Source organism: Simochromis diagramma, unplaced genomic scaffold (assembly GCF_900408965.1).
Source record: "Simochromis diagramma unplaced genomic scaffold, fSimDia1.1 OVJJ01000305.1, whole genome shotgun sequence".
Classification (NCBI taxonomy): Eukaryota; Metazoa; Chordata; class Actinopteri; order Cichliformes; family Cichlidae; genus Simochromis; species Simochromis diagramma.
In genome coordinates, this window is record NW_024387169.1 from 1,128,277 (window position 1) to 1,272,455 (window position 144,179).

Genomic DNA, 144,179 nt, shown 5'->3' on the forward strand with positions numbered 1-144,179 from the left:
GTTACAATAAAATACGCTTTTACATTGTTAACTGTTACCTGTTGTTTGACTATCATCTTGTCAAAGTATAATAGTTAACCAGAGAAGTATCAATTTAAACAGGAAAACTTGTGCTATCTCAATATATCTGCAGAAATATAAAGTATTTAAGCTGCTTCAACCTGCATGCGGTTGTTGCACACTCTGCAAGCTGTTTTTTTACATCCTGCCTTTACACTGACTTAATGTCATTCATGTTATTTCTGATCTCACAGTCTGTTATTTATGAATCCCCTGTTCTGCGAGGGGTCTGTGTACATTTTGATCCATAGATTTTTGGACAGTGAAACTTTTTCCCCCTAATTTTACTGGTTTACAGAGGCAAAATTACAAAGAATGTGTCATTGTCCTAAAACATGTGGGCCTAACTGTACGTGCACAGGCAGGGATGAGTGCTCTCCCTACCTTAGGTTTTTCAGATATGGATATGGAAGTGTGAAAAGGTCCCAGAAAATAGGCATACCACAAAATATAAATTACTGCAGATGGAGAAACAGATCTATTTTTACTAAAGAGAGAAAAGCTGGCGTTGAGTCATATGTTCCATCATCCCTCAGTAAAGAGCCTGTTTGAAACAAAACTGGACTGAAAGCTGAGATGACACAGTAGCAACAAAATGTGCAGACCTTACTCACATGTGTTGCACCATCATTCACCTGCACTGACTTAAACTGCCAAGACACAAAATTGTCTTAGGGTCTATCAAAATACTTTCCATCCTATTTTCTCCTCCATCTCTTCATTTCTTTATCTTTTTAGTCCCATTTCTGTTCAGTCTTGCTCGAGACAGACAGACTCGCTCTGCTGCAGGAGTCTGCTGTCGCATCTCCCACAATACTTTCAGAGAAGTGAGTTCTCAGACAACAAGGTCTGTTAACTGTTCTCAGCTGGATGGCAAACCCATTTTAACTACACCATCCATATTTTATTTCTATTTTTTTTTTAAATCTTCTTTGCAAAGATGAAGTCGATGAAAGGCCGTGTAGCCACGAGGAAGAAGAGGAAGAACTCTTTGATCATTTGGAGGAAGGCAGTGATGCTGCACAGCTGGCATCTGCAGATTACCTGCCATTAATTTAAGTCAGTTTAGAGGAGCAGCTGATGAGGAGGCTTCAGGAAAAAATGTTTCAACCAGCACATGGGATCAGCCAAAAAAAGAAATAAATAAAATTAAAAGACATGTTTGTCAGTCGTGCTTCATTTGATATGATGAATGACTAATTTGACAGTGCCTCTGCATATAGTTGACTTTTTTACAATGATACATTAGAGCACAAGAGTAAATCACTTCTACGTTGTGGAGCTTTTTAAATTTGTCTGATCATATTTTACTGATCTGTAAGGAAAATCTGGGATGTTCTTTCACGGCAGGCAGATACTAGATCCAGGTCCTTCACAATACAGGAGAAGCTTTTGATTTGTCTTCTGGAGGACAGATTCAAATTAGAATCATCAACAGATAGAGAAGTCACCCCTAAAGTAAAGCTTCCATCATTTCCTCCTTCTTTCGCCACTCCACTCTTAAAACGGCAGAGTACATTTGTTCATCAAAAATAAAAAGGAGCGCGAGAGATGGAGGGAGAGAGGGTGTGACCATCCGCGGGGTCTCCGTCTGATTCTCTTCATCTCTCTCCACCTGAGTGCCCGTTAATCCTCCCCTCATCCCCCGACTCCCAGCTGGATACACCGGCTCCTTCTGAATGGCAAGCTGCATTAACGCCGAGGAACTTTCCCCTGCTGTCTGTTAGTAGAAGCTGATTGGAGATTACAGGCCTGCTGCAAAAACACAGCCCTCCATCTCATCTCAAATCACTTTCCACCCCATTTTCTCCTCCATCTCTTCATTTCTTTATCTTCTTAATCCCGGCTCTCCTCCTTTTCAATGTCATCAACTTTTTGCCTGTTACTACATGTCTGCCCCCATTAATTGCGCTTTCTTGACAGCCAAATGACAAGAAAGATGAGTAAGAGGGAGCGAGGGGAAAAAGCTTCCCCTCCTGAGTGGAGCCAGAATGATGTCATGGGGGCATTTGTCCTCCTGGTGTGGAGGCTTCCCTTCCTCTGCTAATTACCTTGTACAAACTCGAATCTGATATGGCGGATATGAGGCCCAAATACAATTATTGTGGGCTAACAAAGAGATATTGAGATTCAGGGAATGAGGGAGAGACCGCAAGTGAGATAGAAGGAAAGGCACGAGCACGCACGCACACACACAAGCTTGAATACCCTCCCACACACAAACACAACCACTTGTCCTTCCCCTCCATTCCCTCAGATAGGCTAATGTTATTACAGGGGTAATTATCCTCATTAGTGCCAGCAGCTGTAGAGAGCCCATTGCTTGCTGTTCAAACTCCACCCCGAACATTTCTGTCTTCACATCCCTCTTGATAAATCCTAGATCTTATTTAGAGTTTGCATCCATCCTCTGCGTCCTAGTTGCAAAAAACAGACACGATCAGATATTTAAAAACCCGAGGTGCCTCCGTTTCCTAGCCTGTCCGGCCTCTTGTAGCAATATGTGTTAGTTCAGCTCCACAGGAGGTTTGACAATAATGAAAAACTGTTTGTAGAGCAGTGAGGAAGCTGGTGTGATCACAAATTCAGCAATGTGACATTTGCAGTTTCAGAGTTTAACAGCAGAACAGTAGATGGCACTGTTTAGTCAAATAACCTCCTCAGTGGTTTTCTGTAGATATGCGTCCACTTCCACATCTAGAAGTAGACGTGGTTTTCTCCTCTTATCTGTCTCGTACTTTTTCATGTTTTCCATCTTTCTAAACGATCCTATCCATTAACTCTCGCGGTCCGTTTGATTATTGCAAAGCTTTTTGAAAACTATTGTGCATAGCAGAAAAAAATAGCTTTCTATGCTGCTTGATGTTTATATGAAAATGATCCTCTTCCTTGATGCTCCGTGTGGATCTTTATACAGATTTTATAAGATCAACAGCTGAAACAGGCAGTTTTATGCACAGCATCCCCCTCGCTCTGTGAGATTGGCTTTTGTTTTATTGCCAGAGGCTGGTGTGGACAGTAGGTAACCTGTATACTGCTAAGCCCCACATCAGGTGCTAAATGTCATGCATAGCCTGTTTTTATTGGCTGATATGGCCTGTTGTGCCCTTCTCCTTTTCCTGGAAGCCATTGTTAAAGAGCTAGTTGTTAATGCTGCTGACCAGATGGGCTCCTTCTCCCTGCAGGTCTGACTCAGGGTGTTTACCATGCACTGGGCTGTGGAAAACAGGTGAGACTACTGCTGCATTATCAACCAATCAGAAAGCAGCAGATGTCTAGCCTCTGCCAGTAAACCTTTATTTGGCATTTGGGGCCTCATAGGAGTGGGCTTGATAATAACACTAAATCAAAGTGAAATCTGGTTTATATGTCTTTATACAAGGCTGTTATGTGAAATGGCCACGCAGGGTCTAAGTCCTCCCACGAGCCCGAGGTACTCGATATTTCTGCAGCAAGAAATTCGGGTTAAATAAAGAGTCTCTATATCTAATACATCAGATGCTAAACCAACCAGTTCATTTTCATTTTCTAAAGCTCAGACAAAACTTCCAGAAATGTTCCCTCGGCCGCTGTGTGACAAAATGTTTCCAGCATTAGCTGGGCAAACAGTGAACATTCCTTTCCCTTTCCAGTTCAGGCCATCTTGAATTACTGCAATTTGGTATCGTGGCAACAGCAAAGGTAAGGCCGGGTCAGGGATTGTTGAGGAACAGTCTTTTAATGCTTTGAATCAATCTGCCTTAATGGATGACCTGTGTCTGGCATGCATGTATGGATTAGTTTGGCTGGTGCACCTGTCCCTGTTCTGTCAACAGCAGCTCAGGTTACTGGCTACACATTCACCTGGCTGACACAACTTCCTGTGATTGACAATATGCTGGCCTTATTCACTGCTGGCCTCATAATATTAAGGTCACATGTATTTGAGACAACAATGTTTTTGGATAAAATCTAAATGGACAAAAACAAAAATATATAAATCACGATGGTATGAAGTGCGTCTCGCAGCAAAAAGGTTCTGGGTTTGGCTGGCTACGGCGTTTGTGTTTGGAGTTCCAGCCCTGCGCGACCCTCTAAAAGGGTAAGCGAGAACGGCTAATGGATGTTTGGGTGGATAATAAAAAGTAAACAGCAGATAACCCCCCTCATTATATAAAAATGCAGCCTAACACGTGCAGTGTATTTCCTAGCAAAGCTGGTCTCAGGTTGATTATGGAGTTAAGCTGCCGGAGCAGCCCAGTGAAGCGAGGCTGCGGCTGGGCTTAACATCCATCCTAGAGCAGCTTGTGTCTCACACCAGGCCTGAAGTGGGAGAAAAAAAACACAGCGGGATGAATATTTTCTGTCTGAACTTTGCTCCTGAGTACTGAGATTTAAAAATGAAATTAAAAAAGAAAAAAGTGAAAGCCATTTCCCTCTGATTTCCAGTCAGATATTGTGTATTATGCATATCTGTCTGGGGTCGGTGATATTTAGAGGAGAACTGGGAAATTGGAGCATCTGACAGGATATCAAATATATCCTCTTCACTCTGGCCATATTTTAGTCTCCTAATCAAGGCAGACACAGTATGTGCCCAGAGTTTCTGAGAGCACAATATTGGAAAAATCCTGATTCAGAATCCAAAAATGAAGAAGCTGTTCATTTCTAAGGATCCAATCAGCTCTATCTTACACTCTTGGTGTTCATATGTCTTGGAGGTAAATCCGGGGTGGTAATGTCACTCATTCTTTCAGTGGGATGAACCCACTTTTTTTAAGCAGCTGGCACGACGCCCCTCATAGGGGCTTATATTTTTTGCTGTGGCCTCCCTGCCCTTCTCTATTCACACTGATCGTTGCTGATGATGGATCCCCCTGATGATGAACAATTAGCAGGCAACTGCTACGCTGCCCACAAAGCCGGATGGGTGATAGATGGGTAAAGTGATGGACTCGGGCGGTTGGTTGTCTGCTGGGGAAGAGGGGCTTTGTCCTGGATCTCTGACATCTTCTATCTTGTGATCCACACAACCCCCACCTTGCTTCTACCCACCATAGTTACCCCCACCAGCTGCCTGTGACCCCTCATCATAGCCCTGCCTCTGCTTGCCATGTGCTGGGAGTCAAAGGGTTCCCACCTATCGCTCATCAGAAAGGAACCCCACCATCTCCTGCCCCGTGCACTAAATCACAATCAATCGCTTGGCAGACAGAGATGGATTGGGACATCCGCGACCCTGTACCTTTCAGGGAGGCCCCCGCCCTCCACGGGGCTGCTGTCACGGACTAATAATAGAGGTGATTCTAGTAGGAGTGTGCGGGTCAAGTCTGCTGGCCCTGGAAGGAAGTTATCACAAAGCAATGGAGGGAAATTCTTTTCTCCTTACGAACAAGAGTCACAATGTCAAACATGCTGTTTGATATTGTGACTCTTGTCTGACAGAAGGCAGAGAAAGCTTTAACACTAAAAAATGACTTTATTTAAAATCAATCTAAATGTAATTCAGCGCACAGTTATGAGTGATAAATAGTGGGGGGGAAATATGGGGAAGCATTTTACGCTTTTCAAATACCTAAAAGAAAAGAGCGCATTTAATGGCTGTGTATGATAATGTGCTTTTGGCTGGGCCGAGTCGACGGCACTCTTACAGCATCCTTTGGAATTCTTGTTTCATTAGCACGAGCTTTTCAATAAAAGATACACGGATGCATCCATTTTATGGCATTCCCAGCTTGGACTTGTACACTCTTGCACACCATGTAGTGAACCCAGAACATATTTGTTATTTAAAAGCAACTGGAAACAACTAAAATGTAGCATGTTGTTGACTGTTGATGCTAAAATTCAGTTGTAGTTCAAGTGAAGGTTTTACCGGAGTTTTAGATGTTTTGATTATGGTGAAAATGACTCAAAATAATTTTTGAATCTGATTTAAATGAACTAGGTGAGTCACAAAGCAACATAACAGAAATGTATTTGTGCAGAGAAAACCTACACAAGCCATTAATGCATTAGCAAACTAATAAAAATGTCCAGGAGAAAGATTTATTACAGAAGGACAAAAACCAGGCGATAGACTGTATATGAAAGGTGGACCTAACTTCTGGGTCAGACAAGTGAAGTAAGTGGCTTAATCTACATTTGTTGTAATCTCCTGTAGTTGCAAAAATAAGTCCTTAGTGTAGAAGCCTACACTTTGACGAGCGAACTCAATAAGCACATTCCTGATGACTTTATGGTCCTGTTGGTTCCAGCATGGCGTTGCTTCGGTTAATCGTGGAACCCAGTAGTGTCCAAAAGGACCAAAAAGGATGGATGTGCCACTACTGCCGGTCACTAAGATATGAGTCAGCAGATCATAAAAGAAAAGCTAAAATGATGACGTGAAAATGGTCACCTTTAGAGTTAAAGAACAGAACTCTGTATTCCACATGGTGACTTTTTCAATATTTTCTTAATTTACTGTCAGAACAGGGCTCAGTTTTACAAAGCAGGGTTTCATCTTATCCAGATAACCTTTCTGGAGCAGGTTATGATACTGATACTTCCATTCCTGGAAGGTCGCTCTGATCTCTGTGTCCTGAGAGGAGAGACTAAAGTTTAGATGAGCTGAGCATCAGTAACACATATAGATGCTTAAACACAACTTTAATCTTTGGTGTATTTGTTTGATGTGTTGGTTGGTTGTCTTTACAACAGATTTGTGATATCACCAGTAAGTGAATCCAGATGATGGAAACAATGAGAGGAGGCTACCTGATTAGCAGACACCCAACATGATTAAAGGCTTACATACAGCATCTCTGTGCCACATACATACATACAAACAAACTAGCCTTTTGCACATTTGATTCATTCCTTTTTGTTTATCGTCATAATCAGAAAACTGTCCGTCTGCTTCCCCCTCTCTCCTTTCTCAAAGTAATAGTCTTGACATTCTGCCACAGATCATCACGAGCGTTCGAAGAGTTGCCGTCTACTGCTTTGTGATTTACTTGACAACAGACGGAGTGATTGCATCATTCGCACGCGCATCGACAACAAATATCATTCAGACATGTAAAAGTCCCCACAATGCCATAACACGATGATTGGGAGTGAAAGATCTTATTCTGCATTCAGTGCCAAGGACTCGAGGAGGATCATTCACATGTAGATGTGCCCTTCTGGAAGTGCCTCAGCTATACAATTTCCATTTAGATAAGGTGTATACACAAATAAAGAAAGGACATTGGGTTCTTCATTTGATTAACTAATCATAGTCTTTGTAATTCCACTCGGAGACCTTGAAGGGCAGTTCCGGGCTGTGCACCCTGATTAGCCAATGCATGATTGCTGCTGCTATGGCACAAATCAGTTCAAGTAACTCAGCTCCACAGACTGCACAGTTGCAGTGATTAAACAGACGATTAAGACCTAGAGTTTCTGTCTATTTAATCCCTTTTCCCATTGTCTAAATAGATAGCCACAGTGTAGTCCCTGATCAGCAATAACAGAACACCACAAGAATTGGAGTGGGAGGTGATTAGGGTCTTTAAAGCTCCCTCGAGTGTGGATGCAGGTTGTTTGTGATTAGCTTGGACTTATAGGTACATTCTGTTCTTATTTCCTCTTGCCAGACCAGGGAATTCATTATCTCATTCTTAAGCTGGGAGAAAAAAAATTACATACACAGCCTCGGGACAGATGTGATACCTTTAAGTGAGAATGGAATAATCCATATTTGTAGCACAAGTGAGGAAGGCTCTGATCCTCGGCGTGTTGACAAACCAAACAAAACACTCCTCAACCTCACGACTCAAGCCTCGAAGTGCTTTAACCCTCTTCCCACTTCTCTGCTAGCCCTCTTCGTGCAGTGCAGTGGTGTGGTGTGTCTGTATGATCTGAAGGCTGTATAGAAACTCTACAGTCCCTCTTCATGACTGATCTCTTTTGATAGAGCTCATTATGCAAACTGCTCCCAACTCCCGCCGCATAATTAGTGCTTAATTAATTTGAGTGAAATCTTTCATCTGTCTGTGTCCGGCCAGCTCCTTCCTTCCATTTACAACATGATATTAATTTCAGGGGGGGGGGGATGGTAGCCCAGCTGATGAAAAGGCTGATATAATTAATCAAGTACTGTATCTTTTTCCTTCATTTTTTGGAGGAATAATAAGTGTGACGAGCAGAGTCTGATTAACCCTATTATGCTCCCTAATTAGGGTGATCATTTAATAATCAAGGAAGCAGCACAATTACAAGAGAATGCAAATTATGCAATCTAATGAAGAGTGTACCAATTCTGTGAATTCTTTGTTTGGAAAATTCCCAAATCAAATGTCAAGAAATGTACATGTGTTAAGGGTGGACTTGATAATTGAGCTCAAAATGTCTCCAAGACTTGTGCATTTGTTAGATTTTGATAAATCTCAGCGGAGAACTGTGAGAGCAGGAGACAAAGATATGTCATGATGACATAGCATTTATTCTATTAATGAAAGATAAAGTGGTTTACACATTCATCTAAGGAGCGAAACACATTTGATTTGGTGTAAAAAATCTGCCAATCACACGTGCAGAGTTACCTGCTGTGACGACCCTGGTGAATAAAGGAGCGGCTGAAAGTAGGTACGTTGTTAAAGTGTTAAAGTGTGGCTGTAATACTCAAAGAAATGTCTGTGAGACAGGCTCACTAAACATAGACTACATGCTGCACTGAAGCCAGTGCACATGTGCCCTAAATCTGTATTTTTTCTGACTGCCAGCAGGGGGCGACTCCTGTTCCTTAAAAAAATATGCATTGTATAGAAATCTATGAGAAAATGACCTTCTCGCTCCCTTAATTTATGACCTTATTAAACGCTTTCCTGTTGAATCGATGATCTCAATCTTTAGCTTTTTACAAGTCTGCATTGGGATTTCCTCAGTTTCATAGATCCACCGCTAAAAACAAAAAATCCAAGATGCTCCAGCATAAAGCTTCAAATCTGACTGGAGACATCATGGTGGCTACGTTCATCTTTTTCTGTAGCCTACAATTTAAGTTGCTAGAGTAAGTGTTTGAAAAGAAAATCAATACCACTCTCGCTGATTTAAGTAAATATGAAGCAGCAGAAAAGCTGAAAGCAAGGGAAACAGCTAAACTCGCGATATCATGTTACAGGCTGTGGTTTTACCCTTATAACACTTATAACAAAAGGATACAAACAAAAGGATAAATGTACTTAAAAGGAGAGCGCTGTGCTTTACTAAGACAAGCCAGACATTTCCATTAGAAATGCAAAGATTTGGCCAATCGTTGTGTGGGACATGAGCAAATACATGAATTTCCAAAAAGTATTATGCATAATTTTAAAAACCAATCAAAGCACGCACAGTGGAAAAATGGGTGTTTTATTGGCGCACTGAGAGCAGGATTTACACATTAAGTGTTTTACAGACCTCAGTGCTCTACGAGACAGCTGCTGCTGTAAACTCCAGGGGAGAAGTTCAGCACCACGGAGAGCAGCCAGTCTTCTCTTGAGTGATGACACCAGGTGGACAATCGCATTTAGAGCCATTGTTTAAAACCTAACTTTGTAAATAATTCAGGAAGCAGGCAGTTATGTTTTTAACAGAGATTTTCACACGGCCCTAATGCATCTTTAGATGAATGGATGATAATCAATAGATAACGGATATGGCCCATTAGGTCTGCCAGAGTCCATCTTTCATGCTCGTAGATGATACAGCTGCTGTCTACACTTTCATCAAGATAATGGCAACCTCGTATATGGAGTCTATGAGGAATGGCCTTGGTTTCATTTCTCTTATAGAGTCATTATCAATATAATCTTCAGGGAGCCAGTGAGTTAGAGAGGATGAGCCTTTTTTGTTGTCTACTTGTGTAATGTATTGACTACTAAGCTAAATGCCTGTCAGTGAGATCCTTTATACGCTGGCTGCTCTCGCTGCCGTGTGCGTACCTCCTCCACTTCTTTGTATCTGTGAGGTGCGTGAGTGCGTGTGCGTCTACATGAATGTACCTCAATTTGCTCCTCTTTACCCCCATAGTGCAGCTGTGCCTCAGAGAACTCTTGTAGAGTAATTGAATGAGCTGGGGCAGGGGTGGGGGTGGGGGAACCTGTGGCAGTGAATGTGGTGCCCGCTGGCCTTATTATCTGTAATACGGCAGTCGCTCTGCCTGGGCTTTCTCATCCACTCATGAATACTGAAATGAATGTGATGGACGTCAGAGGTGAACGCAGAGGGGAGAAACGGGCTAGAGCCTGTTTTAATCAGCTCCCAGATAGAACAATCACTTTATCCACCTCCACCGCTCAGAGGTGAATTAGTGTTTAACATTCCAGGGCATGCTTTCTGACAGGGGACTCCACCCCAAACAACCAATGGACTGCAGAGATTATTGAGAGACACTCTGATGTTTTTGATGAGTAAATTAGAGCTAAACATGCCCCTGGGACTCCAGCAACTGATGTCTGATATGCAGAAAGACCTCCTTTTAATAACAGGCTCTTTACAAGGGGGGAAAAAAATCTGGTGTTGTCCCTTTGAAGCCTTTGTTCACATGTCTGATCATACGATGTTTGATATAAACACTAAAAGCATTCGTGGCGTTCTCGTTTATTCGCCTTGGATTTCATCATAATCCCCCTCCAAAGATGCACTGCAGCTATATTCCAAAAAGACTGTTTTGCCAGCTAGATCCACAGAACCTTTTTAAAATTGTCATTAAAGCCAGAAAACATCTGTCTGTGCTGTCATAAAGTCATCAGCATCACCGTCAAACGTACAGATGGCATCAGGGACATTCCCAGTCAGGTCCACCAGGTCCATTAGTCTTAAGCTCAGAGCTATACCACTTTATGGGCTTTTCACAGTAACCTGGTCTCATGGGCATCCATCCAAAGTACACTTTAAAGTCTAGACAGTGACCTCCGTGCTGCACTCATTGCTAAACAGCCAATTTCCCCATTGATCCTCTGGCTCTACTGTCTGACTTCTTTTCCACAAACCTTTTACTATTGTTGCTCTTTACAGGAGCAGTTTGACTCCTGTCTCGCAGGGACTTGTTGAATTCCCCCACATCGCCTACAGATGGTTTTCCAGGTCACACGGGACGCAAATTGTGAAAACAGCCACAATGATCTCTGGTCAGAGAGCAGGAAACTAAGGTGTTAGCTCGCATTAGAGATGTGACCTTCAAACAAAGTACTTCAAGCACTAAAATCCTTCAGTTTACAGTCAGTATCTGGAAACTGGAATACAAAGGTGTTTTAGAACTGCAGTTATTTTTAAAAATACATTTATTTTCCCACAGTGAGGGAAAATGCACGGACTAACTTAGAGCTGGAGACGACAAAATCAATAACAAATTTCATCCGTTGGCGTGTTTCAAACACTCGAGGTCATCTTACACAACGCTAAACAACAAGAACACTATTAAAAGATAAAAATAACTGAGAAAGTAAAACATAACAGGATGATTACAGCTGATATGCAAATGAAAACAGGCAGGTTTTAAGCTGAGATTTGAACTGTGACAAAGAGTCGAGCTGGCGAAGGTGTAGAGGTGATGAGTTGCACCACAGCTGAAAGCTCGGGCACCAGTGGTGTTAGGTTTGAAGTGAGGAGCAGTCAGAACAGCAGCTGAAACTGGGAAGGGGCGTAAGGGTGAAGGTCTGAAAAATATGAGAATGCCAAGTAGCTGAGAGCTTTGAAGGTATTGAATAAGTCGAGGAATATGGAGCCGGTGAAGCCAGATGACTGGACAAGAGTGAAGTAAAACACTGTTTCCCTTGATAAAAATTGTGTCTGTGTGTTTTGAACAAGGATATTAAAAAAAAAACCCAAAAAAAAAAAAAAAACCCAATGGCTTCATTAGGCTCTTTTGTTCTGCTGCATCTCTGTTCTATTGCTGGTCTCTGCCTGCTCTCAGCGTTGGGGACAAAGGCTGTAGCCGAGGCTGTGCTGTGTCCACAGCCAGTCTGATTAAATCTGGATCCCTCGCTGGCTCTCTCCATGGTGCTGAAAAAGCCCTCTATCAGATTACAACCAGCCAGAATAGGAGCTCAGCTAATCCATTACAATAATTGATTGACAGTGCATTGAATGTGGCCCTGTAGTGAGCACCAATTACAGTCACGTCCTATTGCACTTTCAAATTGGCTTTGATTGGCACAGCACATGGAGGCAATCATTCATCAGGGATGTACAGGAGGTGTCTGTACAGCTACAGCAAGAATAAGTGTAATCCAATCTGTGTGACATGACCAAACGGCTCCAAAGCTCCGTCTGTAATCACGAGTAATGCTGAACACAAACTATGTGGTGATGCCTTTTAAAAGATCATTAGGTTCTGGTGACTGGAGGTAAACTCTGCCTTTGTCACCGAGTTTAACCCTTCATCCTGTAGGTGGTGCAATGAAGTAAGAGCTGAGCTCTGAAGCCAGAATCTCAGAAATGGACCAGTATTCAAATCAGGCTTCTGGTGATGCAGTTAAGCCATAAACTAACAGGCCTACAAAAGGTTTAGCAGTCATTGTAAGAGCTTATTTGCAAAAGGATGGACAAAAAACAAAACAAAGCGTGCCTTTAGCAAAGAAATGTGATTTAACCTCAATGAAAAAAACATCTAAAATGTACTTATTGATATATTTTACACGTTTACCGATATTATATTTCAACATAAACATCATAACCTGTAAGAAAGAGGCAAACTCGAGCACTAGTGGACTCCTATAGCATGCCATAAGGTTAAAAGGATGGAGTTGGGCCTGCGTTAAAGCAGCTGCAGCTGTATGCTAATTAGACGCCTATGCTTCCCGTCCGCGCAGGGCAGCACGCGCCACTGAGCAAACACGCGCATGCGTCGGTACGGCCAAGGCCAACACACCGGCCCACGCGCCCCACAGAAATTATCTCGGGGGAAAGAGGAACTCGTTAAAATGCCATCAAAGCTTGTAGTCCCAACAAACCACGACTAATAGACGCGCAGACGGAAAGAACAACAGTTACAGAGCCGCGGAGGAGAGCGTGATGCAGCAGGGACAGAAATCAGGTTTTAGAGAGGTTTCTCATTTAGAGAAAATCTATAATTACCTCTGGGCCAGTCGATGAAACTCGTGAAAATAAAACAACATACAAAAAACCCAACAAAAAAACAAAACAAAACAAAATTTAAAAAAAAAAAACAGCTACGATTAGATGAACGACGCGTTTAAACGTGATTCTCAGAGAAACTTCAAAATCGTGGTCAAACTTTGTCACTTACTGAAATAATCTAAAGGTTTCCCGCAGTTTTAAGTCTGCCTCATGCGCATTTCAGACTTTGTTACATTATTATTCAGCTAATCTATCATTTAACCACTTTCCAACAAACATAACGGTGTGTTTTCAGGCAGGTGAGGAGGCACCGGGGCACAGAGGCCTATTGAAAGCAAGGCACAGGCCTGCGGCTCGGCTCCGATTGTGCAATTATTTGACTTGGTCATACTGCAGCTTTATGCAAATGAGGGGAACAATGTCCGATGATGGAGATTAATTCCTCCCTGGTCTGCTGACTGAAAGGGAAAAAGAATGCACACTCTGCCAAGTGGCGCACTGCCGCATACATTTAGCCATTATGGCGAAAAAAAAAGAAGACTTGCACACAAAATATGAGAGACTCACAGAGCGCTGACGGGGAAGAGAAATAGACAACAGTGCGGTCTGTCTTTGTTAGATGGAGACGTGCTGCGAAATGAGTCAGTTTAACGCAAACTGAGTTTTGCTTTGAGACATTTGAAAGTAAATCAAACCGTCCAGTTTGTTCAAAACGTGGATTCGACACAATCCAAACTTAGATTAGCTTCTTCCAGCAGAATTGTACTCAACTTCTAACATCCCGAAAACACTTTTGGGCTATCCAGCAGCTACATCAGCCACATTTTAGCTCTGAATATCTGGGCAGCATTTCTCCCCAACACGAAATTCGGCTTCGGCCTTCTTTGTCTGGAGCACTGATTCCGCCCAGCACGCGTCTAGCTGTGGGCCAGATTGGCCGTGAGTCCCGTTTCACAGTTAAGAGGTCAATTTGCCTTTCAAACGGAAAAAAGAGAGACAGGATATCCAAGCACGGGCAGACGTAGCCATTGTGCACAAAGACCAGAGGGCCTTCTTATTACTTATGTATGCAGCGAGATGACTGATTTATATGTCGAGTTAAACTACCGAGACAGACACGTGCCCTAAAATAAAGAAACACTCCCTCTGTAGTGTTTATTCAAGACCAAAATAAAGGTCTTTAAAAAGTGTCTTTAGTTCACTGATGTGCCCGCGGAACGCGCGTAAAGGTCACGCGTAAACGAGTCAAGTGCGTGGATAGAAAAAATGTTTAGTCTTAAAACAAACTGGATGACTGTGCACTGCAAACACAGTTTTACAGCCGTGTGTGAGGCGAGCCGCCTCTCTGACCAACACCACAGCGGACACGTGAAGAAACACACCTTTGGGTTTCTGTTTAACCAAGCTTGTCTCACCCAGTTTTAATTCGAAATTGTGATAATTGTGGCGGTGACGGACATTTCCTTTTGGCAACTCCGGGACCCCCGGAGGAGAACCACAAAGCAGTGGCACGTGTGCATTTGTGTAGGGGCCCATCAGACCGTAAAAAGAGGAGGGTCCCGGCGTGTGCCTCTGTCGGGGAGGGGCAGAGCGCACACATTAATGTAATAAACCGCCAGTACATCTGCTAAGCTATCTGCACATCCTCCAACGAAATCCAGCAAACCCAGGATCTGAGCCCTCCCACAATAAAACCCACTGGGATCTTGGTTTCATCCGATTGGTCGGGGATGCTGCAACAGGGGGGGCGAGAACAATAGCATCATTCCGGCATAAAAAGAGTGGAGCTATGCCTTGGAGACGAAAACATTTCAGCAACAGAGGGATCGATATACTGGGGAAATCAAGTCCCATAAGCCTCTAGTGTTGCCATATTTTTCAAACCTGGATACTCCAGATTTTACCCACCTCCCCGAAGTGCCTTTTCGCCGTTCCTCGCCAAGATGCCCAAAGGATTCCTGGTAAAAAGAAACAAGAAATCTGCACATGTTTCCTACAGGACTCGGTCAGACGATGATGACCTCCAGGAGCCACCCACCCCAGCTGCCTTGCCGAGTCACACGGACCCATCCCCGCCGATTTCAGTGGCGTCCAGTCCGGACCGCGCCTCCGCATCGCCGGATTTCACCGCAGCTGACGCGTCGGTGCCAAGAATGGAGAAGCCGGCACAGTTCGGCAACCCAGAAGCCGTGTGCCAAGCCCTCTACAGCCCCACCCGGCCCATCAGCAAGGAGCACGACAGGGGATATTTCGAGCGAAGTTTCAATCTGGGCTCGCCTATTTCTGCCGAGTCATTCCCAACACCCGCCTCCCTCTCCGGTCTGGATCACCTCCTGTACGCCCCGGTCGACCTGAAAATCGGCACCAGCAACAGCAGCCGCAGCGGCACCAGCACCACCAGCAGCAGCAGCAGCAGCCTCCCGGGACCAAGCAACCGGGTCGGCACCAAAAGACCCGCAACTGATGGAACGGAGCGCAAATCTAAAGCCGCATCCAAAAAACCCAAAGCCATTAGAAAACTCAACTTTGAAGATGAGGTGACGACTTCTCCGGTGCTTGGTCTCAAAATCAAAGAGGGTCCGGTGGAGATGAAGCCGCGGGCTCAGTCCTCCGCAGGAAACAAACCTCTGGGGGAGTTCGTGTGCCAGCTGTGCAAGGAGGCGTACGCGGATCCGTTCTCCCTGGCTCAGCACAAGTGCTCCCGCATAGTCAGGGTCGAGTACCGGTGTCCTGAGTGCGATAAGATGTTCAGCTGCCCGGCAAACCTCGCCTCTCACCGCCGCTGGCACAAACCTCGGACCACCGGCGCGCCCGCCATGCCACCCTCGCAGGGCATCAAACCTGAAATGGCCAAAATGCCACCACTAGGTGTCAAGTCAGTCTCCGACGAAGCCAAAGACATGAGTGACAGAGACACCCCGAGTCCAGGTCTGTCCGAATCGGGTTCTGAAGATGGCTGCTATGACTGCCAGTTCTGCGGGAAGAGGTTTAAGCGGCAGGCGTGCCTAAGGAAACACATCATGGGACACCAGGCCCTGCAAAAGAAAGTGCTGGAGGAGCGCGGGTTTCAAACCAGCGACCGCTCGGCAGAGCAGGCTCCGGAGTCAAACACCTCCTCATCAGCGTCATCATCCTCATCGGAAGCTTCAAACCAAAGCCCCCTCAATCTGAGCCCGGTGGACTGCCTGCTGTGCCCGGTGTGCCGGGAGAGCTTCACCAGCAGGGCCGGCCAGGAGAGACACCTGCGCCTCATGCACTCCTCCCAGATTTACCCGTGCAAATACTGCCCCGCCACCCTCTACAGCTCGCCGGGGCTCACCAGGCACATAAACAAGTGCCACCCCTCGGAGAACAGGCAGGTGATCCTGCTCCAAATGCCGGTGCGCCCCGCCTGCTAAAGACAACACAGAACTCGTGCCTTTGATGGGGGAAAATTAAAAATAATAATTAAGAAGCTGATAGAAAAGTGGCTTTGGGGGTTAAAAAAGAAAAGAAACGAAAACACAAAGGGTTTGTGCTCACTGCCATAACTTTAGGCCAATGAAAGGCAGGGCGGTTTAATGTTTAAGTGGTATCTTTTCCATGCCAATCAGTGATTGTTGAATGCTTCTCTCTATATTTGAATTACATATAGGCCTATTTTGAGATTTTCTTTCTCAAATTAGTTTATCAAGATTAAAAAAAAAAAAAAAAAACGAATACAAAGCGTTAGTTTGACTGTTAAAGGGTATTTTTCTAGGACAGCACATGTTCAACGATAGCTTCTAGACCTAAGAAATGTCTTAAATTTCTCAGAAATCCTTTTCCCCATCAAAGCCTGTTGACTTCACCGGCCGTGATTGCTCTCACTGTAGCTTTACGCTAGTTTGTGAATGACAGAACTTACTTTGTGTTGATGGAGAAAAAAAGAAAAAAAAGAAAAAAGGAGTGACTGAGGAATTCCCTGTTTAGTAGAACCACAAATGCCTTTAGTATACAAATAAGCCTAGTCCGAAATAGCCTACGTACACATCCAAATCCCGCTGTATAACTGCCTTAAAAAAGTCAACATAGATTGTTTTAATTTGAATGCTGGCACATATTTTATTATTATTATTGAAAATTGTTGCAATATTTGTCATGTTTATTTATTTATTTATTCTAATTATTTTATGTAACTTATTGTTGTGTTTGTCGTGATTTTTTCCTGTGAATCGTTCTGGCAGTTTACATGTCGTATAGCCAAATCTTTTGTGTTTTTTTTTTGTTTTGTTTCCTTTTGTCAAATTTATGAGTTGTGATAAATGTCGTGGGTCGGGTTTTAATCTTCAATCTCCACAGCTCTTGTAAAAAAATAAAAAATTTAAAAATTTAAAAAAAAAAAAAGAGGAAAAAAACGTAAAGCTCTTACCTTAGATGCAATCTTTTTTAAGGACAAGTTATTTTTCTTAAATGTTGGCTTTTATAGCGCTTTGATTGTATGTGTATATCGTTGTTGTCTATCGAAATAAAATATTTTCCAAAGGACACGTGGTCTCAAGACGCTTTTCACACAGACAGGAAGCCGCACACGACACCATGAACTTTATGTCCAAACAAAACTCCTCGTGCTACAATAATTATTACTAAATCACAATGAGCTCGTGGCTCATTCTGGTTTTGCTCCTTTTGGAAAAGCCGAGAAGAAATGCCAAAATGCCCAAGTGCAATCGTTTTCTTAATTTCAACCATCAAACTGCGCACAGGAACACACACCAAAATAAATCCCGCTCCGTTCCTCCACACATATTTTAAACTCTATTCGACTAAAATGTTCTACAGGAGGCATCGTGGGCACTTTTTGTCCCATTTTTTTATGCCTGATCAGCTGATTTGAAGTTGATTCTGACAGCAGCCTTCTGAAGTACAGGAGCGAGATGACAAATTGTTAAACTTTGACAAAGTGAAATTAAACCAAGTCACCTTTCAAAACCTGTAAAGGTTCCTCTTCAACACCTCTCCCACACATGGTGACACTCCAAAACGATACCAATCTATTTAGTCGTCTTTAACAGGGAGAAAGTCCAAGTCCCTTGGCTAAACCCCCCTGTGCCCTCGACATCAGACTTATTCTGCGTAAATCATCGCTGCGGTGGCTCCATAGACGCCGTTTCGCTGCCTCAGTGAAGCACTTAAGGCCTAATCATAAATTCACCCTCTTAATACCACGTCAGGACATGACAGCAGGACAAAGAGGTGGTGGATCAGAGCTCACCTCTGCAGCAGTAAAACATCTGTCTGCTTTGGAAAACTCACACAACTCGATTTCTTTTCCTGCTTCGGTTGTTTTCAAATGATTTAGGACACATCAGGGCACAACTGGCTTCAAAGCTGACCTCCAGAATCCATAAAGCATTAAGTTAGTGGTAATTTAGCAAAAGACACATATAGCTGACCTCACAGGCCGATCAGTGATGACAAAAAAAAGGTCAACTGAAAGACTAATGTAGTGTAAAAAATAAAAATAAAAATAAAAAATACACACACACACACACACACACTTAAAAACATCACCTCTTCACTAACTTGAACTCCCCACAGTCTCTTCCTGCTTCTGCAGAGTTCTTGTGCTTATTAAAACTCCTGCAGCGGTGCAAGGCCAAAGAGAAGGCAAACTTTTCAGTGTTACCCCCTCCTCCTCGAGCTCCTCCAGGCAACACTGACAATACATTAAGAAAGAGTGAGATCTGAAGTGTGAAAATTGACTGCAGCTGCCAGCGTAACACATGAAATAACACAATTTGGTAGTATTCACGGGGATATCAGCCTGTTCTGTCGTAACGTATCTCAGAGTCGGTGACAAACAAGCAAACAGTGCCGAGCCGGGTGAAAATGGGGCAACATTAGGTTTCTTTCTCACGGATGCACAATTTAAGGGCTCCAATTACAGTCAAGTACTTTTCTTGCGTCTTTATGTGGCCCAGGAGAGGCAGGGCACCTGTAGATGCTGCAACCAATTGCACCTGTACCTCCTGGTGGGGCTCCATTATGCTCCTCTAAGCAGGGTAGAGCAGCAGGGGAGACAGATGGGAGGAGGGTCAGATTACTCCTGCTGCTGCCAGCATGGCCAGGCCAGGGTCAGAGAGCCCATGGCAACAGCACCATCATAACCACACACACACACACACACCTTACAAATCCAGATAATCAGAAATACAGCAAACGACAGGTAGAATTTCAAATTGATTTAATGAAATGTTTCAGTTTTCACATTTCTAATAAAGATAGCAGGACTTCGGTCATTAAAAACAGTTTGATATGTTGACAAGTAATGATGAAAGTTTCAAGCTTTTTCCCCCCTCTTATACAAAGATTATATTACAGGCATTAATATATTTATATCCTGAGGGCAACGAAGCCCTCAAATTTGACACAATGTACAAGGATTTCTAAAACGAGAAGGAGAAAATAACTAAAACTACGACTATCTCAATTTCTTCACGCGTATAAGACACACAATCTTGGTCCAAACTAACACCTCCAGTGACTAATCCTCCGAAAGGAAGGCGCGAGCCCTCCTTTTAACAGACATATTCTATAAGCTACAATCTTTGGATCAACATCATGGTCAGTTCCTTCAAGTGGCTTTGGGGAAAATTAAAACCATAGATGTGATCCAGGCCTATATATCTATACATTCCTCAAAAATGACAACACATAAAATAAAGAGAGCACAGATCTGTCAGTCCTCCTGCTGCGGGGATTCCTCACATCCTGCTCGGGGAACGGACCAACAGGAGGTGAGATGTGGAGAAACCGACAGAGGAACGCAAGGAAAGTAAGGCATAGTAGTGCAACAGATGGGGGATAGTGTTGCAGCTTAGGTGGAGCCCTCAGAGGGTGAGAGTCTATAGTGTGTTTATGTGAGTGAGTATGTTTGCGAGTGAGTGGGTGAGTGGGAGGGAGGGGAGGCGGGGGACACCTGGCTACCATGACAACTCAAGCTGGCAGGTTGGAGGAGTGCGAGAGGCGGGCTGGCTGTTGCTAGGAGGGCTGTTAAGAGTTCAGCTCTGGCATGCCACCTAAACCCAGCCCCCTCCTCCTCCCCACCGCCACCCCCTCCCGTGGCCTCAGGAGGCCATGACATGGGAAGAGGATCATGGGAAAGAGGACGAATGGATGCCACTGACAAAGAAGGTGGCAGCACACCACCAATAAATAAAGAGCAAAAATCCATCTGTTGCTGTTTTCATGAGACGTGAACTTGAGAGACGCAGAGGGAGGAAGAGACTTTTTTTTTTTTACTCCTGAGGAGGAGACGGGACGCTGAGATTTGATTGTGGGGCGTGGAAATAATGTGGGACATCATCTTAGAAGACAGACATTACACAGGCACTGTGAGAAGCTCCCTCAGAAACACAATCTCTCTCACACACACACACACACACACACACACACACACACACACACACACACACACACACCAGTGCATGGAGTTACCTGAGGCTCTGGCGGCATTTTTCCTTTAAACACCACACAAACACACAACACCACAAAAGATAATTCAAACAGTCCATCCAACAGACTGACATCAACAAATAATATTTAAAGCAATTTACATCCAAGAACAAAGAAGCATTTGATGTTAACTGACAAGAGCGAGTGCAAAGACCGTGGTCGGTGTGTGTTGGGAATGTTGGAATGTCGATGTCTCGGCTTTACAGGACAGGGAAACTGATAGCAGAGGAAAGAGACAGGAGGAACTTATTTAATTACCGGACATGAGCCTATGTTAACGACATCAGAAAACTATTACAAACGCAGTGTTTTCTCATTCCAGCGCAGTTGCATAAATCAAATAATGACACGATCCATTGGAATTCATTTAAAAAGGAAAATTAGAGTAGTAAAAAAAACGAAACCCAAATGTCATTTCAGCTCAAGTTAGAAAGACGTCATCGATTGTCCACTCCGAGTTCAAAACAATTAAACAGCCTCTGGCTGCACATGCTGCAGGGACTCCCGTGTACTAGTGCAGCGAATGCGAAACATTCAGGGGAGGCTTTCCCCATCCATTGGTGCTTTTCCCTGCAGGAACATCACTCCCCAACGTGGATGGGACGGCATCACACTGCCGCTAACTGAAATGGTATCTTTGACACAGAGAGGCTGTGGCGGATGCAAACAGAGGTATAAAAGGCAGACTTATTTATAAATGGATACCAAACTCTTGTGCAGTTTTAGCGTGGTGTCATTTACAGCTGCGTCATCAGTGCTTTGTTACATGAAGTGCTGGGACAGAGGAACTACAGAAACAGGGTAAAACAGTCTCCCATTACCTTACTACAGTAAGAACTTTAAGTGTTTTTCTAGCGCACGCGAGCGGTCTAGAAAATGAGGATAAAATCATTGCAGGTGCCTCCTATGCTGAAACCAACGAACATAAATAGCTTACTTTCACGTACACACCTGTCTCAGTTAACACCACAACAAAGTGAAATGTACTGACAAAGAAATCAATGATTGACACTTAAATTAAAAATTGCCGTATGCTCCAGTTAATGTTTATATGTCACAAAAACGGAAAAAAAATGAAACAAAGTAATTTCTTGCAGTCTCGGCTGAGTTTGTGAGGTTTTTCGAGAAAAGACTGAAGGCGGCACTCGGGTAGGGGGAAGAGGGGGGACGGGTTGAAGAGCTCAGTTGGAGGATTTGCTTATAGCGCTGGCTGATCGGCGGAGTTTCCCGGAAACTCTGTTCTTTGTGGCACGGGGCATGGTGGGAGACACCTGGTCGACTGAATCTGTTGTCGTGGTGGTGATGCTTCCGGCTTCGGTGCTTCCGCTGCCGGTGAAGGACCCTGGGAGAGAGAGATGGAGGAAAAGTTTGTAGACAGAAACACGACAACGAGAGAGAGAGAGAGAGACAAGGAGAGGAGGGTTTGATTGTTTTATATCCCAGCACGCTCCATCATGCACGCGGCTGCTCCCAAAACCAGGATCACCCAATTCCCTGGATTTCCACCAACATTCACACAAATACCAAGTTTAGAATAAAAGAGTGTCGGGATTCGAGTTTGCTGCTGAGCAGAATTCATTCGAATCAAGATGCCGCATCTCAGAAATCACATGCTTTTTTCACATGCTGCAGAGAAGCAAAGCTTGTTGAAAGAGAAGCCGCCTTTATCCCCAACAGTTTCCCTTTTATGATGAGAAAAATGAGGCAACCTTTGTAAAAAAAAAAAAAAAAGTATTCAGTTCACAGTGTGACAGCAGAATGCTTTGAATGAAAATGAAATTACACATTACGCTCTTGTTGTGGACATGTGGAGCCTTCCTATTGTCAAACATTTTCCTTTTCCACAAAAACTTCACTTCAATGATTATGACAAACTGTAATAAGCCGGGAGGTGGGCATGAAATGCTGGCGAGGACAATCAATTATTGTGAACGCCGACTTCCTCGCTGTGCCCCTGACCAAACCCCAACTACGGGCGCGCCCCCCCCCCCCCCCCCCCCCACCCGCTTTGGCCCCATGCCTCGAGTTTAAACAACTTTTCTGCTTTGTTGAGGTGGCATCTGGTTGCCTATTTTCTTTCCTATCCTTTTATTTCCTGCCATTTTTTCGGAGGCATCTCAAGTTGCAGCGGCTAAAAGGAATGGCAGATGGCTGGAGTAACAGACACTCAGCCGCACAGTGGACACCAGCAGCATCCAGAGCCACGGCTCACAGAGAGGAGGCTGGGCCGTGGATGAAACGCTGGGTGTGGGTATTGTGAAGGGCTAGAGGGGAGGTGAGGCGGGGGGGTCTGAACATGCATTCTCAAATCTGCATATGAATATAAAAAAAAAAAAAAAAAAAAAAAAAAAGGATCGGGCTTGGGTAAAAATGAGCAGGACGATTTCTGCATTCCCGTATTGTACTCATTCCTACAGTAAACTCTTGCAAAATGCATCTGCTGGAAAAACATACGACTATTAAAAGGCAATCCAGTCAACACACCATTAAAGACGCGCTGCACTAAACAGTCATCACTACCACTGTGGCACTTAATGACTGCGGTTGCATCAGTTTCTAAATGATCTTCTTCACTGTATGGCCTTTTGTAAGAATTAATTTTCCAAGTAAGCTACTAAGTGGGGAAAAATAACACAGATCCAGAAGAGGCTAATGTGTCATCATTATCGTGATTACAACCCAACACGTCCGCCCTATACTCTGTCAAAACGGCCGTACGCCGAGCTTCATTTCTGACGGAAAGAAGAGAGGAGAAGCAAAGGGAGAAAGAAAACAAAGAGACTCTTTAAATGGCCCCGCTATCCCATTGGTCCCCACTGCAGCAGTTCAAACAAGGCTTTAGATGACAAAGACGTCTTCCAGTGCGGCAGGTGTTAGTCTCAGAGTCTGCCCCAGGCAAACAGGCACACTCCAACAGGAGGAAATGACAGGGGTGGGGGCGGTGGGGGGATTGAGGGAGGAAAAAAAAAAAAAGGAAAGAAAGAAAAAAAGTGTTTGCTGGGGGAAGAGATAAAGGCGCGCCACATGCAGAAGCGAGGGCCAGAAGTGTAGCCGTATTGTTCATGCTGCTACTTAGTCAGGTGCTAATTGTCCCCACCGTGCATCACTCTCAATTACCAGCCTGGCCTAAACAGTAGGACATACCCCAAATAAACAGCCTGGTTTTTCTGTCCCTTTCCCTTTGTTAAAGCGCTCAGTAAATAAAGCTCGGTTAGTACTGAATGAAAAAGGAGAGGTTCGGGGAGGGGGAACAGCCAGGATGAGTGAACGAGGGAAGAGCAGGTAGGTAGGCAGGCTGCCGGAACCAAAACAAGCTTCCGGCCTCATTTGGGGGGCTTACCTTCACCACACACAGTATTTGGATCTTTAAGATATTTTTAATCTAAAAGGAGGGAAAAAAAAAAAAGAAAAAAAAAAAGTAAAGCATCATGAGAGAAAGCACACACAACCTTAATCACACTGCAGGAGGACACAACACAACGCTGCTGAAAAGAAAACTCTCAGGCACAGAGAGAGGGACCTTCAGCCAGCGCGTGCGGTGTCGTGGTTAGCCGTCGCTGAAAGGCTTAAAGGTCAGAAAAGGTTAACTGATTTGTGTGATGAGTTAATCAACAAATGCCATTTTTTTCCCCTCTACCTGACAAACTGGTTACTTAGAGTTTCTAAAAACTGAGACCATTTTGAAAAAACTCCCAAGCACGAATGGTGTTCAGTTCACATGGAAACAAGAGGCTGGAAAACATTTACCACCGATGTTACGAGCTGAGAGGGTTAGCATGAGAGAGGGAAAAGATGCCAGGGCACGTCGGAGGGTCAGGGGGAGCTTTTATGTACTTTTACCCAGAGAGAAAAAAATGGGTTTTCTTGTGTGCAGTTAATCATTTTAAAAAGTAAAGCGAATGATCACAAAATGACAAAAACACTCAAAATGCAGCAAAACGGTGCAAGTTGTAACACACGGAGGGCGGAGTGGTGAGGATGGAGTCTTCGTCCGGGTGTGACAGATAGGCTAGCTCATGCAGGAAGCTGCGATGCTCGACTGAAGTTGTGGGGTGAGACGGGGTTACATTCAGGAGCTGTGAGAATGAAGTTATGAAAGACAGACAAACCACTAAGGTGAAGGGCTTGGGTTGCATGCCTTACAGCAAACTGGCAAAACTGCAGGAGCGCTTCATTTAGCAATTAGTGTGCAGGGCTTAAATTCAAACCCTGCTGCTAAATCAAGCGCAACCCTTAGTTATCTGACGATGGTGGGGTTCAGGGTGACCTAAACGAAGTGATAGATGTTAGCAAGCCGATGCCGGGCGTCATGCCTAGTATGGAGGAAGCAGGCAGAGTCTTACAGTCCAGTTTGGCCCAGGGGTACTCCATGTCCCAAACCATCCCCGGCCAACGCCTGCACGCTGTCATGGAGCATGAGTGACATGTTAGTGGCAGCAATGAGAGGCAGAGCAGGATGGGTGAACAGACAGATGGATAGACAAACTTGTGTATAAACAGACACACACACACACAATCCTGCACAAAGGAAAAGCATAGGAGAGTGAGAGTGGTAGCACATTTGAAAAGAATGAGGAGCAACATCAGCCAGCCATCACAGACACATTCAAGCTCTAAGCCTGGTGAGATGCATTAGACCTGAAGCGTCACACGGATCATACTTTTTGAAATACAGCAAATGCAGTTGACAAATGAAACACATGAAATTGTGAGAGTTGTTGCTAATGACAAAAAGAGTGTGTACTGGTTGCAGCATCTACAATGTCATTAATTCCTGGATTTCACCGACAGTGACCGAAGAAATAATCTAACTTCAGAAAGCCTATTTAAAATGGATTTTATTTTAATCTCAACTTTAATTTTGATAGGCTGGTTTATTCCTAGTGGAAGCCTGTAAATGACTCTTATTCTGAGTGTATTCCACATGCAACATCCAAAACCTCATACAGTGCTACGCAAAAGTCTTCATTTACTTCTCATTGCTTAATGTTTCGCCAGACGTAGCAAATACAATATGAACTAAAAGTCACATAGTGACCTACGAATCACTCCAACACGAAAAGGCACCAAGCCTCAGGGATGAACCAGTGTTGTGTTTACACATAACAAGAAACTTAGTAATAACCAACTTTAAATCATGCCTTTAGGATTTTAAATTGGTTGCCTGTCACAAAACAATCTGGTAAAACAACAGTTTTACCAGTGCAGTAAAAGCATACCCGGAGAGAAAAAACTCACAAAAAACACACCATCAGTCATGGACTGGCCTCCCCAGAGCCGCACCTCAGCATTACTGAGGCAGTGTGGGATCATCATGACAGAGAAGAGAAAAAAAAAAAAATGCAGAAACATCCAAAGAAGAGCTTTGAATGTCCATCAGGAGGCCTGGAGAATGTTTTCTGTGGACTACTTAAAGAAATTACAAGAAAGTGCCCAACAGAATTCAGGCTGTGTTCAATAATAAAAGCAGTCATACCAATTATTAGAATTATTTTAGCTTAGGCATACAAAATCTAAAGACTTCTGCACAGTTCTGTAAGAAAAACCTACTGTATTGTAGTATTTTTATGCAAGTTTGAACAATACCTTTGTGCATATCCTTGTATTATTCTGTTGGCCTGTTTGCACACAGTTTCTGGAGAAATGGGATATCGCTGCTCAGTGGGAGGCTGACAGAATGACCTTGCAGACTTCATTATACTTCTGAGCTTCATGCATTGGCTGTAGCACACGTCCCATGCTGTGAAACATTATTCTCAGTTCTAGCTAACCTTTCTCAGACCGGCTCCAAAGCAATCTGGGAACCCTTTAACTCTGTTCGCTGGGGCAACAGTCATTTGGGGCTCTTCCAAAATAATCTGCAACAAGAATCTTCCTCCACAGTTTATGATTTCCCATAGCTAAATTCTAATACATGGTTAAATCATCATCCTAAGATTGGAAGCAGACTCGACACGGAAACAGAGTTTCGGGTACCGAATGTTTTTCACCTGAAGGTGGTCAAAACAACCCGCGACTGAAATACTCGTCAGCATCAGCTGCTTTGAGCAATTAAAAATAATTCTCTGATTTTCACTCCTGTTTTTCTATATGCTCCTGCACGCTTGCTCAGCACCGAGGATGGAGGAGGTAAATTTTACACCCCAACCCAGCAGTATGGTAATGTGTCTCACCACCTCCCGCCTGCCTGAATATCACACCTGAACATCTGAAGTCCGACACAGACATAAGACAGGCCAATTCCAACAAAAAAAAAGAAAGAAAAAGTAGACAGTTAATTTTCACATGCCCACATATGGCACAAAAATACAGCATACACGGTAAACCTCGTTCAAAACATAAGCTCTGACAGATTCGATAATGACACGACGTCTGCAGTGTGGTGCTGTGGAGTGCTTTTCTTGTCAAAACAGAACGTGTGTCGAGATCCAATAGAGTGTAAAAGTGCAATCCTGTATTGATTTCAGTGCTGGCGCAGATCGATCGGTGCTGGTACAAGTAGGAAGAACAAGATAAGACACGTTTTCCATTCTATTCATCACAGGCTGATAAGAGTGCTGTGCTGACATCCGAGAGCTGCTGTTTGTTGGTCGGATCTCTTAAGTGTTGGTGAATGAGCTCATGAAGACACACACAAAGACACACACCCTGCAACTGCCATTTAAAAGGCTGCTTATATTCATAGGAAAGTAATTGCATGGAAGGATGCGGTTTGAAAAAAAAAAAAAAAAAAAAAAGAGGAGATGTACAAAGTAGCGTGAGTGGGGCAGGAGGAAGTGGAGAAAGTGTTTGAAGAAGAGCCTGGGCCCGTCGTTTGATATTCATCAGTGAGCGTGGGCTTGGAGTGGAGAGAGAGGGGGGGTGGGAGAGGAAAAAGGTTTGGACAGGTGTGTTTTGAAGGAAGAAGAGAGACTGAAACGCAAGGGGGGGGGGGGGGGGGATGATGAGGAAAAAGGGAAGAAGGCATGGGAGGAAAATACCCAAAGGTAATGAAGCAGGAGTGAGATGGAGAGACAGAAAGACGTGGAGTGGAAAGAATGTGGAAGAGGACAGAATTGCAGTGTGGTTCATTTCTCACCTGTCCCACTCATTGGATATCCAGGGGAGGGGGAGAAAACCTGTGAGGCAAAGTCTTCAAAGGTCATGACCTCTCTATGGTTCTGAACAATGGCCTCCAAGTAGAGTGCCCGCTCCTCATAGCTGGTAAGGTCTTGTTAAGGGAAAGCACACAATGATAAACAGGAGAAAAAGCCTTGGATTCTCATAAGAGTTACATAAAAATATCAATTAATTTTTTGCAGATTTCAACAAACAAAAAATAAAGACAAATAACAGCCACATTTTTCTGCATGCGCCGCACACAAACAGTGCTGTGGGAGTGAGTGGCAGCTTTAGTGGGCAGGGCAGCTCCACCATCAGCAAAACCCAGCCAGAAGCAAAGATGGAACAATCAGCCATGCCACACCAACCCCAAAATGAGAATGCAGTCTCCACAATAATCATAAAGAAAGAAAGAAAGAATACATCACTACTGGCGTGATGCTCGAAAACTCTCCTCTCCTGTCCTCTCCCGCCTCTCATCCCGCTCTTCGCTCTAATAGAACCCCTGCTGCAGGCAGCATGTCTAGGACCACCCTCCCTGATGTGCTGCCTGCCACTTCTCCGTGCCATCAGGGGGAAAATTGGAGCCATTTGAAATTCAGAGTGACAAGCAGTGACTGGGGCCTGGGCAGCCAGCATGCAGGATGGATGGCTGGGTTTGAAATGAGAAAGCTCCAATAAATAAATAAATATATAAACAAATAAGCCCGCAAAAAGGCTGCTGGGTAGGGTGGAAAACATTCTGATGGCCATTATCATATCATTATCACAGATATATCATGTTGTGGAATGGCGGCAAGTGCTGGATGAAATATGGTGTAGTGAACTATTGGAGTAAAAAGGTCTATCTGGAGCCATAATGATCCTAAGTGCTGTGAGGTGTGTGTGTGTGTGTGTGTGTGTGTGTGTGTGTGTGTGTGTGTGTGTGTAGTCTGATTATTCTCAGCTTTCTGTTGTAGTCATGTTTCCTTCACAGACGACACCTGACAAATTGCTTGACAAATGCATACGCTCTCGCACTGAAACACACACGCGGAGCTCTCGCTGCTGAACGCCGATGCCCTCCTCCCCCTCGTCTCATTATGATTGCCAGGGTGGAGTGACACCGGGCCGCTGCTGACGCCAAAGCTGTACCAGGCTGAGCTGAGATAGGCTGGACTGGGCTGAGAGGCTCTAGTCTGGGTTAGATAGATAGGACGAGACAGCTAGTGGGCAGGGGGCCTGCTGTGGGCACATGCCGCCACAGCAGGGGCCAACACAGCCATGACCAATGGCTTTGAAGGGAACCGTAGCAAAGCGGGGATGACGGGCACCTGAGCCGGGACACACCAGAGGGTACGATGGCCAAGCTGCTGCGAGTCAGAAACGGACAGAGGGCAGAATAAGAGACAAGATAACAGGAAGTAAGTTCACTGACGAGCCACGACTTAATGTTTTTTTCCCCCCAACATGCAGGAGATCATTAATAAATAAAATATACATGTTGCTCAAACACAAGAGAAGTTTACTTTGCTAAAAAAATGAAGCAGAAGCTTTACATAACCTCATTTGGACACTTGTCAGGACACAACACTAAGACATCCATTAAATTAAAAGCTCACAAAAGTAAAGAAACGGGAAGATTAAAAATATTAAGTGTATGACCTGCCGACTATATGCTGCACCTAATTGCTTATTCTTTGCCAACACCTCCATTTAGGAAATGCAGAGCAGCATGACTTTAAGCGCGTAAAAGCACTTCGCCGTGAGCTTTGCATCTGTCTTCCTGTCATAGCCAGGCATGCAACGTCACTGTTTTCTGTCACTTGTTTGAAACCGTGCTGGACAAAGAGTGGGTATCCCAGGCTCTGCTGCCATGGTAACTTGGGTCACAGCTCTGTGTGGTGGGTCATATCCAGGGTTTAGTGGATGACCGAGAGAAAGGATGTTTGTTAAAAAAAAAAAAAAAAAAAAGAGCAAAATGTGTCCACATTTGAGGTGGTAAGTGGAGGGCAAAATATAGGAAAAAGACTGATTGAATGAGAAGAAACGAGAGAACTTAGAAGGACGCCGAGAAATGAAAAACAAGGAAGGATGGGGAGAGAGAACCTCAGCACAGCGTGGGTCAACAGAGCCATATGGCTGTCCATTATCAGAGATGCAGATGACTGCAGGCCTGTTATTGAGATTCCTAAAGCAAATATTGACTCCAGCTGGAGCAGACGCTCTCTCTGACTCTGACACACGCCTCTCCTCCACTACTTCCTTCCGCTGCCCTCTATCCAAGTTAGACAAATGGATTATACTGGGTGAGAGACAGAGAGAGAGAAAAAAAAACTTCACAGAATAAAATGAAGGTAGATAGTGCAGAATTATCAAGAGACGAGAGAAAATATGACAGAAGGAGGGGGAGAAAAACAGGTGGTGAGGGAGGGAGACTAATAAAAGGTATTCTGGGGATGAGTAAAAGCGAGAGCCATAATCAGCTCACTTAAGTAAATGTGAGATGCTGTCCGCGGGTAAAAACAAAAAATTGTTGCACAGAAATCAGACCTGATGCACAGTGAGGGGTAATCTTGCCTTCACTCTCATTTTTATGCTGTCTCTAATTACTTAGGCATGGGCACAGCTTGTTCCCCTGCATATGCACAGACGCTGTTACCTCTATGCAGTATAGTAATCAGGGGACACATCCAGAACAATGATGCAAACGCCGTGTCCATGTTATGGACACCAAACCCGCAGACACTGACCTACTTTTAGTGGAAAAATAAGCTCCAGCTACAGTTGGTGAGTTCCTGGTAAATATTCATGTTTGTGAGACCGGGAAAGAGGACGGCAGCTTAGAAAACTTCATACTTTCTGAAAATGTTACCCGTTATGAAAGCCTTCCTGATGAACTGTATCACAGAAGGCTAAACCCCATATCCTGTGCCATAAAAAAAAAAAAAAATCTCATAAAGCGAGGGATGAAATATAAAAAGGAAAATGCAGACAGGTCTACATTTCCACAGATGGAACGCAACTCAAGTCACCCGTGACATAACTGTCATTTACAGCTGAACAGGGAGGTCAAGAAAGACGAGCACGGGTGGGAGGAGAGTTTGCAGAACCACTTTGGGAATTTCCAAGGAACCCCTACGTTCCAAGCGGCTGCATTCTTATTAGGGAGAAGAAAGGAAAACCAATGTAATGTTTATGGAGCGTGGCAAACACTGGGATAGTAACGAGAAAAAAACCCTCCCTGGTTGGAGTTAATGTAAAACAACTTTAGTTAGGAGATGATATCTGGAGACATGGATGTGGTCGTTTTGGAGTTATGAGGGTGGGGTGGAAGTGGATGCTATAGAGAGAAAAGCCTATTAACTCCAACACTTTACACATTTGAGAAATGCTCCTTTTTCATCCTGTCCCCTGGCTGCCCTCTGCTTCTCTGTCATTACAGGTGACGAAGACCTGAACTTATAGCTAGCATGCAGCGAATCAGCGCAGGTGTGAAGCCAGAAACCTGCTACTCATACCTGTGTGAACATATGTGCATGCATATATGGAGCAACATACGTGTGTATGCATATGCATCTATGGGTGTGTGCACATATGTATACATATGCATGCATGCTGTCCAGATGGTGGGGGTAGCTCTGGGGAAATGGTAAGGGTCAAGCATCTTTGTGGATCAAAGCCAAGGTCAGGGCAGCTGCAGCGCCCCATGTTCAAGGTGAATGGAGGCCTCAGATGGCTCTTCATTAGCAGGCTGCTCCATCCCCGCTGGACCCCATCGGCCAACCGTCACCAGCCCTCATCATCATCTCTCCTCTTTTCTCTCTCCATCCATAGGGACCGGTCCTGAACACGCCTGTCCACTGGGATCCATTTTATACTGTGCGTAACCCCACCCAGCACATTCAGCCACATACACACGCTCACACACAGAGGTGTTTGTGCATAAGCAGGCACAACGCTCACGGTAGCACCCACCACCCATGCACTTTGTTCCCCAGAAGAGCCTGAGCTCTAAGCTGACCTCTGAACCTGTGCGTCTCTAGAGAGGAGCATCCTGACCATCCCAATCCGAATCTTTGTGTTCCTATGGCAAAAGTGGTCACACCACACCACTGGCCTCCAACACACACTAAGCATCTTTCAAATACACAAAACCTTTGAACACACAAGCACACGGCCTTCAAGGATCATTATGCATCATGGCTTCAGGAAGTAGTCCTTTAGTAAAAAGGTATCACTGAGGCAAAATAAACAAGCAAATGTTCTGGATTCTAAACGCGTCTTTCACCCTGCATCATTAACAGTAATCAGACAGTAAGGGTCAGAAGACCACAGAGAACCTGTTTGACCACTGGAGGCTGCTAATGTTAGGTCTGCAATTCTGAGAGCATTACAGTACAAGACAAAAAGATAACCTCTGCTTTTGCCTGATGAAGACCAAATAACGGTAGACACCTCGGGGTTAGATGACATAAAAGATAGGAGCAGCTTATGGATTTGAAAATGTGAGGCCAATGCTTATGTCTTAAATCTGGATTCCTTTTAAAGGCCAGCAGGGTTGCAAAAAGAAGTCTAGAAGAAGACTTTGAGCACTTGGACTACATACGCTCCCGATCTTATCAAATGACACCGATTCTGAACATGTTGGTCTCGGAATACTGTTAAACAGACAATATTGCCACTGTGTCAGTGAGCTATAACCTCAGTTTCTCCTCCTCGTCTGGTTTCCAAACAAAAAACAAGAATGAAACTGCCAAAGTGCTCAGCTTGAGGTTTCAAACAGCACTACATACACTGAAGTAAGCCATCATGGCTATGTCCATCTTTTATATACAGTCTAAACAATCATTAGCTGTACTAACCATGTATGGGGATTTCAGCAGCATGACCGGTTCAGACCTGGTGTGACTGAATGCTCCTGCTGAAAGCTTATTTTATTTCTATTAAACCATAAACATCTTTGTAAAAAGGAAACAACATCTGTGTTGTAAATACACGAATCAATAACAGGGACATCTTTAATGGTCTCCTTCAGTGTAGTTAGCTCTGGGGGGTACGGTTGATATCCAGTGTAAACACGTTCCGTCAATTTCTGATTTCTCCCATGTGATCCTGCTCTTAATTTGTGTCACGACATTAAATATCCCTCATTTTTCAGGATAGGATTTTGTTACAATGCTTCATTATATTTCATAGAGTTCAGACACAATACTGAACTCTGCAGTACACATTTAGCTTGTGTTTCTTCACCATCCCTTTTTTAACGTGTTGATGACCAGCTTTGCATTCGTAGAGAGCTACACGGGTTCTTGTCTGTGTCCAGATGACAGTTAGTTGTTTTATTCTTTTCTTTTTTGTCTTCTATTTCCTATTTGAACATTTTATTGTTCTGCTCTCTTTTAAACTGAACTGATTGAGACAGGCACACACAGCTAATCTGCTGATAAGGCAGGGTAGGGGGTCGAGGCCCAGATTAGGCAAAGCAGCATTATAAGGGTCTTAAGACACCCCATACTGACATTTCACTGCTTAAGCTCCATTTCTATCCACTTCTAAGTGACAGAAGTTGGATGATATGAGCAGGGCGGGCGACTTCCTCCTCTCCTTTTGTCAAAGGTGCCTTAATCGGGTTTCAAACAGCGCTCCTCCGGAAGCTTGAATTGTCGTCATCTAATAAGGAAGTTTTCGCAACAGAAAGAGAGACAAAAAAGACGAGTGTGCCAAGAAATAGTGGATAAACTTAAATTATTCCAGACATCAGAACTTTGAGATTTAGTCTCTCTGTGCCAATGAAAAACAACAACTCTCCAACCATGACATGACCCTGACATATGACACTTCACTGATTTTATGAATCCAGGGTTTCACCTAAAAAACACAAAAACAAAAAGGGGAAATAATCAAATACCTATTCAAAAATATTTTTGCCATGCGTGCGGACAAACCTACTGCTTAAGTCTCCACAGCAGCAGCCAAGGTTAATCCTGTTTGTAGAAGCACTGGTGGCAAAAAGGGGCTCTTGTAGTGAAGAGGGACAGTTTAGAGATGAGGTGAAGGGTGCCTCTAGGTGCTTGACCCCCCTCCTCTCTTAGCCCCACATCTGCCCATTAACCTGGACCAATCAGCTTGACCTTGGTGAAGAGAGGAGCTGAGGAGTAGCTCACAGTGCCATTGACTCCCAGCAGTCACATAATTGGGCTGTTAAGAGGAAAAGGATGTTGGGGGGGGGGGGGGGGGGGTTCTGGGTGCAAACAGTATAAAAAAAAAGCAGATGTGGCCGTCATGCTTTTCATTCAAAGACACAGTAAACCACCTCCTCGTATCAAATGCACACTCACAGCAACATCACTGGATAGCACGCGGATAGGGTCCAATCCTGTGGATTAATTAGAAGGTTTAGTCCCTGCTTTGGTGGCGAGCTAAGAGGAAATGATGACTGCTATCAAAAGCGGACAATAAGACTCACTTTGATACAAGCTGTTGACACCAAATGCAGTAATGAATACAAGCCGGAGCAACATGAACAGGTTCAAATCATGAAGGAATTACAGTGCCATCTCCAGGAGGCATTGATATAGACAAACTGATTACTGCATATGGACAACCTGTCACTTGATACAGAAGAGGACACAAGAGGCAGAAAGGCAGGGGCACAGGGCAAACTACTGGTTGAACATCACAAATAAGGGCTATGACTATGGAGAAAGAAGAAGGTGACAAGGGGGGAAAAAGGGAGGAGGAAAGATGGTAAAGAGGAAGGCAAGAAAGAGAGATAAAGGCGAGCAGGTGTTGATTGGAGAGAGGCCTGGCGTTGAGTGCCAGCGGTACCTGTTGTCACAGCGAGGGCTGAGGTGTGAAGCTCGTCTCAGCAGAGGCCCTCAGAGGTGTGAGGTGATTATGGGAAAACGGGGAGGAAGACAGAGACATTTAGATGGAAAGACACAGGGAGAAAAGGGGACAGAGAGAGTGAATGTGCCACTAAGGCTGGCTGCAGGAATAATGGCAGCATGGGAAGGAACAACAGATTGAGGTGGATAAAGTGAAAATGTGTATGGTATAGCATATATGTGTGTCCATCTCCCACTTTATATATCAGCTACTCAAACCCTGGTGTCTCATTAAACAGCTGTGGCTGCAGAAAACGTCTGAATGTGTCACAGATGCGTTATTATGCTGTTTGTGGGTCCACTTTCTGGGTGAGTGTGGACTTGCAAAACATAAGAAGCTCAAGAGGAATAGCTGGTTTCAGAGAGTTTTAACAAGTAGCCCAATTAGTGGGTCCAAGAAATTGGAACTCGGAGGCCCCAGAGGAGTCAGGTCAAACAGTAAGCCAAGGTTAATGACACCTCCTGAGGGGCACGTTTCCCACAGCGAGAGCTTTCTAAGCTCCAACCTCCACACCTCTCTACCGTCCATCTGGCATTCGGACAGCAGGGTGGGGAGTTATGGCTGTGACATCACTCCTAACCTGTGACATCATCACTGCCCGTCAGTGATTTCACACGGGTTCGCCAAAGCTGCAGACAAAATCAGATGTCTGCTAGCTGGCATGACTGGGTTATTTACAAGCTGACTGGAGGAAGCAGACACCCATTTTCTCAAGTCTCCGGCAACCCACCGTTCCTCTGGGGGCCACTAAAAATCGATTTCCGCTGCAAAACAAATCATAAGAGCAGCACCTACACTAAGGTCAATGTTGACCCCTAAACTATGTTCGAACTGACTGATTGCCAGGGTTTCACAGAATATAAATGGCAGCGCAACAAGTCATCCTCACACACCAGAGACGCGGGTTAGCTCCAAGATACCTGGTGACATCATAATTTGTTGGCACATGGTTTGTTTAACATGACTGCCATCAAAGCCTGCTAGCCTTGTGTATTCAGATGAGCCGAGTCTGTAACCAATCTCTTTTTCAAAGGACTCTGGCCTGCATTGATGAGTCCTAACACAGCAGCCTTAGATGTGAAGCACAAAGGATCGACATGATTAATCAAACACAGACCCATTATAGCCAGACAGTCACACAGGCCTCCACTGTGTATTAACAGAAAGTCATAATAAGATGAGCTACAAAAGGCTGATAGGGATGAAGATTAACAGATACAGCTCTGTGAGTGGCTGGGTGAGAGTTTTCGTGGAAGGTCTCCTTTGTTAGCAACGATGGCCAGAGTGTCACAAATGTCTGCACCCTCTGGAAATGTTATTAGGTCAGGACAAAGGTGGGCATCCTGTGAGCTATCTGAGGTGAATATCTGTCATATTTTCCCCTCAGTTCCTGAAATTGTTCAAGAGAGAGAGGAAGCAAAAAGCATCTATCTGATCTCAATTTGAACTTTTAATAAAAAGTCAAAGATTAAACAGGGAAGGGCATGCTGAAATCCATATGAGGGCTTTAGCCTCTTCTCTCTTCCAACTTCCATGATGAAATTTGTAGCACGATGATTATCACGCTCACACGGTTTCTGCCCACCTGTACACACACCTCAAAGCACAGCAGTAATCAAAGTACCCTGATGTTCTATAATCTATTTGACACATCTGCAAAACCAACCTGACACTTAAATTGTCAGAGAAATGTGCCAACGCCGGGTCATGCCAAATGACTCTGATTTTCACCCTGCGATCGCACAGCTCAGACAAGCACTGATGAAATATTAAAACAAAATGAACAGAGGCTTCTGCAATTTTAATGATGCTTGCGGTATGTGCGTCAGACGCGTGATGCATTAATGCCAAGCATCCCTTTCTGCCTCCCGGCCGAGGCATCCTACACATAAAGTCTCTTGCTCCTCCATTGCCCCCTCTGTGAAAGGTTCATTGGTCCAATTAGGCTGCCTGGCCTCATGCAAAATGCCTGGCATTTAGGGAGAATGCTAATGATTAGCACTAGGTTACATATGACCACATCTGCGGTAAAAGCACTGGCAGAACAGGTTCATTACTGTGACTAGGGGCATAGTTTAATCAATGCCACCGCTGCTAGAATGAGTTATGAAATCTGAACTGTCGGGCCAATTATTAAAGAAAGAAAATACTAAACGGTCAAGTACATGATGCACATACTTTTTGATGCATGATAACTAAAGTCTGTCAAGTTTGTGCCAGTTAATCTCATGGACATGAAACATTTTTCTATCCCATCACAATCTGAAAAGCAACTTTGTAGTTGTGCACATTTACAGTAAATATCCTGATTCTGTAATGTGCAAGGACATAACCTGGAATGGTGGATAACCTCAGGAGGAGGACAGCGAAGGAAGAATTATAGATGTACGCACTTAAAAAGAAAGTCGCACACAAAACCTTAGGAAAAAAGAAAATAGACTTCTATGATGGCAACAGCTTTTTCCTAATCCTCGCCCCTGGGCTATATTGTGCAGTCAAGCAGGCTATTACATGGCAACAATTAGGGGGGCTGGAGCCCAACACCTGGTCGTCTCCTATTCTGGTCCTTCAGTGGCAGCTGACTGTACAGTCTCACAGCCAGGTGGCTCTCCTTCAATGACATTAGCTAGTCACTCCAGGGTTAATCAGGAGCCTGCCATCATCCAGTGGGCATGCACAGAGCTCCATTCACAGTGGAAGCTTTTATAGGGAAAAGGGACGATGGAGACAATGTTGGTATAAAAACTTGTTCAACTGAAGATCTCTGGCAGAGACCGCACATAATCAAAACGAACTCGGGGGTGGCGTTCGTGCCCCTTGGATTCACGGCGCAAGTTCAGAGCTGCGTCTTGATTGGCTGAAGTGGAGTTTGCAGTACGTCCACTGTGCATCCTGCAGATTATAATGGACCTTTTCATGGGTGGACAAAAACAGATGGAGGAGCGGGAAGTGCTATACATCCACACAGACGGGTGATGATGTGGGGGGAGGGAAACTGGATTTTGTCAGAGTCGGCAGATACAAAAACAAGTGGGTGTAGCTAGAGCAGTGTGGGCTATATCTGCCTGCACAAAGCCCCCTGGCTTGGAGATCTGAGGGTAAATAACACTCATTAGAATATGAAAAGCTATAGATTTGTACCCAAATCAGCTAGAGTCTCATCAATAGTAATTAGAAGATATACATAACTAATGAAGATGTGTACGCTACATTAAACAAAAAGGTACCAAGTGCTGCTGTGTATTTAAACACAGAATTAGGTAAGTGGATGGTTGAACACAAAACAAGAGCAAACAGGAAAATGATGAAAAAAAAGCAATGCTAACCATGCACAGTAGGAATGGTGCTTTAAAGTTATACGGTATTTTTAAAGGAGATCCCACCACCCAAAAGGTGTTCCGCGTGCTTTTACAACCAACAAAACCTTCTTTCTGTTCGACATCAAACTCTATTACAGCCTGTTGCAGTGGAGACGCAAAGGAAGATTTGGCCAATATTTCTTACCGCTTCCCTTTCAGCCACAGCCACCACTTGACAATGAAATACAGACTATCGGTATTAACACATCAAAGGCTGCTCCTCTAAGAAGAAGCAGACAATGCACAGTGATGCACACTTAAATGTTTTGTTTTTGTTATTGCTTTGTTTCCCTTGCCTGTCTGTCAATGCAGAACATTCCATTTAGTGCAAAAATGCAAATGCTGCAAGGCACAAGGACATCCTCTGAAAGAGAATAATGGCCACAGGCCAGCGGAAGAGCACACACTGCCTTTGAACCATTTAAAGAGGCATTAATGTGCAACTTATAAATAATCAAGCAATTCCTTCTTAAAACAGCCAATTAAGTCTGCAACATTAAAAGCAATGCAGCCTTATGGGAAAAAAAAAAAAGAGCAATTCTGGTGTCTGAACAAAAAAAGGGAACTGAAAAATTAATGGCCATTTAGGGACAAAGGCCGCCAATAATGTCACAAGGTATCTTCACAAGAGTCTCCAAAACCCCCGTGCCAGATCAGAGAACGAGAGATTCCAGTGGAGAATGATGAGTGACATTTTGCTGACATTTCCCAGCAGCGTTCGATGCGTGGCTGTCTCAAGACGGTGTCAGAAATATCTATGGCTATGCTGAATGTGACACAGACGTTAAGGGATGCAGGTTCTTTCAGGGGACGGCCTCAGCTCTGGGGCCGGTGATGAGGAGCCTGGACCCAGGGAGATTGAATGGTAATCACTGGAGCACAGATAATAGATGATTGAAGGCTCTTTCTACGCCGCTGTTGGATTTCAATATCAGAGAGGCCCTAGAATTGGGATTCTTATCAGGGGCGGTGTGTCAAACAAAGGAGAGCTGAGCGTGAAAGATGGGGTCCAACTCAGGCACACGACCATGCCGATTAGCACAAGGATAAAAAAGGCCGCACAAACAAAAGAGGGCAGCTTTAGCTGGACAAAAGGCTGTTCACTGCCTTGTAGCAAGAGACATGGAAGGAAGAAGGGACGTAAATGAAAAAAGAGAGACTACTTGGTGGTAAAATGAGGACAGGACAAGAGTTTTGCTGAGATGGTTGGAAGATGAATAGTGACAGAGCCAACTGTTAAAGAGTGTTCCAGATTCCCGGCTTCTGAAGACGAATAATGGACCAGCAGGGATGAAATGCAACGCACCCCGCCGCAACCGATTCATACACACCCAAACAAACACACACGCACACAGACTGACACGGTGGCACGAGGCTTCACATCTCTGCCAAGTCCATCACAAAAAACAAAACAAAAAACAACAAAATTATTCCCATTTATCCCCAGATTCCAAGCACTAAAGCTTGCCAGGAAAGCTCATTAACCCTCCCTTCAAGAACCCTGAAACAAAAGAGGGGGGGAACAAAACATAACTAATCAATGAGAACGCACCCATTGAGAGTGGGTGGGTGGGTTGAGTGGGGGTGGGTTGAGGGGAGGGGGTGGGAGCAAGAACACGCATCCATTTGGATAACCTGAGAGGACTAACAGCTTTTGCTTTAGTGTTGCACTGCCTGGCTGTGGGGTGGAAAAAGAAAGTTCATTAATTAAACAGGGCTAGGGGTAACAGATGGAGTGGCTAGCTGGATGCTAATCACATAAAGCAGACACAGGTTTTTACACCCGAGCTAGCAGCGCCACACATCAATCACAATGAACATGTCTCAGTGCAGCCCGTAATAGGTCCAATCATGCGACCGGGGTCACAGCATCCTGACTACGCATCCTGCGCGTTATTAGTGAGATGGTGATTGCATCAATGTTTCTATGCCTGATATTTTGTGAGAATATTTGCGCTTCTTTTTGGCTCGGGGGACCATTCCCTTACATATAGTAGCCTATTTGAGATGAGGACTTTAGTCCTACATGATCAAGCATATGCAAACTATAATAAGAGTGAGGAGGACCATGTTATCCTCTTTGATGGTTCAATCTGTGGGAATTTGTGCTATTAAGCACATTAGGACAACTGGGAGGCTTTTCTCTAGAAGCACACAGTAGTAGAAAGATATTTTAAAATGAAGACAAAGAAATAGACTTCAAATCATTTTCCAGTTATCTAATAGTCAAATCATTTCAAATACAGAGTTTTCTTGCATTTTTACCATCTGACATTCAGAATGTGGCACTTTTTATACACCACACAAGGAAAAATCCCTTTTACTGGAATTCAAATCTATTGACCAGAAAATAATACTAATTTAGTCCAAAGAGCTGCCAAAAAGTACACAGAATCCTTCACACAACTGTAATGGTCTTTTTGGCATTCCTAACCCATTCCACAACGCCGAGATGGAGAAGAGACAGGGAAGGTGATCCCGCATAAAACCGGCTCTCACTTTGCCGCTAACAAACAGACAGATGTCAGACACGAACGCATAACAGACGGAGGGGGGAGGAGGGCATGAGGGTGGGGGTTCAAGTTTAAAAATACACAGAGCGTGACATTCTTTGGGTTACACTAGGCTACGCAGTTTTCCACCACTGATACCTGAAAACACCACGGCTTTTTATTTGATAAACACTGCGCAAAAAAGTAAATAAATGAAAGCAACTGAAAAGATCCTGATAAGAAATAGACGACTTTTATACATGGTAATTAAATAGCAATCAAAATGTGGAAAAATATCAGTGAGACCAGCAAGACGTCACAAAGGTTGCAGGGAGAGACAAAGATGAACAAATGCAGGACACCAAGCGTGATGATTTTAAAGCCCTGAAGCACAAGAGTGCAAAGCTGGCTGTATATACAAACACAAACTGATATACACCAACAGGCAGTTCTGACACCAGCAGTGTGTGTACGCTCTGACAGGCGGGGCTCTGGGGCCCTGCTGTTGGCTGTCTGGTTCCATGCCTGCTCTACCTGTGTTTAAAAGGGGGCGGCCCCCATGAAGCTCAGACCCCAGAGTGTAGGCTGTGCTAGGCCCCCAGGGCTTTCAGGGTGTGGGTGCCGCACAGTGTACGCCTTTTGTTACAGGCTGGGTGGCAAGAGGAGGAGGAACTAATGTGTGTTTGGGGGGGGGGGCAGGAAAAAAAATGAGTAATGCTATGAGTCATTCTGCATTAGCAGCAGGGAGAGGGAGATGGGGAGGGGGAGTAGATGAGAGGGGGTGAAGAGAGAGAATACTTTTGCATGTTGTATGAAGCTAGACGCCATATGCCATCCGAGCTGGGCTGCCTCCTGAGTCAGGGCTCTCTGTTTGACAGGCCTGTGCTTGCCCCCTCCAAACCCCCCAAAGCTACACCCCTTCTTCCCCAACCAACACCCTCCTCCTCCTCTAGGCCTTCTCGGCTCCAGCAATGGGCTTGGCAATTGCTTTGGTCGTGCATGGACTGCGCTCTGTTCATGTGTGTGTGTTTATTAGGAGGGGGGTACTCAGTGATCTGAACACATCGGACATTGTCGTGAGTCCCGGCAGGAACAGCTGGTCAGCTGGAGAGAGGAGTGGGAGGGAGCAGGGATAAGAAGGGGGAAGAGATGGGAGGCAGTGCGCTACACTGATAATGGGATTAGGTTAAAACATTCAGTTGGGGAGAGCCCCCTCCTCTCTTTGCAGCCCCCTGAAATAATGTGTAAACTCTCAACCACCCTATCAAAGCCAATGCCAGCCTCCGCCCAAACTTAGCCCTGCCAACTCCAAGCAGGGACACTTTAAGTCCAAACTAGCCCCTCACCCAACTCCAGCTACCTACTCATCCAACAGCAGCCAACCGCCTCCGACTAAACGGTTCGCATCCAGTAATAACAATATGCTGACAATCACTTATCATAAATCATGCAACAAGTCAAGCTGTCCAACTCCCGCTGCAAAAGTTACTGCAGATTACAAATTACTTTTAGTTGGTCAGCCCCGCTTCCAGTGAACAGGAAGTTGGCTATACTCACATCAGCTCAGACCATTACATGAAACCAGCTTATAATGACTAGCTTGGCGTCTCACTGTGCCCAGTCAAGCACTGTGCTCCATAGTGATATAGACTGCTGAGTATTATCCATGAGTCTGCCAACAGTTATGGCACAACAGCTGGCAAATTAGACCTATCAACGATGCTAAATAATTCATGGGAGACAACACTAACATGGCAGATCCTATTCATGACACCCTATCATGCATACAGGCGCACTTTCATCTCCGCTAGGTGAAGAATCTTACAGTATACAAAAGAACATGCTGTCGTGAGACAAAGACGCGATGAGACCGGGACAATAACTTGCTCAGAAGGGGTGTGAGAATGTGCCCCGGTCAATGCGGCGACTGTACTAATTATGACGGCGTGTGGGGATGCAGAAACGGCACACAAAAGCAGTGCATGCAGAATATCATATCCATTGTGTTTTCAGCATACAGCCGTTGCAAAGATGTACATCTTGTTTCCAGCAGTGGAGCTGGGGGACTGCAGATATGCTCACATGAGCCTGTGAGGGAACATGACAGAGTTAAGCAGCTTTTTGGGTTCCACTGAAAGGATCAAGCCTTCCTCTCTTCCTGCTGCTGCACACACACACACACACACACACACACACACACACACACACACACACACACACACACGCTACCTAAAAGCCTGGCTCGCATGACTGGCGATGGGCAGAAACAGATTATGGTTATTGATCGCTGCCTGGAGATGGATCTGTGTGTGTGTTTACTTGTGTGTCAGAGCAAAGGATGGGGACTAAGGGCAGTGTGCAAAAGCTATTGATTCTGTCCAGTAGGAAGGCTATGCCTCTGAATCAAGGTCAGTTTTGCATTGTCTCACCTATTAGTAACTTGCCATCACCCCACACACAGACACACAGACACACACACACACTTCACCTTTAACAATACCCCATCACAAAGAGTGATGGACGGCACATCAAACTCAAGTGCTTGTTGAAGAGTGAAATGAATCCCACCTTCTGGATGACGACATTATTCTATACTGATAGTATGAAGGATCTTTCTCATACAGTAAATGGCAGCAGGCAGTGCAGTGGCAGGTTTGGTCCACGTGTCACTAACAAACTAATAGCTGTTTTTGGTTTTAAGCTTCTTACATTTGCAACGGAGGGCCCGATTAACATCCATGTTTCAGAGAAGTCTGTAAAAACAAATGTGGTTACATTTAATTCAAAGTTGTTTTTGATTGAACATTTTGTGGTCTCAAGTATTCAAAATGCAGCCGCGAATGGCCAACAATACACTTAGAACACAAAGCCAGAGCAGCTGCATTTCCTATCAGCCATATAAATAATAAATGATACATTATGAGTTGTCTGTGAGAGTCTTGTGATATGTTGCCTATGAGGCCAAGGTTGTGTCCTGGCAGAAGAAAATGACACAAATCGCAAATGACACCGATGGCTGTACGTGACACGAGAAGGCATATGCAACTGCACAGATTTGACAAAATCATGTGGGCAGAAAAAGGACGAGAGAGCAAAGCCATATGAGAAAAACAGAAAGCTGTCAAGAGGTAGTGTCCTTTTGAAAAACACTCCTGTAGCCCATCTGTGTGTATTTTCAGAAAATGTTGCTGGTGGTCATTTTTCAATATCAAATCCTATTAGCTCGAGAGATTCTGTGAGCGTTGCAGCAGACTGCTGGAGTCCTCTAGATCCCTGTGACGGAGCGAGAGAGGGGGCTGCAGAGCCATACTGGCCTTTTATCTGGACACACAGGGGTTATATAGCTTCTCTTTGAAGAAATATTCAACTAATTACCTTGGAGAGTGGCCTCACAGGCAGAGAGCAGGCTGTGAATTGTAAAGGCATTGTGAAGGGGTAAACTAAGGATGAGGATTTTCATCAAAAAAAAGAGTTTCAGGTCATTGTTCCAACCTGTGAAAGATAAAGGGCTGCAATATCCTGAGAAGATGGAAGAACTGAAACGACCGGAGAGGGAAAAATGCAAAAGGCTGGAGTGGCGTAACAGTAAAAGCAATGTTGAAATCAAAGCATCTGAAAGAGCAACTCCACCTGGCTACCAACGCACTGTTTCTTTTACGATCAGAACTACTGCGGGACGTTGCACCAGTGCGCTCTGACGTTCTTTTAAAATATCAAATCTCAAGTTATCACTTTTCATACAGCACCAAACATTCATTAGCTTAAAGTTTTGCCTCTGTGCTCACGAGCTCTCTGGCTAGGCAGACATGCAGATACTCATTTTGGCCGTGCGCTCCGCCTGGCACTTTCATTCATGGTGGTGGAGTGTGCGAGGCCTGGCAGCCGATCGGTGCCAGAACTCCAGAGGCAGCGCTTATCTCCTCTCATAGATCATGCCTTTGTGCTGAACTGATTCTGTGCTAAGGAATGCCAGGTGAGGCTTTAGTGTCCCAGTACGGCCCTCTTACTGCAGCAGCACCACCCCCCTTTAAAAAAAACACAAAAAACAAAAAACCCTTCGGTTTCCCCAGTCCCTCAGGCTTCCAGAGCCAGGCAGGCCTGTGGACGGCCCCCTCTGGCACTGAGAATCACACTGGGCTAATTCACTTGGCGTCGGGTAACAGACATCTGTCACTCAGGATACCCCCGGGGACTTTCAGACAAGGCCCGATATTGGGGTGGGGGGGCCAAGCTATGTGATGCACTGTGAAATGCATACAGACACACACATACTTGCACACACCCTACACTGTGAGCGGTGCAGCACGATGACAGACCAAAAGCCCTTTGTGAGTAATAGTCACACAGAGTCTGAAAACAAGTTTTGAAATTATGCATACATCCTCAATCCAAATAAAACCTCCTTGGGAGAGGTTTCTATAGCAACTGCCAGAGGGGCAGTGTGGTTCTGGTGAGGCGGTGGCGCACACGCTGTCCGAGTAGGAGCGGGACGTTAAGGGAGATCAGGTTTCCCCCCCCAGGGGCCATCCCAACTCTGCCCCCCCCCCCCCCCCCCATCTCACCCTCCCACCCCCCCCTCGACTCTGTGCTGCTGGTATTCACATGCTAATTCATCTCCACTGGTAATTACACTCTCTTTAAACCAACTGACAACTACAGCTGGAGTCAGGCTCTTAACGGCACACAGTTGGATGGATGGGTGTAGGGATGAGAGCAGTGTGTGAGTGTATGCACTTGTATACATTTGTTGATGGGGCTTTTATTTTGGTTCTTCTCGTCCGCCATAAAACGGTAGTGATAGATGATGACACATTATCTGTTCTCTTACCCAAAACAGCCCCGCAACCTCCCGTGTTGCTCCAGGCTGTGAAACAGCCTCGGCCTAATAGTTGTATGTAAATCAGGTAGCTCATAAAGATCAGTGTCTGCACTCAGCTGTGTACTTTGGCTAACATGGAAAGCACACCACATGTTCCAGTGAATCCACTCCAATGTGGTGGCTTGTCATGTTGGAAATTTAATCTCAGTGATGTTTTATTTACATCTAATTGAAATATTTCAAAATCGTTGCTAATAAACTTAGCAGTCTGAGCTCTCTGAGTAACCACTGCCTCATCTTTTAAAAGTGTCGCACTCATCTGAGGAGCTGTACCTGTGTGAGAGAGGAAATAAAGCAGAAGCCTTGAGGAAAAAAAAGGATACAAGCTCTGGTAGAGAGTCAGCCGGGACTTGACAGCTCTGCTGGCATTGATACAGGTAGCCCGTACTAAACTTGGCAGCAGCATTCCAGTGACGATAGCGCCATTAAACAGAGGGCCAAAGAAGGGAACCTGAGGAAGTCAAGAAAGAAACAAAGAAATTAGACAAGTCGATAATAAAACTCAAATTTTAGTGCGGATCCTGATTTTGCATGTGCAAGTACTTAAGAGACACATTTTTTGTTTAAAAACAAAACAAAAAAACCCTCCTCCTCCATCTGTTTAGGGGAAGGGTTCAAGTTGAAATTGGATTTTGCCTAACTCTGCATGACAACCACACATATCTTATGCGAATCAATGTTAGGTAAATGAAATTAAAATGACAATCAATACTATACAATGCCCTCATATTGAGCTATTTAATACAAAGGGGCAGAATGAATTTCAAGAATAGCGTGTGTGTGTGTGTGTGTACGCGTCTGTTCATGCATATTGGAAGGGGGCCCTTAATCACTGAAGCTCAATAGTCACTGACCTGGAAGTTGACGTGAACGTCAAAGTCTTTCCAAAGGCCCTGCTGTCCTCAACTTGGCACTCGACCAGCCAAATTAAACAACAAAATAATGTATAACACCAGTGATACAGAATAATTAGCTAAATCGTGTGATGGAAACCTGAAGTTATACTATAAATACTCCAGTATCAGACATCTGAGTAGATGGTTTTACATGTTTTTTAATTTAGAGGAACTCTCCGATAAAAATGTTTATTTTTTCACGATTGGGCTCGGCACCGCAGCGGCAGCTCTTCTTCTGACCTTCACCCAATGATAAAGGCTTCCTGTGGCAGAAACTCTTTTTTTAAAATTATGATCTTTAGTTTTTCAGCTTCATTCCAATTCCTCTTTGTGCAGCTCCCCGACAGAAAAACTGAAATAAAAGCTTCCTGCACAAAGGGTTAGTGTTTTCAGAGGTTATCTGGAATAGGCCCTCCATGAACATGAGTGGGCCTGGAGTAGCACTGAGGAAAACATATGGATGGAAGTCGACTAGTGTATGACTCATGAATGATAAAAGCAGTTTTGTGGGTTTTCTTAACAGCAATTGAGAGTTCCAGGAAAACGATTTAAATTTCTTTTTGATAACTAATGTGCTCTCAGCAGTGAATAAAGTTTTGCATCTAGTGAACTGCTGCGTTGAATTTTGACATTTAACAAAGTCAAAACGTGGAGCTTTCAGTGACGAGGATGGCCTCGCTAGTTTTCTGTTTACACGGACAAAACCAGAACTCCATTAGAGCAATGACTATGATGCAAACAGAGACGGCAATAAATTGGCACTATGATCATTCACAATGGAAAACAATGAATGAAACAAATACAGTCTGAATGAATTTCCCCTCCTTCTATGACTGTTATAAAAAACAATGGAAGAATAAGAACATAACGTGTTTCTTCAGGTTAGGCTTAAACTACAACATCATTTTACATGATCCATTTCCCGATTATCTCTCTCAAGATAACTTACTGGAAAGAAAAGAAAAATACTGCTTTATGAATTTTGCACTATGCATTTTTATAATGTGTGGATATATCTGAACATCTGAATCCAGTCATCCTGGACAAAGTAATTTCACGGTCCTCTAGGAGGCCACACATCGAGTGCAGCACTATGGAGTAACCAAGATGAAAGCAAGCCAACAAAGGCCAGTAACCATCTCTGAAAGCACATACCCACAGTGTGGGTAATAATGCATCGCTGGAGGAAAGACCTGAGAGCCTTCAGACAGAAACCACAACAAGGGAAAGAAGGTATGAAATTCAGAGCAAAGTCTGAACATAACAGAAGGACGAGGGTCTGCATTATCTAATGAACACAGACAGGAAATTAATGCAGTGCCATGCTGTATGCTGACTTGTTACAGCAGGTAACAGGTAGAATTAACCTGTTACCACTTTGTTTAGGTGCCCTTAAGACATGACAGTAAACCTGCATGCTTAAAAAGTAAAACCTCCCGTAAATGATCATTACACCTAAAGAGCTAAAACATCTGCAGTGGTCTATAACCTAAATATTCCACTCGGCACAGCCATTTACCTGTGGTTTCTTCATGATCTGGATGAAATACATGTGTTTCTTCATTGGGTAGATGACTATCAGCACATCTCCAAAGTCAGTTGGGATGATGCCGCGCCGGTAGTCCCTGGTGTGCTCGGACCACACTATGTGCACCTCATCGTTTCCCAGGTGACGCAGCTGCCAAACAAACAAAATTAGTCTAATCAACAGCTTAGTGAGCGAATATAATTTTCACTGCTTTGGGGAACTAGACAGGAACACAAATTTGGATGGATTAGGGCTTCTAACTGGGTTTTATCCGCTCTGCACTTAAAACCCACACTGCCTCCAGGAGACCGAGGAGCGGACTGAGGTTAAAAATCTTTTTAGAAGAGGATGACTGACAATATTATTTTCTAGTGCATCTTGGGAGCAACTGTTTCTGGAGCAGGTGATCGCAAACTTTGTTTGAAAACAATGGTCTAAATCGTAGCCTGGCTCTGGTTTAGTCTCCTATTATAGCTTTTTCATTACAAATTCAAATAGCAAACATAAAATGGACAAAATTGAGCATTTTAAAACCAAATAATTCAAATCCAATTAACCTACCCCATCAGAGGTTAAATTGCTTCCCATTTCCACTCTGTTCACAACCACAAATGAAACTGGGCAGGACAAGAAGATTTGCTTAAATGACAGGAAATTGACTGATGCTAGTTTTAAAAAAAAAAAAAAAGAAGAAGAAAAAAGGTAAACAGCTTTCCCCTTTTCAAAGTAAAATAGATGGGAGTAGCAACATTACATTCTCTGATGACAAGTGTAGATCATTTATTAGCTGGTGGTCCAGTGATGTCGAATCAAGCAGTCCTTCCATTTTCCAGAGTATCATAGACACTGAAAAGTGAGTCTCTACTCAGAAGAAAACATGTGCCAATGTACTGTTGGCCTAATGAGCCATTAAGAAACATGCCCTCGCCACCAAAAATGCAATTAGCACATTCTATTATAAGCCCTTAATTATGGTAATACGCTAATCTTAAACAAATCCACGGCATGCTGATTACTGGAGCTCGCCAGTTCAGTCTGTCTGTCCAAGGATCAGCAGGTACCAGCCAGGTCAGTCACTGGGACAATTTCAGAGAAAATGTTGAATATGCATTTGCTGCAGACAATCAGCAGTGGGATGTTAATTTGGGTTAAGATAGTAGCATTTGGATTAGCTGAATGACAAGTTTAATGAGGATGCTTATGCTCTAGTCAATCATCTTCTGCACCAACCCATTTATCCCCTTGTTAATCACATCCAAATGTTTGAGACTTCTTTAATAAAATGTGATTCAAGTCAAAGGCTCTTGTCCAATTAGCGCACCTTGACCTTCCACCCAACCAGTGGGGTTCACATACATGGAAACTGCCACCCAAAGGATCCAGAAGACAAGAGCATCCTAATGAAAACAACCTGCAGCAACCTAGTTAAGACGTAGCGCCCGAGGGTAACTGGGACGGCTAAGGCACCCGTCCATCTCCCTCGCTTTCACACACATCCACATCGTCTACATGGCCTGACCCCAACCCTGCAGGTCATTTCTATAAATGCATTACTGAAGCCAGCTGCTGCTGCTGCTACAGCCTGCAGTGCCTTAAAACCCACAATTGGATTGAGGAATTCATGGTTTTCCCCCTTTTCTTTTAGGTTTAGCTTTCCCCCCCTTCCATCAGCTTCAAACAGGAAATCTACTCAGCGAGAGCTACCCCATCCGTCTCTCCCCTACAGTATGCCTCTATGGTTACAGCAAGTAAAGTGGGTGACTGCTGGACTAAAAGTGTTATTTTTAAATTGACAGAGTAACATCGTACTTAGACACAGACAAAGCCTGTTTCTCATTCCAAATTTTTCATACCACTTTCTCTTCTCTTTACCTTCCCATCGTTTTCTGAAACATCGGCGCAAGCGGCCCAGCCTGCAAATTTCTCTTGGACCTGTAGCTGGTGTGGAGATCTGTGCGAGGTGAGCACGAGCAATTACAGAAGTTCCCGGCGAGACTGAATGAGAGCGGAGTGGCAGCACACTCTGCTTTGGGCACGGCCACCCCTCCAGCGCCACACTCTGGACAAACCGAGACAAAATCTTTCCTCAGACTAATTTCCGTGGCCACTAAACACAGTTCCAGGATGGGTTTGGAATGAGTAGGCGATTATTTGTGAAATGGAGAGGGGGATGTCTGTTGAGGGCTGGAGTGTGGCTGGATATGAGGAGAGCCTGATGAATTTCCCTCCTCAGCAGGGTACTGTATGAGAAGATTGGCAGCACGGGCAGGGGCCTTGCGGCTCATTTCTTTCTGCTAACTGCTACTGCTGCACTACAGCTCAGAATCCCACTGCAGAACCAAATCGATCGCTCCTGTGGCGGCAGCAGGAATTGGATAAAAGGATCCTGCCGGCATCCGGCCGGCGCCTGCCCTAGCAGGGAGAGCTAATGGCTGAATCCAGGCCCTGGTCACAGCACACAGGGAGGGGGGCAGGGGCTAGCAGAATCATAGTCATTACCACAGCAGCACATGCCCTCTCTTCACTCACGCGCCTGCGATTCTCTACTCCTCAGGCCTTCCTGGCCAGGGTCACTAATCAATGCCCACACTCTGGAGTCACACCTCCTGATCACAGCTTAACACAGAGCTGAAGGCTGCAACAACATACTGCTCTGGGCAGGCATGGCTGTGTAGCCATTTCACTGCAGTACATTCTTCTTTTTCTAATGCACTTAGAACTTAAGGTGTGCAAGTAATTCAATACAGACAATCCAGATGTGCGAATAGTCAATACGAGCCTTAAAAAAAAAAAAAAAACAAACAAACAAAAAAAACAGCTGATGGGGATTTTTCTTTTACCTTTTTGGTGAGGCAGTCATCAGAATCAGATGGCATACGCGTTGAGACGTGGAAAATGACTTCCACAGTGGAGGTAGCATAATAAGGAGCCGTTAGACCTGTGCTGCCATTCCTCTGGAGCCCGCCCATAAAGCCACAGTGCGTGGCTAGGTCCACCTGAAACGTACAAGCAAAAGTTACTCTTTTCTGAGTGCGGCTGTACAACTTTGTGCAAATATGAATGCAAAGATTTGATTTAAAGTCGTGGTTTGCACCTCCCATCCCAGTCCAGATACAAAGTCTTCATAGTCCTGGCTTCCTGCGCTGTTAGACAAAATGGAGCACTTGTCTTCTTGGCCTTCTCCAATGTAGAACACAGCAATCTTGTGCGTCTCTCGGCTACAGAACAACAACAAAAAATAAAAAGCAGCCAGCATTAAAAGAACAACAGCTACACTAACCAGTTTAACAGTTGTAACAACTTGAAAAGCCTTTAACTACTTGAGCTACTCTGGATGAAATGCTTGGATTACACCTCGCTAATCAAGGTAAATTGTGTAATTGAATTGCTGAATAAAAATCTCAAGCACAGAAGGGAAAAAAATGTTTATCTCCAAAAACCCGTCTGCTATCTATCCATCAGCTTTAACATCATGTTAAAAAAAAAAAAGAAAAGAAAAAAAAAGAAAAAAGAAAAATGGCAGCAAAGCCCCCCCATCCTACTTTCCCTGTTGCCATGGCAGTACATTGTGCTGGAGTACATTTAGGAGACTTTGCATGATTGCGCACAGGTTGTTATTGTCCAACCAGGTCTACAGTCTGGGAGAAAACGGTCCACTTCTGAGGGCATTATTTTATAACTTCCTGTCATTAGCAATGTGTAGAGCACTAATTGATTGGACTACGAGAGTCCAGTAAGAACGATAAGAACAGGACAGAGAGAGTGATGGAGGGAGACTTCCAGGGTTGTGCTCAGCAGGAGTTGGCACAGATTAGCAAATACATGGAGGAGGAAGGGAGCACTGCAGTCTTGAAAAACTGGAGGGCTCGCAGGACATGTAAAGAGTTAATTTTACTAATTCAGAAACATGTTTATGGGCGATCAGGAAAACACAATACATTACAGACAACACTTCTTATCTCACACAAATCATCACAAGATGATACAAAACTCCCAAGTAAACTTTACCACTGCCTGGAGTCCAAGTTCTTCAGTTCCCGTAAGAGTTTAGAGTTTTTCTTCAGCAAATGGAAGCTTTTCCTGTTGAACAACAACAAGTCTTGATTAGATTAGACATGAGGATTTTAATCTGAAACTAAAACTGCCATCAGCGGCTTAAATCATCAAAAAGAAAATAAGTGTTAAACCAAAGTTGTGTTTTGCAGATCTGATGACCAAGGACCAGAAAAAACAGGCACAGGTGCAAGCCACAATCTCCTCTTGTTTTGTGCACGTTACACCATCACCATTAAGAGGTGTAAGCTTTTAATTTACGGGGCAGAACAGCAAAGATGAGGCTCTGCAAGCTAGACCTTAGTGAAAACAGCTGGGCACTCTTATCCTGTGGAGAGGAGATTAAGACACTGCGGAGTCCAATGTGCCTTTAAATTCATCCTCTCTCTCTTTGAGTAACAAGCCAACAGCTGAGTTACTTTGAAGATGAAGAAAGTGACTTGGTGTCAGACTTAACAAGAGGATGTGTCTTGTTCTTTCTCTCCGATTGCCTGCATTTAATGTGTTGTTTTTAAACTAGTGACCAATAAGTAAAAGACCCCTGTCTGACTTCTCTTAAAACCCCACTTTCCTCTATTTGTTTCTTTCAGTAAAGAGCAGGCTATTTGCAGTCTGTCTGTAATACCTGCGATCCCAAGAGTTCATCCCAAGATCATTAAGCAGCAGCCGGCAGAAGTAAAAAGGAGCTTTTGGTTCCTGGTGGGATGGTTCGCTCTGGCAGTCAGCCCGAAAGCTTACATCAGCCTCCCACCTCCTCACTTGCTCCTCCTCCTGCTGAGTCTGACGATGAATGGCTTCCAGGATGGCGTTCTCTTGCTCTAGGTTCATTCCGTGTGGTGACGCGGCCGGCTGGTTAAGCTTAAGTCGTGGCTGGGGAAGACATTCTGGGCTGCTGTGTCCGAGGTCCTCCAAAAGCTTATCGAGAACATCAAACTCATCCTCCTCGCAAGAGTTTGAGAGGCAATCGGAGCCTGAGCAATGACGCTTGTGCGGTCCTGCTACTGGGGAGGGGGGCGGGTTTCTGCTGTGGTTGACTGTAGAAAGGGAAGGGTCAACTGGTTTAAAGGCTCCCACATCAAAGTCTTCATGTGCGGTGCAGTAGAGGATGGCACCATCCCACGAGTACTTGCCCGAGATGTCCCGGACAATGACGCGTACTTGGGAGGAAGTGTGCAGGGACTCTCCGACGGTGGGAGTCTCGGCAGGGATTTGCAGGTAGGACACCAGCGTGCTGTCGTTGAAGACAAAAAGCTGCAGGTTGGGGCTTTTGAAGACCTCGGAGGACAGCTCGGACGACTCCACGTATGGGTTGTCATGATTTTCGCTCACGAGGCTGTGGAGGAGAGCGGGGCCGCCGCTCAGGGGATGATGGCCCAAATGGTTCACAAGGTGTGTCATGACCATCCGTGCCGTCAGCGGGATCAGCTCCATGTTGCGGCGACGCTTTTCTGGTGGGAGAAAAAGGATGGGAGGATGAAAAAAAAAATAAAAATACAAGCAAGCAAGTGTAACACATGATCAATAGTAAAAATGACCAATGGGTTTAGAATACAGCTGCACTCAGGGCTGTCTTTTATAATATGTTCAATGTAGACTTTAACAATATTTAAAAAAGCTCCACATTTGTGTGTCGACATGTTACACTCTTTATTAGCTCCTTTTACACAAACCCAAATCTGATTCATGATTACTAATAGGGCTACTTTATTCATTTCTCACAATAGCTTAGCTAGCACACCTCTAAGTAGGTAGCATCTAATCATAAGAGACAACTTTGAAAAGCCCATTGAGTCTTCTTACAATGGACAACCATTGAGACTGGCCAAGTGCTAATGAGAACCACCATCTTTGCAGACTTCTGAATAGAATTGTACTTTGCAGATTGCATTTATGTAAATGTACAGGTTTTTACTCCCAAGTGAAAGGCATGCCGTGCTTTATTCTGCAGGGATGTGGGAAAAACAAGAAGATGCACTCTTGCATTGTGACAGTGCTATCAATACCATCATCCCCCATCAAAGTGGAGAAAGCTCTTTAGAAAGCAGGCCAAGCTGCATTAGAGATGCACTGGCCCTTTGATGTGACTTGATCAATATGAGGTGAGGGCATGAATATAACTAGGCCGGCACTCTTTGGTTTGCCCTTTTGATAGTGTTTTGTTATTTCAACCAAGACTCTGTGCAGCTGTGCACCAAAAAAAAAAAAAAAAAAAAAAAAAGAATGGAAAAAAAGCAGAGGTGTGATGAAATTTTCAAGACAAAAGCTTCTGTTTGAATTTCTTACATTGTTTCAGGAGACATTCACATTGTGTATTTGGACTTTGAGGACTCTTTAGAAGTTGAGGACGCGAGAGAGAAAGAGGAATATGTTGCCTAATGGAATCACAAGGTCACAAAAAAGATTTTTTTTTTTTTTTTTTTAAATCTAAACCCCATAATGGGTCTTCTCTTAGGGCTGAGTACTAATGTGAACATTCCATTCCCTGTGATGGTTGATTTCCTTTTTATACTTTTAATAAGATATTGACATTTAATGGAGAGGCTCCAAATGGATGGCCTACTTAGAGTTTGCTTTTACCTGTAACCTGTTTTGGATAATTTTTTGTGGGGGTGGGAGGGTGGGGGCAGACAGGGTAGAGAGTTTGGCTCCATATTCTGGGAGCTATAATATAGGAACTATAAAATATAGAGCTGGCAGCAGTATCCAAAACATTACGACGCAGCAGCTGGCATCAAGTACTAACTGGCTTTTAACCCTCCTATGTAAACCTATGTACATACTAACACATACTATATAACAATTAACACTTAATAACATTTTTATGCAGTGCGATCTTTCTCAAAACAGATTCAGATTTAGGAAATGACATTTTCCTGCCCTTACCCTCAGCCACAGTGAGTAGGTTGCCTAAGTCCATGGTGGGTGTCTGTGACGGGGGTGGCTCGCAACGCTTAACCTGACCCAGCATGAGGTCATAGTCACTGGACAAGTCAGACAGGGTGAGCAGATAGTGGCTCTGCTGGGTGTGCAGGTTGGACCCAGCCACACAGCAGTGCAGCACCTGAGGAACGAGAGCGGAAGAGCAAAAATGTAGTGATTATTTGGCATGCATGGGTTGTTTTGCTACAGTACTTTGTAGAGACACCCCAAACACCCCGCAATACCATAATATTACTACATTTAACTCACAACATTACTGGAATCACCTTTTTCAAACTGCTAATTATGTCCTCAAAGTCAAACTTCAGTCATACCTCTTTAATCAGATAAGATAAGAGACTGCAGTCGGCAACTACATGCCAAGAGTTTTATATTTCTTAGAATTCAGCAATTAACTGCAACAGATCGCTGAAAATCACATTTATTGCCATCTACGTAGACAGAAGTTCTCATTTAACATAAATTGATATTTAACTATTACATTTGTGCTCAGCAACCTTCCTGCTCCAGTGTGATGGCTGCACTTACAGCCACACAGTGGTAATACCCACCATGTTAGTGTAGAGGCTTATAAGTAACATTGCATTCACATTTCTTTCTTTAAATATAGAAATATAGGAATTTATTTACAGAACAATAAATAACTGGTTTTGGTTTAGAATTCATTCACATATCCACATAACACTGCATTCTAAAATAAGTGTGCACATTTTAGTTTACACTGTTATGTATGATTAATTTTTTGTTTTCTGAGTTACCTTAGTTGCAGCTGTCCCTTGATTAAGGAGCCAAGAGGTGGAAAAGGGGCGGAGCGAGCTTTAAAGGAAGACTACAAATTGGTTCATGCCATAACTCGGGACCATGGGGGGGAATTGGAGTTCATTATGTTTGGTTTAGTTAGGTTTTGTGTGTTTTACCCCTTCTCCTGTTTTTGTGGGCTGATCAGCCACTATTTAAGTTTCCCCTTTGTCTCATTAAGTGAGGTCAGTTTGTTTGAGTTATCAGTAGTGCTGTCAACTTTGAGTAAAGTTTTGTTATTTTGACCTCTTTTATGGGCCCAAGATTTTGATTCTTTTTGCATGAGTTAACCAAAAATAAAAAAAATCTTTTTTTTGGACTTTAACCTGTGCCTAAGTTTCTTTCACTGCTCGGTCCGTCACATCCAGTATAACCAGATTGCAGGCAGCTGGCAGTCAGTTGAGTCAAGACTCCTTAAGTTTTGCTCATTGACTCATTCATACTGATGGCAACATGTTAGCAATCTGTCTACATAAACAGTGTAGTGATTTATGGTAGTGATTGGGGTCAGTCTAAATCAGACTGCAACTGTTTGCAACAAGGTTGCCTCCTATCAGGTGACTTGCGAGTGACTGAGCAACACCAACCTCACTCCAGGCAACCATTTAGTCACCACAACTTGCAATTGGTTGCTGAAAAAGGAGGTCGCTGTCCTACTTTCACTCGTGTGACTGAGCCATTAGCGTGCTTTGAATTTGGAGACAACTTGGTCAAGATAAAGCATAATTTATGGTCCTGCTAATGTGTCCATCTACACATTTGAGTTTGAAGAGGGAAATGCAACATGTGCTCCTGTGCAGTCCTCAAAGATCCTGACTGAGCACAGCTGACGAAAGTGTCTTTTTAATGTTGACAAGTGGGCTGGAAAGGAGGAGAATGACAGCAGAGTTCCCGGGAATGGGAGCACAGACAGTGGCTGCAGTAGAGACTCTTGTTTTTAACACTTGGATTTACTTCAGCTCTTTGCATGTTTTAACTTTGCTCTCCTCTGCAGCTGCCTAGTGGACCATCAGCAGTACAAGTAAGAGTGGCCCACAGACCGGCTGTACCCTAAATTTTGTACACCGCCTCCATTTGACATCAGAGCTCTCTGCAGGCAGTCCCCAGACTGGAGCGGACAGCGAACACTTTCCTCTGCTGGACCATAAATCCCGCTGAAGTGTGTCTAGTGTTGGACGTTTTTCAGTTGAACCAATTTAATTAAAAGTTTGCTTAGCTAAGGTTATCTGAGGATGCTGCTGAATAAGACGAGCCACCTTGTTTACAGTATTCCCAGTTTTTAATTCATTTTATTAAATATTGATATTCGATGTATGTTTACCCTCCCCCCCACTCACTCATAGTACTAGAAGGTTGAAGTCTGGTAAGAAAATATGCAGCAGTGTCTGTCGTGACTGTGCACGACGCAGGAGAACGTGAATGGGGAATATATGGTCTATTTACATCATAAGGCAAAAAGGGGGAGAGAGGGAGAAAAGGGAAGAAAAGAGGGTCTTTATAGCCACTAATCCATTTCTTCTGTGATGTGTGAGTGTATCGATCTACATAACAGATGGCAGAGCATCCGTTGGCAGTGCTAGATAAGGCGCACTGGGGCAGTTGATTACAGCCACTGAACAGGTTTACACTGTTTGATTTAATTAAGACTTTATCCTTGTGCTCAGCTCCCACCACAAACACGCATGCTTAGCCACATATACATATCCGAGTACACAGACAAACACACCTGTATAGTGTATAATCTGAGCAAAGGTAAGGGGGTAGAAAATATGCCTAATGTATGTAGAGGAGGGCGCCTCTTATTCATAGTGGAGCAACTTGGGTAAAGCCATGCAAAGGCTAATCCCATTCAGCGCGCACACACTTGGCTGTGAGACGCTGGCCCTGCCATGTGAAACAGTATTGTGTGGGGCAATGTAGACAGTATGTGGATGATTCCATCAAGCAGACCTCTGGGTGCGTAGGGGGAGGGATTTGAGGCTTGATGCTGAAAAGATGTGAACCAAACAGCTGCTACACCAAAGCCCCAAAGAACTTCCTCTGTGGAGATGTAGAAAGGGAGGGGGAGGGAGGGGGGGGGAAACCCACGACTGTGCTTGACAACAAATTGACTGCAATTCGCATAGCAACAGTTCCTGGAAGGTAACACAGTAGTTAGAAGGGCACATGGTGCATGGAGATGTGAGCACACTATGTACACAAATAAATCAAATAATAAAACACGGATGTACCTATCTTTGCCGTCTCTCTTGCACGCACGCACGCACGCACGCACGCGGTGCAGCTGGCTGCTGAGGCAGGCAGAGGGAGCAGATGGAGAAGCCTGAGCAGATCTCCAGTGAACCGACATGGTCTAGTGCAATGTTGCTTTTTACAGCTATGTGCTCGCCGTTAGTCAACCGTACCAACTTTTTTCACTTTTGTCTGCATCCCAGGAAGCATGGAAGCCATTCATTAGCTGTAAACATGGTCTCTGCTTGCATTTGATTGGTCGGCAAAGGACACATTGTTAAGTGCCCAAGTGGAGTCATTTATGACCTCAGTCGTATTTTTAAATGTGTAGCTGTGATGCTTTCAGTCATAAGAAATTTTTCTATAAACTTTTAGCAGTTTTTGCTCTGCTGTTGTGACAAAGACAGTGGAAATATGTCTTTTTTTGTACATTTATATTAATTTTCCACTTCTAATCACTACATTGCAACACTTTCCAGCGAATCTCTGCTAACCGATGTCTGAATAAAAACGATATAATTAAATTGATTAGAATATTTTAGAAAATCTAAACAGAAAATGGAGCCAGGATGGGGGGAAAAAAATTGTGGTCACTAAAATAGCTTGGGCGCTTGAGCGTTAAATATAAATTTGTAATTAAAGGAAAATGAGGCATGAAACAACCTGTCAGGGAACGTGGGTAGTGATGGAATAAAGGGAAGATGTTTTCTATTCTCTGCCTGGTATACAGAATAATTAGCAGCCAATGTGACAGTGGAAACATATAGATTTCAGCGTTGATATCACATTAATATCATCACACCTTGAATGAAAGCCGGAGGGACTGTGCTTTTTGTGCACTGATAGACAACCAATCATGCTTAATTGTCTTTGCTTTCATAGCAGCTGCAGTCTCTCTCATATTAAGACATATTCCATTCAAATCTCCAGGACAAGCATTTATAGCCTGAGCTTATCAAGTGGACAAAGGGTCCCGTTTGAATAATTGGACCATTTCTTATCAGGGGTGACATCCTTACAAAGATCTGCCGTTGACCGCATCTGCCCAGACAGGAGGGAATGAATAATACCTCATTCATTTGGGCCCGAAGCTTGGCCCTCATCCTCAGGGTCAGACCATAAAATAAAGAGTTTGAGGGACAAAAACAGAGGAGCAGATCCAATACGGAATATTTTGCATGCTTGAAACAAACACTCCTGAAGTTTCCTAACAGTTGTCAGGGTTTCGTACATATGCTAAATGCCAGTCACGAGTGTAAGCTGCTGTGGACACTTCTACGCCTTTGTGCTACAATAATGTTAAATGATGCATAGTCAAAAGGTCATGGTAGAGGTGAGTCTAATTAAAGTGGCAAGCCCATGTGGCGGGGTGGGGGTGGAGATGTCAAAGCTTAAGTTGCTGTGTCTGTTTGCAAAAGCTGCGTGTGGTTCAGAAGACTATGAATATGAATCTGTAAAAGGTGGCTCTATTCCAGGCTGCCACTGATGACACCCACCCTGTAGATGTAGTCCAGCAGCGGGGCCTTGTGGGCTGTGTGGTCCTCCAGTGACGGCATGGTGATAGGCTCAAGCAGCAGACTCAAGGGAACAGCCATGCACCAGTCCAACAGGCAAAGCAGAAGCGATACCATCAACTACAGTGTGAGAAATGAGAGAGAAGTTCCTAATTTATTTCAGTCACACACTAACAAATAAAAGATATTATTAACAAAGCAAAAAAAAAAAAAAAGAAAGAGTGGCAGCGGGTAACAGGTGAGAGCATCAAAGACGCAGTGGAGAACGAGGTCGAAGAGAAAACAAATCACTTCAGTAGAAACATTCCTCTGCAAATGCACCATTCCAACATGATAGATCAAGAGCCTTTAGATCTCAGCCATTTCATGTCCCATCCTTTCCAACATGTACCTTTTTGTCCGCTTCCACCGTTGAGTGCTCTGCGCTCGGCAACAAAAAGGCTATTGTGGCCACAAAGATCTGTATTGGGAAAAAACAAGGAGAAAGATAATTGGATGACACACTCCCATTCATCATCTGAGTCAGGGCTGATTGCTAAAACGGAGACGAAACCACAGGATGAGGACTGTGCACATGAGCGAGCGACAATTTGTGTAACGTTTGCATTTAAATGCTAAAAGTTATTTCAAAGGAATTTCTCTTATTGGATGTGAAACACATTTACATGGGTTACATCAATGTGTGTGTGTGTGTGTGTGTGTGTGTGTGTGTGTGTGTGTGTGTGTGTGTGTGTGTGTGTGTGTGTGTGTGTATTCATATCTTAGTGGGGACCAAAATCATGGTTCCCATACGTTTGAAGGCATTTTTACATTACCATTGGGTTATGGTTAGGCATTCATTTCTGATGGTTAGGGTAAGCAGCTAGAGAAAGCATTATGTCAATGGGATGTTCCTACGAGGATAGCAAACCAGACGTTTGTGTCTGTTTTACCTCAATAATTTTCTTTGGGAATGTGGGCTCCAACCTCTGGAGATGCTCCCAGTGAGAGATGAGCAGCTGAAAGACGTCACAGGCTACCTGCGCCACTGCTTTGTTCCCAAACTTTAAAAACAAACAAACAAGAATTGAAAAGTGAAGAGGAACTGCACTGTCAGTTAAAAAAACAACAACATAACACACTAACTGGCCACTAAATTAGATACATCTTTTCAATTGCTAAGCAAAAGCAAAAAGCAGTTTATCTAATATATATATATCTAATCATCCAATCACATGTACATTGGTCCCTCGTTTATCGCGGGAGTTGCGTTCCAAAAATAACCCGCGATAGGTGAAATCCGCGAAGTAGCCAACTTTATTTTTTTAAACAATTGGATGTGCTAAGGCTGTAAACCCCCCCACTACACACTTTGTACACTTTTCCCAGACAGGCATGAACATTTTCACTTTTCTCTCTTGTTTAAATACTCAAAGTTCAAACATTCGTAGAAAAATAAGTCCAGTATTATAGAATGAAACCAAAGACACCCGCAGGTGGCATGATTCTCGTCGGCATTGTTGTGTTTGTGGGTGAGAAAACTTACAAACATACAGTGCAGCACTTCAAAGTCGCATTGCTAGCGATCAAAGATTTGACAAGCTGAACACATTCTGTACTGTACAGGAGACATGGCATGGGGTTGATTGACAATGGTCTACAGCCAATCAGGAGGCAGAACACAATGCGCTGTAAGAAAAAAAAAAAAAAAGCTGCAAAATTGCACCAAAAAAATCCCAGAAACAGTGAGGCCGCGAAAGGTGAACCGCGTTATAGTGAGGGACCACTGTAACTTGATGCATTTAGGACATGTGTGTGGACATGATCAAGAAAACCTGCTGAAGTTCAAACTGAGCATTAGAAAGGAGGAGAAAGGTGATTTAAGTAACTTTGAACGTGGGGTGGTTGTTGGTGTCAGACGGGCTGGTCAGAGTGTTTCAGAAACTGTTGATCTGCTCAGATTTTCCCACAAACCATCTCTAAAGTTTACAGTGAACAGAGAAAATATAGTGAGCAGTAGTTCTCAAAGAAAATGCCTCGTCTTCCTGCCAGAGGTCAGAGTACAACGGCTGAGCTAATGGGAGTAACAGTAACTAACGTAACCACTCATTCAAACCAAGATATGCAGAAGAGCTGAATGCAGCACAACATGTCGAGCCTTGAAGCAGACGGGCTACAGCAGCAGACCACGCCAGGTGTCAGCTGAGAACATGAAACTCAGACTACAATTTGAACAGACTCAGCAAAATTGTACAATAAAAGATTGTAAAAATATTGCCCGGTCTGATGAATATCCGTTTCTTCAGCCACATTTGCATAGCTGGCTAACAATTAGAGTGGGCAACATGAAAGATCCATTATGCCTTGTATCAATAGTTCATGCTGCTGCTGGTAGTGCACAGGTGTTGGGCGATACTTTATTAGCACACTTTGGACCCCTCAGTACCAACTGACTATTGTTGTTAGCCACGCACACCACTTTGATTTGAAATTTGGGACACAGTGTGTTGCACAAACAGTTTCTGAACACGACGATGAGTTCACTCAAATGGCCTCCATAGTCACCAGATCTCAGCACACTTGAGCACCTTTGGGATGTGGTGGAGCAGGAGATTCACATCTGCAGCAGCTGTGCGATGCTATCATGTTGATATGGACCAAAATCTCTGAGGAATGCTCCCTGCACCTTGAATCTGTGCCTTGCAGAATTAAAACAGTTCTCAAGGTTAAAGAGGGCCCAACCTGGTATTAGAAAGAGTTAACTAATACAATTCCAGATGTGTGTATTCACACATGTACAAGTGTATATAAAAACATAATTTTCCAATAGAAGCGTATAGTGGGACCCTGGTACAATGTTGAATATCTGCCATGTTTTCATGTCAAACTGAAGATAATCAGTAAGTTTAGGGATATAAAATTTATATACAATGGAGGAAGACATTTAAGATGTTTTGTTTTAATCAAGGTGGAGCTGTAGGAGCATTAAGGTGGAGCTGTAGGAGCTTTGTGGCACTGACCATTTTAAGAGGTGGATTTGATCAGTTCACAAGAGGCTTATTCAACAAAATCTTACTTAAAGTGCCTCAAGTTTCCAGCAGAGTTAAATAACATGATGTGATCGAGGTATCAGAAGTAAGACAAGTTTCAGTGTCAAAGGGTGTAAAATACACTGAAGACTTGTAAGAGGACAGTACCCACAGTAAGACCTCTGAAACACTTTAAGGAAAAGGGATCAGGTAGGCAGACCTGAAGAAAAAAAAAAGCCTGCTGAATAAAGAATTTAACACTTAAAAAAAAAAAAAAAAAAAAAAGAAAAGCAAAGTTAGTGGTCAGTAAACTGCTTTTCAGGAGGGGAAACAAGGCCAAATGCTTGGGCTGGGCTAAGACATACCAGCATTTCACACTTGATTACAGATGAATCCATCTCTGAAATCTACGGCAGTAACAGAAGGATACGAGAGGGAGAAGAAAAAAAAGAGTGATGGGAATATCAACTCCTCTCGAGTTGGACACCCCTCGATTCTGCAGAGACAAGCTCCACCCGCTGATTTGCATTTCTGCAGACAGGGATTCACACTCCCGTCCAAACACATCTCAGAGCTGTGCAGGAACTACTTGAAGACCAAAGAAGACTGAGAAGTGCAGACTGTCGTAGACTTTCTTCCACCCTCAATGACCTCGACTCAGCTGAACTTGTGTTTGACGAGCGAGAAAGTCAAGCTCTCCTGTCATCACAAGAAGCTTTTTGGAACATGGTCAAATCATTCTGGTATGACATCGGCTATCAGATTTGACAAAAACATGAGGAGTCATGCTTAAAACCTCCCCAAAAACAACCATTTTTTTATGTTTATCTTCATTGGAACTTTTAATCTAACCAATAGTTCATTTTCAATCTAAACACTGTAGGAAAAGAAGGGAAAGAACGTGTTTTATCATGATACCCTTTAAATTTTGCAGATACATAAACCTCAGTGGAGCCTCTCCTTACACTTAAAAAAATGGGCCAGTTTTTTTTAAAGACACTAGAAGTACAGAAGTACTTTGAATGTAATGTGTGATCTTAAGGCAGAACATTAATTACTGTATCTGCAGAATCCCTGATTTTAAGGCTTTTAAATGTCTCTTTCAGAGCTTCCAGAGAGTAACGCAGGAACAAAATCTCTTGCTGCATTTGTGTCACGTAATTTGTAAAACAGCAGCGGGACAATGCTGATTAAAGACAGTGAGAAAAAAAAAGTTTGGGGACACACTGACTGTGCCAAAATTTGGAGTAATTTTCCTTAAATTTAGTTTTGCACTTACTGTGCAGATAATCAGCATAATTTCATTTCACTTCAAACCATGGTTCATTTTCCCCAGACTCATTGAAGGAAAGAATTGAGCTGTTGACAATTTTCTTTCAAATGTGGATTTCTTCAGTGATTTGAAATTCTTTGTGGAGAAATAGAATTTCCTATTTCTTCCAGCTGAATGCCTCTCAACATGTAACAAGGGCAGACAATGTGGGGAGTGCAGAAATGGCCAAACACAAAAAGGGGCCCTGAGAGTTCAGCACCTGCTTTTAGAAAAGAGACTCTCAGTGCCACTCTTCCCCCTAGATCCCCCACCCAGCCTATACCCTCTATTTTGGGGCTGGCTGAGTCTGTGTGTCAAGTTGTACAGGGGAGTGATTACTGCTCCATTAGAGAAGGGGGCGAGGGGATGGGTGGGGGCTTTGCTCGAGCAGGAAGCTGGGAGATGTAGCTGCTTAAATTGGCCCACATCTACTGAGAGTGAGCAGCCTGGAAATTACGCCACCGCCCCAAACCCTTTTCCCATGGAAGAAGAAAAAAAAAAAAAAACTAAACCAAAAAAGCCCACAAACCCACAGCTTCTCTGCATCTCTTCACTTAGGGAGAAAAAAGGCCTGTTCCAGAATATACCCACGAGTCACATTTTATTCTCACACTTTTTGCCCGTGTTGAAAAATTTTCTGCAGTCCTTTTATGTAATCAACTGTCATTTTAGTTTGAGATAAACAATGTAAGGTTTGCACAAAAAAAACAGCTTCCAACACCCATTCATTTCAGGACAGCGGGCTTATCTGTGTTCTCAGCACATGACGCAAGCATTTTAAAAAAAGCGCACCTGTAGTTTCTTGTAAATGAAACTGGAAATGCACAAGTGCAGCGTCCTCGGGTAAGAGGTTCACTCACCTTTAGTGTCACTCCCAAAACATTGATGGCATCTTTAACCTGGGGGTGGATGTTCTTTTGCATTAGCTCCTCACACACCCACAGACCCAGGCTGCACACAGCAATGCACCTGAATGGCAGCAGCAGAGAACAAAATGTGCAGATTTAAGTAGAGCAGGATCTGAATGGGATCAGATGTTTTGAGAAATAAACTACTATATAATTAAAACCATGAACATTTGGACTTTTTTTTTTTTTGCAAACAGGCTTTAGAAGCATTGCATCAAATTTTAATGACGGGTAGCCACTGCTTCACCACCATTAGTCTCTTCAAATTCCTTATGTATACAGAAATGTACAGCTGCAAAGAGAAACTAAATGTTGGAATGAATACATGTCTGCACTGATTTGTAGACAAACAAAGTACAACCAAACTAAACCGCTCCAGTTTATGTCTTTATTGAACACTAATCATTCACAGTGCAGCCTGGAAAAATGAAGTGAACCTCGATGCTAATGAGTTCTCCACAAGCTACTTGAGTGAGTTTTGAGATTGAAAGTGTTGGCTGTAGAGGTGCTTCTCCAAAAGAGGAGGCTGGTAAAGTGTGGTTAGTTAGTCTGCCCCTCTTAAAAATGATTGGCTGGTGTCAACAACGCCTCAATGACAATTTAGTGGAAGAACAAAGCAGGAAAAGTCTGCGGAAGCATTTCAAAACATGTCATGATGACAATAACAACAATATGATAGAGCAGCAGGAGGAGGAGGAGAGGCAGGTGTAATCCAAAGATTACAAGAGCACGACAATCGTGACACAGGTGGACAAGATTGTTAAAAAAAAAAAAAATGTATTCTGTATTCATCGAGGAGTGATCAACATAGAAACAGTATTAGAAAACAGTGACGAGCAGGTTCCCAAACCTTTTCTTGGAACGTGTGTAAAACGCGATCATATCAGACAGTGCAACAAAAGAATTACTAATCATACCTCGCCCCTTCATAGTGCTCCTTCGTTGCCGTCTCCAGCAGGATGTTGACCAAGTAATTCTGAACAGAAACGACAACACCAGTTAACAGTTCTCAGTGACAATCCAAGCCATTCCTTCCTTCATCTTTATAACAATAAGACGCCATTAGCTGTAACACAGCCTTGTAGTCATGTTAAATCAGTGTGATGTTCACACTGCTGTATCTAATAACGTTTAGGATAAGTTTGTCATGATTTACACGGCAGACGACTGATTGATCCTAATTAAAACAACATCTGCTTTTATATGAAGTGTCCGTATTCCCGTCACTGCACATCATGAGCGTTTACCTTGATATCCTCATTGCTCACATTGATGTCATCAGAGCCAGGCACACGGTGCAGTATAGGAATCTGGAGGTAGAGGTTTGGGAAACAAACGAGGGAGCCCAGGATCGTCTGAGCTTCCACCCTCGGAGCCTGGAGGAAATTTTAAAAAAAGAAAACCAAACCCACGGCATCATTAATACCCGAAACAAACACATAAACAACCCGCTTCAAGCAAAAGGCGCAGAACGCATACGATGGAAGAGGATTTGAGGGAGCTTGCAGATTTAATTTCATCTTTATTCATGATTCGGCTGACGGAAAAACATCTCACATGTTAGGCGCTGGACAACAAAATGATTGATTAAATGCATGATGGGTGCAGCTCTGTAGCAGGTTGTGCTGCTGCACCTGATGAGCTGCTGTTAAACTGAGGAGCGAGAACAAATCTATGCTGGGAGGTACGTGTAATGGAAAAAACAGGAAGAAGCAACACATACACACCTGATAAATGACAGTTAACATCAACTGAACCATATTCGGGTTTAAAGCTGTGCAAGTAACAGATAGCGGCCATAATATTGATCTGCCCCAGATCAGCTCTCTCTCTATCTAAAGTCCATATGCTCACTTGTACAGATGGTCTACAACATTAACTGAACATGACCAACAGTCATATTAAGACTTTTCATTTAATACTTGTGTGGATTTAATGAAAAAAAAGGATATTTACGTATTTCATTTCAAACATGAAGTCATCTATCATGATGAATAATCATAGTAAGACAAAATATCTATAATTCTAATTTCAGCCACAGTTGCTCAGTCCTACATGTAAGTGCAGTTTGTTTTGTTTTTTTTAACATTTCTGCTATTTGGTGCCTCAAATAAATTTTTTATTGCTAAAAGCATAAAAATGTCACAAAACAATATCAGCTTTTCAATGTCAAACAGCTGCAAAATATGAGAAGGATGATTTATGATTTTTTGTGAAGAATTTTATCATCTTTGTTGCAGATTTACAGCACTACTGATTTGTGGGAAAAAAGAAAAAAATCTGAAACCTTTTTCTAGTTCTTGACTCATAAATTCCTGTATGACTGAAATATCAAATAAAAGTTGAAAGTGTGTTTGTACCTCTGAGGAGCCAGAGGTGAGGACGCAGGCAGCAGCAGCGATGAAATCTCCAATCAGCATTGTGAAGCCCGGCAGGCCGAGGAAGAAGAATCGAGGAGAGCAGGAGCGGATGATGGTGTTCAAAACATCCTGATGATAAGCATGGACACAGATAAACTGTCATCATGTCTGCAGCAATCTCCGTTATTATATCTCTGCAGACTTTATTTAGGAACAGCCTGAATAATAGAACAAAAACGGATTTTTTTTCCTTCTTTTAATTCTCTAGAATGTTTACAATTACAGCCGGGGATTTTTGCATTTGGGGGGAGCCTCGCGTGTTGTTAGTGTGGGTGGAGTGAAGCAGTATCAGAAATATTTTGTAAATGGGCCACAGTGTGAGAGACGTGGCACCGAGAAAGCTTTTCACTTCAACAGGTAGGCTAAGCATTTTAAGCGTGCTGAGGAGAGTAAAGCACTCAACAGTGCATGTCACTAAAGGACAAAAAAGGGGGAAAAAAAAACAGAGTGGGAAAGACAGACAGAAGAGAGAGACAGCAGATGGATTGTTCACAGTGGATAAGAGGGAGAACAAAAGACCTCAACTTTCAAGAGTCACATGTATGTACACACACAAGCAAACCTGTAATTAAAGCCAGAGACAAGGTATTGTTTGGTTGAGGTGCAGGCGGCTCAGTGGCAGATGGGTGCTCTTTCAACACAGGCATATGCTGTATTGCAGAGGGTTCTGCACAAACTGCTCAAGTATGTACAGTATAATACTGCACTAGTGAAGGGCGTAAAAGGATGCTTGAGAATTTCCAGACTATATTTAGCTGGTAATCTTACAGCAAAGACACTCATTTCTTCACTATTGACGGACACAGGAAATACTCTTGGGAAAAAAATATATATAATTAGTTTAAGAATAAAAGAATGCAGCATCTAAATAAGACGGAAAGATTGCTGTCTCTCTTATCTGAGTCATGCATGCGCATATTTGCGTATGAAGTCAAGGTCCAGGCTCCAAACACCTGCCTTCTTGGCCATAAACTTGTGTAAATCGGACAGTTCAAACATCAACCCGTTTCTAGCTGAACCGAAGGGCACCTTAACAAACACAATTTCTCTCTCTCTCTCTCTCTCTCTCAATCACACACACACACACACACACACACAGTACCACTATCTATGCGCGACATTAATCACCCAGAGCTTTGGTAAACAGGGAATCCAGGTGAACAAAAGAATAGAATAAACACAGAGAAGACTACTAGGAAGTCAAACCAACACCAGCAACACATGTGGAAAATTGGTGGGAAGAGCTTCGGGATTGAGGGCCCATTTTACCCTCGTTTTGTTGGTAATTGACCTCTGAAGCATAATGTGTAGTGCAGTCAGAGGTAATTAGCAGGCAACAAACTGTTTCTTGATTGCCTGAAATGAGCATTTTAGAGGAAGCCACAAATGTAGAATGCAAAGTGCTTTCAATTGTACGTGCAAGTAGAGGGAACCTGATTTGAAGTGTGTATAGAAATCAGAACAGAGAAATGTGGAAAGGGAATAACCGCATGCGGCGCTGTGTTGGCAGTAGGAATAGCCCCTGCATCAACAAAAGGTGCATTAACGTAACTCTGAATAGAGCCACCTCAGGCCTTTTTATGTGGCCTCATTTTCACGAATGCAAACGCTTTCCACCTGCTGGCCCCTGGGGTGACGGGGTTCATTCTGGCATTACATCACTCTGCACAGAATCCCAAAATTTACCAATTTAAATGTACAGTTTAGCATGGGGACATATTTCCTATTGTAATTCATTCACAAGTTGTAAGAAAGGGATAATAACCTACCTGCAGGCTGTTGTAGCCACGACCAGTTTAATCAACAGCCGTGTCGGTGGCCTACGGGTCAACCTTCACATTTTAATCTGACACTATATAAATTATGCAGCAGCCTCCTTTTAGGGAATGACAAGATGAACCGAGTTAAAAGGAGAAGCCGGCTCTGCACAGGTGCTGAAATCTGTGTGTTTGTGCAAATGTGTTAGTGCTTTCGAGCCCTTTCTTTAACCTAAAGAATAAAAGGTGAATAGATGCATTAAAGCTTTGTGTGCACTTATTATGTTTAGCAAAATATGCTGTTGACTATTGCACTCCAGATTGCAGACCTATTAGATAGATTACTGCCATTGTGCGGTGGTCATGCTTTTGTGAGACCAGTGACCAGAGACTGACAGACTATCAGGACAATAGCCCTGACCTTGGCACTCTGTCAGTTGGAAGGAGAATCCCTCCAAGGGAAATGTCATTTTCCTCCAAGCTTAGTTGATTTTATTGGTGAGGATTTACACTGGGATTCCCCCTGCAGTCTATAAAGCATGGCTGTTTAAGGCAGACTGTGTTACTCCATTGACAGGCAGACTATACATTCAGCATTCATTTATAAAGATATGAGAGATGCTGTTGAACAAAAAGACTAAACATCTTCAGATGTCTAATATTAAACGCACAAAGAAAAAAATATTTTAAAAATAAGTCCTATAATTGGAGCCTCCTGAAAAAGCTTATAAATAAAGAAGCTTAAAAATATTTGTATGCTTTGAAAGAAATCAAAATCGCAAATGTTTTAGGTGCATTGGGGGGGTGGGGTGAAGGCAGAGAGGAAGGAGGAGGAGAGTAAGAGCCACTTTCTTATGTTAAGCAGGCGTGCGGCTGTCCTCTATTGTGTGGCGTGAGGACTCTTTTCTCTGGCCAATTTGAGCATGCTTCAGTGGCCAGCCTGGCTCTGGCCCCCCAACGCATTATACAGAGCCACAACAAAAGCTTGAGAATGCTGCCTGCTCTCTCAGAGTGCCCCCCTCATTGCTCTACTCTGCACTACGTTCCCCAGGCTCCCCTCCCACTCCTTCACACACACTCGCATACACAGAGGCAGGCGGGCCAGTCTACTCCGGGCCCCCGGCCGACGTGTCAGTCTAACGGAGCGCGACAGACGTCAGTCCTTAATTAATCACGTATACGCGGCAGGGGCTCAAAACATTATTTAACGACATGGAAAACATTCTAATAAGCTTGTCACACAGCCAAAGCGCAACAGAAACCCAGCCAGGAGGGCATATATAAATCTACAGTCCTTTATATACACACACACAGTAGCATGCAAAACATCTCTTACACACATTTTCCTCTTCACGTTTTTATTTAGAGGAACTTCATTCATAACCACTCAGCTTTGTGCAGAAGCAATGGAGCAATGCCAGACCTGAATACTAGGAAGGGTGTGGCTGAAGGAGGTGGAAGATGCCAAAACACAGTAACGTTCCTCCTCACCTTCTTTTTTTAATAAAACAAGGGTCACAATCATAAACCTATATAAACTGTGTCCTCACTCCTGCCAGGAAACCCTTGAACCTAACTCATCACTCCAAACACATGACTAGTACTGACACGAGTACAAAGATTGCAGCAAATACAACCAGTTGAATACGACAAAAATCACACATTAAAAAAAGTAAATGGCAAACTGACAAAAACAAACAGCCTTAATTGCTTTCCAGTTTTTAAGCAGGGCTGATGCACATTGATTTGACCAATGCGCCATCTACTGGAGGAAAGAGGAACAACCGGCAGCTTTTGTGCAGGAGCCTTACCGGGTCATCGCTCATGAAGCCCTTGTGCATGATGTGGTAAAGGTGCACCAGGAAATCACTGTTGGGGAGCACATCCTGGTGCCTGGTCATCATCTCACAGATCAGCTTGAAGGCCTGCAGTTTGCCAGCCTTGTACTCTGCAGGCAGCATGGTGGCCTAAAGAGGGGAGGAGTGCTATTATGAGGAGCTGGAGACACTTCTATTCTATTAAGCTGCAGCAGAGGCTTGAGAAGCTGATGCATTTTGTCCCCCACCCATTTAAAAAAAAAAAAAAAAAAAAAAAAAAAAAAATCCAACTCCAACCACTAAATTTTCCCTCATACAGACATAACACATATTGAGGCAACATTCTTCCTTTTATTGGTTTGCATAAACAGTTTGATTAGATAATACTAATATGTTCGTTGCCGCCAAGGCTAACCATTCGGCTGCATTGATTACTTTTTGCTGCTCCTGGAAATGTAATGATATTGCCTTCTGAGCATTATAAGATCCTCCCAGATTTTTTTCCCCCCCAAATAGCACCAATTGAGAAATTCACTCTAAATGCTTTAATTGTTACTTTTAATGACATGACAGTGGATCCGGCAATCAGACTATAAATTATTTTTAGGTTTTAGTATTTCATCCATAGCTTGTGTGCACACTAACATATAAAAAGTTTTTTGAACATCTGCTGTGTCTTTGCATTGTTCATACCCTGAAAAGCCAGGATGCAAGCATTCGAAGAGGTGGGATGAAGGCAGGTTGGGGCGGAGAAGACTGGTTGTCCACACTAATCCCAAGATTGTCCCGAATCTGTAAGCAAACATTTCACTTCATTGAATAACACATCATATCTAATGCTTGGTTCAAACTCTCTGCTTTGGGAAGTACAGAATACAATGTCTGATTTAAAATGTCATATTTATTTATAGAAATTTTATCTGTCTTTGACATAAAGAGGATTTAAAAGCATCACTTTGATGTAGGCTTTTTTTTTTATGCTCGTGTACACATAACATATGGAATTACTGGTTTATCATCAGCTGATTATGTCTTTATTGTACCTTGGCCAGCTTGTGCCACAGCTCATAGAGATAGGAGAAGACCTTGGCATGGATTTTGGGGCAGCGGATATTGTTGACATCTCCCAAGATACCCAAAATTCTCCTCCACAGGACGAAGGCTGAATCAGCATGCCAGCCAGTCAGAGTCCCACCAGCAATGATGCTGACATCATCAGCCAGAAACTCGCTGCTATCTGCATGGTCACATAGAAAGAGTAATGGGTGATGTGGGTTACAGAAATTATTATTTGGCAACACTTTGCCAGTACCAAGAAAGACTTCATTTTATTTAGCTGAATGGATTCAGTCAACAAATGCAGATCAACTTTATACAGTTATAATAAAATGAATTGATTTGACTCTCAATGCTAATGCGTCGTTAGAGCAGCTGTTGACCAAATCCTTAAGTTATCTGGTGCATTTTCCCCAAAGGCATTATGCAAGTGAATAAAACACTCAAATACTTTTGGGAAACAGGCAGAAACCACATGCATCATCCAAGTGAATTGTGGCAGGACAGTGCCACCTAGTGGGCAGCAGGAGAGCAATGAGAACCTGAGGGAGTAAAGGCTTGGAAAGACAGATGATAGTGTAGCTGATGTGAGGTGATTCAAATGACTTCTGAAAGTTTTTTCTGTTTCACTGTTTTTAAATTTAGTTGCAGAAAAAAAGACAAAAGATTGTTTCTTCTTGTATACAAGAAGAAACAAAAGAACAATTATTTTGTATTATGTGTGCAGAATAATGACAAAGCAACTACTTTAAGTAAGAGTAGCATCAAACCAAACAAAGAAAAAGAAAATAGAAAAATCTACAAGGGGAATTTAAGACAAAGAAGTGAAATGCAGATGAAGACTGTGGTCTACATGATGAGTAGCAGCTAGGGAGCAGTACCCAAGTGGTGTGGCATGTGTAAGACAGACTGATGCATGGTGTCGTCCAGGGGGCAATCCCGTGGGCACTCTGTGTGCACCAGCAGGGCTGGTGAAGCGGGGGGATTCTGGGGGTAGTGGTAGTGGTTTTGGTGGTTGTGGTGGTAGGACGGGGATGCGGAGTGGGTAGGGAGAGCACACTCAGGACCTAAAAACAACAAGTGGACATGGATCAAACTGGGTTTGAGGAACAGAGCAGAGGGGCAGTGATCACAATGTGGGAAACACAGAAGTTCACGTACAAGGGTGGGAAGGGCAGACAGGGGGACGACAATATCTGCATACACGAGGGGGGAGGGAGTAAATAAATAAAAAGCCTCAAAGCTGAAGGGATGTTGTGGTAATTCCCCCCCCCCTCACAGAAATTGACAGGTGACAAATTAAAGGAAAAACAAACCAGCTAATTCAAGCCCCTCCTCCATTTTTCCTGGTTAATGAAACATCTCTATCCTGATGGGAGTAGTCTCCTCCAACATGACAATGCTCTCACTGAATGAAAATTATGTGAACCACATCCTATCCACAGTCACCACTTCACTTCCTATCTGATTACACATGAGACAGTACCTATGAGTTTTTGCACCTGTGTGTTGCACAGCATCAGAAAACCAAATGAGGGAATATTTCCTGGAAAAAATGTGTTCTATCCCTCCAAGAGGCAAAAAGTAAAATGATGCTGTGGTGGTGGTTCTCCATACTACAACAGCGCATCTTTTTTCCACCCTTAAATTTGTCAAACATCTGTAGATACCTTAAACAAACCAGAGACCACAGGTTACTTTTCCTTTCATAACATTTCCACTTTTCAAACACCACAAACTCCGAGCAGATTTAAAATCTTAAATTGCTTGGGAGAAGTCATCTAGACAATATTAGGTTTTTCACCCTTCCTAAGATTGATCAATCTATCAATCAAGAGCAATGTTACAAAACCCAGTTTAAACTGCACAACTGCTGAAGTCTCCCAAATAATTTAATCACTGTGATGAATGGTCACAAAGGGCTTCCTTTATAATAATGAGGATATTAGCTCTGTTGCTAACTATTATATGTATCAAACCAGCTGCAGGCTGCAGACAGACATAAATCAAGTACTCTGACTGGATTTGTTAGCTCAAACAAACTGTAACAAGCACAGCTAAACAGAGACATTTAATAGAGACACTTGCATCAAGATTTAGGGGCATGCTGTGAGTTTCTACCTGCTAAAGCTTCATTATGGCTGAGCAGCAGACTCCCCTGGCTCTGAGGATCAACTGTTACGTCCATGTGTGCCGACTGCGTGGACTGATTATCGGCTTCCTCATCAAACGCCTGCCAGGTAACTTCAGCCTCATTGAGGTAGCCATTGGACGTCTCGCTACTAACACTCTCACCTAGGTAAGGTGAAAAGATTAAATTCATGAAAGAAAAAAAAAAGCAAAAGAAGCTTCAAATGGAGCCTACTAGCTCTGTAAGGAAAACTGTAATATCCAATGCAACAATTACATATTTATATGCTATAGTCTTAGAGTATGCTGATGAAAATTCACATTTTTAAAAAGCAATTTATGTTTAACATTAAAACTGAACAGTGATTATAACTTCTAACTTTTCTCTCTGAGCTTGGGCCTCGTGTAGTTTGTGTGTCCCTCAGTATTGCACTCTGTCTCAGCTGAGCTGCTGGTCCGTCGGATGAGGATCTACAACAAAGACAAACATTTAAACAGATGAACCAAGCGTTGATCAATCTTATTTTAAGCTAACACGATGGTTGAGAATGAATGTTCTCACCACAGGTGGTTCACTGCTCTCAGTCCTGCCCTCAGACATCCTGCTATCAGAACCACAGGAAGTAGGAGAGTACTCTCTCTGCTGGACTGAAAGGCAACAAACAGTTCTGATTTGGTCTCTACCAAAAACTGGAACATGTTCAGTTAATCCCTGTAGCCCTGATCTTAATTATAAAAAAATAAATAAATGAATATGTTTAAAGCAGGTCATCTGACCAATCAGAGCAATCAGAGCACACAGGCATATGTCAGGAGGGTGACCAAGAACCCGATTATCACTCTGATCGAGCGCCAGAGCGTCCAGTTACGCTGGAGAGAGGAGAACCTTCTAAAAGAACCATTTCGGCAGCACTTCAGGCCTGAATGGTAGAGTAGCCAGATGGAAGATGCTTCTCAGGTAAAAAGCACATGACAGCCCACCTGGAGTTTGCCAAAAGGTCTCTCATCTGATTAGAGCACTTTGCTCTCACACAGGCCTACTTGTTGTTCCTACAGTATTTAAAAGTAGAATGGGAGGCAGAGCCTTCAGTTTTCAGGCCCCTCTTCTGTGGAACCAGCTTCCAGTTTGGATTCAGGAGACAGACACTATCTCTACTTTTAAGATTAGGCTTAAAAGTTTCCCTTTTGACAAAGCACATAATTAGGGCTGGATCAGGAACTGGACCCTGAACCCTCCCTTAGTTATGCTGCAATAGGTGTAGGCTGCTGGGGGATTCCCACGATGCAGTGAGCGTTTCTTCCTCAGTCACTTTTTTCACTCACTATGTGTTTGTACACCTCTCTGCACTTATTTGTTAGTACTAATCTCTGGCTCTCTTCCACAGCATGTCTTTGTCCTGCCATCCTCCCCTCAGCAGACTGTCCTCTGTCCTCCCCACTATCGCCAACACGCTTGCTCATAGAGGACATGTGATTTTTTTTCCCCCTTGTTATTATTGTGGGGTCTTTATCTTAAAATATAAAGCACCTTACAGTAACCATTGTTGCTGGGACACCGTCCCTACAGTAAAGCATGGTGGTGGCAGCATCAAGTTGTTGGGATGCATTTCAGCATAAATGCAGCAATCTACAGAGACATGCTTGATGATAACTTGCTCCTGAGTGCTCTGAACCTCAGACTGGGCTGAAGGTTCATCTTCCAACAGGACAAGAAACGTAAGCACACAGCCAAAGGAGTGGCTTTGAGACTCTCTGAATGCCCCGAGTGCCTCAGCCAGAGTCCAGACTTGAAACTGACTGAACAACTATGGAGAGACCTGAAAATGGCTGTGCACCAAAGCTCCTGATTCAGACCAAGCTTGACAGTTTCTGCAAAGGATGTGAGAAACTGCCCCTCCCCCTACAAAAAAATAGGTGCGCCAACCTTGAAGCATCATACTCAAAAAGACTTGAGGCTGCAATTGCTGCCAAATTATTAAGCAAGAGCTGTGAATACTTTAATTTTTTAAATAAATTTGCCATAATTTCAAGCAACTTTTTCACTTCACTAGTGTGTGCAGAATTTTATTGTGATAAATGAATTGAATCTATTTGGAATAGGGCGTTAACGTGGCAGCTTTATTCCAGCCGTGGGAATGCTGTGAATACTCTGTGGATGTACAACATCTCTGAAATAATTAGCAGACACCTGTTTCTGTGCAATGCAGCTTCTAACCCAAGCTGACTAGCACTGGCTCATAACTCCACCGTCTCATCACTTAAACAATGATAACATCAAAGATCTCTGACATACAAGTTTAAGGTCTGTTTAACTATTCATGCTTAAAAATCAAACATATCAGGCTTAGCTGCTAAAATGAAAAATTCCAGTTGACTGTAATGTAAATAATAAAAAGTGTTCACACTATATAAGTCCACTCTCACATTATCTAGTTGAAAAGAAGAATAATGAATTTTACCTTTCTTTAATTTGCTTACAGAGCTGTTTTTTCTAAATGGTTGTTTTTGTACATGTATGTGCAAATATATGATGTTCAAACTCATTTGCAAACTCGAGCTGCACGATTATATCAGCCGTTTCTGCTCCAAGCTTATAAAGTGTAAAGAAGTCAGTAACGTCCTGTTTATGAAAATCAGACTAAACAGAAAAATTCAATTTGGTGTTTGGCCTGTTTTTCCATATCCTTTTTATCACGAGGTTAAAATTTTAACTGTGAAAAACAAGCTGTTATTTGCTTTTTTTGTATTGCTTTGAAAAACCAAATAAGATTAATACCGTAATATTGCACTGGATAGTGATGTAATAGACAACTGAAGTGACAGATTACTTCTCTTTTATAAAGAAACTGCAGGGTTAATTTGTATCACAGCTGAACACACAAACTGAATAAAAGAGGAGTAATTCCACTGAAAATAGTTGAATAGGCCTATAAAAGGAAATTGTCCAGTGAGCAAGAGTTCTCAGTAAGTGCCAAACTGCTTTAAGTGGATAGGAAGGCAACAATAATTCAAATAACCTCTAATTACAACCAGGGTGTGCAGAAGAGCATCTCTGAATGCCAATAACTGAAACTTTGAAGGAGATGAGCTACAGCGGCAGGAAACTGAGGCTACACCTTGAACAGTCTCAGCAAAATTGGACAGCAGATGATTGGAAAAACATCTGGTACTTGTAGGGTGTACCTAATACAGTATTCAGTGAGTGTATACAGAAGATTAAAAAGTGCTTTGTGCTTGTATATACCTGGTAAGGTCTCAGACAGCTGTTGGGTGATGTCTGAGGTGCTGCTGCTACGCGGCAGAGGACTGTCTCTGCCTCCCAGCTCCTCCTCTCCCCCACACTCTGACAGCTGACACTCCTCCACATCTGACAGTCGGGAAGACAAAGACATGGTCAGGCAGAGGTGCAATACGGATCAAATATCATGGAAACACACTGGAATATGACTTGCAGACACTGTACAGACAAAGATTTCACACATATGAAACATGGTGAGGAAAAACAGGGCATGCAAACATGCAACGGTGATACATACACTTGTTAAGAACAGCACAAGGCACCGGGGCAATCTTGAGAAATGCATTAGTCAGATCATCCAACAACATGGATTAAATAAAAAGTTCAGAGTGCTATACGAGAGACTGTGACTGAATATGAATGGGAAAGGCTGGGCGAAGGTCACGCAACATGCAAACACATGCAGCTCTCACAATACTTTACCTGAGAGTCTGTGAGAGCAAGCAGAGTTACCAGAAGAGATACCAGGCAAGAAAGAGCTCACAGTGTGGAGCAGCATAGGAACACTTTTAGTAGTGGGCAAAGCCTCGTATAGATGAACACAGTTGCTGATGGACTGGCTTCGCTTAGCTTCCATCAGGGAAGGAGAAAGAAGAGGAAAAAGAAGAGAGACAGTGGGAAGAGAAAAAAGGTAAAGGAAAGAAGCAAATATTCAATGATAGTAAAGTACAAAATGCTGCAAAGAAGCTTCTGCTAATAAATTCAATTCTGATCGTGAAAATGGAGCAATTGAAGACCAGCAGCACCAGAGTTTGATCCAAATATAGTCGCATGTGAGTCACAGGTTAAAATAAAACGGCTTTAAGAGAGAAAATATTTTAAAACCAGTCAAAAAAATAAATAAAAATAAAGGGACACTGTCACAAAAGTGAGATTTAAAGATTTTATACAGAAAAAATATAGAAAATCATAACACAAATCAGCACAGCAATACCACAAAATCTACCAAATAGAAATCACGAGGGAAAGAAATCAAAACGCCTGGAAGACAATAAAATAAAAAAACTGGTAATACACATTTCTCAGATAATGAAGAAACACTGATTCTGCACTATGTCAATTTTAGATTTTATTTTACTGTGAAAATCTCTGGTTTTAAATGTGCAACAGAAGTAAAGAAACTATATAGAAAATGAGCACGAATGCTAAAGTTTTCCTCCAAAAAGCAAAAACAAAGATCAGCGAAGTCTTGGTTCTGAATTTAGTGAACTGATTATTATTATTATTATTATTATTTAAAAGCCGCGTGACCCTTTTAAGATCATGAGGAGGCTTTTTAATTTATTCCTAAATAATAATGACATACAGCTGACATTCATTTTAAATTAAAAGATACATTTTCTGACATGTAGTAACATATTTGTAAATGGCAATACTTGACTTCCAGTGTGGAGTATCTGTAGTATTTTCAAACTGATTTTTTGCTCCTTATCAGCTGAAACACATATCAGTCTATAGACTAGTACTCTCCCCTAAATCCATGCAGATTCAAATGATGATGATAAAAATTTGTGTAGTTAAAATTTTCATTGAGACACACACACACACACACACACACACACACACACACACACACACACACTCTCTCTCTCTCTTTCAAGGGCAACCTAAGAAAGAGAGCAACAGAACTTATCCATCACACATATACAGTACAAGGCAGGATGGCTGCTGTGTATCCAGGTGTTACAGGGTGAGAGTCGGAGTACACCCTGGGCAGGTCGCCAGTATTGCAGGGCTACACACACTATGCAGTAAAAAATGAAAAATTAATAAAAATAATTACCCGTGTACACGCTAAGCAGAAAACATTTGATCTCACTCTCTGCATTATTCTATAAGACCTGATAACCATCTCATCTCTGGCAGACTGAGAGCCGGTTCAACTGGGTCCTTGAAGCTGTAGAAGCTTAATGAGTACTGTAATGAATTTTTGAGCCCCTTCCTTCGTTATCAAGACATGATCTCAGAACAATATTAGTTTGCATTTGCATGCTTAAGTGCAACCAAGTTTTGACAGTTGTCAATGCTGAGGCATTGCCATTGTGCCTGGATAGCACTTCAGGTTTAATCTCAAAGCGAGCAGAGAAAGAGGACAGTTCTATTCTCTGCTTTCAGCACACTTTAATTATGCCTTTCAGTGAGAGAGATACATCGTCTCCTCCAGCCCACCACTGCATCCCATTTATGCATATTAATGAGCATTAATTACACTCTTAATGAAACTATCAAAAACTGCCATGCAATTGATGTGTGGGCCTTCTCTTGAGGAGTAGGGAGGAGGGCTGCTCGGCCTTTGAAGATCAATGTGGGAGAAATCCAATTAGGCCAAAGAAAGGGAAGGGAATTTCAAGCAGTAGTGTTTCATGTCCATCTTTGCTTGCACGCAGATACAAATAAACAGACCAGCATAATAGGTGGATAAACATGTGCATGGGACGCATAATAGATCGAGAACACGCGCGCATGCACACGCACACACACGCACACACACGCACACACACCACAACCTTAAAAGTGACCTTACTTGAACCTTTAAATGTGTGCGATTTATATTACGGGCTCTTGCTTTTCGCCTCCATAGGGAAGACACGTCTCCATAATGAGACTGTGTAGACAAACAAATTTAGGCCCCCACAACACGAGTAATACCTACACCACACACACACACACGCCCCTTCTAAGATGTCATCCAGGCACAATTACGTCTGCTCCTCGCTCAATGAGCTCGTCATTTCAGAACATTGGCGGTAATTGGTGAGGCGGAAGGCCAGGGAACAAAAAGGGATCATCTCTGTGTTTTATCCCCCACATTAAGATTCTGTCTAGACAAAATTAAGAGGAGCAAGCCAGACACTGTAGCTTCTTACTACTCCACTGCTCAACTTATAATTAGCCTGCCACTTTCTCATCAGATATGGGGTGTTTGCAGAGTCCAAAGCTGGCCTCTGACATGCTGTCAGGGGGACTGTGCTGTATGCCTACAATCCAGTTGACATGGAAACATGTTGACACTGGGTAGTGACATGTGAGGGAAACAATAGGTGCCATCTGCTGGCCTCTTTGTCTTTGGTGTCAGGGCTTTCAGAGACACCTGGGCCAGTGTACACACGGACCTGTCTGAAGACTTTCACACACAATAATACTGTCTGATAAACCCTGCGGTCTAAAGTTGTGCTTCAAAGGGTTATCAGTATGGTGTTAGAGACTCACACAAAAGCTGAAGATAATACTCTGTGCGTATGGAACAATGCTTTAAAAAAAAACAATAACAACACATTTAAAACACAGCTTTGTTTCCTGCTTCTAACGCATCAGCCTAAATGCATCTAAAAAAAAATGCAATCATAACAAGATAATCCGAGTCATTCTCTTCACCTGTCAGTGCCTTTAATGCTAATGTTTTATATAAAGCCAAGTATTCAATTCATTTTATGTCTGCTTTAAATGTATATGGCTCATACGAGCCACAGCTTACTTACCAGAGGCCTTCTGTCGGACATTGTTCCGGGCCTTCTCCACACCCGGTGCTCCTGAAGTAGTGGCTGAGCGAGTCCTCATGGGCTCCTGTACTGGTGGCCCGCCCTGTTCCCCATGATTCCTCCAGCTCAGGGAGAATGAGCGTGCAACTGCTGCTGCCTTCTGAGAGTCCTGGATCACTCCTGACATACGAGGAACAAAACTTAGTGAGTGGTGAAGTGTTCAAGGGCATTTTGTAATGAACAAAACTAAACATTTAGATTCACCTAGAGCTGAAAAAACAAGAATGAAAATTAAATGGGCCAACCCTTTTTATTTGACTTTAAACAACACAGAGTAGCTGGCAGAATTATCGTTTTAACCTTACATAGGTCACTTTTAAGCATGACACCTTTAAAACAGGTCAAACACGTGTACTGAATCGTACTGGTCAGAGTTAGTCAAGCACACAAAGAAAAACAAAAGACAAAAAATAAACAGTGTCATCCTTCCAATCAAATTAAAGCCACTCTAATCTCCTCATCTTTTCCCATTTTGTCCTCTCACCACGTCCTCTCTGCTTCTTCTCCTTCTGTTCACTGAGTTTGTCCAGAGGCAGGTTGGCCATGTCCAGGCCATAAACGGAGCGTGCCAGCACAGCCGTAAGCGAGTCCATGATGCTGGCCCATTCTGTCACCAGCTCCTCCCAGCAGGTAAGAGAGGACAGCACTGCCAGCAGCTCATCCCAAAGCTCCCGGGAGATAAATACGCACAGGTTGGCTCGTACCCACGCCACAATGATGGTCTGGATGCAGGAGGAGAAAAGACATGATGAATTAGCACCAAGTTACACATACAGTGAGACACAAACACGCTAAATATAGAGCAGGCTTGATAGCACGTGTACAAATAAAGACAAATCGCACTGTATTCAGAGCCAAAGAACAGAGGTGATGACAGATCCATCTCTATCACTGCCTGTTTATCAGAGAGCGTGTAACAAACTAAATGCAACCATACCCTAAAAAGCAAAGATGCTAAACTTTCAGCAAAGCTGTCTTTTCTTTGGTTGTCCTGTGGCCTCTTCATCACAGCCTCTGTGATTCTCAGTAGTACCTGCAACATCTGCTCCCTGCAGAACATGGACAGTAAATAAATTACAATAATGTCAATTGAATTCGATTTAAAAAAAAAAAAAAAAAAAGGGATAAAAATCACAAAAACCTTTTTAAAAAAATAAAAATAAATAAATAAATAAATAAATTTGCACATCTAAACATACTACTAACCACGTCTGTGTATTCATGGAGTGCTCCATGATCATATGCCGATAGATGCTAAGAACACCCTTGCACACCTCAACCTGATTTTCCAGGAGTTTTGGTACATCCTGGCATGGCTCCAACAGAAACACGTTGGATGAACTGGTCAGAAACACCTGCACGAACGTAAATGTGTGCAAACATAAAGTAATTAAGACAACAACAATACTGGAAAAACACTGACTCCAACCATCAGAGGTTATGAACACAGATATACCTGTAGTGTTGGCTGGATGCCGGCTTTGATGTTCCTGTTCTCCTCCTCGGTGATGAAGCCCTGATTGATGGCACTGCTGAACGAGTAGGTCCTACCCCAGCTGGACGACCGCTTGTGACTGTGACTCTCCATCATCTGGTAGAAGACAAGGCCGGCCAGTCAAATTCACAGTAGACGTAAACTAATTTATTAAGACCGGTGCTGTAGTCTTTATAGAAAATACCTTTTTTGTTAATAAAATACATCCACTCTGGTCATAATTATTATTTTTACCTCAGCTGTTCTGTGTTTTGATCTTCTTCAATATCAGAGTAGCTGCTAGAAAGCCTATAGTGCTAAATCACAAATCATTTATTTTTATTTTATTATAAATTCTGATTCATCATCATCATCCTGTAACAACTGTAGCGTATGTAGCTCTGTGTGTTTCTTCTCCAAACTTCTACACGACTGGTTCAATCTTGATTAAACTTGGTCTATAAACTAAGTAGGGTAACATGATTGGTAACATCTATATGATGATTGATTAAAATATTTAACTCAAATAAGTAAAAGCACTATCCCAAGGACTGTTTCTTTTTTCTATGTATTTGTATACACAAACTGCATGACTAAGGCCAGTTAATCAACGTAAGCTGGTTTTATGCACATAAATGCATCGTATCATTTGCATGTTACAGGTTCGTTTTAATGGTCAAAAGGGTTTTAGTGTTTATTTCTCAGTCTGGTGCACCTTTATCATTCTACACCATTAACTGGGGCTCACAATAGGCTGCAGAGACAGGACACTATTTCTGGACGTTTGCATGATCGATACAGGCTGCAGGTAGTTTCTGTGAATAAAAAATAAAGCTGCTAATTGCTTTGAAGTAAAAATATGCACTTTAAATGTTGTTGTAATTAAGTTATTGAGGCATATGATTTATAGGTAGATCAATGTTTACAAATAACAGAAAAGATATGTCTAACAATGAAAGTGAATAACTAATAATATTTTTATTGCATTTCTGATTATTCCACAATTGTTAGTAATTAAATGTTTTTTTCTGTAAGATTCTCAACTCAAATTGTACCAAGTCTGATACAGGCCTGCAAAAACTACCTGTAAGATGGGTTTTTGAAAGCATGGGGAAAAAACACAAGGGCATAACTCTGATTTTTATACAACTTAGTCGTTATATATGTGACAGGTTAATGCAAACTTATTCATCTTTCTGTATTACTTACTTGCACGTGCATGTTATTTGTCTCGGTGCTGATAATCTGTTCGGAGCATTCGTCCACTTCATCTTCCCGAGCAGTTCTGTCGGGCTCTGCCATGAAAGAGGGTTTCTCCTGCAGGAGCCACTTCCTGTACACTTTGATGACCTTCCTGGTTGCAGAAGCCTCACAGGATGGCAACAAGAAAGCCTTTGCAAAACAAATTAACAAGAAAGAAAGAAAGAAAGAAACCATGGCTCATTAGGATTAAAGTTAGTTTTAAATGTGAATCTGTAATTTAATGAAAAGGCCAGCAGAGGGCGACACAGTCCGTGTTACTTGTTAGAGGCATCTTCCAACAGAACAAAATAGAAAATACTGGCAAAGGTTGCAACAGAAGACAGAAATGCTCCACCTGGTGGAAGATCTCGTTGACGAAGTTCACATTGTCCCGGGTGGAGAGCAGAATGGACTGCACCATGTCATAAACATGGCGGTGCTCCTCCTCAACGCTACACAAACTGGAATCGCTGGCTCGTCGATCTGACAGGGTGCTACTGTTGGAGTGGCTCTTCTCAGGCTCCCCCGCTGGTCCGTTTGCGTCCCCATCTGATGTCTTATCCTTCTCCTGGCTGCTACTGCCTGCAGTGACAGTCTGGAAAACACAGCCAGGAACGAGAGTCCTTCAGTATGCAGTAGGGGGTACCTCCTCACACGGACCACTACAGTCTCCTTCAGCACAGATTACTTGGCTGTTAGTTGTATTTTATAGCATTTTTAAAGGGAAATGAAACACTGTAGTATGTATGCAGCATTTGTCTGTGGATAAATCACATAAAAATCCATTTATTTTCTCCATGACTGATTTAACTTGAAAGTGACAGAACTGTTGCAGTCTGAAATAAAACCTCCATGACTCCTGATCGTCGTCATCACGATTTTATTTCAGCTATAATCTTAGTTTGAATGCTGTATTACTTGTGAAGCTGTTTATCAACTATGTGCTTTATATAGAGGTAAAATAACATCTAGGAATGAATAAATGCATGAATACTTGTTCAGAAACATAAACCCCAGATGTCTTTATTCTACTGCTAAAGATGGTGTGCTACAAAAACATCTGAAGGATAAAGAAGATCTTGGAATAACAGAATGGAGAAAGAAGAATCCAACACAGGGTACTGTGTGTTCACCTGGATGAGTTTGGGAATGACCTCGGTGCCGTTCTTTGCGCTCTGCGCTGAAGCAGCACTGCTGATGTACTTCTTCTCCAGGAAGAAAGTGACAAGCCAGGTGATGAAGGCCACACGAGGTGCTAGGTACTGATCCCTTGTGCAGAAGGTGCTCTCATTGTTCCGTGTCACTGGCACATACAAGGGTTTTGGTCTGTGGTGGGGGAGGTCTGATGGAGTAACACAGTGGATGAAGAGTTGAGGGCAGAGGGGCGGTTAAAAATGGAAAACAGTGGGAGAAAAAGACAAAGATAATAAAGATTAAATGAGTGGCTGTGGTGAAGTCAGAGTTTTTCCCACGAAATCAAATTGTTCATTTAAATGATGAAACAGGATATGATTTCATCATTTCCTGTATTTCATGAAACTGCTGCTCACGAGTAAAGCCGTCACTGTTTTTATTAAGGAAACTATTTTCTGCACACTTATCTTATTTTCTGTGTTACGGGAAAATAATAAGTAAAGAAAGAGTAGCTGATGTACACTGTGTGTAACTTGAGAGAATACTCCTTTTGTAAATAAACATACTAATAAACATACAAACCGGATTCCAAAAAAGTTGGGACACTAAACAAATTGTGAATAAAAACTGAATGCAATGATGTGGAGATGGCAAATGTCAATATTTTATTCAGAATAGAACATAAATCACGGAACAAAAGTTTAAACTGAGAAAATTTATCATTTTAAGAGAAAAATATGGTGATTCAAAAGGTCATGGTGTCAACAAATCCCAAAAAAGTTGGGACAAGGCCATTTTCACCACTGTGTGGCATCTCCCCTTCTTCTTACAACACTCAACAGACATCTGGGGACCGAGGAGACCAGTTTCTCAAGTTTAGAAATAGGAATGCTCTCCCATTCTTGTCTAATACAGGCCTCTAACTGTATTATCGTCTTGGGCCTTCTTTGTCGCACCTTCCTCTTTATGATGAGGAATGAGAATGTGATCTGGCATTATCTTGTTGAAAAATCAAGGGTCTTCCCTGGAAGAGATGACGTCTGGATGGGAGCATATGTTGTTCTAGAACCTGAATGTATTTTTCTGCATTGATGGTGCCTTTCCAGACATGCAAGCTGCCCATGCAACCCCATACCATCAGAGATGCAGGCTTCTGAACTGAGCATTGATAACAACTTGGGTTGTCCTTGTCCTCTTTGGTCCAGATGACATGGCGTCCCACATTTCCAAAAAGAACTTTGAATCGTGACTCGTCTGACCACAGAACAGTCTTCCATTTTGCCACACTCCATTTTAAATGATCCCTGGCCCAGTGACAACACCTGAGCTTGTGGATCTTGCTTAGAAATGGCTTCTTCTTTGCACTGTAGAGTTTCAGCTGGCAACGGCGGACGGCACGGTGGATTGTGTTCACTGACAATGGTTTCTGGAAGTATTCCTGAGCCCATTCTGTGATTTCCTTTACAGTAGCATTCCTGTTTGTGGTGCAGTGTCGTTTAAGGGCCCGGAGATCACGGGCATCCAGTAAGGGTTTACGCCCTTGACCCTTACGCACAGAGATTGTCCCAGATTCTCTGAATCTTCGGATGATGTTATGCACAGTTGATGATGATAACTGCAAAGTCTTTGCGCAACATTGTGGGAATTGGTGATCCTCTACCCATCTTGGCTTCTGAGAGACACTGCCACTCTGAGAAGCTCTTTTTATACCCAATAGTGTTGCCAATTAACCTAATTAGTGTTAATTGGTCTTCCAGCTCTTCGTTATGCTCAAATTTACTTTTTCCAGCCTCTTATTGCTACTTGTCCCAACTTTTTTGGGATTTGTTGACACCGTGAAATTTTGAATCAACATCTTTTTCCTTTCAAATGATACATTTTCTCAGATTGAACTTTTGATCTGTCATCTACGTTCTATTCTGAATAAAATATTGACATTTGCCATCTCCACATCATTGCATTCAGTTTTTATTCACAATTTGTTTGGTGTCCCAACTTTTTTGGAATCCGGTTTGTTATATATACATAGTTTGGGTTTGTGGGCTTACCTAATAAAGGCTTGTAGAGGTTTGTGAGCTTGGTGAAGGAGGGAAATAAGTGTGGAAGGTAGTACTTCTTGAACAGGGTGAAGAGAAACCTGAAGCCTGTGTCCTGGTTCTCTTTGTTCTTCCATTCTAAACTGGATGCCTGGCAGACAGACAGCACAATAAGGCAGACAAGGTCAGGCTACAGAGAGAGGAGATGCTTCCAACATCACAGCGACAGTATATTGTTTGCAACACAATAGCATGAAGGTTCCTCTAAGATTAAAAAAAAAAAAAAAAGTACATAGACATAAACTGTTTGATTTGAGGCCAAATATGATGAAAAACTTTAGACTTAACAACTGAATTTACTTTTTATCTTACAGTGGCACAATACATGGAGGAGACCCAATCATGAAAACAAATGAAAGATGAAGCCAGAACAGAGTATGTTCACATTTGTTGAGCACTTCCATGACACGGCTGTCTATTAAAGACAGAAAAAGCATTTGCATATAAAAGGCATTTAATTTAAGTATGCAAGTGCATTTGCGCAAATTTTATAACACAACTTAATCTAGTCACTGAAAATGTTTGTGTCTGAGGAACTAACTGTACAGAACATGAGGAATTAATAGTTTAGCTGCTGACTTCATAAAATGTGCTGGGTTAAAGTTGATATTTTGATGATGAAAGAAATACTCAACTAAAATACTTAATCTAAAAGTATTAGAAGGAACCCCAACAACAAGTGGGGTAAAGCAGCCATCAAGCACATCCAAGAATGTCCTGCAGGCAGGGTTAGTTATGATAACATTACTATTCTTGCTGCTGTCAGACAAAGTGAGTTATTACCTGGATGACCATGTACTTAAGCAGTATTTCTAGGATATAACAGGTCAGGTCATCTGCAGCTTTTTCACCTGCCACAGCTGGAACCAGTGGGGTGATCTCCTCAGGCACCACCTTGGCTGCTCAAATCAACAGAAAGAAAGGACCCGAGTTAATGACAGAAAATAAACCTACCCAGTATTATAACTGGGTACTTTACATAATTTCAGTGGCAATCCTCAGCATGTACAAATGTAATAAAATCTATGGTCATTTAAATGTGAATACATAATGTGTAATGTGCTCGTCTTTTCTCACCATCTGGGGGGTTGGAGAAAGGGTTGTAAATGATTGTGTCGAGGGTGCACGGCCCTCTGGAGGAGGGCACAGCGGGGAATCCTGGCACCAGACAGGCAAAGATGAGGAACTGCTCCTCTGCACAGTGGTCCCTTAGGGCCTGCAGCCACAGCAGGAAGAGACGGATCCCCTCACAGCGAATCTAGACAGGGGGAGAAAAGGTCATTTTTATGCATATTCAAAAGGAGGCTAATTTTAACAATCCATTCAACTAAAAAAATATGTTCAGTCCATCTTTGTGTGCCAAGATTTTAAAAGCTCAAATTGGGCACTTACTTTGAATGAATTTCCAGTGTGCAGAAGCTTTTTGAGAATAGAACCTGGAGGATAGAAAACGTGACAACGGTCAAAAACCGCTATTCAAATTTTCTTCTGCACAGCAAGGAAAGAGAAACCGCACAAAGCTGTCATCTCAACTCAGAAGAATTGACCTTGATGGGTGGTCTTGACAAACTAGTGGGTAGAGTGGCAAGGCTTCATATTTTCCTGATGAAAATTAACACGAGTTGGCAGCGACACACATTTATGAAGCCAATCTGGTTCCACTGTAATCAAATGAGACATCGCTCTGATTGCTAAATATCTCGGGAGGAAGAGCTCTGCATGTCTGTGCGTGTGTGATTTAGGACATGCTCTTGACAGGCAGCAGTCTCTTTTGAGGACGTTGCGGGCTGGAAAACACTTTGACTGGTCCTAATATTGATTTTAAGGTGATGATTAAGATTAAGAATCGGGTTTTGTTAGTGTAAAAGCCAAACCGCTGAACAGGTGTCTTAAAGTCCTGATCAACAGGCCCTTACTTTTGTCTGGTCCTCTCATCAGAATACTGAACACGGAAGCACAGAGCAGTCCTTTCATGGGTTGTGGGCTGTGCACATTTCCTTCAGCATCTTAAAAGGTACGAGTGAAGTACCTGTGACCCTGCATCTCCAAACTAAAAGGCCAAAACCACCAAGTCATTAATGTAATTCTTGAGCTACTCTACTCACCACAAAGAATATGTCACAAGGTGCTGTATTTCCATTAGTAACGGTTCTGGATACAGCACGCTAAAAATTATGTGAAAGAAAAAGTTAACCAGGCTGAAGTACACATATAACAGCACTGGATCTTGACCAGTGACACCTGAACTGATGTGTGGAAAAGAAAATTCTATGCGAGTGCAAGAAAGGCTAAGAGGAAGCTTTAAACCTGCGCGGATTTGTGGTCCAGATGGACAAAAATGGTGAATATGTCTGGGACATCCACCCAAAGATAAGTGTTGATATTTAAAATTACAAGCCTGGGGAGGGGGAAGGCAAATCTGCAACAGTGATCTCAACCTGGACTGTTTAGCTGCCAACGGCTGACGAAAAACAGTTATAATTGGGGTTATCGCTTCTTGCAAGGGTTTTCCTTTTTTGTGCAGGACTGAAATCATGCATAATTCAATTACTTATTTGCATTTCAAATGAAGTGTTAATTTGCATTTCCCATTTACATCCCCTTCTCAGACTAATTATTTCCTCCTCATTATTAAAGGTTAAGGCTTGGTCCTGGTGATATTTTTTTGTCCTTACGTGTAAAGAAATACAAAGCGTACACCTACCTGTCAGGTGTTACAAAGAAAACTGTTAGAATTCAAGCAAGTGCAAAATGTTTGATAAAGTGGAAAAACGTTACGTGCATACCTATACTGTGAAACTGCCATCTGTTGTAGATCTTCTCAGGCAGATTCTGCAGGATTTTCTGATGAAAAACAGGACATGTCATGATTAGCTTTAGAGGAGTGATTAGAGTGGTAGAGAACAGTACCTGCGTCAGCTGTGACAAACAATTCTGGTAGCTAGCTGATGAATGACAAATTGGGAAAAACACCCATTTATTCCAGTTATGTTTTCTGGATTTCTAAAACAAATAATTCTTTGCTGAATTTCCAAGTCAACCCATTTTTGACCAAAACACACATATACATACATATATACACAACAATGCAACAATACTCGTATCGATATTGAACCGCTCGATACAGTGCTTTCAGTTCGGTATGCATATGTATCGAACAATACAAAATGTTTTATTTATTTTATCAAACTTTTCTTCTGACGATGCTGTCTGTGTTGAGCGCTCAGTGGATCTGCGTTCGACTACTCCGCCTAGGCTGCACTGTCGAGTGCAGATCCACTGAGCGCAGTGCAAGCTAGCAAGACAGAAGCTAAGATCGTTGCAACATGGCAACTGCCTCAACGCTACCCGAAATTGAACCTCCCCCACCCTCATTCAGATCTGGCCTTTGGAACTATCTTGGTTTTCATGTGAAGCATGACCCTGATGGTAAGCGCGTCATGGACAAAAGTAAAACAGTATGGTCGTGTCCAAATTCATGGGCTGCATCCTCCTGAGGACCCGGCCTTCGCGGTCTACGTGGGCCGGGTCCTCAGAAGGTCGGGTAGGCCGGAAGTAAATGGCCGTGGAATTGGACGGTCTAGCCTTCTGATTAGTGTCACCGCTGTCTCGGTGGAGTTTAATAAACTCAGCCGTCTGCTCCTTGCTATCTAAAATATAACAGGACACTGGCGTAAATTCTCAACTGTCTCATACTTCTGTTTAATCAGTTTTCTGTTTGACGTTTAGTCAGCTGTGTAAAAATCAAGGAGGAACCCACCCAGGGGATTAATAAAGTTTTATTTTATCTAATCTAATAATTTCAATCTCAGCCAAACCGATTTACTCACGAACAAATAAAACACTGAAAAAAGCCCAACAATAACATTTTTAGGTTGTCTAAGTGACTTATGTATTACGTTTAACCCGAGCAGCGAAAGTCCGCGGTGATCAGAAAATGATGTGCCGGGAGTTGTGCAGTTCTCGGCCGCATCAGTAACCCTCGAGCTCCCGGCTAGCTATCGAGCTGGTGGGTAGCAGACGTCTCCGAAAACGTCGAAGCACTTTTGCAAATATGCGATATCTTGATAAACAGAGCAGATATTTGATGTTTACACAACTACTTTCTCGCCTGAAAATATGTTAAAAGTTTATTTTGTGACCCAGAAAGAATAGTATGAGTAATTTTAAAACTTAGTAGCGGCCGCCATTGTTGGAAACTGGAGTTTGGCTGGGTCGCGCTATGAATTCTGGGATATGGTGGGCCACGAAGGACACACCCGACCCATCCTTCAAATTCGGGGAAAAGGAGCGACGCATTTGTCGGCTGCATTCGGAGGAGTCTACGAATTTGGACAGCCTTCGGCGCGTCGCTGTGACGTAATCGGTCTACAAATGCGGCCTCAGGAGGATGCAGCCCATGAATTTGGACACGACCTAGGTCGGATGTGCCACGCAATGCTCAATCGGTGGGAACTAGTGCGTTAGCGCAGTTAGCTTGTTAACGTGTTGACGCCATCCAGCCCCATGCACGGGGCAATCCGCGGTTACTCGTTAACAGAGGTTTGCCGTGTTGTGGCGTTAACGTCATTTTAACGAGATTAATGTTGACAGCACTAGTGGGAACACAACGAATATGACTGCACATTTACTCCGACATCATCCTAGTGCAGGGGTGGGCAAACTTTTTGATTCGTGGGCCACATTGAGTTGTAACATTTGACAAAGGGGCCGGAACAGGAGCAGATAGATGGCATGCTTTGAAAACATCACCTCATTGGGGGAAAAAATACACATCTTGGGATATGGAGAAAACATGTGCTTTAATTTCCAATGAAAATGAAGAAAAGCATTACAATAAAATCTCTGACTTCGAAATTACTCTTTAAACACTGAAAATCAAATAGATGAACATTTTATTTTAAAGCACTGAAAGTTCTGTTATCCTTCAGGATATCACATCACTCTCCTCCTGACTCTTTTTTTTTTTTTCTTCCCAAAAACGGTAGGAAATGCAGATGTACTTGTCCTGTTCCTTTTATTCAATTTGTTTCATTGGTGCCAAAAGTCAACAACGACCAGTGCAAGAACGAAACAGTTGCATCAAGTCAGTCTGTGAAGCGTTATATTTGATCTGCGCGCACTGTTCATTTTAACAACGTGCGTATCACGGAGACACACACATTTTAATGGGAGCAGTGTTGTTGGTCTCCTTTTTTAGCCAGCGCATCAAAGTCTGGAGTTAGTTTTGTTGTGGCGATTCTCAGGATGGATCTGAGGTGTAGGTTTGTTAACTTGGATCTGTGGCTGGCTTTGTTGATGTTCATGACGCTGAATGTCTGTTCACACACGAAGGTAGAGCCGAACAAAGCCAACATCATCTGCACTTTTCGCCTTAGATTTGGAAACGCGGCATCATTGAGTGAAGCATAGAAGTCATTTAGTTTCAGAGAGCTGAACTTCTCTTTTAAGGCAGGGTCGGACTGAAGGTCGATGAGTTCGAGCTGAAGCTCCTCTGGAGCTGTTTCGGGGTCTTGTGACAGAGGAAAGGCCAGTGACTTGTCAATTTTATCGAAATCCAAAAACCGACAGCAGAATTCTCCGTGCAGTGCATCCAGTGACTCACTGTATTTCTTTACTTTTGCTCCGGCCTCTTTCAGCGTGGCTAGTGTAGGAAAATGAGTGAATGACTTGTTCAAAATCTGCCTGGAGAATAAAGCCAGCTTTGATTTGAAGGCTTTCACGTTTGTGTGCATGTCATGCACAAACTGCTCCTTCCCCTGCAGTTTCACGTTGAGCTCATTCAAGTGTGAAAATACGTCCGTAGCAAACGCAAAGTCACACATCCAGCTCTTGTTGCTCAGCTCAGGAAATTCCTCAGTCTTCCCCTGCCGCTCCAAAAACACGCCAATCTCCTCTTTGAGCTCCCACACTCGTTGAAACACTTTGCCCAAACTCAACCAGCGGACACGGGAGTGATAAAGCAGGTCCTGGTGATCCGCATCAGTTTCCTCCAAGAACGCAATGAACTGACGGTGCTGAAGTCCCTGTGCGCGTATGAAGTTGACAAGTTTCACCACAGGATTCACAACATGATTCAGCTGTAACACCGATTTACAGAGATTCCTGGTGGAGGATGCAGTGGAGAAAAATGACATCCTGGTCAGGGTTTTCATCTTTCACTTTATTCTGGATTCTCCTCAGCAGGCCATCGTTTTTTCCCGTTAAATTCGGAGATCCATCTGTGGTGACGTTAACAAGCTTACTCCAGGGAAGCTTCATCACATCAGAATTGCAGGGGAAATAAAACATTAACAAGGTTAATTTATTAATTTTTTTTCAAGTTTGGCGGGCTGGATCAAAACGTTTGACGGGCCGCATGTGGCCCCCCCGGGCCGTAGTTTGCCCATGCCTGTCCTAGTGCAAAGACAAGTGGAAGCAGACAAAAACAACAAGCACGCATGCTACAAACTTTACCCGAGTCATTTAGACAGCCGTTAGCACATGATTCTCCTTATGGGGACCTGATATGTTTAATATGCTGCTGAGAGTATACCCCAGAAGAAGCGTATCGTATAGCTTTTGTTTTGGAAAGAGCCATTTCTCTGTAACAAACTCTTTTCCAAAGATGAGTGATTTCTCAATCAGAGATTTATTATTTTATCCCTTTGTTTCAGCAACATTAAATTTAAAAACTGTACGTTTGTGTTAATATAGATGTATAATTTTAATAAATGACAAATTAAAAAGGCATGAAAATTTTTTTATCGAAAAAAATATCGAACTGTGACACCAAAGTATCGAACCGAACCGTGAATTTTGTGTATTGTTGCACCCCTAATATATATACACACACACACACATATATATTTATTTAAGCAATGCCCTCTCTCTCCACTTTGCCTAGCCTGTCAGTGAAACCCTGTGACCCGACACAGCACTCATCACCTCACCAACAACAGTTTTACAACTCAATTAGCGAGCTCTAACCTTTGAGCAGACTATCATTATTCCTCAATGCAGCGACCCGTTAACTGGGTCCCTCTGGAAAGATGAAAAAAATGCCCGGAGTCTGCAGATGTGTGCGGCTGTGCACATGCGGCTAGTTAACAGTCAGTTCATTGCGAGCAACTAATGCTCCAATGACTCACTTCTCATCAAATCCTAATGACTGACCCAGAAAGACTTCATGATTGCAATGCAGAGGTCAAGCCTGTCCTTTACTGCTTTACGTATGCAGCTCTGACCCACTCAACCAGACAACCGATGGTGGTCAGCATGATAAAAAGCTCATCTGGTCTTGAGTGCACGAAACAGAGACGAGAGAAGGAAAGTGAGCATGCCAGGAAAGAAATGGCAAATATTAGTCTCCTAAAGCAAAAGATATGAACAGTGGAAAAGAAACTTAGCACTGAAACAGAAATTGGCAGGATAAAAAAAACAAAACAAAACAAAAAATTCACTCAAGTGATATACTAACAGCACTCTGTGTTTTAATAGCCATGGACATAACACTGGTCTGACAAATGGTGTGAGCTTTATCTTTACCCTGTGCTTTGCCGCATTATGCTGAGAGCTGTGGTGGCCCACAAGTCATCTCAGGCTTTGAGTGTCTCCGTTTGTCAACAACTTCCTTTTTCCCTTATCATCTTTAACTTTCCCTTCTTGTCCTCTGAGACTAAATCCCCATCATTATCAGTGACAGCAGAGAAACTGAAAGGCATACATCACTTTAAGGGGGCGCTGGATGACTATCTGTGCCATTCAACTTCTTTCTGATCCCCAGACTCGATAATATGCGTGTACAGGCGTGTGGCTGCACCTTGGTATTGATCCCAAGTGGGATTATTACATCTCCGCAAAGGCTGTGCTGGCCACCTTCATTTTGTCTCCTTATGCCAGTAGAGACATTATGCTAGTCGGTAGCACAGCAGGGTAGCCAGCTTAAGCCTTGTGTGTGTGCGTGCACACAGTAACACTGTCTCTTCACAGAGCATTAGGAAGGGAGAGTGGGAATGAGGTGGAGAAGCTAGCTCAGAAAAGCTCCCTGTGGAGCTGGAATGGCAGCCACAACAATGAAGAATTTACCGGCTGATACAAGGCGAATACAAAATCTGCAGGACTGGATGTTGTTGGAGTTACACTAATCTGCAGCCATACTCCAGCATAAATATAAGGGCATTATTGTGGTCCAACAGCAGCCTTAACACATTTACATGATCCGCACTTAGATTTCCAGCAGTAGAGCCTGAACATGACACAGAATATGCTGCTTACAGATGTGGTCTACAAGGGCTTCTAGCACCAATCACAATGCAATGCTTTTAGATGAAATGTTGTACTTTGCATATCGTTTGGGATTTCTGGCAATCATAGAGATGAATATAGCATATATGGAGGAAGGACCAAACACAATAGAGACATAACGAACTAATCTACCTTAAACTGCAGTCAAGGACGTGCAATAATGAGAAAACCAGACAAAACAGGCAAAACTCAAATTATAACACACAGTAAGCAGTGTAGGAAATAAAGTGCAATGTATAGTGCTTGCATTCAATCAACCAAAAGTGGGCCCTGGGATTACAAACACTTATAGATGAAAAGCACGGAGAGAAGACGTCAGTTACACACACCTACTTTGCTTATGCCACAACAGTGTGAGCCACGTAAGACTGAACAGAAATTTGGCTAACATGCAAATTAAAGCAAGTAAAATATACAAAACGCCAATTAAATGGTGCTTTAAGCCCAAAACACTTGTTTTTATTCTTTGTTTTTAAGAAAAACACCAAAAATATGGGAACAGTGTTACAAAACTGTTTTAATTCCCCTCTGTGGCCAGTAGATGGCAGCAACAGCACATGAGACTCCTTCAGCGCCTTAACACCAGCTTCTCATCCATCTGCTACACCTTCCTCTTTGGTTGGCAAAGCCAAGCTACAGCATTCTAGGGTCCATTTTAAAAACTCTTCTTAATCAGGTTACGTACTAGTGACAAAAATGTTCTTATCTGTAATATTCTGGACCAACGCACAGATCATCAAGATTCATCTGCTGCTCCCCTGTGCAACCCCAAGCTACACTTTGTACATTTGCATTATGCATAACCAGTGGGGGTCCAATGGGTAAACTGCCAGTCAAGAAGAATTAGACTGTAAAACAAATCATGTAACTAAATGGCCCTGAGCACATTATATTTATTAGAAGCGCTAGCCGAGGTTTAGAGGAACAAAGAATATGAAGCAATTACACGAGGCCGAACAGAACTATAGATGGCTGCTCATGATACAGACTTAAACTATGTAATTAATTACTAATTACAGACCTGGGCATTTAAAAACATGCAGGTCAAAATAAATCATATGCTACGGCTGACATGAATAAATCTCAGTTTAACCTCAGAGATCTCTCTTCTCTCAGAGTCTTTTTTTTCTGCTTGATACTTGTTTTAGTGTGTTGCCATTTTGGCTGATACTATTCCTATAAAAAAAAAGATTTCTCTCAGTCTGTGATCTCCAAAAACAAAAAACTATACAAAAATAGATTTATTTTGTTTATTAAAAAGTCAGTAAGTTAAGTCTCAGATCTAGATGGGGCAGCTTGACAGAGAGGATAACAAGGGGAATTCAGCCTGCTGACTCAGGTCCAGATGGCACTTGACATGTCAGGGTGAGGTCACGGAGTTTCAGGGGTCCCAAAGCTGTCCCTTAACCTGTTCCATAACCACAGCGGCACCAGTGTTCAATGCCACTGTTGTCAGTGAGAAGTCATCTCCAGTAATACAGGCGCATAAACAAACTCTTCCCCTGAGGCCTGAGAAGCTGGTTCTGGTCTTGTGACAGCAGAAAACAGAAAGAGGTCTCACGCTAGCTGTAAAACTCATTCTTTATAGTATCCTTCTGCTGTGCAGCAGCAAGAAAGAGAAATGAATTACATGTAGACAAATATTTTCTCAAACACCAACTCTTGACTCTAATTAGCTGATATCTGATTAGCAAATAAACAATTTACGACTGCAGCTTGCAAACCTAGAATGAAAACTAAAGACATGAACACGTCATTACAAACCAAAAAACAAAAATCAAAAACACGAATAAAACGACTACATGACAATAAAAAAAGAAGCCCTCCTTCCTTAACTTTCTGCACTCAAATCAGAAAGTAATGAACTAAACAAGCACACTTAACTTCACTGATCAACCTCACAACCTCTGTCACATGTGTCAAATTTGGCTCTTTGTTTATCACTAAAGGTTCTTAATAACTCTTGGCCAATCAGCAACAATGTGTGTCTCACGCACAGGTCACCTGACGAGACAGGTGGTTCTCCACAGCAGCTGGGTGCCAACAGGTTAAGACAGAGATTGAAAACCATAAATCTTTACCGAATGTAAAGAGAAGCCTGTTTATCCTTTTGGCACAAGTTTTTATTTTATAAAAAAAAAAAAAAAAGGAAAAAAATTGTCGTCCTTCATGTCTGAATCTATGTACAACACAGATATGGAGACACATCCATGCATCTACAGCAGATTGTGTGTCTTTGAAAGGCACATTGTGCTCACAGGGATGGAGCTATAAGGGAGTTTTATATTAAATTTTACATCTGTGTGCAGCCACTAGCCTACCAGCAGAACTATAATTAGAATGTATTGTTTTGCTTGACCTTATTTTATAAAGGCTAATAAGATTTTTTGTGGACATGTTTGCATGCAAAAGGCCACTCCAAACAAATTAATTTATTTGATTTAATTAATTGAAGTACAACAATAAACTCTATACGCCTGGCCCTGACGCAACACTCATTTTCCCCAGTGAATTTTTGGGAAACGCCTCCTCAATTCAGATTTCCCGACTCGGAGCAGACAAACCCCGAGTTAGCAATCCAAGATGGCGGCAGTGAATGTAAACAGTTGTGAAACTGTAAACCTTTGAATCTGTACTGCCACTGTTGTGTATTTGTGACTTAGTAAAGAAGCCATACACAGAGCACTGACCAGGCTCTATCCACGAATGTCTTTTTTAAACACAAAAGTAGTATTACTGCTGCACTGCGTGTGATGCGTGAATGACTCCAGCATGCCAAGAACAGAAACAAATCCTGTTTTTCCTCGCTTTTTCTGGAACGTGCCAACTCATGTGTGATGTCATGAATTCTGATATCAAAGTTCCAACATACCTGGAACGTGGCCTCTTTGTTGGTCAGTCTGTAGGAAGAACCAGTACCAACCCCTGCTGGCCTCAGGGGTTGGTACTGGTTGGTGCGCATGCTGCCGGCTGTAACCCATAATTTCCTTCAGGATTAATAAAGTATTTCTGATTCTGATTAAACTACCCAAATGAACTGCAATTTAAGAAAAAAAAAAAAAAAAAAAAAAAAAAAGCATGATTACTCAATCTATAGTAGTTTACCCTCTTTCATTGATTGTGATACTGGTGAGGTTTTAGGTTTAGGTTGTGCACAAACTGCCTCAGATTTCTGCAGCTGAACAGCCCATAGGTTTCATGATTCCCACCTGCCCATTTCCAATTTCACTCTCACACAGAGGATAGTTTCTTCTGTGTGAATTTACAGCTGTTCAATGTTCTGTCCATGTTCTATGACAACCATCACGTTGACTTCATCACATTTGTTTCTGTGTATTTGTTGCTAATGTACCTGATTTGTATGTGAGTTACTGCCTGGGAATCAACTAACCATCAATCACCTTGGAAGTCTCCACTGAATTTGTCATTTGCAGGAACAGATAATGATTAAAGTGCAGCAGATGTTAATGGCTAGGCAGTGGAGTATTTTCACATTTCGATCAATAAATTCAGAACTTCTAATCAAACTAAGTGTTCGCTCTCTCAAGCTGTGAATGACTAGAAAAACTGCTAACGTTACTTCAAGCCTCGGCCTACACGGTCAAAGGAGCCAAACACAGTTTTTTCTGCGGATGTTATACACTGAAAACTTTTCGTTTGAATTATTTTTAACAGCATGTATCATAGCAACATGTATTCAAAAACATAAAACATGCTTTAACATAAAACACAAACAGTTGCCAAGAGAGTTCAAAGTCTTGTGGTCATACTAGGGCAATCCTTTGATTCAACATTGACTAACTATTAAAGTTAAACAAAATAAATAAATGTTATGTCGCTTTTTATGGGGTAAAATCTTTAATCAATATCAAAATCAAAGATGCTGAGAACACGACTGCATCCTCAGAAATGTGGTTGCATTCCCATAAAGACTGCCATGGTATGATGCCTCTGTGGAAGCAGACAAAGAAATCCTGGAAGGGAGTGATGGCTGCTGGTGGGATGGGGGGGTGGAGTGGACCAGCACAGTTTAGGCAGAGGAACAAAAGATTACCCCCTCTAGACAGCCATTACTCAAACGGGCCCAGCATGGGAGATCATGCTCCCCCACAGCAACTCATGAAAAAGGGGTTGCATACCTCATCATGACAGCAAAGTAATCCCCACATAGCCAGCTCGAAGGAAACAAACTGGGGACGTGGACTGTATATATCAGGCAGATGTGAGGGACAGGTGAGAGCGTGAGGGACTACGTTTCACATTCCTGAAGAGAGGAGTGTAAACGGGGTTCTCCAGGGAAACTCATACAAAGAACATGAGAAGTGATGTTGAGATGTCCTGTTCTTCTTACCCTGTCATACAGCATTAAAGTGTGACTCTAAGCACTGTGCTGCAAACTTGCTTTTGTCCCAGCCATTATCCACTCGTAGGCCACGCTACAAAATCCTCTGACGCTTGCTGGACAAAAGCTGCCATGTTTTGGCCGGGCGATTCCCATCACTTATGTTAACAATGGCCGTTTACACAAAGTATTATCCTGCACTGAGAGAAGGTGTATGACACACGTGGCATAAATGTAAAATTCCCATAAGAAATATATTACATTACTGTGCTTGTTGTAGAAATAATTTATGAGGGAGCAAAATGCCATTGCCTTGAAACACTGTTTTAATTAATTTTCTGCTGCACTGCCACATCTTTCGTTGCATAATATTACACATTTTCTTCAAGTATGCATGTTCGAAGTACATGCACTGATATCACATTGACGAAAAAATTCTTAATGTAATGTGGTGTAACGAGAATATCCACACAGTGCAGCACAGCTCAGGATCAAGGCAACCCTGTATCTGTCCTGCCCACATTAGTCAAAGCAAGCTTATCTTCTCAGTGCATGGGTAAAAGCACACAGCGTCACAGGCAGGGGCTAAAAGGGGAAAAATGAGGGTTAAGCTGCTTTCAATATTAGTTCTCTCTGAAAAGATGACTCCATAAATATGTAGAAGCCATGAATCCAGGCTTTATTTACAGGTCAAATGACTGGATGTGTGCAGACAGACACTGTGGGTTTCTAGGTAAAGAATAGAGAGAACTGAATGGAAATGTTGAACTGAATGATAACATTTTTCTGTTTTGATCAGAAAATAATTTCTGGTATGATCTGCAGGAGAGGGGCATCGGCACAAGTGTTAATTCTAAAGAAGATTGACAGACTGAAAGAACACCAGCAGGAAAAACGATGAGCAGCCAGACACATAGGGAAGCATTTCAGAGCATGCATGGAGTACACGATGCATCACCCAGACAGCACCGAAAACGTAATGTGATTACACGAAAACACTGAGCCCAATTTGCATTTGATATGCCCGACTAAAAAAAAAAAAAAAAAAAACCACCCCAAAAAACCCCAACAACATAGTAATCCATCGCTCAAGACAGACTACAGCAGTCAAGGGTCCTTGGCAGCGCTTCCCTAGCTGTGACGTTGTGTAATTTAAGGAACACCCTGATACTGCTCCCAGGTGATGACCAAATTTAGGGCAAGGCATACTGTACCAAAAGAGACAAACAGACTGCCCCACAATTTGATCTGCTGCCATCCTAACAGCCCTGCCCTGAGCAAATGTAACCGGAGAGCTCACTGTTTGTATTGGAAACTCGAGCTGCCTTTGCAGTCAGGTGGGAAAACAAGGTAGGGGACTTTAACCTGCATGTGCAACATAAAAGTGCTCAGCAAAAACAGAGGGAGGGGTTAGAGAGCCAACAGCATGCTGTGCATGCAGAGATGAAACACACCTCTGATTTGCATGCACGCCTGGATTTTAAAAACAACAAGTGGACTGAATGGCAGCGTAACAATGAGGCCTTAGAACAACCTGCTATTGATCTACAGACTCTATGAAGTGAATTCAGGACGTAGCAGGTGATTCTACTCCTCGAGTTTACCTGGAAATACCAGATGGAGATATCAACATAAAAAACAACAGAGCACTTACTTCAAAAATAAAGAGGATAGAGTCCAGCTCCTCCCTTTGAGATTTGTTCCCTGAAACACAAAGAATACACTTTCAGTACAAAGTTTTTAAAACGTTTTACCTGAAGCTATGCTGCATAGAGCTTCATCAATAATGCAAAAATAATATGGGCCATTGCATAAACATTCATTTAAATGAACGTGTATGACCATGAGACCGCAGTCCCAGTGGGAATGAATGAAGGCAAGCTCAATCCACTCAGTTACACTAAACATAATCAGATTGATTCTCTAAGTACCGCTGCTCTGGAAATGTGGGGCAAACGGAAAATAACCTTTGCTGTAGCACAGAGGGCAAAGAGAGGGTTAATTATTGAACCGCCACTGACAGCGGCAGCTAAATAGTTCATGTGCAGTTTATTACAAAAAAAGCTTTTACTCACCTTTTTGTTTTAAGTTGCTTTCCAGTGTAATGAAATTTTCATAGAAGATAAAATAAATCTGAGAACTGTTGCTCTCAAAGAATGTCTTCAACTCACTCTTGTCAATGATATCTGGGGGAAAAGAAAAAGAAACTCAATTAACTTTAGTCAGTGAGAATATAAAATAATAATTAAATAAAAAAGAAACAACAATCACTTTTATTCAACAGTGTATTCAACGTTCAAGGTTTGTTAATGTAGAGATTTTCCCCTGTAGTCTGTTTTGAGAAACCTGGATGCTTTAATGTTGTCTGTGTGACACCAATCACAGGAGTGACAGTGAGTTCCCATTAGTTCCCCATTTAAACAGAAAACTACATACATTTTAAAACAAAGCAAATTGCTTCACTTCCTTAAGCAGTGTAACTTCTCCCACTCCTCACCTGTAGCCACGGGAGAGAACTGCTTTTTGGGGACGTTGAGAAACTTTTTACCCCAATCTACGATTTCACAATTTGAAAAGTGAAAGATTTCTAAATGATGCTTTTACTGTGAAATGTGCATTTTATCCAACAAAGACAATTTTTGTATTGTTGCCTCTGTGGTGGCGCACAGAGGCACATCCGTGCATTGGTACATAAATTATAATAAGTAACTAATAAGTAATACATGTTAAGCTGGCACTACAATGAATAGACCGATTCCAGTGCCACCATGTTGCACCTCAACCGACTACAGTGGTCCTTCTGCTCTGGAGCCTCAGCCTGGTACAAGGTTCTGGTTAGCTTGCAATCAATCTCCTAAACAGAAGGCAAACAAGCTGCAGTCCATCACAGTGAAATAGATGCTGTCTAATAGATTCATCCTCCCATCCAACCGCTTATTTAACTCAATCCATCTCAGCAGTTATGGTGCAAAAGGCGCAGTGAACCACGCACCGGTCCACTGAGATCTGGCAGAGGGACAGAGAACCTTACCTTCTCCCATATACATGCACCTATGGCTAATTAACCTAAAATGCCTTTGGGAGAGAACCAGAGTACGCAGAAGGTCCCACAGGCACAGGGAGAACACAGAAACTCTACACATAAAGGGCCCAGTCGACTAGGAGGTGCAAACCCAGAACCTTATTGTGAGGAATCACTTTAAGGTTCTGCTTAAGCTAAACGAGTCGCAAAATATACTTTTGTAGCCCCCAAGGCAAAGTCCATGTGAGGGATACAATGCAAAGCTAAGAGCACTTAATCTAAAGAATGGTAGTCACAGTTTAACATGGAGACAAAACATACTTGCAAACCAAATAAATGTTAAAGAAAATATCAGTTTGTGATTTTTTTCCCCTTTTGTTTCCTTCTGTTTTTTCAAGATTGCAAAACTCTCAGACAATATGAGGCCATTGTTTCAGTTACTGCTGTGATGAAAGTCTCCTCCATGTTTCAGCCAGTAATACTTTGAGTTCATCTACACTGGAGGATGAATAAATGAGATGACTTTTTTCCTCCATGCCATCCAATAGGGCTCTTTGGGATTTAGGTCAGCACTCAGGAAGTGCTATTGTAAGACAGATTTTCTCCTGAGCAAAAATACACTTTAACAGGCAGCTGGGATGCTGGAAGAGACACTTCTGCTTGATATTTAACTAATACACATGTTTAAGCTTCCTCAAGCATTAATCTATCTATATTTATTTACAGCTGTGGTAACTGTGTTTTTCAATGCATTAAATAGCAGTTTACACACACACACACACACACACACAAAAACTATAATTTCCCATATACATTTCCCAAAATGATTCCTGGCAAAACAGAGCAATTAAGCTTCACCTTCTGTTCCAATTCTCCCTCTACTAAATGGCAAATTGGAAAACTCCCAGAAGCTGTCCAACTCCCGGGGACTGCTGGAATGATGAATTACGTGACAAAGACAAAGCTTTGCCCTGAGATCAAAGCAGGGATAATGAAGATGCATGATGGGAAAACTGAGTCAAAGTAATGAGTGTTTTACATTTTTAGCCTCGATTTAGGAAAAAACAAATAATCATGTCATCATGGGTGAATCCCTAGTGACGCTGCTGTTTGACAGTTAGATGTATAATGTAACGACTAATTGGTGACACACAGTGAGATGACACTGACTTTCTACCCGACCCAGTTTTACTACCATCAATGCTTTACAGTTACCTTAGCTTGCCCATAATTACTGTAGACTAACAAAACTACCTGATGATATCCGCAGATAGGCAACCTCCCTGCCAGCCAGCAGCTAGCAATTTAAACCAGTGTAATGCAGCTATTATCAGCCCAGTGCTGTAGAAACAGATGCTCGTTTTCAACTGAGAAAGCACAAGAAGATGTACAAGAAAAAAGAAAAAAGAAAAGCTACATTAATCCCATGAGGCTAAGATTCATTAATCATGAAACAAAACAGTGAAGCATAACCAAGAATAGCTCCATCAGGAAATTCAAATGTCTGTATTATTTAAACTACCGGTAACAGACTTTTGATTTCGTTAAAAAACACAGAGAAAAAAAAGGGGGGAAATTTCTTTTAGGTTTTTATTTCAGCTAAATTTTAACCACTAAAAACAGTTGTAAAGAGATGCTGGAAAATGTAGGATAACAAAAAAATAATACTAATAAAAAAAGATCATTATTCCAATCTTCCCATTTCCAATCCAAATCTAAACTGATTTTAGGTTATAGATTAGATTTAGACTATCAGACTGTTTTAGATGAGCCAATCTTAATCACAAAACACATTGAACTGAAGGAATTAGCTCCGGTCAACTGCACTGTTATAAAAATAACATCCAACACTAAAATGATTTAAAGAAATCTAATGAACCTTAGTCTCCAGTCACACATGCCTATAGCCAGCCACCAGTTGCTATGGAAAAAAATATTCCTCGAGTGGTTGCAAGTGGCTGCAGGCAGTTGCTGCAAAATCAACTACTAAAGCCCCAGTCGCATGATTTAGCAGTAAAGACAACTATTACTTTAATGTAGAATGTTCTCCATAAGGTAACAAGTGCCTTCAGACAAATGCATCTTGCATGAACACTATGGGCCAACCCAGGAATCTGCGAGACCAAAGAAATCACAAGGTCAATCAAAACATACTCTGTGTGACCGATTTAACCCAGAGACAGCCACCAACCTCGAGAAATCACTCGCTAGCCACTGAGGGAAAACAGAGTGAGACTGCAGATGAAGGAGGCTGAAATAAGCCTTCAATGGAAGAGTGCCTGGGCTCTCCCTTAGAGCTACAGTGAGAAGCTTGGTCGCTTGGGAGCCGCTCAGAGTAAAGTAGCCCCAGATGCACAGGTGGAAATATTCTAGTTATCCAGAATCAGAAATGTTGCACAGAATAATACACCAAACCTTTTTAAAGGCTCATGTTGCTCAGTTTGGCGTTTCTCTGCTACTAGGGCTGTTCGATATAACGATATATATCGGATGACGATATAAAAACGTCTATCGTTTCATTTTACGCTATTGTTTGTTTCGTGGTGTGGCAAAATAAACTGTTTACGGCAATATTTTTTTCATCGTTTTGATGGCCACTGTAGTGGCTATATTCATTTCTTAAAGTTCTCTCTTTCTCTTATATTTAATATAACCACACTACAGATGGACAAGCGCCTGTTTTTATGGGTTGTCGTTAGCAACAATGACGGTAAAACCATCGCATGTCCACTTGTTTATTTTCCACATTAACCTTTCACAATAAAGCTCAAGATCCTGTTGAGAATTTTCAAAATAAACGGAATCACATGAAAAAGTATGCAGAGTATTGACGGATGAGAAACAAAAAAAAAAAAAAAAAAAAAAAAAAAAAAAAAAAAGAGTTGTCAGGTGCTAAAAAATAAACCTTACACTCAGACGTTAGAATAGGCTTTTCCCCGCAGCACGCCGTGTAATAAATACTCACAAAGAAAACGGCGGCCTTTAGACAACAATTCTGATGGCAAAAGAGCCAAACGGGACAGGCGCAAAAAAAAAAAGAAAAAAAGAAAAAGAAAACTGCGGCCTTTACAACTTCTGTCTAAAAATGTGTAGTTTCATGCATCGGTTAGAACACTTGACTCCAGGTACATGACGCGCAGCTGGAAACACTTCACCTACCCGAGATTCACAGAATTTACAGAAAATATTAAATTTTTTGTGATTTATATCGTTATTGGGACGATAGATGTTTTATATCGGGATATGAGATTTTGGTCATATCGCACAGCCCTATCTAGTTAGTGTGAACCATAAAGAATGATTATAATACTGTTTAATGTGAGTTTAGTGTATCTGACGGACGAAAGCCAAACCAGTTCCACACCACTGAAGTTGAAGCATTTTTACAAACCAGTTCTGGTTCATCCGTTTCATTCAATGATACGCTTTCTCCCTTCTCATTCTCCATCGCCGCCATGCTTTTTCCACCATGTGCGTATGAAAACAAAGGCACCGCACATGCACGTTTTACCCATATTCTATTGCAATATTTAATTTTCTTATCGTTGCCCAACATTATACCAGTATTACTGTGAACAGTATGGTATGGCCCAGCCGTACTATCCACGTTACTATTTTAGAAATCAAAGTTGTTATGCACATTTGTATAACATCATTCCCCTAATTCCAATCTTTCAATCACTTCCAGGAAAAAAAAAAAAAAAAAAAAAAAAAGGTTTATTATCTGGCTCAATGAGTGTCTGTGTCTGGTAAACCGTGAGCCCATGGGCTGTAGTAACGTCACAAGCTTTTAGGACATGCTGCATATGAATGCTGCTAATGAAAAGCTGAGAATGACCTCTAATATAAACAAGCCCCTAACAATAATCAAACAAAACATGCAAAGTCATAGTGGAAGCAGGGCTGACACGTTATCATTTAGAACAGAACAGCCGCTTTAATGACAAGAACATACACCAGTCAGTGCACATCAGAAAACTAAAGGTATACTTGTTTTTCCCTATTGTAGGATCTGTACACCTAAGAATATAAGACAAACTTGTCCCTATACATTATTATTAGTTAGTAAAACTGTACAGAATATATTTGAAATAAGATTAAATGGACAGGCATTGGGGCAAACCATTAAAAAAAATGGCTAAATCAGCAAAATGCAGAGGATGGTAGCTGCCCACCTGACAACCCTAACTCTACTATGTGTTATCCTTTGAAGCTAGTGCAAGAACCCACAGTCACCTCTGAGCACAGGAAGAATGAAGGATTATTCACTGCTTTCCCAGTAGCTTTGAAAACATGGAAGAAGTGCAGATGCACAATCTTTAACTTGGATTCAGCACATTGGCCTTAACATGTCCTGGGTATAATAAACAGTAAGAACTTGACCTTACAATATAAAAGTGCCCTGAGATGAAACTATGTGTACTTAAGAGCTCTGTGGATAAAATACAATAAAAAAAGCCTTCATATCAAACAGATTATATTAGAAAATCATGTACCTGTAATGTAAGATGGAGAAAGAAAAGAATTGTGTAACAATTCATCACTAAATGCCTCTAAATTAAATATTATTGGCTGCTTCATATGTTTATGGTGCTGGGTGAATTTCATACATCAAGCTGTTGTGATACTACTCTGCGCTCTTCAGCAGTGGGTAAGCCAACATCCTTAAGCCCTTAAGGATGTTGGAAAAAGCTGACAGTCATCTGCCTACAAGTACTAAAGTTCAGATAAAGAGCCTAGATGTGATTGGGAGTGTATACAATCCCTCCTAACAGACCTACTGTCCAGGCTACATGGAGAGGGTTAATGCATTAAAATTCAGTAATGAGAATACTCTAATATCTGATCACACTGCCAGCTACTAATGGTCTGCTAAGCCATTAATGATTTACAGAAAGAGAGGAACTTTATTTCTTATGCTTGCTACATCAGGACTTGCTTTTTATGAAAGAAATGTGTTAAATGAAAGAATGAAATTGTTCAATAGCATCCAGCAATGTGAGAAGATATCCAACATCAGCAGGTAACAGGATGTGGACAGAAAGCGACAGAACCTGCTCTCCAGACCCGGGGAATGCTGGGGATAACTCTGTATCCTCCGATTCCAACAAAATAACTCAGTCCTTTGAATGACACGCCTCCATCTGTCATTCTCCATCTGCTCGCGTCAAAAACAGGAAATGAAATGATAATGAAATGCAATCAGCCAAATAATGAGATAGGAAGGCAATGCATGGTAGCATGGAGATACAACACAGGAATTAGTGTTGAATTAATCAAGACTCATACTGGGTAAAAATGCTCTAACTTTGGCAGTGGCAACATGACTGGTGATAGACATGCTTATATAATTTATGAAACTGCTGTTAGAAATGTCTCTCACACACGCCTTTAGGGTTTATTGAAGAAGTTCAAAAACACAATAAAAATGGGTGAATGAAACAATTTTATTGGTGAAAAGAGTAAACGGGGTGTGGCCAAACTGGTTCGAGCTGAGTTTGACAAACGTTCAAAGTGCACAACAAACTGAGAGAGTCAAGAAACAACAAGATCACATCTGGCTTGGTATCTGCAGGCCGAGGGCAGAAATCTAAGGCTGACAGACACACACACACACACACACACACACACACACACACACACACACACACACACACACACACACACACACACACACACACACCCCCACCCCCCCTTGGTCTGATAAATCTCAATATCTGCTGAGACGCACAATTTAGTGCCGACTGCATAAATCTAGAGAGCTAAACTGCCTTCAAACGTCAAATGCCGAGTTCATGCCAGAGGTGCTATTTTGTTCCTTCCAGTTACTGTTTATTTTCTGATAAAGTGCCCAATAAGGCTTCATACTCACATAAAGCCTTTTGGTTGCATAAAATGCAGTAAAAATGACTTGTGGGGATCACCAAGTCAGCCCTATTAAACAAACAATTGCATGAACACTCTTCTAAATGGTGCTGACAGTGATAAGTTAATGATTCGGAGATCTGCAATTTTCTACAATGGAATTAATAAATACATGCCAAACACACCAGCCATGCCAGGTTTGGCTTGGAGGACACAGTTCTCCATTGTGATGTTTCCTGTTAACTGTCAGGAAAGGGCAGATGTTCCACCCCTGTGTGAAACGACCAGCTGCAAAACAATAATATGCAGCCAGAGCGAAGAGCCATAATCTTATATACTGCACAGCCATTAAACACAATATCTTCTCAAAATGTTCAGTCTAATACTATCAGCTCGTCCTCCTGTCTAAAAAAATAAATAAAAAAATGACAGATTATACCTTTACTTTCTGATCTTTGGCAGCGCTGTTATCGGATAATTCATATCATCATCATCATCATGACATGAATGAGGCTTCCTTACATCTCACTGTGACTTCTACAACAAAGAGACCGAGAGCTGCTATGGTGAGAGTGGTTGGAAATACCCCAAACAGTGTTCAAGTGTTATCTAACGCTTTTGCACATCCTTTGATGCATAACCATTTCAAATAAGGTGGAAAAATGAACAGCAGCCACCCGCTGGGTAAAGCAGAACAGTCTCAAGTTTTAGCTGAATAATTGGTGTGCTCTTCTGCTGTTTGCTCCTTGAAGGCGATGGGTCACGATGGGCCACTCTGCCTACTCCCCCTGTTTAAAGTTAATCAGCAGACAACACATCCAATAAAAACTGACATTCAGTGTAACAGGTTTTGTTAAACCACATTTAAGTCTCTGGGTAAATTCCAGTGTACGCCACTTATTTCAATTAAAGCTGAATCATTAGTATGCCACGTCATACACAAAAAGCAGTCGAATAAAGCCTTTGATCAGACACACTCTCATTTGCATTAGTCCTGGGCTAGCTAGCACTGCAGGTGCACTATATTCTTGCCAGAAAGGAGATGAGAGAGAGAAGAGACTGATATGTGCCCTTGGCTGAATGCTCACATTAGACACAGAGGACTCTTTAAGGGCCCCGGCATGGATGCTTGGAGGCTGCCAACACGTAGGAGCACAGATATGGCACAGCATGCCAGCTAAAGGAGAAGGCGACAAATGCACTATGGATGCCATTATACTTCCCAAATTTAGAGAGACTGCAGGAGATTGATCATAATAAAGATACGCCTGTTCCTTGAGGATTTCTTGAGAATATTCAGTTCTTTAACCAGTTCAAACATTTTTCATTTATTTATAAGTATTTATTGTTGAATAATAACTGCAAAAGTCAGCAGCAATACCCTTAGCTATTCTACTCAAGTACCTTAGCTATAAAATATTCCAATTAACAAAATGCATTTAAGAATATTATTACCGTTATCCTTCCAGAAATAATGGAAATTCTATATGAATATGAAGCCAATTATGGACACTACTTAAAATCTGTTTTTTTCTGCTCCCCATCCTGCTCTGTGGCTGTTTGCATGTTGAGCTATGATCCTCCACTAACAGACAGCATGATTCACAGAGCCGCCCAAATGCTATTTGATCATTCTTAGTCAAGTTAACTTAGTGAAAGCGGTGACAGTGTGTCTCAAACAGTTATCATGGCTGCTACCAGTGGTCACAGTAATTAGTTACGGTAATTACATATGTCAGGCAGGAAATCCAAAGTGTGGAATCATTTTTGAGAGAGTGGAAGAAAACCCTAAGAGGGTGACATACTAAGTCTGCACGCAAACAGTCCTCTTATTTGTTGACAGACATCAAACATGACATTTGAAACATGTAAGTGGACCAACATGAGCCAAGTCTTTCTATTCAACATGTTTTAATGTTGAATAACAAACAAAAAAAACAAAAAACTTGTCAGTTATTGCACTGCATTCAGAAAAAAAATGCTGCTGGTAAAACAATACTGGTAACATTTTGAAAGGCTTTGTGTCGAGGGGGCATTTTTCTTATAATGTGGTACGGCCTTTACAATATTATTTAACAATGTCTGTCTTAGCACTGGAAGTGAAACCATTTGTGCTCCACCCAAAATAAATACTGACATAATAAAATTATTTTTGTCAACAAATGCTGCTAATCAAAGGGAAGCCAGGGGCAGCATTAATGCAGTGCTGATGGAAACTTACTATTAAGACATGCAACAATACTTGAATACCTTTGGAACAAACTAAAGATATAAAGTCAGTGTGCAGAGTTTGAATGTTTTATACTTAGTTAAAAACAATCTAAAGGCAGACAACAAAGGAGAGACCTGCTGCCGTCAGCTGGTTTCATTTAAGTGTAAGGTTAACAGATTTCAACCATTTCTAAAGTATCTCAGTAACTGCTAATAAGCTCAAGAGTATGCCAAGTTACTCTAACTTTTTTTGTGGCTGTCTGTGCTAAAAAAAAAAAAAAAAAAAAAAGAGTTAATATATAACTTCTTCTAAAACTATTTAATATATCTACAGTATCCACACTATTAAAATGGGACATGACAAACACGTAGAGTCAATTATCAGTCCTAAAATTCCACGTTCATGAATGTAAATGAAGAAGAAGAGAAAACAGAAAAACATATCTCCTGTAGGAAGTTCTTTGCAACCCACAGAAGGTTGATATTTGACCAAAGTGAAACAAAGTTAATCATAAATCTGCTGCAACCAGCAGAGAAGGACAAGTCTGTCACATGATGCAATAAGGAGCAATCAGTGTGTGGCACATTTGAGGCCTTGATAGCACACAGTGAACATTTGTGTTACTAAATGCGCTCCAGGCTTTGCCAATCTACAGATGTCAATCATAATTCGATGCTCGCTGGGACAGAATGATTTTCCTTATCAGGGGGTCTATTAGAGCCATTTGTTTTAGTACTGACAAGACTCGTCTTCTATGGATTGCTTCGGCCATTAAAGCTTTTATTTTGCAGCACTGGGCAAATGTACAAGCGGTTGGCTGATTGTGAGCTTAGCTTAAGAAAATAAATAAAATATTTCCAAACTTTATGTTTATGGTTGAAACAGACATTTACTCATCATAATCTTTCAAACTTATAAAACTGGATTTTAGATACAAGATCCACAAAACTGACATGATCTAACAGACATGTCCAATATCAGAATATCCTCTCATTTGTCAGAGGCACTCACACCTTGCTGATTTGTATATTAGCCAATGCTTCACTGATCAATTGGTGGACCCATAACTAACATGGTGCTAGGGTAAAGCAACACTGCAAAGGCTGCCACACTCTCAAAGCATCAGCTATACTCATGGAAGACCATAAACTAAATATCATCAGGCTTGTCATAACATGATGTAACATGATGGTGTGGATAAAAACTAGAGCCCTATTTAGACGTATTATTTATGGTTGAGAGTGTAGAGCTTCATTAAATCAATCACAAGAATGAAACTGTGATGAAAAAGGACTTTCCTCCAATCCCATCACTTTTGGTCCATGTCATTTCATTATGGTGCCACCATGCCAAACACTGCATGAATGCCTCTTGACTTGCAGTTAGTGTCTAGCTGTGTAACAGATTGGGGCCTATGAGTCTACAGAGAGCACAGTGTGAAGTGGTCATGCTAGAACTGGCAAAGCCTGACCTTATCCCAGTCTGAGCCCACACATTAGAGAACAGCTTATCGCAGAACTCAGCTGCTAAACTGGCAACACTTACTCTTCCTCTCCACGCACCATCTTTACTTTTATTGAGAGCTGTGGAAATGAAAGACCAAACTGAAACAAGCAGACAGGTAAAGACGCAACAGCTCACCACAAGGCAAGGTCACATGAACACCTGCAAGTGTGTAACCCCAAACAGAGGTTCTATTTTCATTGAATATCAATTTGTCACTGACTATTTTTGAAACAAACACCAGCCTCGATTGTGCTTTACTCAAACTACTAATCTGATGGACTGTAAGCCAAACCTGAGTGTTTGTTTTTACTTGGCTTTAAAACTGCTTAAGATTAGCGGGAGCTTGTGCATTCAAAAAGGCAACATGAAATGTAAATCCACCCCGAGATCAGATCTCAATAACATGCTGCCACAGTAAAACACGGGGGCTAGGTTTAAGTTTGGCCATTATAAAAACAGGAAAGGTCAACAGTGAAACCTGTCAAACTGGTTTTGCAGTGGGTGAAACACAGATCACCCACAGCACAACACAGGATTGTGGTGTGTTTCTCTCCATTTCATCAGCTGGCCTGTAGCTAAAAGGGGAGGAAAGGAATTCATTCAAAAGCATGTGATTTAAACATATCTTTATATCTGAAATGTGGGCTCTGGTAAACAGCAGTGATGGCAAAAAGAAAATAAAGCCAAGAACATTTGCAAAAGACTCAAAGAAATGGCCCCAGAGTTTATTCTGATTGTGTATGAGAAACACCTGAAAACACAGACACGGGACACCCTAAAACTGTCACTACTACGGTATGGACGTACTTCAACATCAACTTAACACTAATAAGAGCCCTCCACTCCTACTGAGGTGTGTCGATCCAGCACCATTTATAATGCGCAATAGCTAGTTTCTGTTTTATGGTGCCATGATTTGCAATTCTAATCACCCAGGGACTGCGGGATAGGACTTCTTTGTACTGCCAAATGCTTATCTTGACTCTGCCACCAGTTTAGAAGCCACCAACATTAACAGCAGAAACAAGGGTGGAAACAAACTGTTCCTCTTATTACATCTACTTTTTAATCTTGTTCTTAAAGCCTGAAGCTCTTTGCCTACAGAGTTATTAATCTCTGATCTGTTCCAATGTAGCTAATGAATAAATAAATCATCATTCATTTACCAGAGTGACTCTGACAACTACTGGTCAAAACACTCGTTTTTCACCTTCCACCTGCTTTCTGTGTGTGGCCAGATAACTCAGTCTTTATGTAGAACTGAAGCTTTTTCCCCAGCTTACCTTAGTTCCTCTATAACTTCTTTTAAAAAAGCTCTTCCGCTGATTTATCTAAAACAAATACGTGGATGAGGTTTTACATTCGTCTGCCCAGCAGCTATCTGTTAGATCATCAGCCATTTTTCACACTGTAATAGGCTCACATGAGCCTTTTTGCAGATGTGGACAAAAACAAACCTGTTTTGCTGCTTTTACATTTTTGAGATCATGACAGTTATAATCCAGTCTCTTCTTTTAAGGATCAATTTTTAAGAAGTCTAGTTGTCTCTAGGGAGGGGGGCGATGCTGCTTCTGATAAATAGCCCCGAGAGACTGAAGCTGACACTTTCATTACGATCAACTGCACCATGATATACACATATTTGGGTTTTATTACTGACTCAAAGGGTACTTAAATCAGTGAAGCAGCACAGTAAGTAACAATAACATCTAGAAGTGACTATTTGATAACCTGCATGGCTAAGTTCTGTTTTGCTGCAGAAGCGTCGTCTACCTGTTGATGCCAGTAGCTGCTCCCATTCTTGATTGACAAGACAGTAAAAATTATAGACTTTATGAAAGGAAATAGATCTTCCCCTCCAGCCTAAATAAACCATGTGGTTAACATGACCACCTTGGTAGATATCACTGCAACACAATAAATAATTAATTGATATCCATGACAGAGTCATAGTCCTGCCGACCCTATCAACTAATATAAAAGCAGTTAAAAACATTCACCTTTATGAGCAAATATATAATAAATATAAATTGAACTGATAAAGTCTACAACAATTTATAATGTACAGTCAAATCAGGCAGCTTTACACTATTCCATGATTATACAGTGTTAGATATTCCTCATTTCTATTCTAAAGCATCTCTGTGCTTCTCTTAATAAGGCATTTAGCACGTGTTAAGTACGTGCTAAGATGCTAAATGCCTAGACCATTATGAGAGGAGGTGCTGCTGTAATAGGCAACACTACAGAGCTGTTAAAGCTGCCATCTAATCTAAGCAGCACACAATGCTTCTAACATCATTATATTAACAGTTTATCTGACAGGGAACTAACAATGATTTCTTTCTGCATACTTCTTCATTTATCTGGAAACCAGGTAAATGTTTTGGTTTAAAAGTGGTCAGATTTATTTTACTTGTAACATTAAAGAGTCCATTTATGCCAATTAGTGTCAAAAAGCTTTAATCATCCATGATGACTCGGATACAAGTTTAGTTGGTGATAGCATGAAAATAAGAAACAAAACTCAAGACTGTGAAAGGTTAATAAAATCCTGAAAGGACAGTTTAATATGACACTTGCATTGAACTGCACTACACTTTTTAAGTGTTGATATCCTGCCTACGCAGTGTGGGATAAAAGATGGTAAGAGGCTGAACTTGTTCACAAGTCTAACCTGAGTGTTGTACAAATGGGGCAGAATCAGAAGTCAAGTGATCTCAGCCTTTACTTCAGCCACACAGAGGACCTTCTTGAGAGCACTTCCAGTGTTGTGCTCATTGTTCCCCCTGGTGCTTCAACTTGTGATTTCCTCCTCTAACAGCAGCACTTTCAGTTGACCCCGACCCACACAACAGCACACGAAGAAAGGCAGAGTGTAATGACACCATTTTCATTTTTTGTGAACGATGAGTACAGAGCTTCATTTTTTCCCCAGGTTTACCTTTGGTTGCAAACTTAAAAAATACCAAGACCTACAACAAACACACCTGAGTGTTATCACTGGCAACACTTGTTCCAGTGCAGTTCACAAGCAGATTCCAGCTGAGCCTGTTTACACCAGCTGAAAAGTAAAGAAACAACAGCTAATTTACTCCTTCAACCAAGGCAGCCGGTCTCAAGTCCTCACAAACGAAAAGCTTTGAGTTAAACATTTACGAGCTTCAAATGCAGCAGCGTGACTCGTTTATAGCTGACTTGGCACTAAAAAAGAAATACTGCCCCAGGGATACAATGGGTATTCCTCCAGACAAACACTGTTGTTTACATTCATGTCAATGAAGGATTTCCTACACTTTCATCATCATACTCCAGGTCACTATGAACAACCTGGAGCACTGGGATGCACAGCGAGCTCAGCAGGTGGGGGCTGAGGATGAGAAAGACTTTGCACAGAGAGAAGTCAAAGGAAAAGCGGTTGGTGCCACAAGTGTGTGAAGCAGTGAGTGATCAGGTGGTTTTGCTGGGCTCCTGTAATTAACAACCTCAGCCAAATGCAGCCAGGCATGACCAGCAAATTAACATGCAGCAGCTTTCACACTCTATCCCACAGATCGGCTCAGTGAGCAGAAAACCAATAGAGGGCCACTCTGAAAATAGCCCAGACCACAGATTGTCCTTTCAAGTACAATACTGCTGATAGTACCACCGATTTAACAAGACTGTTTACCAAATTTCTGGTGTTGGTGTTGCAATGACATAAAGAGGTCAAATTTTGGATAACTTAATAGACAATGACCTTGAGAGAAGACGAGCGGGTTGAAAACTTGTGTGCAGAAATTAAAGGATTACTGAAAACATAAGAGTCATTAAAAAACAAACTGTGCCTTAATGGTATCTTCTCCTTGGGACACAGTAAATGAGTGTGGTAAACCCCAGCTGTGGATGCTTGACATACAGGTTGTAAAGTTTAACAAGAAGCTACATATTAAATTTCCTCCCACCAGAAACTGTTCCAGCCTGCCGCCTCTGGAAATGTCTTCTCTTGCTAGTGTTATGAATAATAACATTTAAATATTTCAAAAAGATAAAACAGCGTGATTGGTGAAAGAAGGTCATCTCTATCCAAGTCCCTGTCCTGCCCTGTCCTCCACCTCACCCCCATCTCTCATCAAGCTTCCTGCCACACAGGAACCAGCAGAACCAGGAGGAAATCCTTCCTGAACTGCAAGCTCGGTGTAATCTGGGAATTTGGGGGACATTGCAACGTCGGCCCAACTATCAGCTGCTGGACAAACAGACCAGCCTTATCTTTAGCTGCACATGAGGGAAAGAAAAACACAGATGACAGGCAGAGCACTGCGCTGACCTCCACCTTGGCTGTACTAGTCTTGACATTGAAAGTTTGCTATGATAGCAAAAAAACTTCAACCATATCAACTTCCCACAGCTTTGCTCAAGCTACAACTGTTAGGCTGACAGTGGCTATTACAATCCTGCTGCAGTACTGAGGATCAATAAATTGGATAACAAGTCACTATATGAAAAGGTTACAAGCAGGCACGTGTCAATGAACCGATGGTTTAAACTGGCAACATGGCAAACGTGCTCGGACTTTCCTCTGAATTCCACTGCCACCACAGACATACCAAACTTTAGAAGCTCTAAAAGTGCTCTAACTAAAAGCAATTAGTGTTTACTGTAACTAAAACTTACCCAAATCAGTCATCGTGTGTATTTTGGGACAATATGTAAAAAGGTTTCCAATATTTTTCAAAGCTTTATGTAAAATAAATAAATAAAATAAAATCTAAATGAAAACAAGAGAAGAAACTGTGTTTACTGCATCTGTTTTCCAGCTACTCTGGTGATATAACCATTAATCATCAAATAAAAACAAGAGAAAATTAACTGCCTAGATGTTCACCTCTGTGTGGTCCATGTCAAGAAATACACATACATGACCTACTTTGAATGATATTTCTGAAAGACATGATTTATTGCACTCAGAGTGAGCAGATTGCAGTTTTTCTCCAGATCTCTTTGTTCCTCTCCACACTGACCTCGATTACTGACAAAGCACGGAGAATAACAGAAGAGCACAAGATATAGTACAGCATTCATGATGTTGTCAACAGAGTTCTGATGGGAGGAGACTGTAACATTTGACCTCCTTGCCTCTAATACAACGTTTGAGTTCCAAATACGAGAAACCAATAATACACCAGTGACATATCACCAGATATTAGCCTATCACATATATTTTTCAGCCAATGGATGCGCTCTTCATTTATAAAAAGGATGATGGTGCCTTCAAATTCCAGCACTGCATTTATTTTTGTCTTTGATATGATTCGGCATGATAAAATGTACAACTTGCACGTCATCGGTTCTGCTTAAATCAGTGTAGATTCAGCATTCACTTGTCATTATTACAGTTTATCAATGGAACAAGCCGTGCAAACTCAGACCGTTTAACAGCTCGTATGGACAACACAAGTCAGGTGACTGCAGAACATAGTCGTGTCTCTTTTTTATTAACGCAGCGCAAGAAGACAACAGTTTTATGAGCCTCATAAATTCTGCACTTCCTTGTCCAGTGGATTAAAATAAATGACTGCTCTTGTGTAACCCGTTTATGTCAATATCATGTCAAATTTCTCAAAAAAAGGTAGAGGCAAGTTGACTGAAACTCGGGAAGGTAACCTGCAGTAAGAAAGCCCTGTCTTCTCTCCAAAAGTCCAAACAGAGACTTCAACCTGTGCGACTCGATGCTGAATGACGAAGCTTCAGTTATGTGTTTAACACTATAATGATGGCACAGGACCGAAGAGCAGCAAAGCCTGTTCTCGGCATCTGTTTCCCCTGCATCAGTTAGCATTATTGGCTGGCTAGGTAGCCGCAGGGGAGCTAGCTTGTATTAGCTAGCATCCATGCCTCATCACAGTGCGATTTGTCTCATATTTTAAATGAACAAAGACTTCAAACAGCAGAGGGTACCGGCATAATGCAGATGCATGTTACAGGTCAGCCGGCTGGACTCGCACTAAGCAGCCAGCTGACCTGACGCCTTGTTTGACGTTAGCAGTCGGCTGGTGCCACTAGCTAGCTCCACTTAGCTAAGCCTCGACGATGCAGCATCCAGCTCCCCGGTGACATTTCACTCACCTAACAGAGTCCGGAGGTGTTTGAACCGGGTAAACACATCCTTCTTTGGGTCCAGAACTTTCTGTGTAGATTTCTTGACGTCTCCATGCCCCCTTCGAGTGAACATTACGCTTTAAAATGCGACCGTGGAAGCTGAAATCACCTGTCTTTCACCATACACCGAGCCTCCCGTGTGGCTGTCACTTTCCTCACTGCTACTCTGCTTGCTCGGTAAACAGCCGCCCAACGGCCGCTGGAGTCTCCTGTTTTTGTGGGTGTGTAAACACGGAAGCGCAGTCTAACGGAGGCGTGGTTAGACCTCATGAATACGCCTCCGTGTTTATGTCTTTTACACCTTGCACCTTCAGCTTTACTCTCCGTCTCTGCTATAAGTAAGGTTACTCATTTCTGTTTTCTCTTTTTAAGAACAGACTTTTCAAAGCACCACGGAGGGGTTTGTCTACTTTAATTTCAGACACTGATAGTAGTGGGCTTGAGTGCACTGTCCTGTCTAAAAGTTTGAGTATTGGCAGCAAGCTTTAGTTTAAAAATGGGACTGTGAGACTGTATACCTCTTTATTTTGATAAAAGGGGGTTGATATAGCTCACAAGCGCCCTCTGGTGTCTAAGGTAAAACACTACAGTAGAGGAGCAGTGGATGGATATTCATGATATCACTGACACTGATAAAAAGTGCTAAAAAGTGATTTCCAGTATTTTCCCCAAAATGATTGTCTATATTTAAACTGTTGTAAATGACTCGTTGGCCTATGTTCAACATGTCTTTCATGAATGATATTAAGACATTTTTAAGCAGAAAGAACAGAAAGAAAGTTTATTCTTTATTTTAATGTCATTCACATTAAAAATGTGTTTTACAAGAGATCGAACCAAGAGAAAATTGTAACAAGGATAATATCACAGTTCTGATTTTTTTTTGTAGGTACAATAACTCAGACTCATAAAGATACTTGTAAAAGAGGTAATTTCTTTATTTTTTGTATGTATATATATATATATATATATATATATATATATATATATATATATATATATATATATATATATATGACCCCAGTCATAAATCCTGTTTCATGAATCACCTTTTGGCATAACAACAACAACAACAACAAACAGAAATGTGTTTGCAAATTAGAATTTGTTTCATGGAAATTAAAGATAAAGTAGTGATTGCCCATTTTGTCCAACACAAGGTCATCAGGTGAGTTTAGTATAATTAGTGAATTGAAGTATAAAAGTATAATTGGGTTGAAAAACAAACCCAAACAAACAAAAATCAAACTAAAATAATATGCTCTTGAAACACTAACTAAAATAAGATTTGAAAGAATGTACAGAATGCTTTCCCTTTTAGTCTCTAACACTAAAGCTAGAGAGGGACACGATGCGTATGTTCACACATATTAAATAAAATAAATGAAAGTAATATCAAAACTAAGGGTAACTAACAAATGAAATCACCACTTTTTGAAGGACATAAACAAATCACAATTATGACACAACTGCTCCCTTTAGGGATCATCACAGGGAATCACCTGGCTCCATCCTTCTCTGTCACACCAGCCCTCTGCATGTCCTCCTTCACTACGTCCATAAATCTTCTCTGAGGTCTTCCTCTTTTCCTCCTGCCGACCAGCTCCATCTTCAGCATCCTTTGTCCACTGTGTCCAGTATATGCTCTATCCCACCTCTGCACATGTCCTAATCATCTCACCTCGCCTCTCCAACTTTGTTCCCAAAGTGCTCAACCTGAACCACTCCTCTGACGTAGCCATTTCTAATCTTCTCCATCCTGGTCACACTCAATAAAAACCTTAACACTCGTCTTTTTGTCAGCTCCACCATCTTCAAATCAAACATCTTAGCAGGTCTCAGTAGCATCATTTCAACCTTCACTCTTATTGCTTTTCTTCTTTGTCTAACAGCTAAACATGCCTCAAATAAATTAAATGGAATTATTTTAATTAATTAAGATGTTAATTAAGATGAGAAAAATGCCCAACATGCAAGTGTGATCCTTTGTGAATAGTGCTGAGTTAATGATGGTCATGCCGCCCAGTACTTTACCTGATATGCAACCCCATTAGCCAGGAAATTTGTTCAGGTAGTCGTCTTTAAATGTTTCACACTGCAGATTTGTCATTCGGCACTGAACATCACTTTCATCCATGCTGCTCCTTGGCCCACTATATATTGGTTTCTTCTTTTTAGGTCTTAATCTTGCTTTTTCTTTGGCTTCTCTGCACGTAGATCCCAGTTCACTCAGTCGGTCATTTTCTACAGCTTCTCATTTTGTCTGGTAGTTTCACTTTTTGGAAGGAGACAAAATATCAACCAAAAGTCCAGAAAAAAAACACATTAAATCAAATTCGGTTTAACACATTAAACAGAGTGAAATAAATATTTGATCCTCAAGGAAGTCATCATTTAGTGCGCGGTGGAGAAACCCTTGGTGAGACCTTTGCTGTAGTTGGTCACCAGGTTTGCACGCATCTCAGGAGGAACTTTAAGTCATTTAGGTTTCTTGGCTGCCTCTTGGTAAATGATCATTAATATTAATTATTTCCTCTGCTGTATATGTATAAAAGCAGACACAAGCCTGCACTTTATCTCACTGTAGTTGGAAGCCTGGGAACACGTCAGAGGGTGTATTCAAAATATTTCATGTCTTCCTGCAAACTCTCAGAGCCGAATGCACTAATTTTTAGAGTGAAGTTAAAAATGAACCGTGGAACCCAACTTTCAGATTAAAAGGACTTGCATTTTTTGATATTCACACCCTGCTATGGTGACACTTAAAAAGAGAATGAAAGTATAACAGCTTCACTGCTCATTCCAGCTGCTGCCACTTGACACTTTAAACTGGAGGTTTTGATGAATTAATATAAGAATACAAGGTAGTTTCAAAACAGCAAAGCTTTTCTGTAGTTTTAAGTACTCTCACGGTTATGATACCTTAAAAAGAGTTCACTGTACTCATGACACTACTAGGTTTTATGTTTTTCAGAACATCGTTCTGAGATAAATATTAAGTTTGAAGACCATGGATAGATTTATTAATCAACCCACTAAAGTGACATTCAGTGCAGTTTCACACTTTTACTTGTCTGAACCAATCTGTCTCATTTTGTAAGCAATTCTGACCTAAAATGATTTTACTTACACTTCTTAGTAACTGATTAAAAACACAGATCCGACTGCAGGCTTAAAATCTTTTTAGCCTTATGTGAAAAAATAAAGGTTTATACAACTACCGTGCCACCGCTACATATGAAAAATCATGGGGCACTTCCCACCTTAGGATCTGCAAATATTCTAGAACAATGTGTAGTGTATTTAATGAAGCCATGCAAAATTTGTGCTATGAATATTTACCAACTTGTGGACTTTCATAAAGATTTGGTTGTACAAGCTTTGCTCAAACTTTCTGTAGAAAAAGGTGAATGAGGTGGACTGAGAGGCTGTAACTCAGGAAATGCTCATAGTATGAGTTTAAAATTCAAATGGCTTAAATTTATGTGATTCTGAGGGGGTCAGGTGGAAACTTTTTTAAATATGGAAAGATCCTTTATGACGTTATGTAATACTAGTTTTTTGTTTTCTAATTATTGTCCTCACAACCATCCATCCTGGGTTCTTCGAGTTGGCCTAATTTACCAGAAGATGGCGCCTAAACCACTGAAGCAAACAAACCTGCTGAGCTGCAAAGGCTGCAGGTCTGGATTTCTTTCTTTTCCCAAGGAGTAAATCTGCTTCATAGCCATAGGTCTGCAGATGCAGGTGCATCGGTGCAGATAAGACTGACATAATCCATTTAAATGGCAATAACAGAATAATCTGTAGGAAAAATCTCATAAATTCTCATGTTTTGTCTGAATACCAAAAAACAAAATTGTGAATGTAAAATAAAGACATTAACAAGAAATTTAGTCAACGGTGAAGCATCACTTTCATTAAAGAAAACAAGACTGCACTCTGTTCTTCTGTCACCCCCACATATCCACCACTGACAATGCTGTGAAAGCATTTGTCTCTCGTTTTCAAGGTTCCCAACAATGGATGTCTTGAATGATAGAGAGGAAAACAGAGGGTAGTGAGAGCAGAGGCCAAAGAGGAGGAGTAAAAAGAGGAGTAAAATCAGCCTTCGCCCTGCAGTTTGGTATGACACTCATTATCTGAAGTGGGCCATTCTGAGAAAGGAGGAGGGTGCCTGTCACAACAGATGTTGATTACACAAAACAGGGTAGTTTGGAAGAATGAGTGAATAAAACAAGCTCACACATGCTCACACACACACTGGGTTATTATTGGTGCTTTGTCATCAGTCTTAATTGACTGTAATCACCATTCCTTCTTGGCAAACCTCCCCTGTTCTTGAAGAGCAGGTTATTGCTCGTTATCTAAGATGGCACGGACCTACGATACTCTATCAACACTAACAATGGGACTGGATCTTTTCCTCTCTAATTTGGCACCTGGAAGGAGTTCGGGTCCAGCTCATGTTTGAAATCATATACCCGACGCTGAGGCAGAGCTTGAAGCCCGCCGCAGAACCACTGTTTACTTAAAACTCTTACTGTGGCAACTGTAAGATTATTTTTGAATTATTTCTTCTTTTTTTAAACACGACTTTTGATGCATAACCAAACATAATTTGTTATTTTAAGATTGGCAAGTGACGCTCCCCAACACGACCAAATGGTGGCACTGTAGGCTTACAAATGCGCACCACCGCTCTCATGGCCAGACTGTCGGACTGATTCCAATCCAAGGTTTGAAAAGCACTTGTCTGCTCTAAATTGTTCTTATAAAGAGCTTGGAAATACTTGACTTTTCTCCTTATGTGGTTATGGATTTCCTTTTTGTACAATTAAGTGCCATTAAAAGCTAATGTATCCTGTTAAACCACATTAAGGTGTAAGGGTGGACAGTGGTGCATCCGCATATTTTGAACAGGAGCCCACTTTTGGAGTAATGTTTGAAATCTATATCAGACCATTCAGAAACTTCAGGATGAAAAGGATCAAAAGGGAAACGTCCACAGCGACCCACATTTTCAGGCTGAGCGACCACCCACAGCTGCCTGACAGAGACGCGCCACGGAGCAATAAAATGATAAAACAAAAGCAATCTTTGTTTGGTTCAATGCAGCACCTCAGAAAGGGACTATCCATATTTTACCTTCCTTTTTCTTTTTTTTTAACGCTTTGTTGTAATTATTACATGCAGAACAGCAGAGATAATTCTGAAATATTTATTTCAATTAAATACATTTTCAGGCTCACTGTTAGACGTGCTGTATAGAAAACTCACATACTATATGTTGACTTTTTTTTAATTTTTTTTTTTATCTCTCCCTCTCTCTCTTTTTAATAAGGCAAAAATGCAGGCTTTTAATCTGAAATTACACCTCCCACCAGGGGTCGTCATGGTGCCCTTAGCCACCAAGGTTATCTCACAGCTGGCAAGTTCAAAGCACAGATTTCCTAATTCTTCTGTTTTTTTCTTTTACTTTGAAATTGAAAAAAAAAAAAGTTCTTTTTTTTAAGAACTGGAAACAGTCGTATCATTTCTGGTAATATAAATATTAATACAAGTATCTGTATGTGGATATAAGCAATTTCGGAGTGCAGTGTGTGTAATTCAGCCAGCAGTTTGGAGCACATCTCCACAGAGGTTAATGAGGGGGCACTCTGAAGTAATTAAAACAAGAGCATTATAAGGCAGCAGTTTCACATAAGGTACTCTTAGCAACATACCCCATACTTAATTAAAACTCTTTGCTGACAGCATTTTGTATCTTCTCAGGTAATCTGCTGTGAAATTAATAACGAGGGAGAATTAAATGACTAATGTTAGCAAAGAAGGGCTATTTTTTTCCTGCAGTATGCATGACAGGGGTCTCTATCAGCAATGCGTGATCCTTATTGCGCTGAAAAACACTTCTTCAGATTCTTTCCGTAATCTGATTCCAATTTCACTTATGCTGTGACACTGTAGCGACAAGCCGGGGGGAGGTTTAATTGAAATGTCCATGCTTTTAATTGGATTCTGTTAAGATGTGAAATTACCTTCTGAATTACAGTCTTGTACCTTTAAATGCTGATACAGAATTGTTTCCAGCGGTGATCAGTTAAGGAGCTATAATAATGCTTCGATTCAGCGGTGTGCATCTCTGTGCCAAGGCAAAAGAACATTCTTGAATTTAAAGGCAAACAGTTCAATCTGTGTCCTTGCATTTCAAAGATGGGCGTTTATCTAGTGAATTGAATTGTGTTTTTTTTTGTTTTTTTAACAGGGTTTAGTTCTTCAGAGACAATGCAGTACTCAAGCATCTGCAGTACAAGACGTGCGACGCAAGGCAATGCCCATTAATTCTGGCAAGATTTATTTATCAAACTCTCACACTCATGGTATACGCTGCTCTTTATCGTGATACAGAGTTTACACCCACAAATGCCCAGTGCCAATAATATAGTGGCTGCCAGATATCCATTGCGAAGCAAGTGAACCTGGCATTCATGATATCATCGTTGGGCTGAAGGTGTTGGCACAGGACTCTGACATGTTCAGGTAATGTGTGGGTGGTAGGCAGCCAAGCTTCCCTCACCTCCTCGAGGGTTGCGCTCTTCTAACCTCCTACACTGAGATTTGAGAATTTTCCCATTCTGCGGCCGGTGTCACCCTGCTGTGGCTGTGCAAAACATCCCTTCTCTCCTACTGCTGCCTCCTCCACCTACATCCATGACCCCTTCTGATAAGCTTGGAGGTCATCCTTTTCACTGATTAGTTTGCTGGCAGATTGAAAGCCCATGTCTACAGCCCCACGGCACCCGGGCTGGCTCTACCTGTGTGTGGTTGGATCAGCAGGTGGCTGGCACAGTGTCCAGTGTGATACTGAAACCATTATTTACAGTATACATGGCAGTGCTCTGTGTGCTCAGCTGAGCCGTGTTTCCAATCTCAGAGAGAATGTGAGGGATAGGCAGCATCCTTGGTTATTTTGCTATTCTAGAAAAATAGCTCTTTTTTTAATGCTAGAGCTGTGCTGTATTGGAATAATGTAAAAATTGTCAGTAGGTATTCCAGGATATTCTCTATGAGTGAGAAGCCTGAAAATGTGAGGTCATTAGTAAGTTCTCTGCCGAAATCCCTTCTCTTTAGAATACTGTGTGTGTGTGTGTGTGTGTGTGTGTGTGTGTGTGTGTGTGTGTTTGCAAGAACGCACGTGTTTGTTTGTTTACCGTGTCACTGCTGGCCCAAGTTGAAGCCACAGGAGTGTGAAATAACAAGCACAAGAGGGATTTCACGCCTTTGCAGAGCTGAAAAGATATGTTTTTGTCAGACAACTCAGTCCATTTCCATCCCCGACAAACTTTGTTTACTTCCAGCTACTCGCAGCCTACCCATTTCCCATACAAAGCCATACAATTAAACCGCATCATTATATATAAATATATATATATATGTGGGTTCCCACGGGTATAGTGTGTCCAGGTTTGCTTATGCTACACCCCTGACCCGTTTTATCGCTGTTATCAATTGTGCACGGTGCATCGTTTGAAAAGACAAACAGCCCCCGTTTCTTTTTCGGGGGCAGACATGCTGACAGAAAATCAATGCCCGGGTTCCCATGAGCACCTAATTAGCTGGACACTTGTGCACTGTTGAAACACCGGACCACATCTCTTTGTCTGCTTAGTCGATCAGGTGAAATGCATGAGAGACACCATCAGAGCTGATAAAGTGTCAGAGAGGTGAGGAGTAAACACATAAGTGACACTTATGGTCTAGCACGTCTCACACCCACTATATGCTTTGGCAGACTTGATCTGAACTTTATTGTCACAGAAGCATTTTATCTGCTCATTAAATAGGCTTAGTCATTCCACAAATTTCTCCAATGAAATTTGCCAGGTATATATATATATATATATATATATATATCAGATTGCATAACATGGAGATATTATAATCCAAGAAAACGGTTTAAAAACTATTTCGAGGGCGTATTTTTTCCAGCTCGCTGTAAAACCGGGTCAGAAAACAAGTGCCGGAGGTGGATTTCTGACTGGAGTGCCATGCAGAAGTCATTTTTCTAAAACGGCTTGGACTCAATTGGTCTCTCACAGAAAATTCTAAACACTGAATAAAAAAGGGAAGAGGTGGAAAAAAAATCTTAAATGTCCAATCTTATTCTATAACCTGTTAGAGTGACACTTGCGAATTTCCATTATGGACATGGTGGCAGTACAAACGCAGATAGACGAAGGGGAATAAAAGGGCCTTCTCATGACAAACTTTCTGGAAATGTCAGCCTTTCATGCTGTTGAGAAGACCTATTTCATATCTATTACAGCAGGCATTCTGTGTCCGATATTTCAGATTTCAGTCCTCCCCGCACTGCAAATCCTCTGCCAATCTTCCACCCTTAAGAATCTCTGCCAGCCCCGATGCATTATTCCCCCTACCTCCTCTCTCCCCCTTTTGATGTGACAGAACAAACCGCGACCTATTAGGATTAAGGCTTTGAAAAGATCTTTGAAGCCGCTCAAGGTTCCTTTAAACTGGGGAATGACAATATGAGCTGTGTGGCAGCAGATGCTGAATGGAGTGATTGCTAGTCCTTAGCGAGGTCTGCTGTCACATTCAAACGCTCACACATCTTCGCGAGCACACACACACCGCTGACTTGCAGCATCCACCCTTTGCCCGAAGCACAGCGGTTGTCATTTACAGTACATGTTTTGCGCTCACAAATGCAGATTTGGTTCATCGTGTTTCTTTTTTGCAGCGAGGGCCAAGTCTGGCTCCGAGCCTTTGCTGTATCTGAACTGCTGCCCAGGATGAAAACAAACAAACATGACAATGCCTTGCGTTTTCTCCTTTAATGATCCGATTCTGTTTAGGACGCAGTCGTGTCGGATGTCACGGTGCTGAAAACGTGAAGGACGGGGGTCGACGCCGAAGGATGTGGGCTGCTGGAAACTGACATGAAAGAGACGAATCGTAACCCACTTGTGTGTGCTAATGATGTCAGTATGAGTGCACGCGAATGAGAGTTTTGTGTCTCTTTAAAGCATAATGGCATGCTGTGGGAGCTGTTTATCTAGCTGAAAATTAAAGGAGTTCAAGGTGTTTCAGTTTTTATTGCAAAGATTCTCAATAGCACAGAAGAATTTTCATTTTTATCTTTTCTATGATGCCTCACTACTCACAGCTCATCTGATGGTGCTGGAATGATGGAATGCCACAATGATGCAAAGGAGAGCAAATTAAGTAAAAATGACATCCTGAATGCTACCTATACACTTTACTTCAGTCACACAGACACGGCAGAGTGCAAATACCATAGCTATGCATCTCCCACAATCGAAAAAGAATTTAGCTTTCTTTTATCTAATCGCTCCTCTGAATATCCCTTATCGTTCCTGCCTCGCCCCCTGAGCTAGCCAAGGATAGATGCCATATCAAATATTCAAACTGGATGATTCCTGGAGAGATTTATCATGGCAAATTTCACAGGCGATCCTATTTAGATATTCACCGTCTGATTTGCGTGGTGTCACGGGTTAAACATGCCCCGGTGTGAGATGTCACTGAGAGACAGTTACTGCAGATAGCTGGTCTGTGGAGAAATGAAGCCATGGGGCACACAGGGTAAAGTCTTCTTAGTACACAGGAAGAGAGACAAGTTCTCAGGGAGCTGCCACCATAGAGCACATATTGATCTGCCATTGCATCTTATCTTTGTGACTCTAGATTAAAATGCTCAACATTGGCTCTCCCCCTCACTCTCTGCCAGGCTGAAGGCCTTTCTGTGTCCCTGAGTGGAGGAGCTCTAATCTCCCCACCAAGTAGTGGGAGCCTATCACTGGCGGAAAAACACATTTCTTACTGTGAAAAGCAGAAAAGGGCGAGCATGGAAATTAGCTGTCTCGAAACGCTTTGCATCTAAAGAATAACGTGAACGATAATCGGGTTTGTTCATTCGGCATCTTTCGATACAGGCAGTTGTTTTTTTCTTAACACCATGTTTTCATCTGTGAGATCCCCCCCAACCCGCCTTTTCTGCTCTTTCTTTATCTCGAGCTACTGTTATCATAATCCAAACAATTGGCTGTTGTAACTGTATGTATTCCTCTTGTGGGAAATGGCTGGGAATCAGATCCTCTTGGGTCTTGTTTAATGTCCTGTCCAAATGAGCGGGGAAGAGTTGAAGCTCTGACAAAAACTGGCAGGAATAAAGGGGAGAAAGCCTGGGCAGACAGACGGATGAGCCCCAGGCTCCAGGGCTTTGACTTTGGCCAAACAAACGTTTGTTTTTCAAAGTGTTTTTATAGTAGCATGGATTAAGGAGGATGTGGACCAAAGCCCCCCGCCACCCCCTGCCCATCCGCAGCCTTGTCAAATGGTGCATTGAGAGGATGGGTCGCACCTGTTAGGGCAGCCCAGAGGAGCAGGACCAGGATGATATTGAGCAGGGCTTTGTGGCTATCAGAGTCAAAACAAAGCTGTCAGCCAGGGCTCATTCATCTTTGATGTTCATTGATGAGGAAACTGGTGGGCCTCAACAGGGCATTGTTTCCTCTAAGTGGTGCCCATTGATAGCCAGAAAGCCACGTTTGTTTTTAGTCTCTGACGGGTGGAGCTCATTTTAAAAGGCTTAATGGTGCATTTAACCAGTCCAAAACACTGTGCTTTGGAGCCCTCCTTGCAACGTTGGCTCGGGGCTGTCTTCCTGCTTCCTAAATGGCCCATAAACAATAATAAAATGCTAATCGTGTCTGAATGGCCAACACCGGTGGGCATGCATGTACCGTCGATTCCTGGGCTCTTCTGAATGCCTGCTGCGACAAATCAAGATCCAGGAACGAGGGCATTTGACTGCCATCGTGTCTGCTTCCTGGCCCATTCTCCACCTCTCCACCCTCTGTCATAAAAACCTGGATAGCCTTCATAAAGTGCATTTCTCATGCTATTGTTCAGCTAATCATATCCTCTCCAACAATTTCAGGATGTGACAAGATAAGATAGGGAATATTAATGCCATATCGCCTCATCTCAAATTATGAAAATGTGTGGATGGGGGAGGGCATCTAGGAAGGAAATAGAAATCAATTTGTAGCGCTTCCATTTTGTATATTGCCTTGAAAAGAAAACAGTAATTTTCCATGTTATCTACCTCAGATCCTATTAGAATCAGGTTAATTTAGTGGCAATGATTTCAAAACGTTATCACGCCGTCCTATCAGCTAATGTCTTTGAGTGCTCTCTGTTTGTAAGGTGTAAATGTTCAAATTTAATATCATGTCAGATACCACATCTGACTGATGCATGATCTTGGATATCGCTTGCAGAATGGTGAATGCGGGAAGACGGCATTAATTAAATTCTTAGCTGTACTAAGCTTCCTGTGCAGTTCACCATTGAATAAGGTGAATGTAGCCACACAGGGAAGGAAAAATCTTCAACTGATACGACTGCACAACAACAAGGAGGGTTTTTTTTTTTCATCTTTGTTGGCGTTCGCGTTCCTACATTAAGAGCACTACTCTTAATCAAACTTAATTATTGAGAAATCCCACCCTGTCCATGGTGCACACTTCAAAAAAGTGAAATACATATACTTTGGTACTTTGGTAACTAGCATGAATACTCCACATGATTATAGTATTCAAATGGTTTCTATCATTCCACCTCTCGCAGTAGCGGCATGCTCATAATTTATCACTATAGATGCTTAATTCATGAATATGAATGTGTCTTTCTCAAGAGCTGGCCCCCATTGTTGTGAAAAATCAAGGACTCTTGCCTTGTTTCAGTGCAGAGGTGTATCAAGGATGCACAGCTAATCTTACCTTAAATAAGGGTCTCTGTTTACACCTTCAAAGCACAGGAACAAGAAGCCTTTTCCCCTCTCTGCTGATTGTTTGCAAGCTTGATTTGCTTGGATTCCTAAATGATAGGCTCATATAGAAGCCCCAGACTTTGTTTACGTGGCCGTGTATTGGTTGGCTGCCTCCTTAAGCGCGAGGAGATATGCAAGAGCAATCAAATATTTCTATGACTTGTATAAATGATGGTGGATGGCAGAGGAAGTTTGAATTTTTCACTCCTCATTTGTGGTTCAATTGCCAGAGTGTGTATTGCCTGTTTTTCCGGAAAGAAAATAGATGGCTTTGTCACTCAGTATGCATAAACTGTTGGTCTGCTCGCTGTCAACAGAAATGATAGCAGTTCTATTTGTCTTATGAGAGAGACATTGTTACAAAGTCTGAATAGCAGTTTTCATGAAAGGGATTGTTTGTCCATTCTGAAGTTATTTTCTTCAGACATATCTGCACGAACCCTTTTAAATGCCGAGCGCCCTGTCACAAAGTGATATGTTAAGAGGGGAAACAGAAAAGTAACTGGTACTTTAATGAGTTACAGATTACTAGATGAGCTGTTAAAAATGTAATATCTAATGTTTGCATTTGAGATTTCTACACCGGGCAACAACAGTCCCCTCCTGGCTATAAATGTTTCCTTTGAGGCTGACAGAATTTGCACTGCAGCAATGTTAGTGCCCTTTTCTGAATGCGGAAGCTGGTGTTGAATATCCGGCAGTAAAAGGGGTTCTTGTTAGACAACGCCACCGCCCGCCTTGGTGTCTGGATGACTGGACACAGGTGCTTAGAGCAGTGCTGTTGATTTCCTGCCAGACAAGAGGCGAGCAAATCAGACGACCAATTGAAAAGACGATGAAAACTTAATTTATACACAGTTATTGACGCCATGACAAGAGAAAATATACCCTGATGTAACTGGGATTTCATTTTTTTCCCTTTTTGAAACTTTCAAAAATTCACTTCATTCTGGTACCTGTGTAACTTATGTTATCCCCCAACACTGTGGAAACACTCTGCCTATCATCACCTGACATACACTGGGTTAGATTCAGAGGTCGCATCGAGCAAAATCAAACAAAAAACAAAAACTTGATACAAGTGCTGGTAATTATGAACTGCTCATCCAACACTAATAGTACACCACAGAGATTACAATTTGTCTCTTTATCTGAAATGACAGACTGTCATACACACTACCCGTCCACATCCACCAATGCGGTCTCATATCATCCCGCACTTGAGCCAAACATATATTTCTACCGAGGCGTGGGGAGAATAGCATCCTCCGTTTGGCGCAGAGGAGGTGTGTCCCCTTCTATCGCCGCGAGAGAGGGAGCGAGGAAGAGGGGAGAGAGAGAGAGTGAGAGTGGGTACCTCTCTTTTGTTCACTCCCCTCTCTAACTGGTAGTGTTTGACTTCCCCCAGCCAGGAGTGGGTAATTCTGGAGCCCTGTGTGAGGTTGTTAGATCACTGAGGCCCAAGACAGCACCATTCTTTGCAGACCCTTGACAGCAAATATGTGGTAATGATATTGTCTCCTGCTGGGTAATAACACACAATTCAGACCGCCACATACTGCAGTTGCCGGGGAAAAAATGGAGGGGAGAGAAAAAAAGAATTACACTGAAGTACTGGAGGAAAATGACAGGAGAAATGTCTTCAACCTGAAGTGCTACACTGAAAAAAAAAATCACTCCTGCAGGACACTGCAGCGGGAACAACTGTTTTATTCTGCACTTCTCGGTGATGTAGCACAGGATGCAATGGCTGCCGATACCTGGGATAGGCACAAGGTAGTTTCCTCACGCAAATGCCTGTTTCTGGGAAGATTACTCTTCTTTAAAAACAGCCTTTATTATTATTTTAGTCAGCCTAACGGAATGTGGTTAACCACTCTTAACAAACGCTGTGGCTTCAAATGACTAAAGCCAAAAAACACTTTGCATAGTGCACAGTGTTGAGTATAAACAGCATTTTCCCACCATGGAGACCTTTCATTGTTAACTAGACCACACTGGCAGCTTCAACCTTGACCTTTGTGTTGCTCCACTTGCTACTCGGCTTGTAACTGTCAACACCATCCATCACTAGCCAATCTGGGCCTGGGATGGGGGCCGGTCCCCCTGCTGTACTGTGAAATTGTGGCATGTGATCCTTAATGTGCGTGAAGTAGACAAGGCCTCGACACAATGCATCGAGCTTCAGGGGGGCTCCTCTGGGATAGTCTATTAGCCTCCTGCTGTGCCTCTGGCTGCCTGGACTTATTCCTAGGGATAAGTTGGAATAATAGTGTTATGTCTGCATGCATCCAAGACACTAGCCTCAGCCCTGCTCATACTCAGGGCTGGCTGTCAATCAGAAGCCTGACCAGGACAACCAGTGTATCTGTCCTCCTTCCTTTTTAAATAAAAAATTATTGCTGACAGACGGGGAGGATATTTGGACAGTCTTGTGCTCAAAAATGAACCCCCTCCTCACAGAATCATCTTTGCCAATACGAATGCGAGTATCCATGATCGTAGATGCAGAGAAATGGTGTGTGTGTGACTCCCTATCCTTATTCATACATTTGACTACTGGAGAAGCGCTGTGCAATGGGCTAAAATAAACGAGAGCACCGCGTAAAAAGGTAGCCTTGATACCGTGCAACTGGGTGAAAAAGGGAGGCACATTCAAACGGAAGAATTCATCTTTTCTATCAGCCCCTCCGCTCAACTCGTGAGCAGAGGGGCTGATGGGTTCAGTCTCAGCCGCTCAGATTTGCATAACACAGACAGATGAACTCAAGTGATTGAATTGGGCTAGGTGGAGTGAAAAAAGAAAAGAAAATGAATTTCCAAGCGAATTAGGAAAGGATGGAAATGGCAAAGGGTACATTATTTATTTTTCACACTGAAATAATTACAGAATTAACCTTTCCTTCCCGTGTGACAGCCCTCTGAACCCTCTTTATCGCAATGAATTTGGCGTGCCGGACTCTGTTGAAAAAGAAAACTGGGATCTGCTGATGAATAAAACAATGTTACCTATGCACCTGTGTTTACACCACCATTGGCCCAGTGTGGTCTGCTGATCTGAATTCCTTGGCCAAGCCCCACCCACATGTCATGTCTTGCTTCCCGTCGCTGATGTAACACTAATGTCCGTGTACCTTCCGCCGTGACTGGCAGTGACCATTTTATAGAGTCACAACACTACAGGAGGGGAAAAAGCAATTTCACGGTTCACTCTGTGGTTAATGTGCTGCTGTAATCTTTAGAGGGGCCTGTCCGTTTTTGTTTAAGTTTCACAGAATAAAGGGTTGAACTATCGGGAGCTCAGCCCAATTAATCACTTGGCTAAAAGGTGGCAGAAGCATCCACCAAGAACAGGCTCATGGTGGACGTGTGTCCCCGTGAGTGTCTGCTTGAGCAAATAAGTTCTTCCAAGAGAAGTCGGGCTTTCGTTTTGTTGGTGTATGTGTGACCATCAGCTGGTGTTTCTAAGGAGAGGGTAGGGTTGGGTTACTTACTGTGTGTACCTTGTGTGTGTGTGTGTTTGCGTGCTGTGCACACAGAGTCAGGTAAGCCTCTCTAATTGCTGCTAGGTGCATTAGCACTTAGCCACCACTCTTTAGCTCTCTCTCTCCCTCCCTCTCTGTTTCTCGCTCTCTTCCCGTGTCTTTGTTTTTCCTCTCAGTGCCAGTCTGTGGGCCAGAAGACAATCAGACCAGAAGGGTCATTTTCTGCAAGAGCTCACCTCCCTCCTCCGAGCCTCGCCGCTGACAGGCTCACGCTCGGCAGGAGCCCTAAATTAACACTTGACGTCTGCGAGGCTCAGCCCTGATGAGGCCGCGGAGAGACAGAATGTCACAAAACAAACACTCCATCATTTTTGCTTCATTTCCTCCACTGTTGGAGAAACACACTCACCTGGAGGGTTGGAGAGGGTGACATTCACCCCCGTATCTGTTGCTGTGGATCAGCCCTGACGCCTATGGGCCGGGGTGAGAGGTTGAGACCAAAATGAACGGAGGGATGCTGAGCAGGAACTGGCAATGAAATAATACTTCTCATGAAACGAGTGGATTGTGTCACACCTGTTGGGTTTGCACGAACGTTCATATCATCGAATCAAAAAAGGAATGTGACTTTGATCTATAAATATGAAAATACATTTGATCAACATGAATGAAACCTAAATATTTTTTTCTTTTTTCTTTAAAATGTTTACAAAAAACCCCCCAAATCCTTATTTCCCTTCACTGGGGTTGCATTTATCTCCTTTCTGCTATTACAAAGTAAATGATTTGTTTTCCCGAGCACATCAACAACAACCCTTGTAATTATTCCTCGCTGGGGATGTTCACAACACTAGGACTCAACACTGTGGAGTAGTATGATACTATTTGAAGCCTACTTCAAACACAGTGCCCCCAGCGAGTTCCGATAGTGCCCGTGTCTATTTTATTATTTGCTTTATCTCTTTGTTGCGTGAGAGTTTATTTGTTTACATGAGAGGGATTGGAGGTTTGGTGATCTGAGCAAATTGCAGCAGAAAGTACTTCAGATAGGAATGACTGTAATTAGCATGCTCTTAAATGTGGAACGCTCTCCTAATGTTTTTGTTTACATGGGGCAGCTGATCTGTGACTTGGTGCGGGGGCGGACCACAGGCAGGTTAAAATCACTTGTCATGCCAGAGATCATCATTATGAGCTTACAATTGGTCAGTGTTGAGGAACAATCGATGCAGCGCCAAGCAGACACTCAACCAGCAGCCTATGCTGTCAGATTTTCTGTTTAATTTTCCATCTATAGTTTAGTCTTCCAGAGTGGATAATTTGAAAATTTGAGTGTGTTTATGTGCGTACATTTGTTTGCGGTCATGCTCGTGCAGATTTTTTTTATTTATTTATTTCATTTTTCCGCTGCGCTCACCGAACTGGCTTTTCCTAATCTTAGCATCTACACTGAAGCATATGTTCCATGACACTCATTAAGAGCCAATTAAGAATTTGCTGCTGTGCCCAGTTATTCAGTCAGTGATTATATTTCACTGAAGGATAATATCCAGGTAAATTAAGATTTCGATTTAATTCAGCCCTGGTTGTCGCTGCATCTCCATTTCACATCATGGAACAATTGAGATCTTATCAAGGATTAAAGTGGGGGATATTACACCTAATTTAAAATATGCACATCTACGACTGCTCGCGCTGCTTAAGCATCTGCTATGATAATGTGGGGGGAAAAAGGAGAAGAGCGAAACAATTCTGAAAGCGCCTCACCTACAAAACTTAAAAGGCTTTGAGATACAATTCATCAAACTGGCAGAAGAATTCAGGGCGGAAATGCTGCCTTAAAGAGTTCTTGAGAAAGATGAAGAGAGGCGGCTAAATAGAGGGACACACGAAAGGAGCAAAGAGGAGACAGGAAGTTGGGAAACACTGAAAAGGGGCTGCCATGGTAGTCAGGTGACAGTGTGACAAAGTTCTGCTTGTTTAAAATGGAAATCTTCCCAGACTTCCTCCCTCTTGCCCTCGTTCCCTCCTCCACCCCCCTTAGAGCCCACTGCGAACACTAAGCTCCGGCATCTGAAGTGGCAACACTTGAGATGGTGAAAGTGACAACATCTTAACATAAGCTGAGGGGCTAAAGTGAAAGTCAGTGCAAACCCCCGACGAACCTCTCTTCCCACCAACCACTTTCACTCCTGCTCTGTCGTTCCTCTTAACCCCTCCTCCACTGCCCTGCGCCTGGGCCACACAGTGCCCATACTGTGGCTGCTCGGACATCCAGCCTGCCTTGTGCAGTGCGATAGCTGCAGCTAGAAAACGACAAAAAAGACCACGTGTGATTCAAAAAGTCAACATTAGCGTTAAGAAAGAAATAGACTCGACAGAAAATGAGGGAACTTTTCCTTTCGTCTCTTTCTGTGCTTCACTGTTGGTTCTTGATTCCACCTCCAGTCACAGGTGCCTCCAAACAGAACTGGAAGCATGTAATCCGCCCAAATCCAGCCTCTTCCGAGGAGTGTAAAACCAGGAATGTTCTGTGGGGGTCACTGGATTAGACAGAATTCATGGTGGTAGCTTGGCTTGAGAAGAGGAATTAGAGGAGTAGGGGAAAAAGAGAGAGGAGACTGAACTGGTTTTGTATTAAAATGAGCTTACCAGGTGGTCTCCCTCCCAAAAGTGGACACAGTGTGTCAAGTAATCTGAAAAGCCCCCGGTGTTTGTTGCTCATTGGCCAGAGGCCTGGTAAAAAGAGAGCGCGGGGGACTGAGAGAAAGCGACAGAAAGAAGGGGGGCTGGCTAGGGAGGTGGCACTGATGTAGCCATTGAGGCCTCAGTGAAATGTCTGTCAGGCTTGGTTTACCACAATCACAGCAGTGATTAGGGCCCTTTTGATGACAGGTTTAGTTTTCTGTCCATTGGCAAGAAAGTGAGAATGGACAAGAGGAGGGTGGGGAGCGGGGGAGCAGGGAAGCAGGGTTGGGTTGCATAGGGAGACTTTGGGGTGGGAGTTTACGCACTGTTGCAGGAAAATGGGAGGGGTGGAGATGGGAGGGGGAGGAGGGGGGGTGTATATTAATGTCTTGCACCAGGGAGCTCCTACGTAATTTCCCAGCAGGTCGTGGGGTCAGGTTTGTATTTAGTTAGTGGTAATGATCTCGTTAGGGATCTGAATGGACCACCGTCTAAGCCCATTGAGGATAGCGAGTGTGCTCCCCCATCCCCCACCCCTGCCTGCCTTGTGTGGGCTTACACAGCCCGTGAACTGTGATTAATGGACTTCCAGGGCTTAATAACTTGCAAAACAGTATTAAACAAGGGAGGCCCCGGGACAATCGGAGAGGCTACCCAGGCGGAGTAGGAGGTGGCTGTAAACAGTGCCCGGCAACAATTGCAATGCATGGAATTAACTGAGATGGGCCACTCACAATGCTACAGCTGGCTAGTGGCAGGGAGCCAGGCCTGGGAGAAAGCTTCACTGGTGCTTCCAGGTGGCCCGGACCGGGCCTGGCCTTTTCAGTTTTGTAAGTGTTAAAAAATAGAAGGGGAGAAAGGCTACATTTGTGATGGGAAGACAGTGAGAGGAAGCCATTGAGCAGAGACAAGAAAGAGATTAAAGAGCACAGAGAGTGATAAGCAGATAATGGGGGGGTACATTCAATAGAACAAGTAATCCTTGACATGCAAGCACAAATATGAAGCCTTTTGTCTCTTGTGTGTAATTCAAGCCAGGATGTGTAAAGTGGCGATGCAACAATGGTGATCCACATAAACAAGTACACAGTCACAGATAAAACACACTCGTCTGTTCAAACGCACACAAACACACACATTTCATCACCGGCTCCCGCCCCACACCAACTTCCCACATCTCCTGGATGTCTTATATTCCTTTTTTCCCACCCTTGTGCCCTCTTGTCTGGAAACAAATGATCCCAGCATGGAATCGTGAGTACTGATGTGTAGAGACCACCCTCCACTCTGCCACAGAGCTTCTCTTTTCCCCCTTTAGTATTAGTGTGCAGTTTATGCCGATGTAATGTACCTCAGATTTGTAAATATAAGCAAAGGGCCCCACTTGTGCAGAGGCAAAAAGCACTTTTTAATGGAGCTGGGAACTACATTTGTTTCTCAGCTGAGTGGATGTGCAGTTAGTGACAAATACAATTAAATCGGGGAATTCTCAGTTATAGTCACATTTCCAAAGAAATTTGAAATACAATTCAAAGAAATATTGTCTCATTCCAAAACACGTGTGGACGTATGTCTGAAATGAACAGCAGAGATAGCACTGTTGATACAAACATGTCAGTGTGATTTTATTGCAGAAGACAGATATTGGCACGAAACAGCAAAATTGCACAGTGTGTGTTCAATTATAGGCAATTATGAAACGATTTGGAAAGCATTTGATTAAAACATGAACAGGTAGTTTCTCCCATCACGAGACATGCGAGATAAATGTTTGTGCTGAACACGACGTAGCGACTGTTTTTATTCCTTAATCTCTTAAAAATACATTTGGAGAATGATTCCCATGGAAAACAAGGAGAAAACAGTTTTAGCGTGTTTGTCTAATGTTACGAAAGGAACAAATATGAACATTTGCATGTAATAAAAAAGAAGAAAAAGCGCCACACAAAGGAGGCTTAGCCGTTTCTGCTGTTTGACATTCTCTCCAGTTTGTTTGGTTTTTCTCGACAGCATCTCATCTCCAAATGAGTGACACCGGGGTCATCCTAATCTGCTTTTCTAGCAGATCAGAGATGAGTTGGACAAAAGCTCACTTCGCCATTCATTCTAGTATAGAAGTCCAATATGTCTCCAAAATATTTGCCCAAACCCTTTACTTAATCAGCTGATGAGAGGTTATTCAGCACCCCAGTCTGATGCTCCATCCTCCACTTCTCTCATGTGTGTGCCTGTTCGTAAGATTAATGTAAGAAAGAGAAAAAAACACTTCTACTGAAAGCTCACGGCAGAAACTTACAAAAATGAAATAATCAGGTTTGAGTTGTTAACCAATGCGATTATGTGGAGGGAAAAATATTTGATCTGCTCGTATTGCACTTTGAGGTCCATTCACGTGCAGTAATGACATTTAATATATGTGTGTGGGAATACATACTGTTGCATTATCTCTCTATCTCCCTCTCCGTCCTCACAGCTGTCGCCCAAATAACCCCCACCCCACTCGCCCTCACTTGCATCAGGGTGTGGGTGCAGTGGGGGCCTTGGCCCTGATGAGGCCGAGAAGGGAGCCACTGCTGCGCTAAGCCTCTGGCTCCCTGCTCCCTCCCCACCTCCTCACATCATGAATAATGCATCAGAGAAATACATTTATCTTTTAATAGCCCCGGCCCCCTGGCTGAGACCGTTCAGTCTGGCCCAAACCGCCACAGCACAGGGCTCCCCCCTCCCATGCCACAGCACCCCACCCATGATTGTCTCTGCTCCTTTTGAAGTTGGGCACTTCTTAGTGTCCTAGAGATGGGTAATCAGGCTTGATTTTGGAAGGGTCAGGCCATCTTTTGAAGGGGCGGTCATCTTCAAGTTCAACCGAGGAGGGCCGCGCTCATGCTCTGTGTAAGAATTACTGTAATTTTATTGCACGCATACACGGCCCAGTGCGGAATTAGATAGAAAGAAAAACAGATGGAGAACAAGGTGGTTGTGACACGAATATTTTACAAGGATTGTGTAAGAAGGCACTCGAGCACTCGCTAACTGTAAGGTAAATATAAAGTGTTTGGCTTTTTTTCCTTTAAAGTTGCTGCAGGAGAGCAGACACTGACGTAACCGTCCTGAAAGAACATTTGTTTACATGTTTCTAGCATTTTTTATAGTGCACCGAATCCTAAAACCCATGACTCGAAGAAGGACAGATTTATTTTATGACACAATTTTGTATTTTTTCCCTTTATTTTATTTTGTTTTAAAAAATTAAAAGCAATTGAACCAAAAGAAAACTTGCACCCATTAGCCTCAGATTAACCTAACAGGCAGAAATCTCCTGTCTATGAAATAAAGACAGCATCCACATGTGTCGTCACACTATTTTAAATAAGATTTCAAATCAGTCGAGGCCCTGGTGCTGGTGCACCGTAATGCGGGAATAGCGCCGTCTTTCTTGTTTAATCAGGATCAGGAGGATTTCGATCCAGCCTCCTTGCCCGCATTGCTTATACATGTGTACGTGTGGACTCTGGGGAAGGAAAGTGTAGCTGGTTACCTTAACCCTCTGTTTGTCTGTGATGATTTAAGGCTCAAACGGCTCTCACTGTGACACCTGCGGGAACAGATACCCGAGAGGGTTTAATTTCACACTCTATTTGTTACAATGAGAACATAGCTTATAAAAGAATTTTTCACAGTATAATCAGTTAGTTTTGGTTTATAGTGCATTGTGCAAGTGTATTAGGACTGTGTACTCACCGGCGTGGCTTTTACCCAGAATATGAATGTACTTTTATTTTTATTTTTTTTATTTAAATGTCTCCATAACTGACACTTTCATTTTAAAAAAGAAAAAAATATAAAGGAGCCTTTAGTGAAGTTCAAAGCAGAATTTGCAGTTATTTCAAAAAAGATTTGTAACATTTCCCAGAATTTTTTTTTTAAGGAAATAATCTTTATTATTAAAATATAATAAAATTTTACACATGCCATACTCACATTCAATGAAACAGCATGTCAGCAACACCCTGATACATTTTAGTGATCCGGATCTTTCATATCACTAACTTGTGGTCAGATTATCACATAACTGAAAAATACAGAGAACAAAACGCACTCGAGAAACACTGAAGCTGACATCACTTTTTCAGCCAACAATAACAAGTTCAAGCACACACTTCTTCCCAACATGCCCCCTCCCCGCCCTCTCCCAACACACACACACACACACACACACACACACACACACACACACACACACACACACACACACACACACAGAGCAAAACCTAAATCTCTTTTCTCCATACCCCACACACACACACACATCACCGAACCCCTCTTACCCACCACTCCCCTGCACCCAAAGCCTTCAAGCAGCCCTGGGCTTGTGTAGTCATGCGTCAGTTGCCCGGCACTGGGGATGAGGCCTCGCTAGCCGTGGCTGTAGCTGGGTCCTAGCCAGCAACTCCTCAGCTCCCTGCTCTGCTCTATGGAAGGCAGAGAAGCTGAAAGCACCATTTATCATCACTTGTGTGGGCAGCATCACCACGGCAACGCTCAGGCTGGCAAATGCCACTGCTGTGAATACTAATGAGGCTCTTGGCAGGCCTGTGTTGGCGTAAATGGGGCCAGGGTTGTACTCTGTGTGAGTGTGTGTTTGTGTGTGCATGCGTGTGAGCGAGTGCTGGGCTCTAGGAGGGCTACAGTAGAGGTAAACAGTCCAAAGGAAATCAATTAAGTGTTTCCACAGTGTTTGGCAAGAGCTCTAATCTTCAGCACCACATTTTAAAATAAGGGCGAAATCTGCCTTTAATACCTCCTCTGCCTTCTGCATGACAATAAACAAGCAGGCGACAATAAACAGCCGAGCACAGCCGAGCTTGACTAAGTCCTCCGGTCTCTACTTTGAGAAAACACAAGTGAAGTCATTATTCCCGAGTTCTTTCTTCCCCGTGCAGTATGTCTTTTCTTAAAGCTGAACATTAAAAACAGTAATTATTCCCTCGCCGTTTCATATTCTACACTATTTATTAGTGAAACAATCGCCACTGACTTAAAGTTGGAAAGCCAGTGTAATGAAGTATCAGCAGTGCATTGACATGAACTGGAGCATACCTGCCTGTCTGCTACTGACACTGGCTTTTAGTTCGAGCTGGGCCTCCACCTGTCAGAGAAGCGCCCTCTCTCCGCTTCACTCTGACTCTCATGTTAGAGTGACGCTGGGAATAAATTGGACTGGAGCATGCCTGCTTGGCTCTTTATTGATTCAGGCACTTTGATTGAGCGGGGATCTAATCAATTCTTCAGTGGTAGTGAGACGCCAGAGTAAAATTATTCTTAGGCAAACCCTTCAAACGACTTGTCATTAATTTGCCTCTTTACTGGCACTTGTTTGCTGGGAACGAGATGCGTTTTGGGCTTTCTCCGTCTATTAGCGGGGTTGCGCTCCTGGGATTTTCATGGGCTGCTAAGCTTGGGGCGGGAGGGAAAGAGAGAATGTGTGTGTGTTTGTGTTTTGTGCACAAATCTGTTTACGCATATGTGAACTAGAGGTGATTGGGCACACTATGCTTGCTCATCCTTACAGAGTGACTTATTAGTGCTAATTGGGAAGGACAGTTCAAACAAGCACAGAGGAGTGGTTGTCACACAAGCGTGACAAGAGTGTAGAGAGGCAGGCAGTGCTGGGTGCTCTTCTCAGCTTCAGCCCTCCCTTTTCCCAAAGCCAGCCCCCCCTGCCACCGCCCCCAATGCCCCCAGTCATCCCTGGCCCCCGGCCTGGCCACGAAGAGTGGACACAGAGTGGGCTCTTTGTCCGGACACAGCCATTAGCAGTCAGCGGACTTCAGAAATGTGAGCAGGACAAGGCAGTGGACAGAGGCGCAGACAGAAACACGGCTGTCTGAGACACTTAGGAAGTCAACAGCTGACGGAAGGGCCACACAAAGGAGGAGCTGCTGAAGCATGGGGAGCGTGATCAGCATAGAATATAGACCTCCCTCCCTTCACCCGTGGACTTTGTGCCAAGCAAGTGCACACACACTACATGCAACCACATTACGCGCATAAACATGTCTGATCTGCTTGTGAGGAAGGCACATACACACACACACACGCAGAGAGAACTGCGCACAGACGTGACTGTGATACATCAGCGCCTCCATTAGCTGGTGCAGAAGATGCGCTGACATCACATGATAAGAAAGGCATTCTCTTTGCCCTGAACCCTCTAGTTAATGATGAATCAACTGGTGGTGCATCGACATTAAGACCTCTTCCTGGAAAATGCTCCATACTGTTATTTAGCGCTTTTTTTTTGCTGAAAGATGCTAATTCCAATGATTATTTAGTACCATAATAGCTGCAATTATATTCTGCACAAACTGATATAAGGTATAAGCACCAATTAGTAACTGGTCATTATCTTAAGCATTTGGTTCAGGGAGAGTGAAGTAATAGGCAACCATTCAGTAACCCTTGCTCAGAAAAATGGCTGCATAGTGCCTCAGTAATTAGTGGAGCTTGTTTTGCCTTTAGTCTTGAAAGTGGGTTGTATTTCCAGTAACCTGCATTACTGCTTATTGCTCGCAGTCATATTTTGCGATTATAGAGACAGGCATGCTATTAATGGGTAGCATGAGGACAGTGCCACATTTAATTATTCTCTCTTTGGTCATGGCAAGAGGGCACTTTCAATAAAAAAAACAACATTTTTCTAGCTTTTTTAAATTTTACTTTTTCAAAAATGAACACATGTGCAATGAAACCAACCAAACATTTTTTTTTAAACCATCAACACACAAAAGTGTCAAATAAGCCAAATTGTTATGCAAACGTGGTGGTACCCAGAGGAAAAAAGGGGGATTTCATGACAAATAATAATGGAAAATTCAGCACTATGTGAAAAAAAGCACTGTATGTAATGGTGATGGCCTGAGCTCTGTGCAGTGTGTGTGTATGCTCTCTCAAAGCTATGGCAGCGAGGATCACAAGAGCAGTATCAAAGCACTTGGTCACCATGCGAAATGTCTTCTCGCAGCAGGAGGTTGTGGGATTGTTGTCGGCATTCCAACTCTCTTTGAATGTCAGCCTCACTAACAGGGCAGTTGGCCTACATGGCACTGCTGACAACATAGCTACACTTTCAACTTTTATTCTTTAATTTTTTCCCCCATTTTTCTTTTTTGTTGTTGCTGTGCCTGGCACAGCGCCTCTCAGTGGCAAAGAAGATGACAGATGCGAGAAATGCTCTGACGCACTTTTACTTCATCCCCACGTGTATGCGAACATGTGTTAAGGTGAGTGTCGGGTCAGCGTGCATTATTTAAAGCGGCGTATGCCATGAAACTTTTTGTTCACGGTGACACGCACAGGACTTGTGGAACATGGAGCCCAACATGCTGCTGAGCATCGGGGACAGCTGAGCACAGCAGCTTTGGACATAAATCTAGGCCACCCCAACAAACTGCTCCGCTTAATAGATGTTTAACTAAACCCCCTCATTTGAAACAGTTTGACCCCAGTTCGCTAAAACACAATGCGAGAACTCCCCGAGGATTAGGCCCTGACCTCACAGGGAATGGAGGGAATGGCCCACACTGGTTATAAAAGAGGCTGCCATTGTGCTGTCCAGGCATGGGGGAGGACAGTGTGAGGGAGATACATGCCAGTGGGTGGAGATAGCCTTGTTGTAACGACATCTTGATGGAGCATCTTTCCCACCCACCAGAGCAGCACCAGCTCTGTATGTATTTTAATGAGGCTTTGTGTCTGCCCACATATAGCCCCTCTACTGACAGGGAACGCGTTAGCAACATGCTCACCCTTTGTCACGACACCCAATCATATAATCGACTGGCTGGCTAGATTTATTCTCTTGACACTGTGTGTGTGTCCATATGTGCAGGGAGGTAAATAGTACGTGACCTTTTGCAGACAGTGCACGGCATAGTTGGCATGGGCTGTAAAGCTGCTGGGGCGAACTACAAAACCCATGGAGCTTTTGTGAGCTCCCTGTATGTGTGCGCGCAGGCATGGCGGAGCTTAAATAAAAAACTTCAAACTTTAACAAATCCACGGTTTACAAGGGTCACCGCGATGACAAAAGTACTTTGCAAAATGCTTGTCGTGAAGATGAATTTGCCTTTCATATTGTAGGATCAAAATAATAATTTTTACTTTTGAAGCACTGTCTTTTCATACCAAAGTGCCTCTATTGAGGAAACGGTGAATGCGGGGTAATTTTATTTTCTTAAGCGGGGATATGGCAGGGCTGGGGAATCCAATTGTGTGCCAGGATGCAATTCACATTT

At 42.6% G+C, this 144,179-nt stretch overlaps 2 protein-coding genes and 1 long non-coding RNA gene across 7 annotated transcripts in view; 1 reads left to right on the forward strand and 2 right to left on the reverse strand.

Annotated features, from left to right (window-relative positions):
• The first annotated feature begins 14,952 nt into the window (after window positions 1–14,952).
• insm1b (insulinoma-associated 1b) lies at window positions 14,953–17,470 on the forward strand. Its single transcript, XM_040048971.1, has one exon. It carries the CDS (start codon window positions 15,072–15,074, stop codon window positions 16,524–16,526), a length of 1,455 nt encoding a protein of 484 aa, XP_039904905.1. The 5' UTR covers window positions 14,953–15,071; the 3' UTR covers window positions 16,527–17,470.
• A 1,846-nt stretch (window positions 17,471–19,316) lies between these two features.
• ralgapa2 (Ral GTPase activating protein catalytic subunit alpha 2) lies at window positions 19,317–118,225 on the reverse strand. Of its 5 annotated transcripts, none has more exons than XM_040048966.1 (42): window positions 117,799–118,225; window positions 101,161–101,271; window positions 100,740–100,789; window positions 89,244–89,301; window positions 87,850–87,893; window positions 87,535–87,715; window positions 87,241–87,356; window positions 86,410–86,548; window positions 84,361–84,569; window positions 83,583–83,822; window positions 83,195–83,377; window positions 81,968–82,102; window positions 81,718–81,866; window positions 81,449–81,560; window positions 80,996–81,233; window positions 80,452–80,631; window positions 77,396–77,542; window positions 76,919–77,041; window positions 74,237–74,322; window positions 74,055–74,145; window positions 73,666–73,839; window positions 72,426–72,611; window positions 71,532–71,725; window positions 71,182–71,280; window positions 70,483–70,638; window positions 66,855–66,983; window positions 65,742–65,870; window positions 65,412–65,470; window positions 64,447–64,555; window positions 60,199–60,309; window positions 59,658–59,726; window positions 59,249–59,386; window positions 54,666–54,843; window positions 52,408–53,230; window positions 51,738–51,809; window positions 50,824–50,947; window positions 50,570–50,725; window positions 47,721–47,879; window positions 45,629–45,756; window positions 27,683–27,804; window positions 24,948–25,007; window positions 19,317–21,946 (listed from the first exon to the last, which is right to left on the reverse strand). In XM_040048966.1, exons 1-42 carry the CDS (start codon window positions 117,902–117,904, stop codon window positions 21,786–21,788), a joined length of 6,234 nt encoding a protein of 2,077 aa, XP_039904900.1. In that variant the 5' UTR covers window positions 117,905–118,225; the 3' UTR covers window positions 19,317–21,785. The 5 variants fall into 5 exon arrangements, with proteins under 5 accessions (XP_039904900.1, XP_039904903.1, XP_039904901.1 ...); XM_040048970.1 differs by lacking the exon at window positions 24,948–25,007 and adding an exon at window positions 23,945–23,986 and having other exon boundaries at window positions 21,834–21,946; window positions 117,799–118,190; XM_040048969.1 differs by lacking the exon at window positions 72,426–72,611 and having other exon boundaries at window positions 117,799–118,224.
• A 24,835-nt stretch (window positions 118,226–143,060) lies between these two features.
• The window catches only part of LOC120744507, a 15,989-nt gene continuing 14,870 nt past the window's right edge, over window positions 143,061–144,179 (reverse strand). Inside the window, exon 2 of the long non-coding RNA XR_005698381.1 lies at window positions 143,061–144,179. This exon is cut by the window's right edge and continues 1,300 nt beyond it. This is a non-coding gene — a long non-coding RNA (uncharacterized LOC120744507).

Bases quoted from the DNA above. Each gene is read 5' to 3' on its own strand.
- insm1b (XM_040048971.1), top strand. From the start codon at position 15,072: ATGCCCAAAGGATTCCTGGTAAAAAGAAACAAGAAATCTGCACATGTT.
- ralgapa2 (XM_040048966.1), bottom strand. From the start codon at position 117,904: ATGTTCACTCGAAGGGGGCATGGAGACGTCAAGAAATCTACACAGAAA. The intron at 73,840-74,054 runs GTTAGAAGTTAT...CACCTTACCTAG, and splicing joins GCCCAAGCTCAGAGAGAAAA to GTGAGAGTGTTAGTAGCGAG. The intron at 21,947-24,947 runs GTAAGACTCTGC...TCTCTCTCCCAG, and splicing joins CCCCTGGGCCAAACTGGACT to GGTCCTTCACCGGCAGCGGA.